Here is a 111,537-nt window from a genome sequence, read left to right on the forward strand (position 1 = left end):
CAACCCGACAGCAACGATATGTGGCCTGTATGCTTCTGACGTTTCAGTTGTTCTGCAACCGTGCCACTTGCTTTGCGTCTGATAAAAGCTATCCTCACGGCTAGGTGGGAGGCTGTATGTTTTCACTCACCACAAAATATGCAAAAAGGACGAGCTAGTAAACAACTAATTGTTTACCTCCCCCTAACCTTTGTATAATTCAATTATTCCTTTTTCAATCTTGGTTTCTTGGGTCCTGAATCTTTTGAAAGCAAGACATCCTGTTCTTTATTAGAGAAGGCTTATCTCCTTATTCAATATCCAAACAGAGTTTTTTTGCCGTTTAAGTCTAACCCACAAGGAAAGCAGCACCACCTTCTATTTCTTATTGCGGGTCTTCTTCAATACATATCATTGCTGTTGGGTGGAAACCTTGTATGTCCACGACCATTACTTTTATATTAGTATTCTAAATTAAATAGTTAAAATAGGCGATCTACAAGCTTACAAAGGACATCGCGACGCATTGTGACCTTGTAGGTCGGCTATTTTCACTACTTTTGTGTGACACTCTTGTATGTAAGTTAGGGCATCAATTTACGGGGGGAAAAATCACACAAAATGTATATATGTATTTGACCGCGGGCCCCCATCTCAAAATATTTTGTTCCAGGAACCCCCCGGAAGCAAAGATTTGAGTTACAAATGTTCGCTGTAAAAAAATATATATATCCAAAGATTTGCACACATTTTCTCAATTTTTCAAAAATAGCAGATCTACAAGCTCGTCGCGCGGCACTCGGTGCCGCGCTACGAGCTTGTAGATCTGCTATTTTTGAATAGCCAAAGTGTAAAATAATGCTTTTTTAACTCAAATCTAAAAATGACACCGATGCGTTCCAGGTCTTAACGGGTCAAATACGGAGATACAAGGTTTCTGCCTGACAGCAAGGATATGAAACTCCACCCCCTGGGATTAAGGATTAATCGACATCCTCCGAGCTACTTTTAGCTAAAAACCTGACCGGCGTGCAAGGCAAGGAGGCGCGTTGTGCATTTAGCAGTACACTCCTGTGTGGTCGGACTTTGGCCGGCCTGGCAATATCATCCAGTCACCGATTATTTTACCCCAGCACTTCCCAACCTATGGGCCGCGAAGATATTGCAAAAGTGGGCCCCCAAATAATTGGTAAAACACTAAAGATCTTAATGATAATATAACCTTAAAGCTGCACTATGTAACTTTCCTGTTCTACCCCTGATATGAACCTACCTAATTTTTTTTTTACAACTGAGCTAATAGAGCCTGTCTGCTTGCTCTGGGGAGAAATTGAATTTTGACCCTTCGGGTCAAACTTTGTGTCAAACCAGATGACGGGATTGTGTCAAACGGGCGCGTCCAACCCAGACACAGGGAGACCAAATACAACCACCCCAATTGTAGAAGTTATATTGTATTAACATACTCTGCCATACAGATTGGACAAAATAACATTTTACTCACACCAAAAAGTTACATAATACAGTTTTAATTGAAAGATGTATGTTTAAAAAAAGAAAAAGTCTTGGTAGTCTTTCTTTAAAACCTCGAGAAACGTGTTTCATTGTGATACCGATAAATGCAAACTTAAAGTATACTATGTTAAGTTCCACGAACACAATCGATCGATCGATCCTTGAACTGCACGCGGCCCACCTTTCTGACCACTTAAGTGGTCGGACGGGTGAGCCGCGAACGCGCTTTCAAGATTTCCAAGTGGACCCTGATCCAGAAGAGGTTGGGAAACCGCTGGTATACTTTTTACAGAGTCAAGCCACTCCAGTCTTCAGTTCACTCCCTGCTAAAAAGTAACATTTTGGATTATGCGCAAGAGCACCGGAGGTTCTGAGGGGGGTTCTATGGCATTGTGTAAATATAATATTGAGACCGTAATAAGATAACGACAATCGAGCCATATTTATAAAAAAAAAGAAAATCCAATGGTTGGTATTCACAAAGCCTCTCAAAGTAGAAACACTAACATTGTCTAGAGATTAACCTTCAGGATGGATGAAGCTGTAAAGAGTTAGCCCTCCTACTTTGGGAAACGGTGTGAATATTAGCAAAAGTGTTTGCATATTTCTGAGTGGGGTGATAGAGGTTTTTATAATGAATTGAATCATTCTGGTGATGATGGCTTTGATGATAATGATGACCATAATGATATATGAGAAATAACAATGACGATATATAGCACAGAATTATTCCAGGCACTTTCACAACTCTTGAGACGCAGATTGACGTCTCATCTGTTTTCTCATTTAATTTTCTATTATGTATCTGCAATGTTCATTAAAAAGATACTGTTATTAATAAAAACAAACTCAATTACGCACATGTTTCTCGGTGATGGGTGTGTGGTGTTTTTTTGGGGGGGTTGGTTTTTGCACACATGTGTGGGTGCTTATGTACTCTTCTACCAATCTGGGAACCCATTCTTAGTTTTTATCTCTGGATGCATGACCTCCTTTTTTCTATTAAACAGGAACTGTGGTTTGGCTCCTCCCCTTTTTAGCCCACTTCCTTTCGGGTGCTTCTGTGTTTATTCCTACAAACAAAGTGTAATCTGTCAACACTACTGCCTTAAACATTACATGTTTAAGGCAGTAGTGTTGACAGATACACTTTGTAGGCTTTGCTATTTTCGTGAGAAACTTAATGTCCTCACTATGACAGAAAGATCACAGAAATAGATGATCTACAAGCTCACAAAGCACCGTGATGCAATACTTGTGAGCTTGCAGGTCTGATATTTTAATTATTCTTTTTTATATAATAAAAAAAATGTCTGATTTCCTCTGGCCATGATGCAACAAGCTTGTAGATCTGTTTTTTTTTTGCTTGTAGAACATTTTGGGGAATGTTTTGGGAAACGTGTGCTATAATGACATGCCCACATTGTAGCAGACTAATTCACAAGTTGCAGTACAAGGATGTGTGTGCGTGCGTGCGTGCGTGCGTGCGTGCGTGCGTGCGTGCGTGCGTGCGTGCGTGCGTGCGTGCGTGCGTGCGGAAGACAATGTGTTGTGCTGAAAACACCACATTTCTTGGAGTGGCAGCACAGATTGCTGACTATGTTGGGCTTTTCATTGTCTGGCCTAGGGCCACAACAACAATCAATATGTCTCTCTCTCCTCTGCCTGGTGGCTAAAGCAGCCAGCCTGTATTCCCTATTAGAATAAGATAAGCTAAGGTTTAATTAATCCCCAACGGGAACGTTTTGATCGCAAAAAAACAGAGCTGCAGAGAAAAAATTAGATTACAGCTAGAAAAAGTGCTCCTCGGAGCACAGGTCTCCGCCAGGTCAGGTAGGTTATTTGGCCTCCTGGTGGCGCTATAATAGGCCAATGTGAAAAGGGTGGCATTTCTTCCTCGGCCTTTCATGGCCATCATTCATGATTTGAGGCATTTTGAGTCACACAACAAAAAAATTGTTTTGCTAAATTCGGCCTGCTATAACAGGCCAATGTGAAAAGGGTGGCATTTCTTCCTCGGCCTAGTGGGAATGCGTGCACAAAATTTGACGGAAATCGCACGCTGCGTTCATGATTTGAGGCGTTTTGTTCAAAACGGACCAATCCTGCAAACTTTGGAAAACAATGTTAGCCAATCAGGATGGAAAAATTGGACAGATTCATCTTGATCACATGACTATAGAGATACTGTGTACCAATGTGCGTGATGTTTGAACAAAATCTGTAACCTCCTGGTGGCGCTATAACAGGCCGATCTGAAAAGTTTGCTCTGGCATCCAGGGAGTGTGTGTGCACAGTTTCCCTGCGATTGGGCCAACGGTGTAGATTAGCTGCTCGCAGACAGACGGACACACGGACGGACAGGGTGCAAAACATACATCGGCCTGGCGGAGACAATGAATGCGGTGTCACAGCACCAAATACGTGCTACCATGCACTTTCAATGCACTGCCAACTAGTCTATCGAGACAGACTGTTGGCTCGCACGATTTTCAAATGCTTCCGCATTACGTCCCAAATGGACTGGAACCAAAATGGATCGGGTCCATTTGGTTCCATTTGTAATCTTTTTGTACACATTAATACACTTTTTAGCTACTTTTATTTTTATTTTTTACTAGTTTGATAAACATTTTAAAATTGTCAAAATAGACAATACATCGAAACGTTGTGCCTTTTTTTTTACTATTTAAAAATGTTTTTACATTTGAAAAAAATGTCAAAAAGGTTTTGGCATAAGGCCCTAATGGCAAGATAGGGCCCTAATGGTTTAATGCAGTGACTCTCAAACAGCCGGGACCCACTGGTGGGTGGTGACGATATTGTGGATAAGTGGCCCCCAAATTATTGGTCAAACATTAATTTATTGATAACATTGCATTAATATAAAACATGTATGTAAAAATAGAATGGTAATAAAAAATCGTGTTTTTTCTTTCAATGCACTGTCAATTAGTCGAGAATGTTCATGCGAAATGCACAGTCTGGATATGGAAAGAGCTGAAAATAATAAGTAAGTAATGGTCACCGAAAATATTGTGTGCCCCATGCAATATTTGTATTGTTAAAACGTTATATTCTTTCAAGATTTTTTTAACTTGTAGATTTTCAAATAGCCGACGAATAGGCTTTAAGTGGCTAAATATAATTTTGTGATGCTATCTTTGAGAACCAATGGCATAAATAACTTCTCCTGGACACCAAATCAGTTGAAGCCCTGTCTAGCTTGCTTCTTAGCAAAAATGGAAATTCAAAAATGTATTTTTTTTAAAGATATTTAAAAATATGTTTTTTTTGTGAACGGAAATGACAAACGATGGCAGCTTCCTGTCGCAACTTCAGCAAGGCGGAGTTACAGATTCTCTGTAGCACTTTACAAGATTGTAAGTCTTCATGGCTTCATTCTAAAGTATCTAAAATACAATGTTCAATGTAAATAGTCCCACACTTATTGCACCTGTTGATGTAATGCTCTACTCTGAGCAGCAGATGGTACTGTACTGTACTGTACTGTACTGTACTGTACTGTACTGTACTGTACTGTACTGTACTGTAGCAGCAAATGCTACGTTTTGTTTTGTGTGATTTTTTTTTAGACCTATTTCATTCCCTGGGGGAACTTCAGTCTGTCTGTCTATCAAAATGTTATCTATATTATATATATATATATATATATATATATATATATATATATATATATATATATATATATATATATATATATAGGGTCTGTCTGTCTGTCTGTCTGTCTGTCTGTCTGTCTAACCAAACTTCTATCTATCCAAATTGTGTCTTGATAACTGAATTGTTGAAATCGGCTTTTACTAAACCCACACAAGTCTTCAGCATTCTGCCCACCTGTTTCCAATACTGATTTGGTTGATTAGGTGGACCTCGCTCACACTCTCTCACTCACATTCGCTAATCAGCATGCCAGCTAGAGTGTCTGTCTGTTGAACCATAAAGGCCCCTGGTTCAAACCTCTCCCCAGCCTGACTTATTTTGACAAACACAATGACCCATGAATTAGTGCCTGCGCACCTTTTAAACTTAATGTAAAAAAAACGTGTTTTAACCGTTGGTTTTGCAGATTAGACATGCTAATGCCTACTCTGGGTTTTTGATGGATTATAGCAGTGGTCCTCAAAGTGGGCTCAGCAGACCACCAGGGTTTCTTGAGGGGGTCCCAAATGGAGATGAGACTTTACATTAAGGTCGGGTCTATAATGTGTTGTAATCACATTTATAATCGGATATAGTCGGATAGGCAGTGGTGTAAAGTAACTCAGTACATTTACTCAAGTACTTACTTAAGTACAATATTGAAGTATTTTTTACTTTACTGGAGTATTTCCAGTTTTCAGTACTTTTACTTCTACTCCACTACATCTCAGGCAAATATTATACTTTTACTCCACTACATTTATTTGAAAACTTAAGTTACTACTTTGTAGATTTAGATTGTTATTACAAAACATACATTATCCACTTAAGCCCTATATACATTTCAGCCATTTGAAAATAGACGATCTACAAGCTCACAATGAGTCACGATGCGACGCACTGTGAGCTTGTAAATCTGCTATTTTCAAAGGATTGTTAAACATTTGAAAACTTGTGAAATGGGACATTCTGTATAATGATTACTTTTACTTTTTGTACTTTGTATTTTAAGTACATTTTGATGCCAATACTGTTTTACTTTTACTCAAGTAAATGTTGATACTTTTACTTAAGTACAACATTTAGTACTTTTTCCACCACTGGACGCTGAACCAAAACATAATGGTGGAGTTAAAGACTGAACATTTAGATCCAGACACTCCTGTATTTTTCATTTGTTTTCCTCCTCGTGCGATGTTCCATCTTTTTCCATTTTTCCTCCTTTTCCCACTTCCAGTTACAATCGTCCACGGCCCCCAACCATTGCTGCACAGCAGCTATAATTTTGTAGTTGATATTTACATTCATGGAAAGAACAAAAAGCAACAAGTTACTGACAGTAGTACACTATGAATATTAATTAAAAAAGTAAATACATTATGAATATTGACTAAACCAAAGTACCGAACAGCATTCTCAAATCTGTCTCCTATGTGTATCCTGCTTGCTAATAAATAAGTAAGTTTTAACTCAGTAGTACAGTATGACATTTAAAAAAAAAAGTAGTACGGTATGATTATTCATGTACAAAGTAGTAAAGTATTGAATATTCATTTAAATGGTGAAATCTGTCATAGTGTCTGCTTTCATGGCAGCTTGATGAGACGAGTACTGCAGATCCTGCTGCTTTAGCTAAAGCTCATTATATGCTACGTACAATCTCGCTGTCAGGTGGAAACCTTGTATCGCTATGTTCTGCTACTTTCTGTGTTACACAGTAGCATGACAAAGCATGGCATACATTTACGGAGAAAAAAAAACATTAAAAAGTTGAAATATGGAGATACGAGGTTCCGGCCCCGACAGCGACGATAAGTAAAAGCCAAAAAGTGATTATCGCTGGTTGTCAAGATGTCAAGTTGAACATAGAACATGCTCAATTTCATATTCCTTTGTGATTACCTGCCAGTACTTGTTCTACAGTTCAGTCCCTGATGTGGGATGATAACTTTTCATTTGTCAGGGGTAAAACATGGCTTTGCCAAATATGCAAATGCAGGCAATGAAAAAACATGAGAGGTGGGGCGATGACATGGTGTGTGTGTGTGTGTGTGTGTGTGTGTGTGTGTGTGTGTGTGTGTGTGTGTGTGTGTGTGTGTGTGTGTGTGTGTGTGTGTGTGTGTGTGTGTGTGTGTGTGTGTGTGTGTGTGTGTGTGTGTGTGTGTGTGTGTGTGTGTGTGTGTGTGTGTGTATTACTAGTGAGGACCAACAATTCAGTCAGTAGGACAATCTACCTGGTCCTCTCAAGAATAATTGCTATTTTATAACTCCCCAAATAAAACATATTTGGGAAGTTAGTGTTAGCCTTCAAAATGGCTCCAGTACTCCATTAGTTACAGCAGGGAATCTCAACCTTTTCAGGCCATAATCCCCCCCCCCCCTCTGATCTACAGGAGGACAGAGACTCCAACAAGGAAGCTCTCCACTGAGAACAGAGCACCACTAGACCAGTGGCTCTCAACCTTTTCAGGCTGTGACCCCCAAAAAGAATCATGTTTGAACTACTCCCCCCACCGTGGCAAGCACTTGGAATTTGCGGGGGAGTTGAGGCATTACATTTAGTTTGACTCGGTTCCACAGATAAACATTGTGAAAATAGCCGACCTACAAGCTCACAGCGCTTCACGTTGTGAAAATCTCTCAAGTTCCATGAAAGGCTTTTTTTTTTTTAAAGAAAGAAAGAAAGAAAGAAATACAATAGATTTCCAGGCTGCTAATGGCCTTCAAATCTTCAGATCCCCATATATGGGCATGAACCTGCGGTCCACAGACTTGGACCTCCTCTCTATCCCCCAAACAAGCAAGCAAACCTTGGGGGGCAGAGACAGAGACCGCCCTGTGGAACTCTCCCAATGGAGATTCGCCATGCTCCAACACTGGACTCTTTTAAGGCTTCCTTGACAAGACACCTATTCTCTCAGGCTTATGGCAAATAGTTATTTGTTTTTTTGTTTGGTTGGTTGTTTGTTTGTTGGTTGTTCATTGTTTTTGATGTAAAGCGTCCTTGGGTTCATAAAAGGTGCTATATAAATTCAAGCTATTATTATTATTATTATTATTATTACCCTTATATTATCATCATTACGAACCCAGATAGCCAACATGTCATTCTTTTTTCTTCTGTGCGACACAGTGTTTCCTCTGGGCCAGGGAAAGCTTCTTGATGACATCTTTGGGGGTCGTCTCATCAGCGACAGGGTTCTCACGAATGGCGACGTGGGCCTTTTCGTACATCCCCTCGACCGTATCAGCCGTGACTTTGTTCTTGATGAAGTCGCTGAACTGCTTCTTGTACGCCTCTTCGTCCTCCTCCATCAGGATGCCCATGTACTCGGACATGTTGAGGCCCATGAGGTGCCTGCGGTGGACCTCGGCATCGAGCTTCTTGCTCTCAACGTCGTACCCGGGGAAGCGCTTGACGCTGTGGGTGACGGACAGGCCTCCGTCCACGGCTCCCTTCAGAGCTCCGAACACCTTCTTGCCCGTGGTGGTATGGGCGAGCCCGGAGTCCAGGTGGCAGGGGAACGCGCCCGGCTGACCGCTAAGACTCTCCACATTGAACCCCTCGCCATTGACCTCCAGCTGGCCCTCGTACAGCTTGTCTAGGCCGAACTTGGTCAGCACCCTACGAGCCAGCAGCAGACCGGTGCAGTAGGCCGCCGCGTAGCTCGTCAACCCGACGGCGACGCCGTATTTGGGCAATTCGTGCGAGTAGGCGGAACACACGATCATGTCACCTTTGATCGTGGCATAGGCGATCTGGCAGGTGATGTCTCTGTAGGAGAAATGGACTATCATCCTGTACTTGGGTGTGTCGTACTTATTCCTATCCTGGAAGATTAGGCGCTTGCGAGCAAAGCTGTCCGTCTTCTCCTCTCTCCTTCTCCTCGGTTTGACCTGGTACCTTGCGAAGTAGGCATTACTCTTTACCACCTTAATCAAACCCATTCTTGCTGTCTGTCTGGGGTGCGGGGTTTTGACTCCGCTGTCAGAATGTATATGGCCAGTCTATGACATCTATGACGTACAGTATGACTCAAAATTTGGACAAGGCTTCAGCCAAATCTGACCCCATTGACCTCCACTGTGCTTCTGAATTACGCAACTCTCTGTGTGTGTACGTGTGATCCGACCAATATCATCAATATACATCAGGACTGTATGTCCTGATGTATATTGATGACATCAGGACATACAGTATGGACTTAAAAGGGACATGGACAGCAGATACAGAGAACTCCATAGATGGCCATAAAAGGGACACAGGCAGACAGAAAGACAGAGAAAGATGTATCTATGTATATCTGTAAATGTGTGAAACCTCTGTGTATCGGTCCTTCGTGTATCGCTGTGTGTGAACCGACCAACCGATCGACTTCAAATGCGGCATGCGTATCGCAGAGGACCCGAGGGATATGCATATAATATGCCCATATATTGGCATATATGAAGATGGGTTGTCCAGAATCACCGATCCGACCCATCTCCTTATGGGCATAAAAGGGACAAGGACAGATAGATGGAGATGGTAAATGGTGCATTTATATAGCACCATTACAATGTGCATTACATTCCCCAATGGCAGAGGAAACCATGCAAGGCACCAACCTGCTCATCAGGAGCAGTTAGGGTTTCAGGGTCTTGCTCAAGGACGCTTCGACAGTAACACGGTGGGAGGCCAGGATCTAACCGGGAACCTCCCGATTCCTCAAGCGGCCGCTCTACCCTCCTGGGCCACTGCAGCCCTATCCTCATGTATGGGCATGAAAAGGGTCGCAGGCAGACAGGATAGATGTCTGCAAGCCTCTGTGTAAAAAGACAAAAAAAGTTCTGTTTGATTTGTGCTACCACAGCAGCCGTGACGTCATAATGCTCCGTCCAATCGGCTGTGACGCACCATCTTGGGCGGGTTTGGGGATATAAATAAACATACCAGCACTGCCGAGTTCAGTTTAGAGTTTAGAAGCCTTGCGGACAAGCAGCGTAAGTTTTAGAGAAGCTGTAGCACTAAAACTTGATCACGATGGTGAACATGAAGATGATAGGCCTCGGTGCCGCTGCGGCGGGAGCAGCACTTTTGATTGGCTACTCTTACATGAAGTACCACCAGCGTGAGAGACACATTGACGAAGAGCAGGAGAGACTTTTTAGGGAACACAGGGAGAGGCTTAATAGAGAAGAGAGGGAGAGATTCGTTAGGGAACGGAGGGTTAGGCTTCTTAATCAATGGAGGGAGAGAAAAGAGAGGCAAGAACAGTCCTAAGCATAGCAGCGTTTATGAACGTAACCACTCCGAAGCTCGATTCTTTGGGAGGAAGATTGTTCCAAGCAAGAATGCGTTAGACATGCTACAATATTCTAGAACAGTGGCTCTCAAAATGTTTGAGACCCCCATAACTCTGAGAGTGTATAAATGGAACCAAATAATTTTCCATTTGGTTACAGACCTGGTCCCTTTGGAACCCCTTCAAGGAACCCTGAGGGTCCATGCAGCCCATTTTGAGAACCACTGTTCTATCACGCGTAGAGCTCAGTGTATCGCCGGGAACGGTGGGGAAGTGGCCAGTTTCACCAAATGTCTCGTTTTAGGAATGTGTTTTCACTGAGGTGTTCCACTGAACTTGTCAGAGAATGAAGGGCAGAACTTCAGAGGGAGAGAGGAAGAATAGATTTTTGTATGGCTGAAGTCATGAGAGGGTGATGATGAAAAGATAATTGCATCAAACGTGTGGTTTTATTTGTTTTTCAGTATAAGGGAACTTGTAATTATTTTTAATATTGATGTTATTTTCTGGAAGTTTAGCTGGAGAGCTGCCAATGAAATACCGATGGTGATATTGTTTGGGGTTTCAACGAGACGAGTTGCAAAGCTGCCAAAGAGATGCACTAGAGACTAGACTGAAGGGACATTGTGAATTTAAATGTGTTTTATTTCCCAGGGATTTCAAGGAGAGTTTAGTGATGAATGAAGTGATATGTTTTTGTTAACACTAGGTGCCATTCAGGTCGGGAACGATGCAAGTCGGGAGAATACATGCCCATGCTTTTGTGCAACACTCCTTTATCTGATGTACATGTTGGAGCTTCAGGCGTATCTCACATTTGCATTTTCTCACCCCACCACTTATATTGGCGAAGTGGTGCAGACGTGACGCAAAGGCAATCAGTGAAGCCGATGGATCGGGTTAGCCAATCAGGGAAGCCGGTGCCCCTACGGCACAAATGTGACGCGAAGCTCAGGCAATCAGTTAAGCTGACGGATTGGGTTAGCCAATCAGGGAAGCCGGTGCCCCTATGACAATGTATCGGTGCAGCGGCACAAACGTGACGCGAAGGTCGGCCAATCAGTTAACACGTGTGTCGGAGCGTCCAGCCCGGACGATTTTCAAATGTTGAAGTCAATTATCTTTGCTCAGGAAGCTCTCAAGGCATGAGAGCTCCCTAAAAAACACCTTCCCTCAGGCTACTTAGATCAAAGACAAGCTTTCAGGGCAATTAATAGTATGGGCTTGGAGTGAATGGAATAGTGAATTGATATATTTATACATTTTAGTAATTGTGGGCTCGCTGCACACCACTATGTTCACTTTTACTCAAATGTATTTTGGATACCGGACATTTATTTTAATATGTCTACATTGTGGTATTGACACCTTTACTTAAGTAAAAAAAAAACACTTTTTCCATCACTGGAATATGGAATAATGCCTGGTTCCTTCCCTGGCGAAGGTTGCATCCCCAGCAGAAGGAAATATGTCAAATTTCGAATAAACAAACTTATTTATGAATCGCGTACCGTGGTGCTATATTTGGAGCCAGCAGAATATGGCGACAATCTTTGCAGGAAACGAACCAGGCCTTCTATTTTTAATTGGTTAATTAAATTTTACGTTTCAGATATTAATCAGTTAATCCCCCCTACCCACCCACCTCTCTCTCTCTCTCTCTCTCTCTCTCTCACACACACTCTCTCACACACTATCTCTCTCTCTTTTTCTCATTTCCATAAAGACTAAAATGTGACTTCATGTTCTTATAGACATTGTTGTTCATATCAGACGTTCAGGTCAGTTTCAGGTTTGATATTGTATGGTTTTATGTTTGGTTGAAAGCTGCTAAATGTGTTTGTACTTCCAGTCACACGTCTGCACTGGATATATACCAGTATCAGGGGTCTTCAACGTGTTTCAGGCCAAGGACCCCTTAGCTGATAAGCCAGCCGCATGTTGCGGTTGGCTTGGTCCCCCAAGCAATGGTCCCCCCAGAATAGGGATGCTAGGGTTCAAGTGGTAAATAATTTTTAAAGTCACACAAAGATTTGGCGGCCCCGCTGTAGTAACTCTGAGGACCCCCTTGTTGAAGACCTCTGTTCTACAGGCCTATTTCCCCCTGTAAGCAAATGGAAACGGAAACAGGTACCGGAAACAACTACAGAATATATAAAACAAGCTGTTACTTTACATAGGTTGGGAGACCAGTTTTAAAAAAAAATTATCCCAGTAAAAAAAGCATAGAAGGTTGATCAGCGCACTGCTTGATGGTACAGCTGCAGAAAACGAGGTCGGGACGTGCCGCTCTAGGCCTACTACCGTCGGTGGTGGTAAGCTACTCTTCAACCCCGGATTACCATTGAGCTAATAGAGCCTGCCTGCTTGCTCAGGGGATCATTTGACCGTCAGGTCAAAATTCGCGTCAGATCCCTGTCTATATTGTATTAGCCTCGATCTCCAGGCTTTTATTGTTTAGTTTTGCTAAAAAATAAAAGCCTGGAGGAGCGCGTGTGTACCCGGTACGGTATGGTGTTTCATTTCCCCAACCAACCAGAGTGCAGTGGGCGTCGCTCGTAATGTTGTGTTAACGGGGCGGGGGTTGACGGACAGATCGGTGAACCAATGGGATCAGGCGCAATCTCTCCGCGCCTCTATACACCCGCCCCTCTATACACGAAAACAGGAGCGCTAGTGCAGCCTAATATTGTATTAACATACTCTACTATACACATTGGACAAAATTTCACTTGTTAAAAAAAAGTTACATAGTGAGGCTTTTAAGTGGTTAATGTATGTTTTTGTAAATTAAATCTACAACTAGTAACCCAAGTTTAATTGTAGTGGAGTAAAAATTACAATATTTGCCTCTGAGATGTACTGGAGTCTATAACGTTTCCAAAAAATGGAAATACTCAAGAACAATCAAAGTTCATCAAAATTGCACTCAAGTACAGTACTTTAGTAAATTTACTTAGTTACTTTGATGTGTTTAACATCAAATCTACAGTAGAAGTAGTTTAGCTGTAGTTTTGCTTAGTCTGCTTCAGGCTATTTGTTTATTTACTTATTAATTCATGTTAACCACACGAAACCAATAACGTCCTTAATTCTGGTGCAAGTATTAGGAAAATAGCTAAAAAGCTGTTGTGGCAGGTTGTGATTTGTTTTAACAAAAATCTTCTCTTCTGGGGGTCCCTGGCACAAAACCTTTTCAGATGGGGGGGTCCGCGGCCAGATACACTCTTGCTATCATCGGCACTGTGCCTCAGTCCTATGTTTTTCCTCAGTCGTATCGTCTTTTAACAGTCTCATGCTCGAATTGACCGTCGTTGCACAGTTATTTTAGTTGTTTCGATGAATTTCAGATCGAAATAAAACGCGCCATTTGTATTTCTAGTGCTCATTTGTATGTGCTAAGCCCAGTGTTGTCTGAAAGCAGCAGCTTTGGACCCTGCAGACTACTTAGAAATCCCTGGCTTTGAAAATCAACAACTAGAAATGTGGGCTCCGAGGAGCGCAAATCTGGAGGCATGCCCCTGTGAAAACACTTACAATGTCTCTCTCTCTCTCTCTCTCTCTCTCTCTCTCTCTCTCTCTCTCTCTCTCTCTCTCTCTCTCTCTGAACACAACCATGTATGTGAACACACAACACAGGGGCAAAAACACATCATCAAAAATGATGATGTGACAATTTCACTTAGGCCTGGCTGTCAGGACAATAGGAGCAAGCAACAACACAACACAATGATGATTGTCTCCTATGACTAGGTTTCCCAAAATAATCATAATTGAACTGGGGACCCCATCCTGACAAGCACTTGGAATTGTAGGCATTACATTTAGTTTGACTTGGTTCCACAGATAAATATTGTGAATAAAGCCGAACTATTACGCTCACTGGCCGTCTCTCTCTCCCTTGAGCAGCCTGAGCGGCAGGCTACAAACACTAGCCCCCTGCTGCACACACGCTGCAGTCAGTGAGATTCCAGCGTTCCATAGCCTGAAGGGATGGAAGCTTCTGGTTGAGACCAGGTTGAGATGACGTTTGATACTGAAACTTTTTTTTTTAAATGGCCATTTTCACCACGACTTTAAGACCTTGTCTCTCTCTCTCTCTCTCTCTCTCTCTCTCTCTCTCTCTCTCTCTCTCTCTCTCTCTCTCTCATTGTAAAACTAAACTATAAACGTGTTAAATGTTAACCCATTAAGACCTCGCCCCACACCCTGCATCTTATGTCCAACCGCCTCTTGCCTTCGCTTTGCTGCTCATACATAGATTCTTCTGATGAAATGATGCATGACATTTAGATAAACGTAGACTAAAGCCGTGGTTCACAAAGTGGGGTCCAGGGACCCTCAGGGTTCCTCGAGGGGGTTCTAAAGGGTCCCTTACAGGTCTGTAACTCTGACAGTGTACAAATGGAACCAAATAGACCCTTCTATGGGTCCATTTTGGTTCCATTGTGGGAGTTCTTGAAATGAAAAAGTTTGAGAACAGACTGAGCTATCTTTTTTTGTCTTAACATTTACTTTAAGTTATTCTGTAGACTATGTGAAACATGTTCAGTTACACTATTACTCATCCTGGATAGTTGATTAAATCAGAACATGTTTGAGCAAGGGGAACACTTTTAACAACTTGACCCGAGTTGGAGATGGAGTTTGGCTAGAGGCTCATTTCACCACCAGCTGGGGAAACAGCTCAGAGTTAACATCCAACTAATTAACCCATTAAGACCTGAGGCCGATTCTAGAAATGTCTTCTAAATGCTAAGTTTTCTGAAAAAAATAAAATCAGTGGTGCTAACTTTTTTCATGTCAAAGACCCCCAACATTATACGGATGTGCCATTACAGAACTTCACAGGCCCTGCCGTTGGCAATTAATGGACAAATCAGTGGGAAATCCAAACCTTTTCATGGAGAAAGAGGGACATTTGCCACGTGCAAAATGGTGGTAGGTGTGAAATAGTGTAGATTAAAAAAAAAGGCTAATCAGGCGCTAACAGGTGGGAAAACTGTGGCTTTTCAGGGGACTTTCAGGGAAATGTGTGAAGTTCTGAAATGGCACATCTGTACGTATTTGGCCGCCGACCACCCATCTAAAAAATATCTTGTTTAAGGGACCTCCAGAGGCAAAGACTTGAGTTAAAATGTACAGATATACAAGCACATAGCGCGTCACTTCGAACAAATCTTGAACATTTTTGCAAATCTTCGAATAAATCTTTTTTGAAGCAAACATTTTTTAACTGAAATCTCAAATCTCAAAACCATTAAGTATAAAATAATGTTTAAAGTGGTTAAAATCTAAAGTGACACAGATGCTTTCCCGGTTTTAGTGCGTTAATTAGCAGTGGGACAGCCCTGGGCCCCTCGCAGACTTATCAGGAACTCCACATCAAAGAGATTGGGTTTACGGTTTAGGCTCCGTTTGACGTCACACATTGTTTTCAGACTTTGAGCAGGCCTATAGTGTGCAAGCATGACACATGGCAGCCCCGGGCTCAGTGGAGATTGTGAATAAAGATGGCACTGGAAGAAAGAAGATCTTTCCGTGTCGCCTCGGCATGAGCAGTGTGGTGGAAAAAGTTCAATCAATGCCACAATGTAGAAGTACTCTGTTACAAGTAAAAGGCCTGTGTTCAAAATGTTACATGAGTAAAAGTACAAAAGTATTGGCATCAAAATATACTTAAAGTACAAAAGTAAAGGTACTAAAATGTTTGAAAATAGCAGATCTACAAGCTCACAACGCGTCGCAATGCGACGCGTTGTGAGCTTGTAGATCAGCTATTTTCAAATAGCCTATGTGTAAAAATAAGACACTCATATTGTTTCAAGACTTTATACATTCTGCTTCCTCCAGTGAATCACATGTCTGTTTTATCTTTCCCTATTTGTGTCATTTCTCATTAAAAGTGGTATGAGTGCACCATCTGGTGGAGTCATTGTAAAACTACACCACCTGATCCCCAATCTGGGAACCCATTCCTTAAAAAAGGAGACAAAAGCTGATACCTGATCTCTCAATTATCTGCTGGAGACTTGGTTAAATCCATTGATTCAGTGTCTTATAACTGCTCTGGCCAATTGGCTAGGTTCAGTGGTGGACAAAGTACTCAATAGTCAAATATTACTTAGCTACAAATGAAAGTTGCTCCGTCAAATTTGTGCATGACTTGAGTTAAAGTACTGGCTACTACTTGCTTTTAAGAATACTTATAGATCTGCTATTTTCACTATAATTGAAACAGAGCTCAAGTGGTTAATTCATAATGTAGGCCTACCTTTTCCCTTCCTAGAAATGTAGTTGTTGAGTCAAAAGTACAATATTTGGCTTTGCAATGTATTGGAGTGAAAGCCATAAGTATGCAAAAACACAAATACTCAAATAACAAAATAATGCATGCAATGCATATGCTGATTCACTCCCCGAGTTATATATGTACACGCACAAACGTACACCAACACACATTCTATGTCGCCAAAAATGTTTGAAGTTATATTGAAATTCATGTTGAAAAAAATGTAACTAAAAGAGGTAAGTGATATTTTTGGGTTAAAACAAAGACGTTTTTTGTTAAAAGGTTAAAGCACTATATTCTGATAGTAATCATTGCTGTACAGTGTTTGTTCAATAACGGGGGCCTCCCTGTCTCTCCAGCTCTCTAATAAACAGAAAATAAATTTTCACGTAGGTGACAATATTTCAACCAATCAGGAGAGAGTACCCATTTGTCAGCTTAATTTTTTTCTTACAAATAGCCAGAAGTTTTTCAAGCAGTCCAACATTCACTGTTCATTCTACATGCTCGTTCTGCAAGCCTGCCAGTGTTCAAACTCCCTCCACTCCCTTCTGTGGATTATACTGTTGATATGTGTGTATCGTATCTCATGCCATTGAAAGGTTCAATGTTACAGTAATAACTCTGTATGGCTCTGCTTCTGGGGGGGTTAGTGCACAGATAAATCTGTAGAGTCACAGGTGAACAGTCACACCGCCAAACTGAATGCAATGGCATTGCAATAAATGGTTAAGTGTCAAACTGAAATAAATTCAATAACAGGAAACAAGATTGTCGGTGGGTCGTGCATGAACAGAAGTATTTTTTGACATATCCTATAACATATAACAAAATAAAATGGTGTTGCAGAACTTTTTCATAGATTTCATAGACTTGTTTGACAGCACTATCACTAGTGTTGTGAATTCACATTTTGTTTGTTTACACATGATCTTTTCTATTATGTTGGATTCAACAGCGGAATGCCTTGTTATCAATCAATCCTCATTCCACTGGTGAGTCATGCATGAAGTCTAGGATGAGTTTGACTGATAAACATTTGCTTTAATCTGTACAGCAGGTGTTCTTCTTGAAATACTATTGGCCTGTCGTGCCCAGAAAGGACTATATGCATGACAGTCGCGTCCTTTTCGACTGACTGTATGGTGAACATGTTACCAACACGAATCTGTATGAGGGAACACCAAGGATGAGCGAGAAAATAGCATCCAGGAGAATGAGACTAGCAGGACACTGCCAAAGACATCAAGAGCTGCCAGCCAGCAAATTGGTGCTGTGGGAACCAACACACGGGCACCGGTCACGAGGACGTCCCACATTAACATAAGTGGATGTACTCAAGAAAGATGCAGGAGCGCAAAGTACAGATGAGCTGGCCAGATGTATGGTGATGCAGGGCTCGTCTGGGGAGAGAGATACCTCTAAAATGGGGTACAAAATGTCCTCACCTCCCCAGGACTGAATCAAACCATTTCACATAACCCCTTTTAACCACAGTCGATATCTCCGTTTTCCTACAGTGTAAAAATAAGACACTCATATTGACTTCATAGATTCTACTTCCTCCAGTGAATTCACTTTCCCTACTTGTGTCTTTCTTATCAAATGGGGATCAAACCAGGAGTTCCATACCAGTGTCTTTGAAGCTGTGAGTGTTTGTGTTTTCTAAATACACCTAAAAGCAGTGGTGGAAAAAGTACTCACATTTCTTACTTAAGTAAAAGTATCAATACTGCAATGTAGAAATATTCTGTTACAAGTCAAAGACACTGGTAAGGAACTAAAGTTTTCAAATAATTGTAATGTAAATTGTAAAGTAAAAGTATAGACAATTGGAAATACTCCAGTAAAGTAAAAGTACCTCAAAATTGTACTTAAAGGACAACTTTGTTTTTTTAACAACCAAGGTTTATGTTTTAGCTTGTAATTAAAGTAAATAAAAGATGAGCGTTAATTTTTTTTCTGCTTTCTATAGTTTTAGCAATTTTTGTGATCTTTTTTACAGTGGGCGGGGGGCATTTGGGCAGGTGGCTAAATATGTATTTTTTACACAATAAAAAAAGGTCCCATGGTCTTTGATGGCCAGATGTGAGTTACTGGGGGCTTCCCTGTGTCAATTTGTTATGACGTTTGTGATGACAAGAGGATGTTTGGTAAATTCGGTCCATCACTCAAGTCGCGCCCTAGCCTAACATTGAGGAAAAGGAGTGAAAGGTTATACTTTTGTTTCAATAAGAAAAATTACAGATTTCTACAGCCTAAATAGTTCATTATAGCAGTAACAAATCACTGTAATTTTGGTAGCAGTGTAGCCGTCGTCATAAAAGGGCTGTATGTTTTTTGTATTTTATTTACATTTTGAATGTGGTTTATATTTGAGTGAAACACTGTATTGATTATTTTTATATGACTGTAGTGCCATCTACACTTCAGGTAGTGGCATTGTGTTACCTGGGCAGTCACATAACACCAATCACTGAACATTAGGTTCACCTTTTATACTAAGATGCCTGTAATCAGTTCTACTGAGTTTCTGAAGAAGGAAGGAGCTCTGTCATTGTCTTTGAAGAGTCGCTGAAAACTATTACGAATCTAATCTCCTAGATAATTCTGTGCAGAAGGCTTTTGTTATACGCAGTGTTGGAATAGTTACTACAACATAGTAATATGTTACTTATTACATATTACTTGTTTAAAAAGTAATGCAGTTACTTTACTTATTACTCCCTGCCAAAAGTAACTAGTTACTTATTACTTAGTTACTTTTTTTTTTCTCGCCCCCAGTAATTGCATCCTTTCTCCCCAAAAGACTGACTTTGCATTTTCAACATTAGCAGTTGTTTTTTTTCTCTTTTCTGCAGCCTACATTGTAAAATCCTCATTGTTGATTTAACTCTGAAAAGTGTTCTGTACACATGACGGGTCCATTTGGTTCTATTTGTACACTCATTTCAATTATATTAACACTAAGACTTTTACTGTGTATGAATTCATAACTTACAGACTAAATGAAAACCATTTGACTATGAATTGAATACTAAGGACCTCAATGGAAACAAGACCGCAAGGACTTTTTTGGAAGTATTTTAAATGTATTTCATGTATTTTTTGCCTAAAAAAATATTCAAATTCAAACACCTGGGCTCAAACAGATAATGACTCATCATGAGACACAATCTTTGAACAACTTCTGTTGTTTATTAAACAAAATGTATTCTAATAAAATACAAAAATTAAAAGGCTCCCATAGCAACACATATCATCGTGGCAGAATGTAGGAGCAAATGCAAGTAAAAAAAAAATCAATCATTCTGTATGACTGCTGAAAAAAATAAATAATATATATATATATATATATATTGAAAATAGCCAACCTACAAGCTTACGGCGCGTCTTCATTGGTTAACAAGTCGCTTATAATAAGCAGACATGGCAACACTGTTTGATCCGGTTTAAGGCCCGCCCTTCCGCAGCTGATAATTCACACATAGACAAGTGCGCAACGTTTCCGTATCCGCTCTAGACCGGATCAGCAAGCAGCCTGCATAGCAACTGGATCCCAACCAGTCTACCATTATATCAATTGACCAAAAACAACACAGGATCAAATAAACACACTCAAACCCAGAGTACCACCAAGGCTCGTGAAAAAAAGTAATAAATTACTTTTTGAAAAAAAGTAAAGGTAATAATATTACTCAAAACGTGAAAGTAATTAGTTATGTTACTAGTTACTTGGAAAAAGTAATAATATTACTTTAAGTTACATATTACTTTAGTTACTTTCCAACACTGGTTATACGTTATCTTTGTATAAATTGTCTTCATTGTTGTTGTATTAGATGTGTTTGCGACAGCTACAAACACTTTGTGAATGAGGCCGGCATGAATGGACCGTACGGTTCTTCCGACAGTATTGAGGAAATAAACACACTAGGCCTGGTCTGGTTTGATAGAACCAATTTATAAATGAAACTACTTGACTGTTGTGAAGGAACTGAGGTTGACTTTTAAGAAGCGCTCCTGGTTGTCTGGTGATGATTGTTATGCTCTGACACGAATATGAACACATGAACTCTCGAATATCCAGGCATTATGTCTAATCCTTACCGAAAAGAGAGGACGAATGAAGATCAGAGGATTGGACACTATTAGCCTTTTATAAATACCTTTAAATGTATTTCCTTGTATTTAATAATAGTTTTTTTGTGATGTATGTGAGTTTAAAAATGTTTTGCTTATATGTAGGTTAAACGTGAATTGTTTCTATAAATGGATATTATGACGAGGACCTGAACTAACAAACCTTATAGGCTATTTTTGTCCTTTTGTCTTTAATGTGTAGATTAACCTGTTAAGAGAGGGATGGACTTAAATTGAGTATTCATTGAGAAGAGAGGCTCGACATGCCCTTTTAATAGTCAAACACTAGTTTGTGTTGGTGTCTTAACCTGTCTTCCTATCAAAGAGTGAGCCTGAATGGAGCTACTTTTGCACGTTATCTTGTTCTTTACAGCTTGCATTGGTTGTTGGTTAGTGCGTGTGTGGAGGTGAAATTTTATTAGAGATTTGCAATAAGAGGCTATGGCCAACACTCCTATTTAGGTCTTCCTCTTATTGCAAATCTCTTATAAAATGTCACCGCCACACACAACCCTCTCCTCTACTCCACCACCACCCCCTACTCTCTCTACCCCACCACCCACTTTACTCCCTACCCCACCACCTACTCTCCTTCGCCCACTCTACCCCGCGCTCGCACTACACTTCCTCCTACTCCCTTTCTACTCTACCTAGCCACCTACTCAACCTCTATCTCTCTTAATAACTGAGGCCAGATTTGGTCTCAGTTAGTGAGGTGGTGACTGGATTTGAACCAGTACACTCCTACAAGTTATTTAACCAATTTATCCGCTGTCCCTACTTACCGGGACACTTGGCATGAGTGGGAATCGAACCCAGGAGCACTCGGTTATTGGACAGATACTCAATCAGTGAGCTATCTGTTGGCTGACAAATACAGCTTTCTTTGCGGTTTTAAGTTGATCTTCTGGAAGCCAGCCTGCAAAGTAAAGCATCACAGTAAAGACTCCAGTGGGATTTGAACCCATGGCCTCTGGATCATGTATACAGCGTCTTATCCATTCACCTACAGCTGTGTCTATGGATTCTGTGGTTCTAAAACATTTTGTTGTCATGGCCTCCCCCAATGTGAAAAGATGTAGTGTCAGGGCCCCCCACGAAAAAGATTTATATTTACAAAAAAAAAAAGGAAAAAAAACTAAATAACCAAAAGTATATATATTTATTCCAAATGTGTTGATATTTTCACACAATGTCAGGGTTAAGAATCAAACTCATAACCTTCTGTTTCTCAGGCAGGCTCTTAATCCAGCAGGCCACTGTGCCATGTCAAAGATTGAAGGCCAAATAGATAAAGACAGAAAAGCCAAAGGCTTCTTTCCATTGGGGTTCATTAAAATTCAAACATCTAGACAACAGCACAACAAACCAGAGACACAATGTTGAAATATTGTTTTTCTTTTTTTGTATTGTTGTGTGTTGTTCCTGAAAGAGGAATGAAGACCATGCCATAGCAAGCCAGCTGATGGCTCAGTGTGTAGACACACTGTCTACATGTCCAGAGGTCGTGGGTTCAAACCCCACTCACTCTTTACCCTGAACCTTTCCTTTACAGAAGAGGTTCAGGGTAAGGAGTGAGTGAGGTTTGAACCCACACACCCAGAAACCCTTAAAAGCAACACAGAAAGCAGTGCATTTCAGCCGGTACTAATGGTGCAGCGGTCTAAGTCATTGTCACTAAGGTCTGGCATTGCCGTCCTGGTCGAACGAAGTCTCGCATTGAAAAACGTAATCGCTAGGTACTGAATATATCTCATCCATGCGTGAGCGGGGTGGGCCCGGGGGGCTTATTCCCCCGGTGGTTTCGAGACAATAAAGCGGAGGGGTTATAGAAAAAATATAAATGGGCAGCTGAAATATTACAGAAAGATTGAGAGGAAGGGGTGGAGCTAGAGAGAGGAAGGGGTGACGCTAGAGGGGTGGAGCTAGAGAGAGGAAGGGGTGGAGCTAGAGAGGAGGCGGAGCTAGAGAGGAAGGGGTGGGGCTAGAGAGAGGAAGGGGTGACGCTAGAGGGGTGGAGCTAGAGAGAGGAAGGGGTGGAGCTAGAGAGGAAGGGGTGGGGTTAGAGAGAGGAAGGGGTGGAGCTACAGGGGTGGAGCTAGAGGGCTAGAGGGGTGGAGCTAGAGAGAGGAAGGGGTGGAGCTAGAGAGGAGGTGGGGCTAGAGAGAGGAAGGGGCAGAGCTAGAGAGGAAGGGGTGGAGCTACAGGGGCGGAGCTAGAGTGGAGGTGGGGCTAGAGACAGGAATCGGTGGAGCCAGAGTGAAAAAATACAGACATAATATAGAGACATTAACACTATAATATAGAGACATTAATACTACTATATACACTATAATATAGAGACATTAACACTATAATATAGACACTATAATATAGAGAACACTATAAAATAGTGACACTATAATATAGACACTATAATATAGATATAGACACACTATGACACTATAATATAGAGACATTAACACTATAATATAGAGACACTGACACTATAATATAGAGATAATAGAGACACTATAATATAGACACTAATACTATAATATAGAGACATTAACACTATAATATAAAGATAATAGACACTATAATATAGAGACATTTAACACTATAATATAGACACTATAATATATAGATAATAGAGACACTAACACTATAATATAGACACTATAATATAGAGACACTATAATAGACACTATAATATAGAGATAATAGAGACACTAATACTATAATATAGAGACACTATAATATAGATATAATAGACACTATAATATAGAGACACTAACACTATAATAGAGACACTAACACTATAATATATAGAGACACTATAATATAGAGATAATAGAGACACTAACACTATAATATAGAGATAATAGACACTATAATATAGAGATAAGAGACACTAACACTATAATATAGAGACACTATAATATAGAGACACTAACACTATAATATAGAGACAGTAACACTATATAGAGACACTATAATATAGAGACACTGACACTGTAATATAGAGATAATAGAGACACTAACACTATAATATAGAGACACTATAATATAGACATTATAGAGACATTAACACTATAATATAGAGATAATAGACACTAATATAGACACTATAATATAGAGACACTAACACTATAATATAGAGACATTTAACACTATAATATAGACACTATAATATAGAGACACTATGACACTATAATATAGACTATAATATAGACACTATAATATAGAGATAATAGAGACACTAATACTATAATATAGAGACACTATAATATAGAGATAATAGACACTATAATATAGAGACACTAACACTATAATAGAGACACTAACACTATAATATATAGAGACACTATAATATAGAGATAATAGAGACACTAACACTATAATATAGAGATAATAGACACTATAATATAGAGATAAGAGACACTAACACTATAATATAGAGACACTATAATATAGAGACACTAACACTATAATATAGAGACAGTAACACTATATAGAGACACTATAATATAGAGACACTGACACTGTAATATAGAGATAATAGAGACACTAACACTATAATATAGAGACACTATAATATAGACATTATAGAGACATTAACACTAATATAGAGACACTATAATATAGACTATAATATAGAGACAATAGAGACACTATAATAAAGAGACACTAACACTATAATATAGAGACAGTAACACTATATAGAGACACTATAATATAGAGACACTGACACTGTAATATAGAGATAATAGAGACACTAACACTATAATATAGAGACACTATAATATAGACATTATAGAGACATTAACACTATAATATAGAGATAATAGACACTATAATATAGAGACACTAACACTATAATATAGAGACATTTAACACTATAATATAGACACTATAATATAGAGACACTATGACACTATAATATAGACTATAATATAGACACTATAATATAGAGATAATAGAGACACTAATACTATAATATAGAGACACTATAATATAGAGATAATAGACACTATAATATAGAGACACTAACACTATAATAGAGACACTAACACTATAATATATAGAGACACTATAATATAGAGATAGAGACACTAACACTATAATATAGAGACACTATAATATAGAGATAATAGACACTATAATATAGAGATAAGAGACACTAACACTATAATATAGAGACACTATAATATAGAGACACTAACACTATAATATAGAGACAGTAACACTATATAGAGACACTATAATATAGAGACACTGACACTGTAATATAGAGATAATAGAGACACTAACACTATAATATAGAGACACTATAATATAGACATTATAGAGACATTAACACTAATATAGAGACAATAGAGACACTATAATAAAGAGACACTAACACTATAATATAGAGACACCATAATACAGAGAGAGACACTATAATACAGAGACAACAGAGACACTAAAATACAGAGACACTATAATACAGAGACAGAGACACTAAAATACAGAGACACTAAAATACAGAGACACTATAATACAAAGACATTATAATACAGAGACACTATAATACAGAGACATTATAATACAGAGAGAGACACTATAATACATAGACACTATAATACAGAGACACTATAATACAGAGACAACAGAGACAACAGAGACACTATAATACAGAGACACTATAATACAGAGACACTATAATACAGAGACATTATAATACAGAGACAACAGAGACACTATAATACAGAGAGAGACACTATAATACAGAGACATTATAACACTATAATACAGAGAGAGACACTATAATACAGAGACACTATAATACAGAGACACTATAATACAGAGACATTATAATACAGAGAGAGACACTATAATACAGAGAGAGACACTATAATACAGAGACATTATAACACTATAATACAGAGAGAGACACTATAATACAGAGACATTATAACACTATAATACAGAGAGAGACACTATAATACATTTTTGGAGTAAGAATTTGAACATTTTCAGAAAGGTTTTAGAAGGCGTCTATTTGCCCTGAAAGTCAGGGGACACATAAACCTGGTAATACGAACAGGGTTGTCATAAAGTAATCATTCAGAACCATATATTAGGACCCCAGTTCAACATGAACGAAACAGCTTTCCAATGATCCAACTCCAAACCATGTGTCCTTTTAACTCTTTGGCCTCCAACGCCAAACCATGTGTCCTTTTAACTCTTTGGCCTTTCTTTTCTTGGTACCCCTCCAGTGTCCTTTTTAGTGTACTAGATTTTCAGGTGGCCTTAGGAGCACTTCACCCATTTTAAACCCCACTCTCATATAATTGATCCACTCTAATGCTCGTAAAACATGCCACCATTTATGTCTACTCTGTCTCAGTCAGAGGAGGGCAGTGGACAGCTCAGAAACCTGCCTACCAGTGACATCACATGTCATCATTTTCATTGTCCATTAGCTTGAAATGATGTCACTGGTAAAACATTGAGTGAGACAGAAATGGCGCCATCTTATTGTGAGCATTACAGAGGCACTGGGTGAAGTGCTTCTTTAAGAGTGGATGCATTTTCCATCAGGATCATTCCATGGCGAGGAAAATGCTAGCCTGGTAAATCCCCTCCCTCCGGAAAAACTCATTTCAATTGAAATAAATGACATGACAATGATTTCCGGAGGGAGGGTTTACCAGGCTAGGAAAATGCATCCATTCTTATTTTCTTGCCTTCCCTTTCCCGCCCAGTTGAAGATCTTGGTCGCGGATAGCATTCACCGGATCATATTTTCTGAGTTGGTCCCTCTGTCTAATGCCAGGCGGGTTGTCTTAACAGATTAGAGAGAAAATGGTTAGTGTGCTAAAGTGTGCTATGTCAAATGGAGATACAGAGAGACAGTGTAGTGTCTCAGTAAACTATAGGATCATAGAATACAGAGACAGCTAGTGTCTCAGTAAACTATAGGATCATAGAATGTAGAGAGACAGTATAGTGTCAAGAATCTGCACCCATTTCAACCTCAAGACAACCTCAAGCCCTTTGAGTTGAGTGCGTCTTTCCGTGGAAGTGTGTTGCTTTTTATCAGGAACCCAGGTACATCTTACTTGACCTCCAGAGTGTCACCTCGCCACCTGCTCCTCCCTGTAGTCTTCATGCATACGGACCTCCTCATCCATCTGAGCCTGCAGGTCCTGTGGACAGAGAGGGGAGTGTGTCGGTTGACCATGTGCTATGTCAAATGGACAGAATATTAGCACATTTTTTAAGTACAAATTTAATGAATTTTAATACCTTTTTATCAACTCTACAGAACTAAGCCCATTACTGTGTCAAAACTAATCAACAAACAATGCCATTAAACAAATGAATTGTCAAATATTGACTAAGAACTAAATATCCCGCATATCATTGCAAGATGTTCTGAACATATTATAAGCTCATACTGTGATTATCACCCATTTTCAGTGGTGTAAAAAGTACTCAGATATTTTACTTAAGTAAAAGTATCAATACTGCAATATAGAAACACTACTTCATGTCTTTGTTGTTCTTATTGCAAAAGAATAATCCTGTTGGCTCCATTTTATGGTTGAACTGTTAGAGGTTCTGTGTTTTAAATCTCTCAAAAGGATCATTGTCAAAAGAAGAGGTCCATTAAAATACTACTTTTCTTTTCTAGTGATAATCAACAACAAGCATCTTTGACAGGTTCTCCAATAACATACTGTTTCACTAGCAGAATATAGTGGGTAGTATACTATAAATATCATGGTGTATTGGATGTTTCTATACTATAAACAAGCTCACGACACGTTGGTGACCAGAATCACTGGTCTAATAGTACACTGGTTCTCAGCATATGGGGCCCAGGGACCCCCAGGGGTCCTTGAGGGTGTTCCCGGGGGTCCACAGATAGATTATTGATAGTTAGGAAGTTAGGAACCAAATGGAGTGTATTTGACGCTGTGTGTCCATTATACCCATAAGGGTCCATGTGGTTCCATTTGTACACTCTCAGAGTTCAAATAATAGTGAGGATTTAAAGGAGTAGTTCACCCAAAAAATTACTTATTTTCTATGAAGCCTTGAATTCATGGAATTCAATTATTTTTGGTGTCCACCATGGTACAGATCTGGCAGATGGCAGATCCGGTAGGACGGCGGTGACAGGAGGAGATGGATCTGGACCCGGTTGAGGCTGCAGGTTCAGATGGTCCTGCTTGTGGAGGTCGTCCAGAGCTTTGACCAAACCGTCTGCAAACGCCTCCTGCTCCTCGATGTCGTTTCTGTAGAGAAACGACAACAGATCTGACTGGGGTCGCTATAATGGAGTATATACGGACATTATCGCGAGTGGCTGCAAGGGAGTAAAGTAAGTGCAACATTAGCACACGTCCTGTGTGTGTGCGTGCGTGTGTCCATGATGGTCCGCTTGTGTTTCACATGCTGGGAGAGGACCCTGAAGACAAGGAGGTGACCCTCATCTGGCTGCTGGTCAACATGGAGACGTTGTTGAGGTCATTCTGCTGGGCGAGCTGGGCAGACAATGACTGAGGAGAGAGACAATAGAAGATGAGGAGATGAGGACAGTTCATTTTCTGATTGAATACTTTATTATTCAGACATTATTTGTCAGACAGATTGGGGGGGGGGAGCAGGGGGCTCATACCTGCAGTGGAGAGACAGAGAGCAGTCAGCCAGGCTGAGGTACCACTCACTTCACTGAATGCTATCAACATGGCCACCCTCCCCTCCATTGAGTTTAATGGAGAGGTGGTGCCATCTTGTGAGGTTTGCAGCTATTACTTTCAATGGTGTGACATCACGTTCTCTTTCTGTTATAGTTCCAACGACCAATGACCAAAGGCAATACATCTGATGCCATGAATGTAACTGAATGTTACAGTGATTTTAAGGGATATTGTTCTATTGTTTGACAATTATTGTCTGATTCCTCTAATTCATGTAGGCTACTAGTGTTAGTGAGACATGAGCTACGTTCACAATCAGCATTCAAACGTCCACAGTCTGCATCCAGCATATGGATGATTACAAATATAAGTTGACTGACTGTAGTGTTATGATCTAGACTAGAGGTTAGGTGTAGGATGTGCTACGTGACTCGGACCACATAATGGCTTCAATTAATGCAGTCAATCGATGTGCGTCATTACGAATCATAGGAGCGAGACTATGAAAAGTCATGTGACACTGTGTGTCTGGAGACATAATATATCCACACAGACAGTGTAGGATGGTGAACTGCAACTAAACCCTGATTATTAACTTAAGATTGGGGGGGGGGGGGCAGACTAGGGGAGAGAGGGTCTGGGGGAGAGGCCTGTACTGGCAGTGCACCTGGTACCTGTACTGGTACCATAGCTGGGCGGGAAGGGGAACTCCTGGTGCATGGACTTGATCATCTGCTGCTGCGCCTGCTGACTCACTGCTGGAAACCTGTAAACCTGTGATGTGACAATAAAACATACAGATTCAGATTCTATTCCCCCGCTCAGGAGCAGTCTTTCTTGTTTGACATTTGGCTCATTAATTATTCATAAGTCCTTCCCCTCACATCACTAGGACATTTCTGTGCTATAATATTAGATTTGTTATTAAATGTAGTTTGAATACGTACAGGAGGAAGTAGGAAGGGCTGGAACTGTGATTCATCTGAGGTGAACATCAGAGACTGATGCTTCTGCTCTGGCTTCAAGACTATACCGAGAGAGAAATGAAAATTGTACATTTACTTTAAACAAGTACATTGTAAATGTACATCCTGCTGGTGAATTCCTCTGCCTCAATCTTGGTCTCAAGCAGGTTCTTAACCGGCTCTTTTGAATTAGACACCAGCTTGATCACAGTGAAAAGTAAGTTCAGAGTGTAAGAAGGCCCCACCCTCTGTGTTGCGTGCGGTGGCTGCAGATCGGGGCTACCCCATATATGACCATATATTACCCCATATGAATAGCTTATGTGAGCATAATAAAGAAAAGCAGAATGATACATTAAATTACTATCCAAAATAAATGAGAAGTTTTCTACAGTTTCACAAGTTCTCAGTGCTTTGTCATAAATTATACTCTTCTACCATATGAATCGGTCATTCAGATATTCAGACACAGAGACAGTGTAGTGTCTCAGTAAACTATAAGATCATAGAATGTAGAGAGTGTAGTGTCTCAGTAAACTATAGGATCATTGAATACAGAGTGTAGTGTCTCTGTAAACTATAGGATCATAGAATACAGAGAGACAGTGTAGTGTCTCAGTAAACTATAGGATCATAGAATACAGAGACAGTGTAGTGTCTCAGTAAACTATAGGATCATAAAATACAGAGAGAGTAGTGTCTCAGTAAACTATAGTATCATAGAATACAGAGAGTGTAGTGTCTCAGTAAACTATAGGATCATAGAATACAGAGAGTAGAGAATACAGCGAGACAGTGTAGTGTCTCAGTAAACTATAGGATCATAGAATACAGAGAGTGTAGTGTCTCAGTAAACTATAGGATCATAGAATACAGAGTGTAGTGTCTCAGTAAACTATAGGATCATAGAATACAGAGAGTGTAGTGTCTCAGTAAACTATAGGATCATAGAATACAGAGAGTAGAGAATACAGAGAAACAGTGTAGTATGTCAGTAAACTACAGTATAGGATCATAGAATACAGAGAGACAGTGTAGTGTCTCAGTAAACTATAGTATCATAGAATACAGAGAGACAGTGTAGTGTCTCAGTAAACTATAGGATCATAGAATACAGAGAGACAGTGTAGTGTGTCAGTAAACTATAGTATCATAGAATACAGAGAGTGTAGTGTCTCAGTAAACTATAGGATCATAGAATACAGAGAGTGCAGTGTCTCAGTAAACTATAGGATCATAGCATACAGAGAGACAGTGTAGTGTGTCAGTAAACTATGGGATCATAGAATACAGAGAGACAGTGTAGTGTCTCAGTAAACTATAGGATCATAGAATACAGATTATTGAATATTCACCTATAATGGTATAATTATAATCCAGTTAGGGGTCCCCACATTGTTTTCCTGTAAAGTGGGGTCTTTGTACAAAAAGGTTGAGGACCACTGCAGTAAAGCATACTTAATGGATCTTTTCAGCATTTTTCAAACTTCCTCTGTATGTTTGTAATGTCTCATTTAAGCCTAAAATAATCACCATGCTGCTGCTTCACTAACCAAGGCTAGCTGCTAGCTTAGTTAGCATTAAACGTCTTCATAAACGGCACTACAAAGATACAGTGTTGCACTAAAGTACCTTTAAAACATTAACACAACATTCTCACAACCCCTGGTTGGTTTTTATCAAGTAACTGGACTCAAACAAGCAAACAAAGTATGTTATGAAATGGTTAGCATTAGCATCAAGCTATGGGCCAAATGGTTTCACAACAACACTATACTGACTGAATTGTCTTTGCTTCAGGATCACAGTAGTACTCCAATAAGAGAATGGCTCATTAGCTCTGATGTGTTATGGAAATAATCTACAATAAATGACAATTCTGTGTGTTTTGCATACCAGTAGTTGTTCTTCACAGCTTGTTCTCATCAACCAAAACAAAACGACCTGGAAGTGAATATTACAGCACAGGATGCAGTTTCTGAATGTATAGAGAAAGTGTATTGCGCCCTCCAGTGGGAACAACATGCTACGATAACATTTCCAGTAGCCCTATGACTCATATGGGGGTATAGATGACCATAGCAATGATAAGATCATTATCATTGTGTTAAAAAGGTTAAAGTACTATAGTCTGATAGTAATCATTGCTACAGAGCGTTTGTTCGGTCACAGGAGTCTCTCCAGCTCTTTAGTAAACAGAATATAGTACATTTTCAGGTAGGTGACAACATTTAAGCCAATCAGGACAGGGCACTGAAAATGCATTTTCTGTTTAATAAGCTGGACTCCTTTTACTGAAAAAGAAACTCTATAGCAATGAGAATCAGAATAGAGCTATTTAACACTTATATTAACCAAAGTAAATCACTTACCCTACCTTTTTTTTTATCTTAAATGTTTATCCCGCGATCTTTGTAACCCATTTTTTTCACCCGGTGCCAATTTCCTAAGTGATCCTGGGCACTACACCAGCCCTTCACCAGTCCCCCACAGCCTAGGGAGGCCAGGGCCGAGCTCATGCCTCCTTCAATGCATGAGAGCCAACTGACGACCTTATCACCTGACAGGGGAGATTTTCCCTGGTTGGACGTAGCGCGTGGAAGGAACACGTTATTCCAACCAGTTCCCAGTCTGTTTCTTTGAGTTTATACAAAGCTCTCCACCCCGGTTTATTTTCCTCAGTTATGTCAAGGTACCTTCTCCACACTGTGTCATCTTTCCCATTTAGTTTCTCCCTGTTAAGAGCTTTAACACAGCACATGTACAAACCCTTACCATTTACCGTATACAAATCACCTGAACAGCTCCTTAGAGCAGGATAAAGTTCTAACTCCTGGAAAGGGTCCTCTTCATCAGGAGTTTCCTCCCCCTCACTGTAAATCCTTAAGAGATCAAAGTCATCCTAAGACAGCCTCTCAGCCCGTCGCCCCAAGATGTAATCCACATAGCGGACTGACCTCAGCCCCAGCAGATCAGCTACTGCGTACTGTGTGTGCATTTTTTAACTTCGGCCCAGCTACATCCACTAATTTCCTCAAAGTCACCATGCCAGCGGTGCACAGAGTGTGAGTGAGGCTAAGTGTCGTACTGTCCTGAATGTCCAGCCTAGCCCCCCCCCCCCCAACAAGCGGTTCTTCTAGAAACCAGTGAAGCGATGCAACAGGCTCCTCCATTGTCCATTTGAACCAAGTCCACGCCTTAAACACAGCCCTATAAAAAGGCGACAGTTCAGTCATCTTAACACCATTAATGTTAATTAAAAACAAAGCAGAATCCATCCCCAGTCCATCTACCCTCCTCAGGATAGTACTCACAACGTCCTTCCAGATGAGGTACTCATATCCAGTTGTTAGGTACTAGAGAAAGAGAGGGAGAGGGAGAGAGAGAGAGGATGCTGTACTTGACATCATGAAGTGAACACAGCACATGTTTTGGACACAGACAGCTGCTTTTCTATGTATGTTAAACTTACATGGCCATTGTAAACCAAAACGAATGAAGTCATTGCACTATGAAAGAAACAGCTGTCTCAATAGCTTTTCTAATTGACATTGTTACCTTGGTTACATAAAAGGTCAGGTGGGTGTTATTTTTGTTGCCATGACCCCCCAACGTTAGTGTGGATAGAAGATATAGGATTGATAGTTATGATAACTATTACAATATGATGATAGTTAGGATAACTATAGAATAACTAATAGAAGATATATTAGAAGAACTGATAGAATATATATGATTGATAGTTATGATAGCTATTACAATATGATGCTAAACCAGGAGTTCCATACCAGTGTCTTTACTTTCTATTGGAGGATAATATTATACAAACCTTTCTATTGGAGGATAGTACTGTGTCATACAGACCTTTCTATTGGAGGATAGTACAGTGTCATACGAACCTTTCTATTGGAGGATAGTACAGTGTCATACAAACCTTAGATGACAGGTAGACAACATAGGAAACAATGTGATTTCTTCAACCTTTAAAGTCAAGAAGCAGAAGACACAGGTATGGTACTCCTGGTTTTACTAGGATGGGGTCCAATTCCCTGTGGTGTCCTGCTGATTGCATTTACAGGTTAAAAGTTTACTATAAAGTATGTATGTCTATCACTCTGATACATTACATTACAAAAAAAAGAAAAAGGCCGGCGATGGGATTAAAATGCTTTTTATTGAACAATACGGGAGATACGGATACTTATCGCGGTACGGATCGCCTTGTAACATCCATGGCACCTGGGTAAGCACTTTACATTTGAAACGTTTTGTTGGCAATGTCAAAATCGAAAACCAGGAACTCTGGGCTCCATGACTGTCATGGTATGACAGATATGTTTCAGGGCTACAGTAGCCCTATGACTCATATATGGGTATGTATATGACCATCAGTGGTGGAAAAAGTGCTCACATTTCTTACTTAAGTAAAAGTAGCAATACTGCAATGTAGAAATACTCTGTTACAAGTAAATGTCCGGAATTCTAAATTTACTTGAGTAAAAGTACAAAAGTATTGGCATCAAAATGTACTTAAAGTACCAAAAGTAGAAAGTACTCATTATGCAGAATGTCCCATTTCACAAGTTTTCAAATGTATAAAAATCTTTTGAAAATAGCAGATCGGAGAATTACTAAAGGATGATTCCTGTATAATACATGTAAGAATTCAATGATAGAGTTCAAATATAAATGCCAACACAATGAGCAGGGCACAGCAGGGAATCGAACCCCAATCCCAGTAAACCAGGAGCTCCATGCCTGTGCCTGTGTTTTGTGTGTTTTTTTTTGTTTGAACGCAAACGACGTAACGCAAATGATCTAACGCAAAGGCCTAACGCAAAACCCCTAGCAGCAGCAAAAGGAATAAAAACATGGTTCCTACCTTGAACACCAGTCTTCACTGCGTAGAAGCAGCTCTTCACTGAACAAGCAGCATAGAATTCTTACCTTATGTCTTCTTCTGGTGACTTCTTCTTTGACTTCAAATCCTGAAAAGACAGAAGAAAAGTGCTCAGTTGTGTAGTAGGCTTACATGACCATGGTCACAGGAAAACATGTATGGGACCTTTGTCAGCCCCACCTACACTTCGAATTACAAGTGTAATCAAATGGACCCTTACCGGTCTCTCTCTGAGAGTGTACACATTGTAACCAAATGGACCCTTGCATTGGTTCACTGGTCTAAAGGGAACCAAATGGACCCTAACAGGTCCATTTGGTTCCAGTTGTACACTGTCAGAGTTGACATGTAAACGTTTTAAGAACCATTGGTTTAGATGACACTATGAGCCATTGGAACAGAGTGTAGATTAAAAGAGTTTAAAATATAAAGCCTAATTTTGTCCATTTCAATGTCATTAATTCACAGACTAGTTCCCCAAACTGAATTATTTTAAACAAAGCTGTTAAATGTTGGTGGTTAATAATAATAATGTTTAGTTACCTGTTTGCAAGTGTGGAGAGCTGGAGTTCCATCTGAACTGGACCAAACCCACACCTGGAGCCTGTCTCACACCTGAGCTCTATTTATACCTAATTAATCACTGCTCACATCACGCCTAGAGCACACACACACGCGCGTGCGCGCTGGGCGAGAGAGAGAATTTGGATGGTGTTGCCATATTTTGTGAGAGAAATAAGCAGCCATAGGAAAACAAGCCCAAAAGAAGCAACTATTAGCTAGGTCACATGAGCACTTTAAACCTATGCATTAACAATAATAATAATTGGTCCTTACCTTTCTAGATCATTGACAAAGATGTCTGTATGACATACTTTGATGTAAAAGTCCAAAATGTATATTCCTGAGTTTCATAAATCCTGATTTCATCATTGCAGGATGCTGCTTCAGTAATACAAAATAAAGTCCCTGTCAACCAATCAACATTTTCATGCAATTGTATAGTCCTACAAATGATTTGGAAATGTCTTGCGCATAATGTCTAATGCGTATTAGGAGAAAGATGTTGTTAAAAACACTTCATAGAAGTTGTGTTACTCATACAAAAAAGTACATTGTGAACTAGAAAGTAGCCTACTGTTCCTTCTGTCGTATGTCCTTAGACCTTCAGCTCCGTTGCAGCAAGTCAGTCCAGTGTGTCATTGTCTAGGTCAATTAAACCACGATCACCATTAGGTGGCCGGTGTACTGTTCCTGAAGAAACAGTGTGGGATCGAGAAGAATGTTGATGGTATTGAGTATTGATAGTTTTATAAGTGTTAAAGGTGTTCATGTATTAGTAGTGTTAAACGTTTTGATAGTGTAAAATGTAGTTTTTTAGGGTCAAACAGTGATCTTGCTAGGGTCTAATAGGCAGTTTCTAGGGTCTAATATGGTGTTGCTAGGGTGCCTCGTGGCTCAAGTTCGCTTGAAAGGGCACGCCTCCGACACGGTCCAAAACAGAAGGGTAGAAATAATCGACCAAACTTAAGTTTCTTGTTTTATAATCCTGGTCATAGGCCTATCATGTCATTATCATGATAGGCCTTTTAAGAAAATGGTTGAGGACACACACAAGTAGAGAAAGCAGATAAATGTTTGTTGCATGAGTTTAATATAGTGCTTCAAAGAGCCATCTCCAGAACTCTACACTGTTAAACCTCAGAGTTGATTTGTCAATATGTAACTCAAGAGTGTACGAATGAAGGGTGCATTTGGTTTCATTGGTACACTCTCAGATACACATTTAAGACTGAGGATTTTCCAGCGTAAGACACATTACACTGAATCAACAAAACCCACTCTACCACAAACTGGTGTCCATTTAAGAAGAGAAACCCACCGTCCTACTCAATAGGACCAACAATGGAATGGAAGTCACCCGCTGAAACTGGAACGAGGCACACACACACACACGCACGCACGCACGCAGGCACGCAGGCACGCACGCATTCACACCTTTGTATTACTATACTAGTGAGGACATCAGCAATTTAGGAGGCTGATTTTATTAATGCGATTTTACATTTTTGGGTGGTCATTTTAACCCTTAAGTAGCCGATCTTCGCATAGGCCTACCTCCCAACTCAACCCCTAAACCTAACCTGTAAAATAATGTCTAATTCTGACCCCAACCTGAATTGTTTCCTAATTGTAAGTCAAACTCAAAATTGCCTGTCTATATCTCAAATTATACTATACTTGTGGGGACATTTGGCCCTCACAAGTACAGTAATACAAGTACACGCACACACGCGCACACACACACACACACACACACACACACACACACACTCTAAAGACAGAAGTATTGCACAGTGCTTACAATGAGCTTGTTGTGTGTCCAACTGATTCTGATTCTGACACATACGATCATGAAACCGAAAACAAAGAAAACGTCAAAGCCTCGTCAACTCGCTGGAGTTCCCTCGCGACACTTGCAGTCGTCCGTGCTTGACCAGAGGCCAAAATGTCAAGGTCGACGGCGGAAGAGAGTGCGTCCTGGTGTCGGTGTGTCTTTTCCCCACGTGCACGCACGCGACCTTGCGTGCTCGAGTCTCCCCACAAGAAAAGGATAGCTGATAATATTATTAGATTTCCCCTTTTGTCCGTTGATATTTCTTGCAGGGCTGCCCCACAATTCGGGGCAGCAACTGATACATTCAAAAACAAAATTGTTATTGCGATACATTATTCAAAACAACTGATAATTATTTGTCTTTCTTCTTGTCGCGTTCTCCTTTGCCATAAGAGTTTCATTCATTAATGTTACATATCCATTTTTAGAAAGAGAACACACACACACACAAACGTTGCTACCCTTAAATTCATTGGTCGATATAAAAAACAAAACAAACAGAATGATATCCTCAAAACACAGTTATTTCAAAAGCAGAGGTCTCTCCATGACTCACAGCATTGACCACTTAAACCCCATGCGGTTGAGCGGAATCCCTCAGGGCTCTATTGTGTTATTGTGGGAAAGCTTTCGCGACGCGTCACGTTGTGAGCTTGTCGATCGGCTATTTTCAGCGAAAGCTTTCCCCACAATAGAGATTGACACAATTAGAGGTTTAAGTGGTTAAAGGTAGAGTAAGTGATTTTCTTTGGTTAAAATAAGTGTTAAATAGCTCTATATTCTGATAGTATTCATTGCTATAGAGTGTTTGTTCAGTAAAAGGAGTCTCCTTGTCTCTCCAGCTCTTTATAAAACAGAAAATGCATTTTCGTTTCAGTTTCATTTCCAATTTTATCCAATCAGGATAGAGAACTCAATCAGGATATAGATTAAACAAGTGAAATTGGAAGTGATGACACTTAGAAATGAGCAGGCAAAATTGGAACTGGAACACTATAAAAATGAAGCTTAAAAATGGGTACTTTCTCCTGATTGGCTGAGATTTTGACACCTACCGGAAAATGTATTTTCTGTTTATTAAAGAGCTGGAGAGACAGGGAGACTCCTGTTACTGAACAAACACTCTATAGCAATGATTACTATCAGAATATAGTGCTTTAACCTTTTAACAAAATACTTTTTGTTTTAACCCAAAAATATCACTTACCCTACCTTTAATAGTAATGCATAATGCACTTGCCAGCAATCATTAAGTAGCCTAACAGTAGGCAAGTAAGTTGTGTTCATTTTCAAACTGTGATATTAAACACTCATGTTTACTTAACCACAATTATAAATCAGCCCCACCCCCCAATAATAATAGGACATAATAATCAAGACATCGACAGGCTTGTGAAATAGTTTCCCCAGTGCCATGGTAAGCACCGTTCCCAATCAAAACAAAAATAAACATATGAAGATAAAAGAAATAAGCTTGAGTTTCCTGGTTCAGTTGTAATGTTTACATGTTGCTCTTTGCCAAACCAGACCAGAACATGAAACAAGGGCCAAGCCTCAGTGGAATACTTCTTCTTTCCAACTCAGCCTTCCTGTGTTGAGTAAAATGGAGTAATTGGGTTTGTGTAACATTCCTAAGTTGCACAGACCCGTATTCATAAATATAAATTTGTGAGATCCAAAATTTTGACACACTTTAACACCTTTCAACATCTTCTGAATCCTGATTATTATATACTGTAGATCAGTGGGTCTCAAACTTTTTCACGTCAAGGACCCCCAAAATGATATGTAATTTGGCCGCGGACCCCCATCTCAAAATATTTTGTTCCGGGGACCCCCCCAGAAGCAAAGATTTTAGTTACAAATTGTTCGCTTTAAAAATATATATATATTCAAAGGTTTGCACAAATGTTCACGATTATTCAAAAATAGCAGATCTACAAGCTCATTGCGCGGCAATGAGCTTGTAGATCTGCTATTTTTGAATAGCCAAAGGTTAAAGTGGTTAAAATTATTGTGATTCTATATTAACACATTTTGCTGGGACCCCCTATAACCCCCCCCAAGGACCCCTGGGGGTCCCCGGACTCAAGCATGAGACCACCTAAGATGAAGCAGGACGTTTTGGTCATACGTGAGGGAACCGGGTGCGTCTCTGCATTAAGAGTAAAACTGCAAAGGATATAACTCTGGAATGTGTTACAACAGTGACCCCCTAGTGTTCAAAAACATGTTTCACAGGGAAAACGGAGCGAGTGAGACCAAGCAGGCCTTTTTTGGCCAACCCAAACAATGTGTTTTGTTTTGACCGCCGCGGTGTCCCACAGGAGTGTGACTTACCACAGTGGTTCCCAAACTTTTTAAATTTTATTTCAAGGACCCCCACTTTGGTATGCAATAGGCCACGGACCCCTCGTGACTCTGAGAGTGTACTTGTACGTAAGAAATTGATTCTGAAATGAATGCCGTCCTCCTGTGATTGACTAAATGTTTCTGCCACTCGCATTGTGCGAGTCTGGCAGAAAAGGGGATCTTTTCAGACACTATAACCAATTAAGCCTGCAAGGGTATTCAAACATTATAAACAAATTATATGCCTACGATTGTCAACATGTTTTGACAATTCTAAACAAAATGATTGTCGAGAATTGTCAAAGAGTTTCACAAATGTTCAAGCGACAGCAGCTGACCTACAAGCTCACAACGCTTGCACGTCGGGACAACAGACTTAAAGTGGTCAATGAGTTTAACGGGCTGTTTGCGTGGCGTCACTCTCGTTCCTGTATTTTCCACATCTGCAGTATTTGCATTCATGTTTTAACCCATTAAGACCTGAAGCCGATTCTACAAATGTCTTCTGAATCCCAACAGTTTTCTGAAAAACGTATGTTTCTATATCAGTGGTTCTCAAACTTTTTCATGTCAAGGACCCCCAAAATGATATGTATTTGGCCGCCGACCCACATCTCAAAATGTTTTGTTCCAGGGACCCCCAGAAGCAAAGAATAGAGTTAAAAATGTTCGCTTTAAACAATATATATTCAAAGATTTGCACACATTTTCACGATTTTTCAAAAATAGCAGATCTACAAGCTCGTAGTGCGGCACTCGGGAGCTTGTAGATCTGCTATTTTTGAATAGCCAAAGTGTAAAATAATGCTTTTTAGCTCAAATTAAAAAGTGACACAGATGCGTTCCAAGTCTTAAAGGGTTAACTGTACTTACATGGGTGGGTGGGTGATTGGGTGGGAGGTTCAACCTCCACCCATTTGGCCCTCAATGCAGTTTACAACAATCGCTACAAATCTGTGTGTGTGTGTGTGTGTGTGTGTGTGTGTGTGTGTGTGTGTGTGTGTGTGTCCCTTTCTGTTTCCAGTCCAGAGACAGTCCACCTCCACCAATCACTTTGGTTGATTGTCAGTCACTGGGGTATACGGTAGCAGAATCGTTCATAACATGGCATGGCTAACTGTGTGTGGTTATGACTTGTGGTGTTATCGTGTTATATTGTACTGGTTCTCAACGTCGGGCCCCCCCTTTTTTGGGTCGCTAACTGTGACACCCTACAAGCGTACACATCTAAACACTCAAGAGGGGTTTACAGCGTAGATTGGGGTTCCAGTAGCCTATGGTTTAGGTCAGTGATTCTCAACCTTTTTAATTTCAAGGACCCCCAGTTTGATATGCGTTAGACCACGGACCGCTCATTTGCAAACGTTTTTCATCTTTGGGACCCCACAATCTACACTGTAAAAAAAAAAAATTACAAATGGACCAAAGTGGACCCGTACGGGTTCTATTTGTATGCCACAGTTACAGACCTGGACCCCCTGGGTGGTCCCCGGATGGCCCAAACGTTGAGAAACCGTTGTTATAATTGTATCATAGAGGTTATGCATTGTAAGCCTTTGTTTTTGTTTTCAGCTGTAATGTCGTGGAATCTTTTTTGGAGCGTCTCTCTCTTGAGAGAGAGTTCAAAGTTCAGGGGGAGGGTCAAGGACCATCAGGGGCCCGGCTGGAGGAAGGGGGGGGGGGGCTTGTTAAGGGTCCTATCCCAGGAAAGAAGCATCACTGCTGGGCGAGCAGGGCATTGCGATTGGCTTTCATCTTCTCCAGTCTCTTGGAGAGATGGTTGTTACTGGCCTCCAGCTCGTCTATACGGTCCAGAGCCGACCTCAGCTAGAGGGGGGGTGGGGGGGGGGGGGAGAGAGAGAGAGAGAGAGAGCATGGATTAAAGCTTGACTGTAAACTCCTTTGGCAGTGTTACATTTTGAAAGAGAGTGAGCGAGTGAAATAACTATTATGATTAATAATAATTGTATAGCACTTTTTTGTAACGGTTACAAGCGTTTCACAGGGCATCAAAGTATTAAAGCGAACATTGTGCGTGAAACATACTAAAAGGCCATAAAAGGCCAGCTGTGATTGGAGAGCGTTCACTAGGTCCTGTCGGGACGGTATTCGGTCTCACCTCTCGTTGCAACTTCCTCTTCTCCACTTTGAGTTCATCTTCAACTTTCTCGGCGTTCTCAGAGGCAGACTTATAGCGCGTTACCTGACCCTCCAACCGTATGATCTGCACAAGACATGAACCGTGAGGGACAGCTTTTTAATGACATTATTTAATATATATGATGACAATTTAATCTAAATGACATGATTTCTTCTTTTCTCTCTCTCTCTCTCTTCTTACAGTACTTACATTTTGTTCTAAAGCAGTGACTTCCTGTTCCGATTTCACCAGTTTAAATTTAAGGTCAGAGATCTGTCTGTTGGCATCTCCTGTGAATAGAAAAAATAGAAGAATAAAAATCATATCCATATGATTAATAACCATTATATGATTTTGTAACAGGCTCAATAGCAGGAGCCAGATTACAGCAGGATTTCTATTCAAAGTTCTCTTTCTGGTAGAGGTTCTCTAAAAAAAGTCCCTGGACCGTCGAGGTTCCTTGAGGGGGTTCCAAATGGACCCTTTCAGGTCTGTAACTCTGAGAGTGTGAACACTCAAACCTCTAACCTCAAGCCTACAGGTCCGTTCACACCGGGATCATTTATTTTGTGCGATTAACCTATTAAAACCAGGAAAGCATCCGTGTCATTTTAGATTTTTAGCAAAATACGTTTTTCAGAGAACCGCCAGGTAGGGTGACCACCTCCAAACAGGCCCATTAAGGGACAGATTAACCCGTTTCGCGGGATATCGCGGGACGCATGCGCGCGTGCATCGTTTTTTTTGCGGTTCTGGGCGGACTGGGTTCGTTTTTTTTCCAGTTTTTGGTTTCTTTATTTTGGTTTTAGGGTTAGGATTAGGAGTTAGGTTAGGGTTATGTTATTTAATTCATATTTTTGCCTGATTTTACCAATTTATTATCACAAAAAACAATTTCTGCCTAATAAAATATTCAAACAAAATGGGTTTATACTAATGTATTTTGTGGATTATATTAGACAACAACTAGACCGTTTCTCAAATAGAGCACCGAAGTCCTGATGTCACTCGTTCATCCCCAGGTTTGCGGAAGTAATTTCTCTATGGAGAATAACATTGGGTCATCTTAGAATCGTCTCATATAAGAATTGTGGTCCAAAAATAAACACTGCGTGTCGGCGTTATTGTCAGGGAGGAGGTTCTGTATCGTTTATGATAGTCAGTCACTTATATTTGATACAGTCTGTTTCTGGCGAAAATGTAACTAATTCGGCGGAAGTAACATTAGCGTTTTCTCACCGTCAGTTGATGCTTCATATCCATAAGAGTCAACCCGCCGGGGTCATTTGTTTATTTTTGGAACACAGTTCTTATTTGACGCGATATTAAATACGTCTATGGGATTCAGAACGGGGGGTGGAAAACTGCGAACCAGGTAGACAAACAAAGGATGTGTAAATGACGTCAGACTTCGGCGGTCTATACTAATCATTGTTTATTATAACAAACAACAACTGGAGTATTTTTCAAAACATCACATTGTTACAGATCGCCATAGAATAAAGTAGCCTACAGTAGCCTACTGAGAGAGAGAGAAAGCGAGCGAGTGAGTCAGCGACAAATCGTACACTCTGCCTTGTTTGGGTCGTTTGACACAGATATCAACCATGTATATTTACTCTCCCAGTCTCTGTTATATGAGCAGAGACTTTTTTTCTTAGCAGCAGGAGTTTCCACTGTTTCCTCCATTTTCGCTTTGTATTTTTGCCGCACAGCGATGACACTAGTCCGCACTGTTGTACCTGTGTGTGCGTGAGCTGCCTGTCAGCTGTGACCTGTGGAGTGTGGAGTGTGGACGCGGAGTCGCGGATGTTGTTTTTTGGTCCACCCCCCACTCCCCCCCAACCAATGGCGTTTCACAAATACATACAGCATTGACCAATTACATTTATCCAAGAATAGTATTTCACAGATATAAGAGGGTATTGCAAGTTAACTTAAAAATGTAATTAACATTTTTTTTTTTTTATAAAATAAAAATCTTTTTTTCCCCATAACTTTGATTTTCGGGACATTGCCCTGCTTGTGCGGGACGCGGGACAGAGGGTCCAATTTCGGGACTGTCCCGCGAATTTCGGGACGGGTGGTCACCCTACCGCCAGGATTTAGAACAGTGGTTCTCAAAAATAGCAGATCTACAAGCTCACAGCGTGAGCACTGTGAGCTTGTACGTCTGCTATTTAAAAAAAAGAATCTTCAATGAACATGAATATTACGCGGCAATAAAAGCAACGTTAATATATTTGGGAAACGGGGTAAACTTTTCACCGCGAATAAAATATGCATTTTCGGGTACTTTATCCGTCCCGGTGTGTACGGGCCTTAAACCCTAAACTGCAGGAACATACAGAACTAGGCATGACCTCTCTGACCAGTGCCGGCTTAATGGAAGGGCTTTAGGTGCTGCAGCACAGGGCACCAACCTTGGGGGGGGGGGCACCAAACGGCGGGGAGAAAGTGAAAGAAGACTCAACTATGGCCGAAGAGAGGTGAAATTTAGAAGCAACGGCTGGCTGCTGAAGGAGCGCTAAAACGGTGAAACGCGCCGGTGAAGCGTCAATTTTCCGCGCTAAAGGTCATTACACACCGGCGACTATGCGAATATACGCAAAATTCGGACTCGTTCCGAATAATTAAAAGACGCTTTTTCGCTTCGCTTTTTCGCTCCGTGGAAGCTTGCATTCACTTTATAAGGTTTTTAAAAAAAACGTATTATTCGCATGAAAAAATTGCCCCCGGTGTGACCGGAGCTTTACAGTTGATAGCAAAACGAGCAGTATGGAAGGCTTAAAGTGATGAAACATTGTACAAATCAGCCATTTGATATTTCCCACTGCAGGTGTTGTGCGACAGTGAGGACGTTTGCAGTTCAGGTGTTGTGTTGCGAGACTCACTCTGCAGGTCCAGTAGATGTGGATCCATGCCGTTCTCCAGTCTCTCTTCCTCTGGATTGGAACCTTCTGTCCCGTTACGCTGGTTCTGGTCCAACTGAGACTTCATCCTACGCACCTACACACGCACGCACACACACACACACACACACACAATATATAAGGTATGAATTATGGCTGCACGATATTAGGAAAATATGTGATATGCTATAACACTGTTGAATATTGTGACAATATAACTCGCGATAATAGTAAACAAATACTGAGGTACAGTATACAGTTTGAACATCTTTCTGCTCACATAGAACCCAGATAGTGAATAGCCTTACTGTATGGACTCACTGAGAGAAAACGAAGAAAGAAAGAAATGGATTAGTGTATATTTCCATTCCAACGACATGGTTTTACTGACAACAGCACCTGGCTACAGCTGCTATTGACAATGCATATCGTTGCTGTCGGGCAGAAACCTCTGATCACCATATTTGAACCCCCTACTTGAACACATTACAGCATCACACAAAAATAGGGGTATCGTCCCGCGATATATCGCGATACGTTTTCGTGACGATATGTATCGGTTTTTTTTCAATAATAATAATCAGGCATGCAAACAGCCCCGAGGTGAAAGGGGTGACAACATGTTGTTTTTTTCGGGTCAGGTGTCACACTATTGCCCTATTTGGATTCAAAACGGCTATTGTTGCTGAAAAGCTACAAGTTTGCGTCTGAATAATGCAAAAACTGAATTATTTGTTTGCATTTTTTCTCCCCCATATATTTTCATAATAAAAAAGTGCGTATCGTATCGAAATCGTATCGAAGTTGTGAGCCAAATATCGTATCGTATCGTTTGGTGAAATTAGTGAATCGGCACACCCCTACACAAAAAGTATCAAAAGTAGCAGATCCACCAGCTGGAAACACTGCGCGTTTTGAGCTTGTCGATCTGCTACTTTTGATATTTTGGAATTTGAATCCTGAAAAGTAACAGTTTTGGACATATGAGGTTTCCACTCGACAGAGATACACTGTACACCACCAACTTAGGAACACAGTTGCTCACTGCTCCGCGTAAAACATTTTCTTCTAATCTAAACAAAAACATCCTTTATACCTGGAATGTTGAAATGGATAAACATCCGAAAACAAGTTAAATAATCTCCTCTGTGACATGTAAAAGTCATGTAAAAGATATGTCTTTTTGCGATAGTGTATGTTGATATTGCGATGACGATACATTTTCGATATATTGCACAGCCCTAGTATAAATACAGTACAAACACACACACCCACACACAGATTACACACACTCAAACATGTGCTCACATATATCAACACAAGCATACACAAAAAAAGTAAATTGGGATGGACTGAATTCATTCATTAGTGTTTGGTAACGATGTCATGACGTCTACCTCACCTGATCCATTAGACTTTCTCTCTCGTCAACTAGCTTCCTCAGTCGCAGCTCTGCAACAAAACAGGGAGAGATCAGACCTTTGCCACACTATTAGAAAGGAATAGCACAGATTGCCTGAAACGCAATGAATTGCTCCAGTGTTGAAATTAATTAAACAGAATGTAACACAAAGAATAGATTCTAAATGAATTAATAGAGGAGGATTTGAGTCAAGTTTTCAGTAAAAAATACTATATGGTGTAGTATTCTATCAGCAATATTTGGCCGTCAGTCACTGGGCTTGAGGAGCTAGCATTCCAGTTATTTTTTTATAACTACATTTATACAGTTTATATAGTTAACCACATACTTATACCTATATACTTCCTTGACCCTCAGTGCTTTATACTTGGTGCCTTCTTTTATCCCCTCGCCACCAATTCTCTTGAACATAGCTAATCTACATACACGGTTGCTATTTTCACAGAAAGCACATGTATTTTTTACCAAATGTTTGCCTATTATGACATGACCAGAATAGGGAGGCTAGGGTTCATGTGGTTAATTGGGGCATGACAGTTTATTGAGGACTATTTGAGAGGAAGATAATGGGAGTCTGGTGGGCGATCAATAGGCTAGAGCAGTGGTTCTCAAACATGTCAAGGACCCCCAAATTGATGTATTTGGCAATGGACCCCCATCTTAAAATTGAGTCAGGGACACCCATAAGAGAATATATGTGTTGTTCTACAGTATGTGTTAAAAAATGATTCCAAATTTCTCACAATTCTTCAATATCTTTTTAAAATAGCTGATCTACAAGCTCTTAACCCGACTCACGCTGTGAGCGTGTAAATCAGCTATTTTCAAATAACCAAGAAATAAAACGGGGTCAAAATGGGACATCTGATTTTATGATGATATATTAACTCATTTTGCAGCAAGGACCCCTGGGAGTCCCCCGACCCCCCATTGAGAACCACTGGGCTAGAAAGTACCTTTGATTACTGACTGACACCTATGCCAGTAGCATATTATGTTAAAGTCCTGCAATTAAATGATGTCACATCAGATGAGCAGGCTAGTATGAACAGTAATGACAAAACCCATTATTCTTTCACAATTTAAATATCAAGTTTATTCATTCAAAATGCATTTAAGACGATCATATTCAATTCATCAATTATTCCACAACTCATTCAGTGCCAAAAATATTTCTGTCTATATCACCCCTGTGCCAAGGCCAAAAATACATTGTAAAAAAAAAAGTGCTTAGGAGCCGAGATACAGCCTTTTTCAGTAAGAAGTTAAACAAGAAGTGAATGGAGCAGCAAATCTTCAAATCATCATATCTTGGGTTCTGAACCTTTTTTTTTTTTCATGACGTCTCAGACGTCATTGGCACTCTGGGCTTATGAAAAACGTCAACCCATAATCCTAAATGATCTAGGCATGCAACAATGCATTGTTGATGTAATAAGACCTTCACTGTGTTGCATCGATTAGTTTGATGCATGTGTGCAGTCACACCTAGTCCAATTAGTTTGACTACATAGCATGCATACTGTACATGCCATATAATCTTTGAAAAATCGTGAACATTTGTGGAATCTTTGAATATATATATATATATATATATATATATATATATATATATATATATATATATATATATATATATATATATATATATATATATATATATAATATATTGTATATTAAAGTGAACATTTGTCATTTGCCAAATGTTCATTTGTCAAACATTTGACAAAATGTCTTCTAAATCCTAACAGTTTTCTGAAAAACTATTGTTACTATATCAGTGGTGCTCAAACTTTTTCATGTCAAGGACCCCCAAAATTATACGTTTTTGGCCACAGATCAACATCAAAATATGTTGTTCCAGGGACCCCCCAGAAGCAAAAGATTTGAGTTAAAAATGTTTTTTTAAATTGCACAAATGTTCAAGATTTTTCAAAAAAATAGCAGATCTACAAGCTTGTAGATCTGCTATTTTTTTTGCTATTTTTTAATAGCCAAAGTATACAATAATGGTTATAGCTCAAATCTAAAATGACACAGACGCGTTCCCGGATTGAATGGGTTAAAGATTAGGAACATCTAAACTTTCTAGAATATTTTCTTTGTGTATATTTTGGGTGATTTCCTATATATCAAAATGTATTAAGATAAAACATGTCCTGTTCATTCATTATTTCAAGTAGTATAAAACAAAATATTCAGAAATACAATCGCAACTGAGCGAGGCCAGAGAATATTTTTTGCACTGGCAGATTTGTCTGGTTTCCAGGCTACAATGTATCCCATGAGCAAGCAGGCAGGCTCTATTAGCTCAATGGTAAACATTTCAGCACTTGCACAGGAAACCGGGTTCAAATCCGGGGTAGAAGCGGAAAGTTACATAATGCAGCTTTAATACAAATTCTTTACTATAAAATGCCACAATTATTCCAGCCCTTAATTCCTTTTTTTGTAGCCAAACTGTGACATTCCGTAAGATCATCTCTTTAACAACAGCCTCAGCTCTTGATTTTCCGTCCTGTTCGAGCCTCTGTCCCTCCCGCACGACTGGTTGCTTCTCCTGCGCCGCCTCCTGCTCGTCTAGACGGCGACCGGCTTCCTCGCAACTGTCCATGTCACCGACCGATGGCTGCTCAATCATCCGACTGGTTGACTCGCCTGTCGTCGTGTGCTCTACACACGACACATCCAGCGAAGCCTCATCTGACCTGGACCTCACTGGCCTGCTCGCGTCAAAGTAGGAGTCAAATGAAAACGGCACCATCAGAATAATGGTCCAATTGTCCATCATTTCCAGCTTCAACAACAGAGGAGGATGCTACTTTTCCTCCAGGGAAACATTTGTCTTTTACTTCAGAAATCCTCATGGCGGACGTCACTCCAGATGGGGTTTCTGTCATTTGTACAGCCTTTGTGCTCTTCTGTTGAACATCCTTCGCGCTACGAGCAGGTTCCTGCCAGATCCCATCAGAAACGTTCTCCACAGTGTTTGTCTGCGAGTCAGTTAACCACTGGTGGGACTGAGGTGAGAATTCTAGAAGGGACTCCTGAGGATACATTGTTGTCATTGTGTTGCTGTTCCATAAGCCCTCTGTGAAGCATCTCTTCCAATCCACTCCGGTCTCTGCACAATCCATTAGGGATGAACGATGAGGTTGCTGATGACTTCACCGCTTTTGCCTGTCCTTCTTGACTTTCTCCTTCATGCTGCAATAGCTTTTCCAAAGTCCGAAAGGCCTCTCCTTCTGTCTCATATATGTACTTATCGAAGACTGCTTCCTTTTCTGACCTGCATGGAAGAAGCTCTGCACTCGTTGGTTTGTTCCACCAGATGCCCTGATAAAGTCATCGAATTGCTTGTTACCATGGGTGGTGTACTGCTGTGGGATATCCGTTTGGCTTTGCACATTCGTTTGTTGTTGGTTCTGGAGCCGTTGAGGGTAAACTTTTTCATGGCATGGAACATTTTTACAGTCGCATTCATTCACAGTCAGTTTGTCACCAAACATATTCTCGCGTTTTGATGTCTGATCACCAATAGTACTGCACAGCTGTGGCATAAAGGTCATTGCCTTTCTGTTCTTCACACCCTGCTCCCACGACAGACACAACCTCCCAATCATCACATACAGATTCATTCAGCACAACAGCCTCATCGCACGAGGAAAGCTCATCTTCAGCCACCGCTGTAATGGGCTTTCTTTGATGATGTTCATTCTGACAACGTAGTTTCCGAGAGGCTACACGATTTGACACGGTGGCCCTGTTTTTTATGGTGATGTCCCTCACAGCCGTGGGTGGAACAGTTCTTGTTCTGTTGTTCGGTGTTTGAGTTTCTCCTACATTTCCAAGGTCTCTACTATTTTTCTTGTCGGATGACTGCTCCATTTTCACTACGATGGCTTTTTGATGCGACACTGCATGCACATGGGATTCTTTGACAACACAGCCAGGCTCCTTTCCCCCTTTCTGGGTTTTGCATCTGATATTCAGATCTAGGTCGCCGCCAGCGACATCAATACCTTGCATGTTATTTTCCGTCTGGACGCAAGCCGTTTCCTCCCGTCTAGTTAAAGGTTGTTTGTTTCTGTCATTCCTGTATGCTTGTCTTCCCGCGGGAATCCACGCTCCCCGAATCCTGGCTGGGTTGCTTTTATTTCTGACTGTCCTGTTCGGATCCCTTTTAACTCCCTTATATCTGACGGAAGATTTCCTCCTCCCGCCCTCATTTCTGATTGCCTGTTTTTCCTTTGCATCTTGCATCGTTGGGTACTTTGTTTCCGAATGTATCCTCTGTGGGCGATATGTCACATGCTCCTCCGGGTGTGTTGTATTGTCGCAGCCATAGCCACGCCTCTCTATCGCTCTCCCTGAAAGACCACCAGGATAACATTGAGGAAGAGTAGAATTCATTAGGTGGAGACTTTTTTTTTAAAACATATGATTGCTTCAGTGGGAATTAACCCGTCAGAGACTGGATGGGAGAGGAATCATTCTCTCCACCACAGGAGATGTGTAGGACGTGATGAAGTCTAACAGGTCGGCTGTCGGTTTTCAAAAATCCCACCTGAGGAAGAGTCTAAATTCATGCAATTTATCCACTTGATCACACGACAACTAAACCTTTATCATAGAAAAAAAGTTAATATAGTATGGCAAAGCAGGATAATTGCATTGAAACATACACAGAACTAAAATAATGTATTGCCAAAATGGTAAATATCCATTTTAGAGGGATAAAAAGAGGGAAAAACAAAGCTCTTTAATAAATAGAAAATACATTTTCAGGTGCAATTGTATCTGCTTATTTATTTGTGTCATCACTTCCAATTTCATTTGTTTAATCTGTATTCTGAGTCTGAGTTCTCTATCCTGATTGGATGAAATTAGTACCCCGACCTGAAAAATCATTTTCTGGAGAGACATGGAGACTCCTGTTACTGAACAAACACTCAATAGCAATGAGTACTATCAGAATATAGAATAAGAATAATTTAACACTTACTGTATATCAAATACACTTACTCTACCTTTAAGAAAACTGGACCCGAATTGGCTCTGTACTTGGACCACTTTTTTCCGTCTACATCAAATCTCCTCGCCAAAAATAGCAGACGTGAGCGTTGTAGCTTCAGCTTGTAAATCAGCTATTTTTGGCTAATGTCCCCTCCCAGAAAATGGATGCTGGGGTTCAAGTAAAGGAAAATAAAGTAAAGTAAAGAGTAATTGGAGAGAATATGCACCACATTTCAAATGTTGGACATCTCCTTTTTGGAACTAAAACTCTTCATTTGATAAAGACATATCATCTATACACACACATAACAAATATAATTAGGTCCATTATGGCTCTCTTACCCAGCATGCTCTCTGCTCCAACGTGAGGTGACTCCTGAGCCAATCGGGAGGCGGAATCTGCACTGATGTCGTCATCAGCGTCCCTCTGTCCCGTCTCCCCATTGGTTGTCACCTCAGGAGACAGCACGATTCCGTGTTTCTGTTCCGGAGAGACCACAGACAAGTCAGGCCATTTTCAAACGTATGTTCATATAATTGGTCCTAGCTAATGCTATTATAAGGTGGCACCATTTCTGTCTACTCACTCTGTGTCTCATAGATGGGCTGTGGACAGTTCAGAAACCTGCCTACCAGTGACATCATCACCAAAAATGACTTATTTTCTATCAATTACACTCCCCATGAAGCATTGAATTAATGAATATTTTTTGTTTTTTGTCGCATTCCTAAGCCAATAATTTGATGAATAATTTGAGTCTCCTACCGGATACATTAGCATCTTTCCGCCAGTCATCATATTATTGGCTTAGAAATTCGACAAAAACTAAATTTCCATGAATTCAATACTTCATTGGGTGTGTAATTGATAAAAAAATAATATTTTTTTGGGGTGAACTACGCCTTTAATAAAAGAAGAATAATCCATTTCCAAAGCTTCCCAGTTCAATCACAACACCTTTCCTTTACCTCGGTCTTTCAAAGTCAATGAAATGTGAGAACTGAGACTCCAGATAAAGTACAGCCATTCATTGTGCATTGTACCCGCAGTTACTTGCACCATTATTGCAAACATACAGTACACACACAGCTAACTTGAGCTGGTGCTGACTGCAGACTTTGACCCCCCCGTGTACCTTGAGCGCCTCCCTGAGTCGGACCACCTCGTCCCTGAAACGGTCGCGCTCGATCCGTACAATGTCCGAGAAGTCCCTCTGCCTCTCTAAGGCCTGAGGGGTCAGCCCGCAGCAAGAGGTCAAGACAGAGGTTAGTAGAGAGGAGAGGAAGGGAAAGATGAGTTCACAAAGGTTAAAGCTAGAAGCAAAAGAGATGTTACAGTGGAAATATGTAGGAAAGTTAGAGTAGTTAAGAAATTGTATGTAAGAAATAAGACTTTTTTTAGTGCCACAGTTGGTTAGATAGCGACATTAGTGGCCACTGCATAACTCCTCCATCCTGCATTGGCACTGTATACAGTGCACTCCTCAATGCATATTTCCTGCATTGTGGCAGCTCTGATTAATTACTATTGTGATGGCTATCGTACACATTAATCTTCAGGCATTTAAGATGCATTAGTACTGTATACGATGGTAGCCATTTCTGCAACATGCCTCAAATGCATCTTTCCTGCATTGTGTACTATTGCGGTGGCCAGTGTTGGGTAAGTTACTCAGGGAGAGTAATAAGTTATTAGTTGCTTATTACGCCTAATATTACATTTCAGTTTACTTGGTATCAAGAGTAACTAGTTAAATTACAAGTTGTATAACTAACTATATTACTTTTGCACGCACATGTTACGTCATATTTTGTGAGAGGGTGCATGACTTAAAAAGAGCAGATGTACAAGCTAACAATGTGTCACTTGGCTTGTAGATCGGTTATTTTTTTTGCATGTGACAAACTCCTACTATGGAGTATAAATTATAGCTATTATAGCGTCTCGATCAAAAAACAATCACGTTCATTTTAACTTAGTAACTCAAAGTTACTTGGATTAATAAACTGTGTTATTATTACCGTTTTGGCAATTGTAATAACAGTTACAATGTAGTTCCACTACTATTGGGGAACGTAATAATATGACAGTAATATATTACTGAGTAAATAGTTACTGCCCAACACTGGTGGAGCCTATTGTACAGTTTATTGTTCATGCATCCATTCACTGTTACACAATAGAGCGGCTATATTTCGACCAGCTAGTCACCAAAAGCACTCATTTTAACTTCAGATCTTTCCTCTCTCTTTTTCTTTGACCTTTTTTCCAATAATCCCAGAGGAGTAACGGTTCAGGAAAGCATGCGGTAGAAAACACAGGACTTGTGCAAACTGTAGCTGAGTGGGTTGGTGTTGGTGTTGTTGTCCAGAGAGGTGCTGGAATGGTTAAGAGCCCTGTCTGTTTCTGGTGACACACATCACGTGTCCTTCCTGCCCTGCAGCAGTGGTTCTCAACCTTTTCCGGCCGCGACCCCCCAAAATTATTTGAACTGGGGACCCCCCAAAATATACATATTTGAACCGGGGACCCCCACCCTGACAAGCACGAATTGTAGGAGTTGAGGCATTACATTTAGTTTGACTCAGTTCCACAGATACATATTGTGAAAATAGCAGATCTACAAGCTCACAACGGCTTGCGTTGCAAGCCGTTGTGAGCTTGTAGATCTGCTATTTTCACAATTTTTGCCTCTTTCTTATATTATTTGACAATTTGGCCAATGTTTGACCAGTTTTTATAGTATAATGTTAGAAAGGTCTTAAAATTCCTTAAATTGTCACTTCACTGTCATCTGGGGGACCCCCCTGAGGGTCCCGACCCACGGGTTGAGAACCACTGCCCTATAGGATCACATTTCTCCAGAGCTGTCACTCCTGTGTGTCCTCAACATATTTTCCTTCTCAGCTTTACTGATAGTCTGCGTACAAAAGGAAGCAGACTTCTGTAGCAGTCATTTTTATAGAGCCTTTATCTTTGCAACAGCTGAATTATTTAGTCCTGATCACTTCAGTATTAATCATTGAGAGGCCATTTCGGCATCCTCCACTGTTAATTACTAAACTGTACAGCGATGTTTCTCAAACTTTTTCATGTTCATGTTAAGGACGCCCACATTAATATGTTTCTGGCCACGCCAGACCCCCCATATGAAAATATGTTGTGCCAGGGGCCCCCATACAAGACGTGTGTTCAAATGTTTCAAAGAATATGGCACATTTCTTTCACCTATTCCTCTTTCAAGATTTTTTTGTTGTAGATTGGCGATTTTCTAATTGCCGATATGTGGTTAAAGTTGTTAAATAAAATATAGCATTTTGATGCTATATTAACAAATTGCTGGAGACACCCTGGAACCCCCTCAAGGACCCCCGTGGGGGTCCACCGACCCCACTTTGAGAACCACTGCTGTACAGCACATTGTAACTCTTAAGAGTGCGAAAAAACTGATTCTCCATGTAGCTCTGTGCGATGGACCGGTTGACCGATTATCACGTTTGAACTTTGGAACAGAGTTTGCATTTTGTACCCCGATTCTTTTCTCCTTCCACTCCAGGTTCTCCTGCAGGTCTGAGATCTCCCTGGCAGTGCTGACCCCCTTCAGCCGCAACTCACCCACCTCCTGAACCACCACCACAAGGACGCAAGGGAGGAGGCAGGAAAGGGAGGAAGGAAGTGAGGAAGGAAGCAGGGAAGGAAGAAAAGAAAAATCAGCAAGCAAGAGAAGTAAAAGCAGGAAAAGCAGTGATAGTTGTGTGAGCAAAGCCTACACTGCAAAATACTGATGTAGAGAATAAATCAGGAGTTTACAGTGTAAGCATGTGAGTGTATTAGTCTAGGAACAGATGCATTAAAGCTACAATGCATACTTGTTATGTCCGTTGGCTAATGGAGTGAGGTAATAAAGATGGCAGCACATCTAATGTCCAATCCGGTGCGCTGCTTCAAATAACTTTATTGACATTGTCAACCCGCGGGTGTCCTTAACCGACACCAGGGTTCAAAGTCCTCAATGGAAGAACAGAAAGACCACATGTACTAGTTATAGTGTATTAACCCATTAAGACCTGAAGCCGATTCTACAAATGTCTTCTAAATCCGAACAGTTTTCTATATCAGTGGTGCTCAAACTTTTTCATGTCAAGGACCCCCAAAATGATGTGTATTTGGCCGCCGACCCCCATCTCAAAATAGTTTGTTCCAGGGACCCCCAGAAGCAAAGATTTGAGATAAAAATGTTTGCTTTAAAAGAATAAATATTCAAAGATTTGCAAAAAAATTCTCGCTTTTTCAAAAATAGCAGATCTACAAACTCGTAGCGCGGCACTCGGTGCCGCGCTATGAGCTTGTAGATCTGCTATTTTTGAATAGTCAAAGTGTAAAACAATGCTTTTTAGCTCAAATGAAAAAGTGATGCGTTCCAGGTCTTTTAACATACACTACCGAATCCCGGATTGTGGCTTTAAATGCTGCTGCATAATACTCTATTAGTACAGACTGTGTGATTTTGTTCCCCTCTCTGAATACTGAACAAGTGAAACAAAACAATCTGTGAGGGAAGAAAACAATGATCTGGTATTTAGGATTAGCTCTGTTTCAATATGAAGACAGATTTTCCGTGTTGAGCACAGGCGGCAAGGAATCTCCTCTGGAATTGAAGCTCTCTTACACAGTGCTGTTCCTATTAATGGCCCAGCTGATTTCACCCGATTTCACGCTATTTCACCTTCTACCAGTCACAATACATTATAATCTCAACACAAGTGATTGAGGTTTTGGGGCGGACTTTATGCTTGATTTTATTAGCTTTTCATAAACACTTTATGTTTTCAATCACTAGTTTAAAGTATTTTTTAAATCCTCATGATATGTGTTTAGTAAATTATGGTCCCATTAAATTTAAAACTAATGATAAAGTAATATGTATCTGGCCACGCCAGAATACATATTCTGAAGGATGTTTCTAGGGTTTCTATTGGTTCAACCGAGTGAAGACCCGCCCTCGCTGTGGTTACAGCCAGTCTGCAGAAACCCATGGGGCTGGCTTTGTCCATTCTTTTTACGGTATGGTTGGGACTTGCAGGCATGGAGCTGTGCACAGCACAACACTGCAACTGTGTTGTGTGCACGTGAGTAGGAGGCCACGTGGGAAAACTTTGCCTCTGAGCGCAACAGCAGCCTTTTGCGATTTCGAAGCGAAAATAGCTATAGTGTGACTTTCTAATTTATCCAGTTCCAATATGTAATTTCTATGACTCAGTGTTGGCATCAAATCCCCCTTTAAAATGTCTTGGTGGGTGATTTTTCTGGCTATAATGTTACAGGGGAATGTTTACCATTGTGCAACTTCACTAACAAATATGTATGTTTTTGATTATGCCTTTTGAAGGTATATCTGAATAATAGCATTGTCAAAGTGTAATTGGGCATTTAACTAAAGGTCTAGATATGGCAACAATGATCATAGGATGTTCACGAGATCTGAAAATCACGTGGGGTGACCACTTAGGAGACCAGATGTTTATACCATTTAGTACTATTGGCCAGATGTGGAACGGGCTATCTTGTCAAGAAGATCAAGGATCTTTGCACTAAGTTCAGAGACCTTCCCTGATTGGCTACAGACAACAGGTGACAGGGTATAAAAGGTCTGATTGGCTACGGACAAGAGGTGACGGGGTATAAACGGTTCTGGATGACAACAAACTGCTGGACTGTTTTTCCTCGCCAAGGAAAATGGAGGAACAGTGTTTCTCAGTGGTGTGTGACCTGGAAAATGCGACGTAGCATAAATGAGGCGGGGCATAGGTCACGTAGGTCATAGGTCACAACGCTCACCGTGAGCAGCTCTTCGCTCTGTTTCAGCGTCTCTCTCATCTCCTTGAACTGGAACTGCAGAACACTGTGGGCGTGTCTCTCCCTCTCAAACTCCTGCGGTACAAGCAGAGATCAGATGGATGATATAGCAAGTTATACCAAAAATAATACACAGTGTCTAAATCAGTGGTTCTCAAACATTGTCATGCCAAATTGATATGTATGTTTAGGCTATGGATAAGATTGTGTGCTCCATAAGAGAATCATCGTGTTTTTCAAAATGATATGTCAGATTTAAGTTTTCCATAATCTGTCAATTAAAAAAAAATCACACCCTGTGTGAAGTGGGCGGTGTCTTGCTAGCTAATCACAATACTGAATGGAGTCAACCAATCATGTACAAAAAATAAATACATTTATTGAAACACTCTTTATGATGGACGGAACCATAACTTGAAAAAAACAATTTTTTGGTTTTTTCAAGTTATGGTTTCTTATATAGGGCTATGCACATGTGTCATGTGACACTGGCCAATCACAGTCCTGAATAGACTGTGATTGGCCAATCACAGCGCAGGATAATTGTACAAATTTCCTGGGCCCAGATCACAGCGCAAGATATTTGTACATTTTTCCAAATCTCACTTATAGGGGCGGTTTCACCGCCCAAAAAAAGCTAGTAGTTCTAGTAGTAGGTGGTCAAATTTTGCTGGGAGCCCCCGCCTGGGGGGTCACTGGACCCCACTTTGATGCGATATGCCACAAAAATATCACATATATCACACGAAAAGATTTTTTTTATAGCAAAAATAGGCAATCTACAAGCTTGTAGATTGCCTATTTTTGCTAAAAATTTCTTTTTAAATTAGAGCAAAAAAACTACATTTACACCCCTCTCCCCCCCGCCCCAAAACAGATTTTTTTTTTCATATTCGATGAAATCGATGACTTCGATTGCACCCCTACAATCTTATGCAATATAGTGGGGGGGGGGGGGGGTCCCTATTTCATCTCTCTCTCAGCTAAGGTGAGCAAAAAAAAAAGGTGACGACACCCTGCATTATGATCATGTTTAGAATCATATAACGATAATACCGTAAATTTCGGACTATAAGCCGCGACTTTTTTCCCATTTTTCGACCCTGCGGCTTATATAACGGTGCGGCTTATCTATGGATTTTTACAGCTAACGGCCACTAGGGGACCTCCTAAATCTATGGATTTTACACCCGCGGCTTATAGTCCAGTGCGGCTTATATATGTACAAATCATTCAATTTAGCTGCTGCGGCTTATATTCAGGTGCGGCTTATAGTGCGAAAATTACGGTAATAACAACCCATGAAAGGTGTGAGGCCCTGACCTTGGTCTTGTCGTCGTACTCCCGCCGCGCCTCCCACAGCTGCTCCTCCAGCTCGATGAGCGCCTCCTTCAGCGTGTCCACCTGGTACATGAGGTTGGACTTCTCGTTGTGCAGCTGGGCGTTGGAGACCATCGCCTTGCGGTACTTCTCCTCCGACTCCACCAGAGAGTCCTGGGACAGGGATGACGACACGCTTTAGATCAGCGGTTCTCAAAACTTTTTTCCATGTCAAGGACTGCCAAATTCATATGTGTTTGGCCACGGACCCCCAGCTGAAAATGTTTTGTGCCAGGGACCCCCAGAAGAGAAGATGTGTTAAAAATCTTCGCTTCTCTTCAAAAAAAAACAAGACACATTCAAACGGCCATAGCTATAGAATGGAGGCCGATGTCCGTGAGGACCGCGGTCACAGACAGGGTTGCCAGATCTGCTTATTATAATTTCCCCGCAAGATTGTATTTGAAAATAGCCGATCTACAAGCTCACAACGCGTCGCATCGCGACGCGTTGTGAGCTTGTAGATCGGCTATTTTCAAATAGCTGATGTATATGGTAAAGTGCTCATGTGGCCCATAGTCACTTCTTTTGGGCTGGTTTTGCTAGACCTGGTTGCTTGTTTCTCTCACAGAATCTGGCAACACTGGTCACGGAGAATATTGATCCATGATTTTTCAAAGGTACAGTAAAATTGCCGTTTTCCCTGGCAAGGGGACAAATAGTAGACGCCGGATGAATTAATTAATTAATTCCTGGCAGTGAATGAGTGTTAATGCCGTGCCTTGATGTCCCTTATGGAGGCCTCTGTCTCCACGGAGAAGGAGGTGTCACAGCTGCCCCGGCGAGACGACGGAGCCCCCAGCGAGGCCAGGGTGGCAGCCGACAGGGTGGAGGCCGTCCTGGAGCCCTGGACACACACACACACACACACACACACACACACACACACACACACACACACACACACACACACACACACACACACACACACACACACACACACACACACACACACACACACACACACACACACACACACACACACACACACACACACACACACACACACACACACACACACGATGAGTGACGGTCGGTCGGTCGGTCACTACACACACAGCTGACACATACTGTAACCCTTCACTTTAGGCACATTCATGGTTAGATCAGTGATTCTAGACCCGTTTTTCATTTTTGGGCGGTGAAACCGCCCCTATATGTGAGGTTTGGATATTTGCACACCAAATCCTGCGCTGTGATTGGTCACAAATGTACCCCCCTAACCCTGCACCGTGATTGGCCAATCACAGTCTATTCAGGACTGTGATTGGCTAGGGAAACATGACACATGTGCATAGCCCTATATAAGAAACCATAACTTAAAAAAAAACATACATTTTTTTTTTTTAAGTTATGGTTTCTTCCATCACTTCTTCCATCACTGTGATGACCACTGTGACCACACCGCCCACTTCACACTGGGTGTGATTTTTCTATTTTCAAGGACCCCCATATTGATACGCATCTGCAAGCCACGGACCCCCATTCGATACCGTAATTATTATTATTTTAACTCTGGGACCCCAATCCACACAATCCTCAGTGTTCATCTAACTCTGAGAGTGTACAAATGGAACCAACCAAATGGACCCGGTCAGTGATGACTTTTGACTAAAGATAAGTGTAATAAGCACACACACACATGGCATACCCAGATGACTAAAGTTACTGTACAGAGTATATGCACACAAGTGCAACTGCAGAATTTTCACAGACGCACACGAACACACACACTAGGACTACACTAATTCACTTTTGTGATGACATCAGCCTATGTGTCGCAACCCACTTTCAAACTAGTGTCCTATTTTGAGAATGACGTTGTAGGGGGGGGGAATATATATACTAATAATAACAAAATAGCAGATCTACAAGCTCACACCGTGTCACAATGCAACGTGTTGTGAGCTTTTAGATTTTTTTTGTATACGTTTTTTTAATAGGGCTTAAGTGGTAAAATAAAATAAAGTTAATGTAACCATATATGGAGCTCTAGATCAACCACGCCCAAATATGGAGTTTGTGATGTCAGACTTAGATAGGTTAGTTACAGTAGATATGTCGGATAGCTCCATATATGGAGTACCAATATTCAGTGGGTAACTATGGCGACCTATCAAATATATTTGAACGTGGAACGTTCTTTACTTGATAATAAGTCTTTACTTGATAATAAAACACTTACTTTGTCCACAAAGTCCCTGTCAGGCCTCTCTTCCACCTGGAAATGAATGCACATGTTTTTATTAATTGACTGATTGATGCGATACTTCATAACCAGACACACAATTACAAAAACGTCATGAGCATTAGACACACACAGCTTTTTCTCATCAGTGTCCACCCATAGAATGGTCAAAATCCAACTTACTACACACACACACACACACACACACACACACACACACACACACACACACACACACACACACACACACACACACACACACACACACACACACACACACACACACACACACACACACACACACACACACACACTTCATTCCAGTTGGTCACGGTCAAAGCTAAAGAATATTCATTGCATTCTTCTGATGACGTTGATGCAAAGATATAACCAACAAAAGACATTAACAAAGACAAACGTATACAAATGAATCACGCACGTGCTTGCACGTGGTATGGATGCTGGAAGGTTGGAGAAAAATCTGGTGAAACACCCTAGCATCTAAGGTTTATTCCATCAATAATTTAGACTTAAAATAATACACATTCAGGCCATGCTCATTCTCATTTCATCATCATCTCTTCTACAGCACTCTCTGGTTAGCACGTTCCACTGCAGTTTACAGTTGAGCTGTTAGCATCACTGAAACACGCACGCACCAATGTCCCTACCCCGATGCTCACTTCTAATAGGCTGGAACCTTTAGGCTCATAGCCGTCACCTGAGATTTTAAAGGATGCACCAAAAGCTGCAAGTGCAAGACATGGCCACCAGGTGGCATAAGAGGCAGCTTTTTCTATAGCAGCCCACAATGCCTTATCATGCAGCACCATGTGTATAGTTGCATTGTTCAATCAACAGACAGAACTAGTGAACGAATCAAAACATACAATGATGACACTAATGAACAGAAACATGTACAGGAAAACAGGAAAATTAGCAAAAGGGCGGAGAGGGGGAAAAGACCTAGCAGCACAGCAGGTCTCTCCAGATGGGAATCGAACCGGGGACCTTACTGTGCAACCAGAGCGGTGTAAACCAACTTGTGTAGCGGAGATGCATATTTTAGAGCACACAGTAAAATCTAGGATCCGGATCAGTGTTCATTTGATCCGCGGGTAACTCCCGAGAGTGCACAAAAGGTAACCATTTGGTTACCTTTTGTGCACTCTCATGAGTGAGATTAACGGCCAGGATTTGAAGTACGCATGAAGTTATTCATATTGTCCCGCAGGACAAAGAAATAAACATGAACCATAATGGGGGCTAGAGGCAATTTAGAGGCAGTGACCGATGAGAGGCGCTCACCACAGGGCTGGCACGGGCCGAACTGGCCCTGGAAGAAGCCCGCGAGCTGGAGCCCAGAAACCCACTGTAGTCTGAAGGCTGAAGGCAAGCGGAGAGGGAGAGAAATAGGAAGAGGAAGAGAAGAGAGTCAGTGTTGTTAGTTAGTTAGTTAGTTTGAAATCATTTCAGAAAAGGAGGAACAAAAAAAGGGGGCAATGCACTGTTTCAGACCCATCACCCACCTGCTACACACACACACACACACACACACACACAATTCCAGATTTCCCAAAGATATCTAAAACTCCTAACTCCTTGTACCTAAACCTATAACCTGTGAATGATAAACGCCCCAAAAGAAACATCCATATTTGGGCACATCCATATTTTTTGGCAAGACTGACATGGAACTCCATATTTGGTCGCGGGTCACGGCTGACATAGTGACGTCACAGTGATGAAAATGCAAAAAGGTATTATTGGGCCAGATACCGAGGAGCTATCCACCAGATTACGAAGCACGCTATACCTCGCCAGGAGTCTTCACCTCCTACTGAGATCAGATATTACTAACAGGTTCTTACAGGACATCCTTGCAAACGCAGCTCGTTTCCCAATTAACCAGTTTGCTCATTTTTTTACACGTTTATTCTGCAGAAATGGCGTCTGCCAGCGTTCTCCTGTCCGCAGAGCGGCTCCTGTGTTCTATCTGTCTGCATGTGTTCACCGAGCCAGTCACCATTCCATGTGGACACAACTACTGCAAAACCTGTATCACACGCCACTGGGACGGCACCGACGCGTGCAAGTGCCCACTATGTAACAGAACCATCTATAAGAGGCAGGAATTCTCCGTCAACACTTTTATTTCCGACGTCGTCCGTCAGTACGTGAGACACATGGTTGACGCCGAGCTGAGGCGGATACAGCAATACGCAGTGGATGTAACTCTGGACCCTGATACTGCACACAGTAAACTCACCCTGTCTGAGGATGGAAAACAAGTGGCTCGGGGAGACGTAAAGAAGATAATACTACCAAACAACACAAAGAGATTCTCCACATGTGTCTGTGTCTTAGGAAAACAAAGCTTACGCTCAGGGAGGTTTTACTATGAGGTTCAGGTTGAAGGGAAGACTGGCTGGAGTTTAGGAGTGGCCAGAGAGTCCAGCAACAGGAAGGGAAGAATCACACTGAACCCCGACAACGGTTACTGGACCATGTTGTTGAGGAACGGACATGAGTACAAGGCCGCTGCTGGCCCTGCCGTCCTCCTCCCTGTAAGAGAGGAGGAGCTCCAGAAAGTGGGAGTGTTTGTGGATTATGAGGAGGGTCTGGTCTCCTTTTATGACACAGAGGCCAGAGTACATCTCTACTCGTTCACTGGCTGCATCTTAAAAACAATAATGACAAAAACTATAACAACCTTGACACACACAGACGCGCACGCACACACATGCACTCGCACAAAGTGCAAGCAAGTGCTGCCAGACAAAATCACATGCATTCATGCATGAGCCAAAGTATTGCATCATGAAGGAGGCACTGTATGCATGAACAAAGAATTAGCATTTAGCATTGCATCACCACAATCACACCATCCATAATTACATGCATTCATGCATGAGCACATCTAGTCTGTGCACGTACTACACTGGTATGTTCTGCACACACCAGTGATTCCCAAACATTTTCATGTCGAGGTTCCCCAAATTGATGTATATTTGGACTGCAGACCTCCGTCTGAAAAGATTGTGTGTGAGAATGCATTTCTGACCATAAGCATCAACATTTAAAAGTCTCCTGTCACTATAATTCTGACAGTCTGTTTATGCTGTATATCCAGCCAGCCAACCACCTAACACACACCTATCTATCCTTTGTTCCTGCTATTCATCAATCATCCTCTGTCTGTCCATCCATCTACCCAGCCACAGCCCAGCCTTCCTTCCCACAACACATGTATAAATGCATGTCTACCACACCTGGCATCCACCCATGCATTCTTTCATCAATCCACATTGTCTATCCCTCCATCAATCCACATTGTCTATCCCTCCATCAATCCATGCATTCATCCATTAGGGCTGTCACGATCATAGAATGTTACTTGACGATTAACTGTTAATTAGATAATTGCGCTTAACGATTGAATTGTGTTTTCGGCATTGCACATTAGAACATAATGAAGAAAAATCCCACTTCTGTTTGGCCAAAATAGTGCATATAAAATAAATGTATTAAAAAAATCAAATCTACAAGCTCAGTTATGAGCTTGTAGATCTGCTATTTCTGCTATTTTGGAAAATGTATGAAATACATTTCAACAGATGAATCCATACGGGTGAATGGAGACAATTCTGATGATTATGCAAAAGAAAGAATTGTCATTTAATCGTGATCAGGCGATTATGTGATAATTGTGACAGGCCTATATTCATCCATCAATCCGTACTGTCCATCCATCCAGCCATCCATCCATATGAGCTACTTCTAAGTAACTAAATATCTACTCTAACTACTCATCAGTCTATTGATCTACTCTGCACTACTGGAAGACACAGGGGAGGTGGGGAGTAGAGATGGGCCCATAATCCATTTAATCTAATAGTTTGATCAATAATTGTACTGTATCAGTATAATCTCAATTTTCATTGAACAACTGTTTGAAATATTCATAAAAATATATATGTATCTTTAAATCAGTGGTTCTCAAAGTGGGGTACGGGATACCCCCAGGGGTTCTTGGGGGGGGTTCCAGGGTGTCCCCGGCTAAATGGACCCGTACATGTCCGTAACTCTGAGTGTACAAATGGGTCCATTTGGTTCCATTTGTACACGGTCAGAGTTATGGGGTTCCGTGCATGCCAAACCGGGGGTTCCTTGACATTTATAAAGGTTTGAGAACCACTTTAAATATGAATGTGTTGGTAAAGCAGATATCTCTACCTCTCTTGATGGTGTTCTAAAAAACATGGACATATAGACATACCACCCATATTTTAAATTAATATTTACATACTTTTTGTAAAAGATGTTATCTTATTTTTAATAAACCATTATGCTGATCAACATCATTTGATATCAGAATATTTGTTGAATTATTCCTCTTGTAATAACTGGTACTGATAATTCCATTATGGGCCCAACCCTAGAGAAGAGACAGAGAGACCAACCCTGTGACTGTGAGAACGTAGACCATCGATATAGAGCATGGAAGGCTACATACAGAAAGGAAGACAAAAATATGATAAATAAGATGTGATGTAGTTTACAAACACACGCACACACACACACACACACACATATATAAAGTAAAGGCAAAGATGAACGGAAAAGATAATAGAAGAAAATAAAATGCAAAAGTCATTGGGATAAATAATGTTTCAGACATTGAAAAGACAACAACAACAAAAAAACGTAACATCACACATTCTAATGGATGCCTTAGGACAGAGGGTGCTGCTTGGTCAAGGTTACGAGGAAAAGTGAGAGGAGAGGAGAGGTGCGAAGGAACTAGGAGAGCAAGGTTGCCTGAGGACTGGTATTATTCATCTTCATTTAAAGTGTTGATCCTTAAGATTAGTTTATTAAAGAAATATCACATTTAATGTTTTTTTCCCCCCTAACCCACCCATAAAATGTAATTGTGTTCCGTTAGCTAGTCGAATGCGGAAGAGAAGAGCCGGTGACTAATCTAACTAAATAGACTAGCACTAGTTTGAATTTCATCTTGAGGATAATAAACCATTTCCATCTGAACCAGGAGTGCCTTGATTGTTTGCATTATTACATGATAGGGCTCGGCGATATGTCTTTACAACAATATCATGATTATTACAAACCTTTGCCTCGATTTGAAGTGTTATTTTTTTGTTGTTTTGTTGTTGTTGTTTTTAAACAAAAATGGCCGATCTACAAGCTCACAACTCGTCACCATTGTACAACAAAGTATATTCAGGGTTAAGTGGTTGATCAGACTAATCAATCTTTACATACTCCAAATATTTGTCAGAGAGTATACAACAAACTCATAAACATGTGTGACCACCAGTGACCACATGGCGGCGCCACACCACCAAACAGAAAATCTGCAGGATTAACACTTTATCTGAACCAGACAGTCTGTCTCTAAAAACACACCTTTATTGCAGACAGAAGGGGGGGGTGTGTGGACGTCATATTTACATAACAAATTCACACATTAGTCACACTGGCCACTGAACCTTTGACAGATGTCAGTGCCTTGCTCAAGGGAAGCTCTGCAAGCGGAAGGGAAGGTGGAGAGGGTGAAGGAAAGAGAGAAAGAGAAGGACAGACCCGTCCGTTGTGAGTGGAGTTATGATGTCTAAGAGATGGAAGACTGCTGGTGCTGCAGTGGAGATCTGAAGAGTTGAGGCCCTGTGGAGCAACACCACACCCAGACAGAGGCATGAGAGGCGAGAGAGAGAGAGAAATTAAGAAGAAGAGGGGAATAAAAGAGATAAGGAGGAAGGTTGATAGAAACAGGGGAGAGAAGGACAGACAGATATATAGAGGACAAGGAGAGAGAGAGAGAGATATGAGATGCAAAAGGAAGAAAATGCAGTATGTTAGCGTGCAGAGAAAAAAAACACATTTGAGATGAAAACATGCGCGTCTGCATTCCCATTATTCAGTGGCGGCGCAGACAGAGGTCGATAAGGCCAAGAAAAACACTTTGACGAAAACACCCGACGTCTGGATTTTCCTGTTCTGTGCCCTGAAGCATCAGCAAACATTGCTAACGCAACACTGTTGAAACAACAGCCAACAATTCTAAGCGTCTTCCTTTGATCTACTCTGTGATAATACAACCCCCGCTGATACTAAAATAACACTTTACAGGAGACTGAGATGAGTCGAAGCTAAAACAAAAAAATCTGTCTGTATACTTTATAGGTTATGAGAATGTTGTCCTCTTTGCAATTCAAATATAACATTGATTGTAGATATAAACCTTTTAGGTAAACTCTGGACTGTTAGTGGTGCCTTTTAACTAGTATGAGAGCAGCACATTTATTAAGATATACACAAATAAGGTGAGAAGAGGACATCCAGAATATGGACAAGTGAAATGAGCAGACAGTAATGCTGTTCAAACAGAGTCGGGTTGAATACCAGACAGTTAGGGTGGCGTCACAAACAACCAATTTCACACTGCGTTAAGCTCAAACAAGACCAGGCCCTTTTTTAGACCAGGCCATGGTAGAAACATTAGTAGTAGTGGTGGTGGTAGTGGTAGTAGTAGGCTGTAGTCATATCAATTGCAATAGTGCACTGTAGTCAGTGGTGGAAAAAGTACTCAAATCCTATACTTAAGTAAAAGTCATAATCATAAAATCATAAAAGTATCCCATTTCACAAGTTTTCCAATGTATAAAAAAATCGTTTGAAAAAAGCCGATCTACAAGCTCACAATGCGTCGCATAGCAACGCATTGTGAGCTTGTAGATCGGCTATTTTCAAATGGCCAAAATGTATATAGGGCTGAAGTGGTTGATGTATGTTTTGTAATAATAATCTAAACCTACAAAGTAACTAAAGTTGTCAAATAATTACTTGAGTAAATGTACTTAGTTACTTTCCACCACTGACTGTAGTTAGTAGTACTGTAACTAGTATATTTCACTCCAGAAATATTGAGCACAATATGCGTGTCCAGCCCCTGAGCAGCAGTTGCTGCTGTCTGTGTCTATTTGTAGGCAGGTCTCCTGACGTCATGTCATCCAATTATGGGTTAAAATATCACCGAGTACTGTCATTCTCGTTAACACTGGTCTACTGTATTTGATTTACATCAGCTGTCATGCTGGAACGCATGGAATCTAATGTAATCCGACTCCATTTACAACATACTGTGAAGTCCTGAACATCCTGAATCAACTTAACAGATATAGACACTCATTTATTTGCATTATGTCCAAGTAAGTAAGTAAGTAAGTAAATAAGTAGGTTGGAGTGGTTTATTCAGCCAGAACGAGGCTATCCCCGTTTCAATGAGCTAGACCCCTGGAGATGGATTGCTGAGGTGGAGCGCCACACCTACCATCAGCTCCCAGTACTTACCGCACGACTTGCCGCACCCAAGCCGTGCCACTCATACACTGAGTTGGCGGTGCCCGGGATCGAACCCAGAACCTTCTTGTCCAAAGCCAAGTGCTCTACCGAGTGCTCTACCACGAAACCCAAACAGTACTGACAGGTTTGCAGAAATTAATGTCAATGTGAAAAGCTGTTAATATTCATACAATGTGTATTTTTTTCCATTTAGCCTGAAGGAGTGTGTTCATTTCACTGATATACAAAATGGTTTGGTTAGCGGCGTTGTGAAGTTAGCTGAGACAGGTGTGTCCTCTTAAAAACTGACACACACATAGAGCTCATCTATTTGGCTTTAGTCTTCTATTTAGCATGTGTGTGTGTGTGTGTGTGTGTGTGTGTGTGTGTGTGTGTGTGTGTGTGTGTGTGTGTGTGTGTGTGTGTGTGAAACCTTGGAGGAAGTGTATTATCATCAAGCTAATGTTGTGATGCAAAGCTGTGAACATCGAGTATAAACCCACAGTAATCACGACACGTCGAGAACACAACCCGGTGTGTATCTTTAAAACCTGATATGAAGCGTTTCTGCCTGAATATACAGTATGCACGCACGCACACACGAGTGCACACACTCTCACACACACCTTCATCAGTCAGTGTATCTCTCTGGTGTTAACCTCGAGGTCACATTTTAACAGGTCAATGGGGCACGTGACTGCGTGCGTGCGTGCGCGCGTGTGAAGTGGTACTGACCCTGAGACTTCCTCGGCTTCCAACTGACATGCGCTCCTCATCGTCAGAGATCTGGGGGGAGACACACACACACACACACACACACACACACACACACACACACACACACACACACACACACACACAGAAGACTTTAAATTCCTGGAGTGCCAAGATGACAGCCCATCGATTAGCGTGGAGAGCAGAGGTCAAAACAACAGTATTATGTTTAAAACTTCTCTACGGCTTTACAATGACACAGGAGTTTTACTGCTACACAGTAGCATATAAGTATAATGTATAATTTATATCAGGATCAATATACTATACTGCTATGTTAATATAAAGTACACATGCAAAACAAATCCATTGCGTTAATATAACTCTGAAGAGTTTACAAATGGAACCAAATGCGGGTCCTAAGAATTTGACTGTGTATGCCATTATATCACGGTTATATAACTGCACATTTGAACGCAGAGTTCTCTTATTCGTATTATGACCATTGCTACGCTAGGTTTTGGTTAGCAACATAATGTTTTTGGTCAGAATTGAGGAGGAATCTTGCTGCTAAACTTTGGTAGCGCTGTGATCCAAAAGGAATAACACTCTCGAGGCTGTTATCTATTATATTGCATCACGTCTGTGTGGGTACATACAGTACACAACCCCACCCTGTAGCTGTGGTATAATCCTGAATATATCACAGCCTCTCCTGTATTATTGCTTAATTATACCATAACCAGCAGAATGGAATGCCTCATTAAATTGAGATGTCAGCAATGACACATGAACTGAAGATGATGGAAATGTGAACTTAGTTAAAGTGTGTCACTAGGCCATGTGCTGGATTTTTCAGCTGCTCTTCTAAAACGCTCATCCAAACGGCCAAAATGGAAAATCTCCAGCTCTCAGCGACCATATAAAACAGTGGTTCTCAAAGTGGGGTCCAGGGACCAAACCAAATGGACACTTACAGGTCTGTAAATCAATTTGAGAACCACTGATATAAAACATACACAGGTCAACGTAGAATAGAAGCTCAGCCCCTCGTCACGCAGCCTGCGTTTGTAGTATATTGTAAATATGCGGCACTTCCATTGATAACAATTTAAAACATACGCTGGTCTCAGGGGAAAAAAAATTTAAACCTTGAGGACATAGCCCCATAAAGTTCCAATCCAGGATTTGTCTCATTATTTCTCTTACACATTTGGCCCATGGAGTCAATCCACCACTGGTGGACATCTTTTTGACTGGATGGAAGCAAAAGATTGACTCCAAACATAAACTTAAAGAGATATTTCACTTTTTTTTTTTTATTGGGTGATTTTATCGTCTACTCAGGCTTTTGAGCACCCCGGACAGTTTTTAAGTTGCTCGATTCAGTATTTAGATATTTGATATTCATTTTATCAGACACGCACCCTTCCTATACATGTTTAAATTAAGAAAAACATGTTTTTCTTAATTTAATTTTTTTACCATGTTAGAGTCATCGAAAACACCAGTCCTTGGTTCTGGTGACTCATACTGCCCTCCCAACACGTGAGGGGGCCATGTTTTTTCTATTATTTTTTTCATTCATTTTATTAAATTTTTCTATTGTATTTCATTTTTTCCGTTTTCCCCAAAAAATATTTTAAATAAATGAAAAAAAGTAAATGAAAAAACACGGCCCCCTCACGTCCGGGGTGCTGCCAAAAGCCTAAGTGGACGATAAAATTACCAAGTTTTTTTTAAAGTGAAATATCCCTTTAAGTTTAAAAGTCTACTGATCGAGCAAAACAACTGCCTGCATACGTTTTCCATTTCCAGATCGGTACTCAAGGCTCTAAGAGGAACGCCGGTTCAAAAGGTTAAAAAATAAACTTTTCTCTTTATAATTTATGAGTCCATAAAGCCCCATTGGCTGTCAACAGAGAGACTTCAGACAGTCCATCTTCACGTCATCACTGAGCAGACTGTCAGTTCTGTGGTCTGTGGCTCTGAGAGAGAGGAGACAATAACCCCTTGAATCCGGGAATGCATCTCTGTCATTCTAGATTTCTTTGGCTATTCAAAAATGGCAGATCTACAAGCATATCTTTGAATGTATTTAAAGCGAACATTTTTTAACTCAAATCTTTGCTTCTGGGGATTCAACAAATGTCTTTTCAAAGTGTTTTGATAAAACCTATGTTGCTATAATATCAGTGGTTCTGAAACTTTTTCATGTCAAGAACCCCCAAAATTATATGTATTTGGCCACGGACCCCCGGCCCCATCTCAAAATGTTTTGTTCCAGGGACCCCCAAAAGCAAAGATCTGAGTTACAAATGTTCCATTTAAAATATATATATATTCAAAGATTTGCACACATTTTCCACGATAAAAAAAAAAAAGTGCAGATCTACAAGCTCGTAGCACGGCACTTACGAGCTTGTAGATCTGCTATTTTTTGAATAGTCAAATAAATCTTAGAATGACACAGATGCGTTCCCGGTCTTAATGGGTTAAATCCTGCTGATGTCCGTCGTAAATGGCGGTGGATTTACGGCAAGGTGGACAAATTAAGACAACCGAGAAAATAAAAGACAGATGGGTTAGTAGGAGTAGAAACAAGAGTGAAAGTCAAAGAAAAGGGAAAGAAAGAAAGAAAGAAAAGAAGATGGAGGAAAAGAGAGGAAGAATACAGACCGAAGTGTGTCTCCTTGAGGGCCGAGAATACTTCTCGCTGTCCTCCTGCAAGGCCCCAGGAGGAGGAGAAAAGAACAGAAAGATTGAAGATAAGCATTAGACGGTTAAAAGTCGAGAATAAGAGTGGGGTAGGGGTGAGGATGCACAGCAAGGCTTTTACCATAAGAGACAGAGAGACAAAGGTTTTCCATCGCACAAAGTTCCATTGCACCCATACTGGGCCTTCCTTGAATGCTGTGTACTGTAGGTCTACATCAGTAGGTTTATACGGGCCAATGTGGGACAGAACCAGTGGTGTACAGTAACTAAGTACATTTACTCAAGTACTGTACTTTTTTTTTGTAGGTATTTTTTTTACTTTACTGGAGTATTTCCAATTTTCAGTATTTACTTCTTCTCCACTACATCTCAGAGGCAAATATTATACTTTTACTCCACTACAATTATTTGAAAACTTTAGTTACTAGTGACTTTGTAGATTTAGATTATTATTACAACAAATGTGAGTACTTTTTCCACCACTGGACAGTCTGCATTTGGGTTTTCCATTGCAATGCAAATGTGTGCAGATGTTTACATCAAGTACATCACTTCTGGTGTTGTTGTGCCTCTCCCACTGAACTAAAACTGGACAGAGCGTAGGGATGGGTATTGGCAACAATCTCACGATACGATACGTATCACGATACTTGGGTCACGATACGATTATATTGCGATACGCATCACGATACTTGGGTCGTATCACGATATTGGGATATATTGCGATATATTGCGATATATTGCGATATATACATATATCACAACTACATTGTTTATATATACACTACATATTGAGTAAAAATAAAAAAATAAATAATCGCAATATCGATACTGGAGTATCGATACAGTATCGCGAAATAAAATATCGCGATATATCGTGATATCGATAATATTGCCCATCCCTAACAGAGCGGCGGTCGTCTATTCAAAATCAAAACATTGTGGGATTGTTTTAAGTCAGTCTCTTCTCCCGGGCCGTGCGAGCCGAGCAGTGCAACTTCTTCGAAGAGGGATTTTTTTTTGGCTGGAAAAGCAGATCCAGTTCGGCTGTCACCAGAGCAAAATGCTACCTAGCAGATCCTGAACCTACACAGCACAATTCTCAGTGATCCTTAAATGAATGTATGAATGTTATAAATGTTTAAGGCAGAGAGTGTACAAAAAAAAATTAATACAATATAACTGTACATCTGTACAGTATGTTAAAGCTGCACTACGCAACTTTCCTCTTCTACCCCGGATTTTAACCTGGTTTCCCGCGACAAGTGCTGAAATGTTTTACCATCGAGCTAATAGAGCTCGCCTGCTTGCTCAGGGGATAAACTGAATCTTGACCATCTGGGCAAAATTCATGTCAGATCCTGTGTCTAGGTGAGACATGACCTTTGACACAATCTAAATGTCTCAATAGAGGAGCAGGGAGACAAAATACAACCACCCCCATTGTATGAGTTATTTGTATTAACATGCTCTACCATACAGATTGGATTTTATTCATTTTTAAAAAGTTACATAGTCGCGCTTTAATACTAACTGGTGGTTGGAGGTGGTCTCCGCACACTTCCATTGAGGCATTTAGACCCTGGCGGCGGGTATGACACGTACTGGTTCACAAGCAGTATCGCCTGAAACTCAAAGCCCAATATCTGCCCTGGACACAGAAATGTTTTGTCTCCCGTGCAGGAGACCTTGGTTCGCATCCAGGAAAAGGACACGAATCTCACAGATTACAGCCTTAACACTGAGGACTGTACTGTGCATTCAACACTTGTGTGATGGAGAAAAAACAAGCGACACAGAGCAGGGACCACACACACACACACACACACACACACACACCAGCAGGCAGTGGTGGAAAGTAACTAAGTACATTTACTCAAGTACTGCACTTAAGCACAATTTCACAGTCCTTTTACTTTTACATGCATATATTACTAGTCTTCATACTTCTACTCCACTACATTTCAAAGGCAAGTTAGCCTACTGTACCTTTTTATTCTTACTTTGCCGATTTCGATTATTACAAAAACATCCATTAAACACTTACTGTATGACCTATTTTATACACCAGCTATTCGAAAATATCTTAAATTTTTTAAAACATTTGTCCAATTCCAAAAGCTTTTTTGGCACTTTTACTTTGGTACTGTAAGTATGTTTTGATGACAATACTCACATTTTGAATACAGGCCTTTTACTTGTAACAGAGTTAGTTAATAGAGAGACTATTGCTACTTTTACTTAAATAAAAAACTATCCGAGTACGTCTTCCACCACTGCCAGCATGGACACGTGTCTGAATCGCAGTGGGAAACCTATCCTTCATGGTGTCTGTTCCATGTAACATTCCAGTCAACTTAGACACAACTCTCTCCCACTGGAACATGTACGCTTTGCTTTCCTAGACGGACTGGAAAATAACGGCTCTTTTTTTCCTCCCACTACAACAACTAAGCGAACAGCAGTGGTGGAAAGTAACTAAGAACATTTACTTAAGTACTGTACTTAAGTACAATTTTGAGGTATTTGTCCTTCATTTGAGTATTTCCAATTTCCAATACTTTTACTTCTACTCCACTACATCTCGGATCCAAATATTGTACCTTTACTCCACTACATTTATTTGAACACTACTAGTTACTTTGTAGATTTTGATTATTATTACAAAACATACATTAACCACTTCACCCCATTATACATTTCGGCCATTTGAAAATAGCAGATCTACAAGCTCACAATGTATGCGCACCGCAACACGTTGTATGCTTCTAAATCGGCTATTTTCAATAGTTTGGGTAGCGGGGAGACATCACATTTCTCTGTTGGGTCTTGAGCTAAAAAGGTTTGGGAACCGTACTGCTTCAGACACAGCTTTCTCCACTGGAACATGTAGGGTTTGGCTTCCCAGGACGGAGTGGAAAATAAATGTGTTCTGGCCCCAGGTTTCATACGCGTCAAACCTCACATAAATACATACCATTATGGACACTTAAGCTACTGTCATACATGCACTTATAGGGATTAAGAGCAGACTGCTGAGGGTGGCAACACTGTGTGTGTGTGTGTGTGTGTGTTCCAGGTCATGTGACTTGCATGTAATCCGTTCCGTGTGACACACACACACACACACACACACACACACACACACACACACACACACACACACACACACACACACACACACACACACACACACACACACACACACACACACACACACACACACACACACACACACACACACACACACACACACACACACACACACACACACACACACACACACACACACACACACACACACACACAATAACAGACCCCCTGCCAGCCAAAGGGATTGCAGAAATGTTAAAATGTTGATTTATGAAATCGTCTCTCTCTCTTCATGTCAGTTAAAGGGGAAATCCACCCATTTTCAATATTTAACTATGTCATTAATATAGCATAAAGGAGTTGTGTGGAAATAAGAAAAAATTAAAAAAAAAATTAACATTGCAAAAAAATTTAACATTGCAAAAAAATTAACATTGCAAATTACACCATGATGAGTCATCACAGTGTAATTTGCAATGTTAATTTTTTTGCAATGTTAAATTTTTTTGCAATGTTAATTTTTTTTTTAATTTTTTCTTATTTCCACACAACTCCTTTATGCTATATTAATGACATAGTTAAATATTGAAAATGGGTGGATTTCCCCTTTAAGTAGTATTTTCCCTGCACAGCGGAGCAAAAGAATCTCTCCAGACCATGTCAGGAGAACACTCACATGCATGCCAGTAAGAATAACACATTATTAATCACAATATGTCATGATAATAACAATATATTATCCTAACAGTTACAAACACAGCTTCATACCAGCGAGCACTAAGTCCACACAATCACTACATGTATACAAATAAATCATATGATAACCAACATGTCCTAGATATAAATATGCACGCTACATCCATGCATACAGTATACCAATACTGGGATGCACTGTAGTATATTGTTGCTGTCGGGCAGAAACCTCTTATCTCCATATTTTTACTTTTTGTGTTTTTTTTTTTCGTGAAGCACGTTTCTTGTAGATCTGCTACTTTTGCCATTTTTGAATTTGAAATCCCGAAAAGTAACAGTTTTGGCATTACTGTATTGAGGTTTCCAGCCGACAGAGTCGATATATATGAGGGGATATTCTACCAGACATGGATTAGTAGGAGATCTGCAGTCAGTCTGAGGTGGGGGGTCTAATCCATGACTGTAAGACCAGACCCCCACGCAGGAGGGGGGGGGGGCTGCGACACATAAACAAGCCTCTAGTAGTACACTACACAGTCAAATCCATGCCGTTAATTTGACTCCGAGAGTATACAAATGGAACCACATAATGGACCCATTTTCTTCCATTTGTACACTCTCTGAAAAAATTTCAGAGAGTGAAAATTAACGCTGAGGATTTTACAATCATGCACAGGAGAGCAGGCATCCCTAATGTCATCCAATGAAAGCCTTGTAACTTCAAACAAATACCAAAAAAACTGTTTATTTAGCTTGAATCTAAAGCTGAAATCCGGAACTTATTTGAGTGAATAAAATGGTATATTAAAGGAAAGGTAAGTGATATTTTTGGTTAAAAGGTTAAAGCACTCTATCCTAATAGTACTCATTGCTACTGTATATATAGAGTGTTTGTTCAGTAACATGGGTCTCCCCGTCTCTCAAGCTCTTCAATAAACATTATTGTCCAAAATCCCAGATGATGATCTACTTAAGACTCATATCACAAGTTCATATCATTTCATAATCCAATCAGAAAATGTAATGTGTCCACGTATTATGTCTGTTAGTGACATTACATTTGATGTTTTCCTGCATTCCACATCGGGTAAAGTCAATAAAAAAAAAAGGACTGTAAAGTCTCCAAATTGAACTCGGCCACCACACAGTGTCACGTGAAAACAGCCAGCTGGCTTCGGTGAACATTTCTGAACAGGCATTGCCAATAATGACACGCCCCAAAATAGCGCCAAGTTTAATGTGGCAATAGAAAAGGAAAGAAAAAAAAGCTGTTTTTTTGATTAATTGCCAATAGATAGACATTTTTGAAGCTACAAGGTTTTCATGATGGTCTAGCGGCAGACCGGGTCTGTCGGCCACGTTGCCTCCTACCATCCACTGTTCAATATGACCCCACTTGCTGTTGCCGTCCTTCCCATAATATCTCTGGAGGAGGAGGAGGAGGAGGAGGAGGAGTAGTAGTAAGAGGAGGAGGACACCAGGAAGAAAGGAAAAGGGTTAGTGAAGAGGAAGATGAGAAAGATCTAGCATTTAAATACTTCTAGCTAGTGACCTGAGCACCTCACCCATTTTCAAAACGTGTCTTCATATAGGCCTAATTGGTCCTCACTAATGTTCATTATTAACCCATTTAAGACCAGGGAAGCATCTGTGTCATCTTTAGGTTTCTTTGGCTATTCAAAAATAGAAGATCTACAAGCTCATAGCGTGGTACCGAGTGCCACGCTATGAGCATGTAGATCTACTATTTTTGAAAAGTTACGAGTTACTGAATTGGTCCTTGTGGCAAACCCCACCCATCCTGTACATCCTGAGATTAATACAAACACATTTCTCTCAAATAATATTGGCCTGATATAAAAACTGAAGTTTTGAGTGTGTGTGTGTGTGTGTGTGTGTGTGTGTGTGTGTGTGTGTGTGTGTGTGTGTGTGTGTGTGTGTGTGTGTGTGTGTGTGTGTGTGTGTGTGTGTGTGTGACAACGTATGTGAATTTTAGAGTGTTACATTCGAGACACATACGTAAGAAAAAGTCACACAAACTTGCATAATTGAGAACGTTAATTAGTAAATAAGTGAGTGAGCGAGAGAGAGAGAAGGCAAGGAAAGGAAATACAACAGAGGAATGAAAGAAAGGCAGGAAGGAAGGAAGGAAGAAAGGAAGGAAGCCTACCTTCTGGCTCTGATACATCTAAAGCCAAAGAGGAAGAGCAGAGAAAATGAAATGACAGAAACTCAGGGTTAGCAATGTTAGTTCATAGCGGTCAGAGATGTACCAATAACATGTTTTCCTTGGCGATACCAAATCCGATAAACCATAGCTTGCATATCGGTCGATACCGAGTACCTATCAGATACCAGTGTGTAATTTAAAATACATCTAGGACAGTGGTTCTAAAAGTGGGGTCCAGGGACTCTCAGGGTTCCTTGAGGGGGTTCCAAATAGACCCTTAGAGGTCTGCAACTCTGAAAGTGTACAAATGTGTGCAAATGTGTACTAAAAAGCATTATTTTACACTTTGGCTATTCAAAAATAGCAGATATACAAGCTCATTATGTCATCATGATTTGTGTGCATGGGGATCTCATCTTAAACAAGCTCAGTGCTTAATGAGTCTTCCAGTTTAGTAGACCTTGTATTGTGAATGTCATGTCTTACTAAATAAAGTACATCAAAAATATCAGATCTACAAGCTTGTAGATCTGATATTTTTGAAAAATCGTGAAAACTTGTGCAAACATTTGAGCGAACATTTGTCGCCAAATACATAATTTTGGGGGTCCTTGATATGAAAAAGTTTGAGAACCACTGACATGGAAAGTTACGTTTTTTCAAAAAACTGTTAGGATTTAGAAGACATTTGTAGAATCGGAACCTCTGGCCTTAATGGGTTAAAGTGCAGCTACAACTTAGTAAAATAACAATGTAAATGGCAGAGTAAGAGTATAAAACAGTAGTGCAACATCAGCTGAGGGATTCAAAATACATCATAATTGATTACTGTAAATGACACATGATCATGTGATGAACGACGTGGTATTGGAATGGCAGTTGCCCATAGACTGGCATACTTGCCGATACCAGCGTTTTAGGCAGTATCGGCAACCGATACTGGTATCTAATAGCGGTCATAAATCACAATGAAAAGCAGGGAACAGCTGTGAAGATTATAAAGAACGTTCTGTCACATTCTGATGAGATGATGAGTTAGGCGTTAGATGGAAAGGATACATCTGCTGTAAATGAGAAGAATGGCACCCCATGATGTCCTATAATACCACTTTACTTATTGTAGGGTTGGACAAAATTATAAGCTCCTAGCTTACCGCAAACAATACAACTTTTAACACTGGTGTCCCAATTTAACTTTAAAATAGAAAATTGTTGGTATATAGATCAGCTAAAAAAAAAATATTTTCGTGGTTAGGCGTTAGATACACGTCTTTAAACTTGGATCTAGCACCGCGCTCTGACAACTCTGGTGCGCTGTCCAAATAAACTGTTCAATACATCCTGGAGGATCACACTCGTTAATGAAAGTCCATATTTTCCATATGCCTCAAGATGACAAAGATGACAGACGTTTCGGCGATCCAGCCTTCATCAGTGTGAAGGCTGGATAGCGGAAACATCTGTCGTCCCGTCATCTTGAGGTAGGGCTGTCCCCTCATAGACGATTAATCAGGTGGTTTGATCTGGTTTGGTTGGGTTGGTGCGCGCGTGTGTGTGTGGTGTGTGTCATTCGGTCCTTGTTTTTCCTTTTCTGTGTGCACGTGCGTATGCAACACTGTGTGTGTGTGTGTGTGTGTGTGTGTGTCTGTGTCTGTGTCTGTGTCTGTGTGTGTGTGTGTGTGTGTGCGCGCGCGCGTGCGCGTGCAGATCTACAAGCTCATAGTGTGGCACCGAGTGCTGCGCTATGAGCTTGTAGATCTGCTTTTTTTTTTTAAATCATGAAAATGTTTGCAAATCTTTTAACTCAAACAGCTCTTTTTGAAAAAAACGTACTATGTTGCTATAATCAGTGGTTCTCAAACTTTTTTCATGTCAAGGACTCCCAAAATGATGTATTTGGCCGCAGACCCCCATCTCAAAACAACATAGCCCGGCACTATGAGCTTGTATATCTGCTATTTTTGAAAAGCCAAAGCATAAAATAATGGTTAAAGTGGTTACACAGATGCGTTCCCGGTTTTAATGGGTTAAGTTACTCACCGCGACAGGACAATGCATTTCTAAAACCCCTAAGCCAGGGCCAACGAGGAGCAACTCAAGTCCTCAAATCTGAACGGAAGACATAAACCTGTTCGCCCCATCAGTCCTGCTGCCGACTAAACTCACTGTCAACACGGCCCATGCTCCCCCAGTCTCAGCTCCTCTGGTAGACGTAAAGAGAGAATACCTATACAGGGGTATATAGGCTGTACTGTCTGTATCCTTAGAGACAAACAGACCCCTCCTTGGGTCTGATCAATACAGTGTACTTTGACCCAGCCAATATGTCAATATGACGGTTATTTATGAAGAACGAGTACTTAAAAATAGAAAAGTTTTACAATACAAGATCTACAAGCTCACAAGCTTGTAGATCAGCTATTTTATTCTACGTTTCTACGCCACCGTTGTACAAAAAAGTATAGTTATAAGGTTAGACTAATTATCAGACTAATTTACTTAGTCGAAAAACTCAATTTGATTTTTTATCATGTCGATTCGTTGATATTCGGAAAGAAAAAAGAAAACCCGCTTCTTGATTATTTTATTAAAAAAGGTAGGGTAAGTGATTTACTTTTGTTAAAATAAGTGTTAAATCCCTCTATATTCTGATAGTACTCATAGAGTGTTTGTTCAGCAAAAGGAGTCTCCCATGTCTCTCCAGCTCTTTATTAAAACAGAAAATGCATTTTCAGTGCTCTCTCCTGATTGGCTTAAATGTTGTACTGAAAATGTATTTATATATCTGTTTACTAAAGAGCTGGAAAGACCCCTGTGACCAAACAAACGCTCTGTAGCAATGATTACTATCAGAATATAGTACTTTAACCTTTTAACAAACAAAAAAAAGAAATACCAAAAAACATCACTTACCCTACCATTCATGAGCAAGATTAACCCATTAAGATCTGGAACGCATCTGTGTCACTTTAGATTTATTTGGCTATTCAAAAATAGCAGATATTTTTTTTCAAAAAACTGTTAGGATTTAGAAAACATTTTTAAGAATCGCCTCCAGTCTTAATGGGTTAAGTTGCTTATTGGCTCTAAATGTTTTGATATTATTTTCAGATAATTGCCCAGCCCTCCATCAAGCCAGATGTCTCCATCGAGCCAAACACTCGAACATGTTATTAGCAGGAGCTTGTAGGTTTGTCGATTCACCAGCAACTTTGTCAGACGGAAAAGAAAACATACATAAAACAAATAAAACACAGTGAAAAGTTCCGGGGGAACTGTTTTTTTTTAAAACGGTGCAGGTGTTGTGAACCTCCTCTCAGTCCTCCTCCTCACCTCCTTCTGTTGTCTCTCCAGCTCCTTCATACGAATCTCCCGCGCCTCCGCCCTGGCCGCCCGCTTAGCCGCCAGCCTCGCCTCCGCCTGGGCGAGAGAGAGAGAAAGAGAGAGAGAGAGAGAGACATTTAGAGACGGAAACAATGACTTTCAGCGTGACATTCGACAAACCCACAGACACATGCAACTTAAAAGGGACACTTCACCCCAAAAAAAACTTTGTTTCAATGGATTAGTCACCCCATGGAGACTTGAATTCATGGATATTTTTTTTGTTTTTTGTCTCATTCCTAAGACAATAATTTGATGACCAGCGGACCGGTCGGTAGGCAGCGGTTCCGGTAGGAGACACAACGACTCGTTGTGTCTCCTACCGGAACCGCTGCCGGTCATCAAATTATTGTCTTAGGAATGAGACAAAAAACTAAAAAAATATCCATGAATTCAAGTCTCCATGGGGTGACTAATCCATTGAAACAACGTTTTTTTGGGGTGAAATGTCCCTTTAAGAAATCCACAACAGCAAATACAAGATATACCAGAGAGTCGGAGACTTTCCAAACTACGCTAGAATGTCACAAGGATTCACCCCCAATCCAACCCTTGATGCTGAGTGCCAAGCAGGAAGGCATTGGGTCTCATTTTTTTAATAATCTTCGGTACGACCCGGCCGGGGCTTGAACCTCGAACCTTCCAATCTCCGGGCGGAAACTCTAACCACAAGGCCACTGAGCTGATTCTAGCTATGGCTAGGATATATAGGACAATGGACTTTTAACCCATTAAGACCTGAGGCCGATTCTACGTCTTCTAAATCCTAACAGTTTTCTGAAACACTTATATCAGTGTCTCTCAAACTTTTTATTGTCAAGGACCCCTAAAATCATACGTATTTGGCCGCGGACCCCCATCTCAAAATATTTAGTTCCAGGGACCCCCAGAAGCAAAGATTTTTGTTACAAATGTTCGCTTTAAAAATATATATATATTCAAAGATTTGCCAAAAATGTCATGATTTTTCAAAAATAGAAGATCTACAGTACAAGCTCATAGTGCTGCACTATGAGCTTGTAGATTTGCCATTTGTGAATAGCCAAACAAAGTATAAAATAATGGTTAAAGTGGTTAAAAACTAAAATGATATTTGCTTTCCAAGGTATTCTAGTGCTCTCTGGGTAACATTTGGTCCATGGATCACATACAGTATCGATGCAAACATTCACCACTCTCATTCTCAGTAGTAAATGTAAAAATAGAAAACACCAGAGAATTCACCGTACATGCATTACAGCCATATGGCCGGCAGGAGCGATTTGACCTACTGTGGCAGCATGGCATGACAATGTGCACAAATGCAACCAAATGGACGCTCACGGGTCCATTTGGTTACATTTTGTACACTCTCTGAGTTGAATTTACACACAGGACTTTGCTAGGGCAGATAATGCAGCTGTGGGACCGGAATTTATTTTCTCTTTAAACAAATCGACCAGGAGAATTGTTGAGTGTAATTGGATGAACAAAATATGATACATCTCCACAACTAGTCGACTACTTTGTGTTAGTAGTTGACTATTAAAATCCAGTAGTCGTGAATGCCCTATACCGCAGGCTGACAGAGACAGGCTGAGGTTGGTATACTGTAGAATGACTTAGAAGATAAAACAAAGGCTTTGATGAAAGAAATTAGATCAGGACATTGTTGGGGAAGTGTGTGTGTGTGTGTGGGGGGGGGGGGGTCATAGTCTCTGAGGTTATCTGAGGTTACTGTTATCTGTGTCACTAGTGATTTAATCACCGTTGTCTGAACAAGACACTTGATTATACAGTATTTGCTGTGAAAACAGTAATGTGCGCACACCACACACACACACACACACACACACACACACACATATCATTCTTTCAGTCATCCCTCTATCACTGGTTCCTGAAGAACTCAGTGTCCAGCTGTTCCTTCCTCAGACAGGAAGGAAGTGATCACTTTACACACAAAGACATTTCCTCCTTCTGTTGTCTGCACATAACACAAGCGTGAGCACACACACACACACACACACACACACACACACACACAGATTACATACATTGTAATAGTATCCCATCAAACGGAGTCAATGTCTACATTTCAGAGCGTTTACATTTGTTGTGAACATACATCTTGTACTAGTGTGTTGTTAACTCAGGGGGGCCTATAAGGGTAAATTATTTTGCACTGTGTAAAGTTAACCACTTAAACCCTCTATGGTCCCTCAGGGCTCTATGCTAGTGTTTTTTCTTTTTGGTTTTCTGTTATTGTTGGGAAAGTTTTAGATGAAAATAGCCGATCGACAAGCTCGAGATACGTTGCGATCTTGTCGATCAGCTATTTTCAGCGAAAGCTTTCCCCACAATGCGGAGGCTGGGGTTTAAGTGGTTAAAGGATTTTGTGCACTGTCACTGACCTGACCTATGGTCACTACATCCTGGACAGTTACAATCACATGACGGCCTCTGTCTGTCCTATCTGTATATCCACTGCACTGTTTAGCCTACAGTATATACACATAGGCGGCGGGTGAGCTTGACAATTGGGAAGGCTGGGGGTCGCCCGCGCGCGCCGAAATCCGAACTAACACAATCAGCGCGCGTGCACGCTAAAATTATTCGGTTTCTGGGCAGATTGTGTTAGTTTCTTTTTTGTTTTTGGTTACTTTATTTGGGTTTTAGGGTTAGGGTTAGGGTTAGGTTAGGGTTAGGTTATTTAATTCTTATTTTTGCCTGATTTTACTGATTTATTATCAAAAGATTTACTAAATAATGCTGCACACATATATTATATATAATTTGCACAATTCCTAGAATTTCCCAGCATAACATTTGGGAAGGCTTAGCCTACCTTAGCCTTCATTACCCGCCGCCTATGTATATACAACAATAAAAACACCTTAAAATTGTTTTTATACTTTTCTTAAATAACTGGCAAACGTATTAACAAGGTTTAATACATCTCATGTACAAATGTACAATAGTAACTAGTAGCTAGTAGCACCCCCTCTCTCTCCCTCTGCCCTCCTTGTTCTAGCGGAAATTTCCTTTGAAAGCAAAAAGTAACGACTCCTAATTGAAACCAATACTAACAAAATCCTTCAAAACATCATTTATAGACGGTGTGACACTACTGTAAATCTCTCCATTAACAAGAAAGGTTCCTAACCTCTACACCAGTGGTTCTCAAACCTTTTCATTTCAAGGACTCCCATAACTCCCAAATGGACCCTTTACTGTCATCTGGGGACCCCCCTGCCCCCAAATCAGACCCACAGGTTGAGAACCACTGATGTAGTGGAGTAGAAGTATATAAATGTACTCCACCACTGCATGCAGAGTGACTCGCCACACCTAAATCCCTGACTCACATGACGCACTCACTGACTCTGCAGTCAGTGGCCAGCAGGGGGCAGCAGCCTAAATGGGACGTTTGCACTGTGAGCCATGCTTGATGCAGGAGGAGCAGTGTTGCCATGTCTGATTATTATAAGCGACGTTGGGCTTCTTTTTCTATAAAGTTGCTTGTAAATATTGGTAGTTTTTGGGTTGCATTTTTTTTTTGGGGGGGGGGGGGTCGTTTATAAAGTGTAGTTGCTTATTTGGGGCTTGTTTAAAAAAAAAAAATCATGTCATGAACTCCAAAATTAATATGTATTTGTCCCCTAACTAACCCCCATCTCAAAATGTTTAGTGCCAAGGAGCCCCGTATACCAGATTTGGGTTGTTACAATGTTTTAAAAGATTGTGGATCGGCTATATTCAAATAGCCGATGTATACAGTTTAAAGTGCTCATATGGCCTACAGTCGCTTCTTTTGGGTAAAGGTTTCCTAGACCTGGTTGCTTATTTCTCTCACAAAACCTGGCAACACTGGATGTTTCCACTGTGATGCAGGAGAGGAGAATGAATGCGGGCGAGCCGGCATTGGTGTGTCCTGTCCTGTACTGGTGACACTCCCTGTACTGGTGACACTCCCTCCCAGGGTGGACAACGCCTCGACAAAACACCCCGCAGCCTCACACAACAAGCCTGACAATCCAGTCCTGCTCAAGTTCAACTGTCACTCGTTCTGAGGAGGCTATTGTATGCGCTCCGCCGCGGCTGGAGCAATCTGATCCCAGTTCAGATTGTCTGCCTGCCAGAATGTCTCTCAGAGAGACAGCTAGGGCCTTAAAGGAGTAGTTCACCCAAAAACGTGACTTCTTTTCTATCAATTACACACCCCATGAAGCCTTGAATTCATGGACATTTTTTGTTTTTGTCCCATTATTCCTGAGCCAATAAGAGACTCAGTAGGAGACTCTCTTTGAGTCTCCGACTGAATCTCCTACCAGAGACTCCGCCTGTCATCAAATTATTGGCTCAGGAATGGGACAACACAAAAGATCTCCATGAATTCAAGGCTTCATGGGGTGTGTAATTCATACAAAGTAAGATTTGTTTTGGGTGAACTACTCCTTTAACGTACAGGAGGAGACTGCATCGGTTTATCGAGTGAAGACAGTTGCATGGCAGGGTTCCCAGTGTCACACGCACACACACAGAATAATTTAATTAAATCATGAATCAATCCCTCTTTTGCGTACGTCATTATAGGCAACAATTTTTAAAACATTTTAAAGAACTGGGGTGACTTAAACTGGGGTAAATTGTCACATCCCTATTGCTTAAAACACTCAAAACTTTTCAAAAATAGCTGATTCAAAAGCTCAGTTGAGTCGGTAGAGCTCACAACGCACTGCATGTAGATCGGCTATTTCTGAAAATGTTGGAAAACATTCAGCTATGATGACATTCCCAAAATAGGCACGCCAGGTTGAAAGTGTTCAGCGTATCACCTCACCCTCTGCTGTAGACTCTTTTCAGCATTCTGACAGAGAGAGAGACAGAGAGACAGATAGACAGATAGATAGACAGAGAGACACAGAGACACAGAGACACAGAGACACAGAGACAGAGAGACAGAGAGACAGAGAGACAGAGAGACAGAGAGACAGATAGACAGATAGACAGATAGACAGATAGACAGATAGACAGACAGATAGACAGATACAGAGAGGCAGTAGAGATAGGAGGGATGACATGCAGCAAAGAGCCTCAGGTCGGATTTGAACCCGAGCTGGCTGCGGGAAGGACTTTAGCCATATTTAGTAGGTATGTGCTATCATATTGAACTTAAAGTCTCCTTTACAAATCGACTGGAATGTCAAACTGATAAACAAAGAACACTTAGGTAATAGCCACCACAAGCTAAACTAATATAGACTACAGCAAAACCCCAAACTAGAAGATGAATATCATCGCTGTCAAGGCCTCCTTTTTTCTCCTTTTCATAAATTAATACCCTATTGTATATTTTGTTGCGCGGCAGTATCATGCAAAAATAGCTCAACATAGCTGATCTAGAAGCTCACAACGTGAACTTGTAGATCGGCCATTTTCATTATTTTTGATGATACATGAACATTTTGGACTATTTGGACGGCTATGACAAACTTGAAGTTATTAAGTTTGTCTGTCGGTTTTATAAATATTTAACCAATGAAAAGTATTGAGCTTGCGACTAAATAACTGCATTGGATCCATTGGAACACTTTTTTTTTCCATGTCCTGAAAAGTAGCCATTTTGGACATAGGCCTATACAGTTTCCACCCAATAGCAACGACATCCACTTATTTCCACTGCCGAGCAAACGGCAACAATTTAACAAAAAAAAACATTACCAACTAATTACAACCACATGAGGCTAAAAATAACCCCGAACAGGGAGCTAGGAGAGTGAGACATCATTCTGAGAGCTGCTGTTGTTAAAAAAAATAAAAAGAACACATGGCATAGCCATTAGCAATAAAGGTTGCATAATTCATTTTTAACAAGAGTGTGCAGTCCACTCCCCTCCCATGTCTGCTTTATGGAGACAGCAGGAGAACTGAGAGCAAACGGACAGTCACAGGACAGATGCTTCTGGTGGGAACCGACACCGGGGCGGTAGGCCAAGGGTTCACAAGCTTTTCAGGCCCCCAAAATGTACATATTTCAAATGGGGACCCCCCCCCCCCAAAAAAAAAAAATCATATATGTACTTTTCCAGTTCAGTTAACCCATGGCTTTGTTTGTTGGCTCAGCAGCAGATTTTAGCCGGAAACATATGATACCTGCACCAGCTCAGTGGTATTGTGGTCAGTGTCCGCCCTGAGGTTAGGGGGTCGGTGTTCGATCCCCGGCCAGGTCATACTAAAGACTGTAAAACCTCACAAAAACTATGCCTAAATCTAACCTTACCCTCACAGAAACTATGCCTAAATCTAACCTTAACCTCACAGAAACTATGCCTAAATCTAACCTTAACCTCACAGAAACTATGCCTAAAGCTACAGTAGCCTTAACCTCACAGAAACTATAACTAAAGCTAACCTTAACCTCACAGAAACTATGCCTAAATCTAACCTTAACCTCACAGAAACTATGCCTAAATCTAACCTTAACCTCACAGAAACTATGCCTAAAGCTACAGTAGCCTTAACCTCACAGAAACTATAACTAAATCTAACCTTACCCTCACAGAAACTATGCCTAAATCTAACCTTACCCTCACAGAAACTATGCCTAAATCTAACCTTAACCTCACAGAAACTATGCCTAAAGCTAACCTTAACCTCACAGAAACTATGCCTAAATCTAACCTTACCCTCACAGAAACTATGCCTAAATCTAACCTTAACCTCACAGAAACTATGCCTAAACCTAACCTTAACCTCACAGAAACTATGCCTAAAACTAGCCTTAACCTCACAGAAACTATGCCTAAAGCTAACCTTAACCTCACAGAAACTATGCCTAAACCTAACCTTAACCTCACAGAAACTATGCCTAAACCTAACCTTAACCTCACAGAAACTATGCCTAAAACTAGCCTTAACCTCACAGAAACTATGCCTAAACCTAACCTTAACCTCACAGAAACTATGCCTAAACCTAACCTTAACCTCACAGAAACTATGCCTAAACCTAACCTTAACCTCACAGAAACTATGCCTAAAACTAGCCTTAACCTCACAGAAACTATGCCTAAAGCTAACCTTAACCTCACAGAAACTATGCCTAAACCTAACCTTAACCTCACAGAAACTATGCCTAAACCTAACCTTAACCTCACAGAAACTATGCCTAAAACTAGCCTTAACCTCACAGAAACTATGCCTAAAGCTAACCTTAACCTCACAGAAACTATGCCTAAAGCTAACCTTAACCTCACAGAAACTATGCCTAAACCCAACCACAAAACCACGCCCACCAGGGTGAAACACATCATGGCTTCCGGGATGCACTTGTCCATCAAGCCGCCTCATCACGCTAAAAAAATAGTAGGCTCTTGACCTATGGGCCGGCCCACAAGGCTCTGCAAGGTATACTTATAATTATTATATATATATTATACATGACACCGTCACATTTGGCTAAAATCTGCTGCCGGCCCAATCGACAGAGCTATGATTAGGGCGATAGTCACGATTATGAAATTTTACTTGTCGCTCGAATAATTGCGATTAACGATTTAATTGCGTTTCTTGTCGTTGGCACGACATTGGAACATTATGAATAAAAAAGACAAACATTTCTGTTTGGCTTCATGAACAAAAGGTGCACAGGGTAGATATGACAAATAACTTGGCATAATTGAATAACTTCATACTTAATATGAATAGTAGAAATAACCGATCTATAAAATCTGCTATTTCCACTATTTTTGAAAATGTTTGAAAATGTATGAAACATGACGATTATGTCGAACGATTGTGCCAAAAAAAATAATTGCGATTATCTCGAATAATTGCGATAGCTATATGATACAATGAATGAACCCGACCAGGAAAAAAGAAACAGGCATGCCACCTTCTGGAAACCCGGTACTACAGTTATATGCACAGAGCCTATTCATTATCATTTCATTCATTCATGTATAGTCACTTCCAAAGAGACATTTCTAGCCTCATGAGATCAAAATCAGCGGCGGTGCCGGGGATGCAGATCGACGGGAGCTCACGGAGGTCAAAGCCAAGGCAGGCTTTAATCCAGATCAGTGGGTGAGCAGGGCTCATGGATCAGGTCCTGTACAACATGCAGACCTGGGTTCAACGCGCCACGAAATGATTCACACACACACACACACACACACACAGCAGCTGGAACAGTGCAACCACAAGAAGCCGATGCTGCACAATGGCTTATCAGAATCCACATGTCAAAGTTTAACCACGTAAAACACGTTATCCATTTACAGTATATGTTGGCTATTCGAAAACAGCAGATCGACAAGCTCACAGCGCGTCACTTCGTGCCGCGCTGCAAGCTTGTATATCTGCTATTTTTTTTTTAAACTAGAGGTTCGGACCGAACATCTAGAGTTCTTGGTATTGGTTGGATAGGCGGTTCTGGACAACTGGATTATATGCCCATATATGGACATATCGGTCGGATTGGCGGTTCTGGACATTGGACAACCGCACATCCGAAAACTTGCCGGCGGGCACCGCACTCCCTCGAGTCCTTGCCAATGCAATTGCGCACAGAGGATCTGTGGCTCTGGACAACTCGATCTCCATAACATGCATATATATGGGCGGGTTTGTTTATGATTATGTCTGAGTCAGAGTGACGCGGCCGTGGTCCTGCCTAATACCTATATATGGGCGTATGGGGTTGGTTTGTGGTTATGTCTGAGTCAGAGTGGCGTCAGAGGTCCGCCGGCCGGTCGGCCAAATACATATTAATTTGGGGGGTCCTTGACACAAAAAAAGTTTGAGAACCCCTGGCCTGTGCTACAGTATTGTGACTGCCCCGGGGTTCATATGTTGAACAACAATGCCCCGACTTAGGCCCCTCTCCACCACCCCAGAGACGAGCCCCCCCCCCCCCCCCCCCCCCCCGCGCGCTCTATGAAAATAAAAACAACCACATGGTGAGTTACAACTCCTCAGGTCCTGACACTTCCTGGAAGGAAGGCTCTGAACGTGGTCTAATGGGAACACACGCGCACACACACACACACACACACACACACACACACACACACACACACACACACACACACACACACACACACACACACACACACACACACACACACACACACACACACACACACACACACACACACACACACACACACACACACACACACACACACACACACACACACACACACACACACACACACACACACACACACACACACACACACACAGCGTTGGCCTGTGAGCCAGTTCTTAGGACTGGCTTCAACTAAAGTCAAGGCAAAAAACTGGAATCTCCATATTTTAACTGTTTTATTAATGCCCTACTTGATCATCACACAGTGTCACACAAAAGCATCAAAAGTAGCAGATCTACAAGCTCAACACGCGGCGCGAAGCTACGCATTTTGAGCTTGTCGATCTGCTACTTTTTCTATTTTTTAATTTGAATCCTGAGAAGTAATAGTTTTGGACATAATGAGGTTTCCACCCGACAGAGACGACATGTTTAGTTAAGTTTGGTTTGAACAGCAAAATGATAAAAAATACCAGAGCAGTAATAACACCAAAGATATTTTAAAATAAACAAAAAAAGAGAGAAGTAAGTAAGTCATGCAACCACAAGTAAAGAACCAAGAGTTTAATAATATATATATATATTTTTTTTACTATATGAAAAAGACCCCAAACCAACTCAAAAGAAAAACGCAAAACCCCAAAGAATAAAACAAAACAAAGACAAAGATAAGCTGTTGTTAAGAGGATAAATAGGGAAGAAATATGTTGTGAGTGGAAGCAGTCCATTGACCATAATCATACTGCTTTCACAGGCCACTGGCAGAGTCACTGTTCCTCCGTATACCGCAGTGCTTTTTGTAATCCTATATCACTTTAGCACACTGTCAAGATCCTGACTGTTGGTTTAACTGCTTTAGCCCTGGTGTCCCCGTTTTGGGCAAAAATCCGAGGCGATTCACTAGCCGAGTGGACAGTGGTAGAAAAAGTATTGACATTTTTTACTACTAAAAGTATCAATACTGCAATGTAGAAATACTCCGCTACAAGTAAACGTCCGTTTTTTTAAACATTCCCAGCCAGTGCCAGCATTTTTAAAGATTTTTTAACCTTTTTTAACCATTTGACTTAAGAATGTAACCTCTTAAACCCTTGAGTCCCTATTTTAGTGGGGAACGTTCGGCGGAAATAGTCGATCTACAAGCTCACAACGCGCTATTTTCAGGGAAGATACAGTATTTATTGTAAACTGAAAACAGGAAGGGGGCCTCTTATAGAGCCATGTCAGACTCCAGTCAACTAAGTATAGGGTTTAAGTGGTTTCAACTCGATGTTTGAAACTTGTTCCTTAAAAAAAAAAGAAATCTATCAAATCAAGTGACACTGCATTGGAAACAAAGTGAAATCTATAGTATCTCACACGTCTTTCCGGCTGATAGTTCAAGAGCCGGTTCTCCAGTAAATGAAGTGACTTGTCGACATATTTGCAGTGCAGTGCAGGGCAGGCAGTCATCATCAATCACATTAACAACAGGGTACGCTTGCTCCATCCTCCAGATGTTTCTTGGCTCTACCAGAGGAAGTGTCCCACTGGAGGAATTCTAGGGGCCGGCAGGTCTCTTAATGCAGTGGTTCTGAAACCGTTTCATGTCAAGGACCCCCAAATTAATATGTAGTTTGCCGCCGACCCCCCACCTGAAAATGCTTTGTGCCAGGGGACCCCCATACAAAGTCTGCGTTGCTAAAATGTTTTGAAGAATATATCTTTTTTAAATAACATTTTGTTCAAGATTTCATTTGAAAATAGCCAATCTACAAGCTCACAACGCGTTGCATTGGCACATTGTGAGCTTGTAGATTGGCTGTTTACAAATAGGGTTGAAGTCGTTGAACAGATTTTGATGCTAGATTAACTAATTTAGCTGGGGACCCTCTGGAACCCCCTCAAGGACCCCTGTGGTTCCTTGAGGGGCTTGTGAGCTTATGTAGACCGGCTATTTTCAAATAGCCGATGTATAGGGTTAAAGTGGTTTAACTGACTTTGATGCTAGATCAACTAATTGGGGACCCCCCTGGAAACCGCCAAGGACCCCTGGGGATTGCCAAACCCAACTTTGAGAACTACTGTCTTAATGAAGTGAGATAGCAAACTCGGCTGTGAATTGTCCGCTGCATTTACCCATCCTATAACTACTAGGAGCAGTGAGTGCTATTAGTAGTAGTACAACTTTCTTTTTAATGAATACAATGTAATTTAGTCCAATCTGTATGGTAGAGTACTGTATGTTAATACAATATAACTTAAACAATTGGGGGTGGTTGTATTTAGTCTCCCTGCTCTTCTAGGGAGACATATAGATCGTGTCAAAGGTCATGTCTCACCTAGACACAGGATCGGAGGTCAAATTTTGACCTGATGGTCAAGATTCAATTAAATCCCCAGAGCAAGCAGGCAGGCTCTATTAGCTCGATGGTAACATTTTCAGCACTTGTGCAGGAACCCGAGTTCAAATGCGGGGTAGAAGAGGAAAGTTACATACTGTAGCGCAGCTTTGAGTGTCTTGCTTTAGGGACACTTCGACACATAGACCGGGGGGCCAGGACGTGAACCAGAGAGTTTCCCAGGCTCTAGCCCAGTGGTTCTCAAACCTTTTTTCATCCACGGCACCCCTGAATTACATGTTTACTTTATAGCACCTTACATTTATGTCAAATTACATTATGTAAAAAATATGTTAATCTTTCCCCCTAAGATACAGTATGTCACGAGGAAAACTGGAGAGAATGTCCGTTTCCATTTAGGACAGATTGAAAATAACTTTATACTTGACGTTTAACACTTTTTTTTTTTTACTATTCGGGGCGGGGCATTCGCCAAAAATAACAGATCTACAAGCTCACAAGGTGTTGCAACGCACCGTGTTGTTGTACAACTGCAATTTTTGGCAAAGACAAATTGGTGTAGAAAAAAAACAAAACACACCAAGTGCAGTGTAACACAGCTCCATTGTTTATATACTAAGTAAAGGGTCTAAGTGGTTAAACTGAAGTTGTTTATCAAAGTAAGTGTCGAATAGCTCTATATTCTGATAGTAATCATTGCTATAGAGTGTTTGTTCAGTAACATGGGTCTGTCTCCCCGTCTCTCCAGCTCTTTAACCCATTTAGACCTGAGGCCGATTCTAAAAACACCTTCTAAATCCTGACCTAAGTTTTCTGAAAAACTTCAAATATTTATTAAAAAAATTATAAAAATGTTATGTTGCCATATACTGTTCATAGCAACAACTACCCCAAAAGGGGTTCCCAGATTGAAAGGTATAGTTACGTATAGGGGTTCCCGGGTCTAAATGGGTTAATAAACAGTAAAGACATTTTCAGGTCAGGACACCAATGTTATCCAACCAGAAGAGAGAACTTATAGAGCAGTGGTTCTCAAACTTTTTCATGTCAAATTGTAAAATCAATGTTAATTTAACTCTGAGAGTGTACAAATGGAACCAAATGGACCCGTTAGGGTCCATTTGGTTCCATTTGTACACTCTCAGGGTTACAGACCCATAAGGGTCCATTTGGTTCCTACCCATCATTTAGCTGGGGACCCCTGGAACCCCCTCAAGTACCCCTGGGGGTCCCTGGACCCCACTTTGAGAACCAATGTTATAGAGGATACAGAATAAGCTAGTGAAATTGGAAGTGATGAAACAAAGAAATGAGGAGACAAAATTTGAAGCTGACAAATGGGCACTCTCCTGATTGCATGAAATTGGCAACCAAGCTGTGTTACTGAATAAACACTCTATAGCAATCTATCAGAATTATAGAGATAAGGCCCGGACGGCTGGTGGTAGTGGTCCGGGCACCTAGGCTCATTGCAGTCTGACAGTGTGTCGCGGGTTCGAGTCCCAATCCCGGCGACCTTTGCTGCGTGTCACTCCCCGTCTCTCTCTCCCCATTTCCTGTCTGTATACTGTATACTATCAATAAAGGCCGAAAAATCCCCACAAAATATCTCTTAAAAAAAATATATATAGAGTTAACTTTTTAACCAAAATATATAATATATAAATCTTTAAGGAAAAAGGAAAAATACCCAAAACCAATTTCAACACAGCGTTGACAGCATTCTGCAGTGTCTTGAGCAAGATATCAAATAATAACACACTATCGAATGATATCAGATGCTTCAGTGCTATGATTTCATTTTCTCTTTATCCTTCACAGCTCCCCTCATTGCTGAAAGATCTAAAGCACAACTTCATCAATTTGCGCACTGGATCCAATAAAGATCCGAAGTCTTTTTCCACCCTTAAAAAGGTATGAAATGCAATAACAACGGCATAATAGAATTTATTTGGAGGGAAAAACACAGCAGACAGCTGTCTCTGTCTTTTTTAGAGCCGTGAGCAGTCTCTGCCACCGCCAACGCACCCAAACCCATTGAAGCCATCCTCGGTCGACTTGGCACAACAGAGCCAAGCGTTGCTTTTGGAAATCTAAACAAAAACAGAGCCACAGTCCTCTCCACCCATAACCACCATGCTCTCTTTACAACTCGACTCCCTGGCTATCACATTTCTGCCCTGCACAAAACCTTTCCATCAGCACTGGTGCAGTCCTTTATGCACTACTGTAGGCTCTTGAATTGATAGCAATTTTTAAACCACTTAAATGCTATACTTTGTTGACTGGGGTCCCCGCAGTTGTTCTCTCTTTGTCGAATAAGCTCACAATGCAACGCGTTGTGTGCTTTTTTGTTGAATGTTCACCTACTGTGACATGCCAAGGATAGGGACGCTAGGGTTCAAGTGGTTAATGCAATGACCCAGTGACCGTGTGTGTGTGTGTGTGTGTGTGTGTGTGTGTGTGTGTGTGTGTGTAAATCTAACAATTTGTTACCCAATGGAGAACATTACTTCTGCATTCTTCTTGTTCTTGTTGTTATCTGTGAGCACACCTAAACAAATTCCAAAACAACTTTGAGTTGCTAGCGTTGGCAATAAATGCTTGAATATTGAATATCATATGAGACACTCTCCCATAGAACAGTCTATGGGAGTGTCGTAACTCTCAATAGCTCTGGTGTCACATATTTTCCATGCAGTGGAAAGTTACCCGTAATGGTGTACAGAATACAGATCGTGGGGACGTGGTGCTATGGACCAGTGGTTCTCAACCTGTGGGTCAGGACCCCCACATGATTTTTATTTTATTTTGGTGGGAAAGGGGGGGGGGGGTCCAGATGACAGTGAAGTAACAATTTAAGGACTTGAATGGTATTTTTAATACCTAAAAAATCAACAAACTATACTACAAAAACTCGTCAAACATTGACCAAATTGTCAAATTATAAGAAAGAGACAAAAAAAAATGAAAAGCTGATCTACAAGCGACGCGAGGCATTGTGAGCTTGTAGATCTCTTATTTTCACAATATGTATCTGTGGAAAAGAGTCAAACACAATTGAATGGACCAACTCCTACATTCCAAGTGCTTGTCAGGGTGGGGGTGGGGGGTCCCGTTCAGTTCAGATATGATTATTTTGAGGTTGAGAACCACTGCTATAGATGTGCAGCAGCCTGTGGAGTATTGTGTGTCATAATTGCTATGGAGCATAGTGCAATGTCCCACATGCAGCATGCAACATGCATGCAGGCCTGGTCAGCATGCTGCCAGGCCCATGTGCCCAGTAGGACTGGTACAATTACAACATTTTAAGTTGACGATTAATTGTCACACAAACAATTGCAATTAACGAAAATTATGCAAAATAATTGCGATTAGGTAGCAATTGCATTAGCCTGGTAAACCCTCCCTCCGGAAATCTCATTTCTATTTGATTCCAGGAGTGAGTCTGGCCTGATAGCCCATTGTGGGGGTTTCTAGTGGAATTACCAGCTAACCGAGCCTATCAGCGTCGTCGCACATCGTTCTGTGATTGACAGCGACAGTTGGCCAATCAGGTGGCGAGTTCGAGTGAGCCCAAAACACGAACGGCAGCCATCTTTTTCTGTCCGCTATATTCTCCGCTATTTTTTTACTTCAAAAAGCTCTCTAACTTCTATTTTGAGGCACGGAATTTACTTATAAGATATCGTTTGGATAGAATTTAGTTGTTTAACTTCATATATGTGGTCAATTAATCATGACAAAGCCTATTTAGTATTTAAAAATAAAAATTTAGAGAACCGGTAGGGGCACCCCTACCGGTTGACACCCATGTATCCGAATAAGGCAACCCATTTTGGGCCCCGAAAGTCTCAAAAGTCCCGTTGCGTCACATTAGACTGGTGAACTGCTGATTGGCTGAAGGGGAAAAATTATCATTGGCTGAAGGGGTTGTCAGTCAACGGTATTACTCCCGCCCAACTCCAGCCCGCAGCCAATATTGCAGAATGGGCGATCAGGCCAGACTCACTCCTGAAATCAAATAGAAATTAGATTTCCGGAGGGAGGGTTTACCAGGCTAGCAATTGCATTGCTGCCCAGCAGCAACGCATGGTTAGCAGTTAGCACACTGCCCGGTCAGTGCATGTGCCCAGCAGCAATGCATGGTTAGCAGCACGCTGACAGGTCTGTGCATGTGCCCGGCAGAATTCAGACACAGCAAAAGGCTAATCCTTTCCGTTAAGCATGACAACTAGTGCCGCTGTAGTCCCCATTACGCATCACTTCCTCCATGGGTGACGCCCCACCCAGGGACTTAAGAAGAGGCTTACAGGGACATTGTCACTGCAGTCGACTGTCTCATACCAGCCTGCCAGACAACATAGATAAGACTGTATACCACTGTTTCCCCAAGCATGTCACATTGCAGGCAGCTTTAATATGTACACAAACACATGGATACATGTAAATAGATATTTACTTTATGAGCAGGAACCTTGTACACAGCAGCACCAACAGCCACCTCAAGTGCTCTAAGAACAAACTATGTTATCCTGTCTTACAATTGCTGCTATTCTTTGATTATTATTTTCATTTATTTGTTATCGTTTATTGATTTGATTGATTGATTGATTGAATACTTTATTAACAGTTTGCAAAAAAGTACAGAGGTACGCTTAGACAATGATGCTAAAAGGATAAGAAAGAAAGCCCTGAGGGCTTGTTTCCATTGTGGCCCTATGTTTTCAATTAATCAAATCATGAGCTTGCTTTACTCTTACGCACTTGTGCACAAGATGTAACGATACAAATCGTAGCTCTTGAATGAGGTGGTTTATGAAAGGGTTTCCACACAGAGACACCAGAATCTGCAGCAGGCTAGGCCTGTCACAATTATTACATAATCGCAATTATTTGAGATAATCGCAATTATGCTCAATCATTTCCACGTTGAAAAATGTTCATATATTCTCAAACATTTTCCAAAACAGTGGAAATAGCAGATATACAAGCTCATGGTTTTTGTTTAAAGCACAAAGTTATGAAGTTATTTGTAATATCTGCCCATGTGCACATTTAGCTTACGAAGCCTATACAAGCCAAACAGAAATAGAATTTCTATTAATGCGTTCCAGTGTTCAACGTCAAAAACACAATTCGATTGTTCAAATCGTGCTTATTTGCGAGACAATGTAGACTGTCATAATCGTGACGGCCCTACAAGCAGACAGAGCAGACAGAGAAGAACTAATGCTTCAGTATTCCAGTCATAATCAGTGCATGCAGTGTTTTTGTTTGGCATAGTTTTGAGTGTGTGGATGTACCCTTTGAAAACCATCACTATGGTGATGGGGTTTTTTTGGACTGCGGCAAAACACAGATCTACTGCGAGGCTGTTTAACCCATTAAGACCGGGAACGCGTCGGTGTCATTTTAGATTCAATAGTCATATTTTATACTTTGGCTATTCAAAAATAACAGATATACAAGCTCATAGCTCGGCACCGAGTGCCGCGCTACGAGCTTGTAGATCTGCTATTTTTTTTAAAAAACGTGAAAATTTGTGCAACTCTTTGAATATAGGCTATATCTTTTTTTTAAGCGAACATTTCTAACTCAAATCTTTGCTCTCAAAAATATTTTTAGATGGGGGGGGTCTGTGGCCAAATGCATATAATTTTGGGGGTCCTTGACATGAAAAGGTTTTGCTCCAGGGACCCCCAAAATCAAAGATTTGAGTTAAAAATGTTGTTTAAAAAAATAGCAGATCTACAAGCTTGTTGCCCTATGAGGTTGTATATCTGCTATTTTTGAATAGCCACAGTATGAAATAATGGTTATAGCTAAACATCGAACATGACACAGATGCGTTCCCGGATTGAATGGGTTAAGAAGAACGGTCTTTCTTTGCTTCATTCTAAACGATCCTCGCAAGCTTCTCCAGTAGTAAAACTATCTCAGAAATGGAACAGGATTACTGCAAACCGAGGCAGTGCCTCACAATCATATTCTAATCGATAGTTTAACCACTTGAACCTTAGCATAGGCCTGTCGAAATAGTTTCATTCGGCGAAAAAGAGCAAAACAGGAAACTTCAAATATGGTGACTTGTTGGCCATTGTAAACAAAGTAACAAAAACTGAAGTGTAGCAGTACACACACACGTACGCAAATACACACACACACTTACAAAGGCGACATGTGTATGTCTACTGTATATACAAACACATACGCCCATAAACAATATAGCTAAGTACAAACACCAATAAATACAAAAATTTTCCCCCTCTTGCACACATATAAACAGACGCACACACATATATACAAATTACACACGCACACACCAGTAAACAGCTGTTCAGTAGGTCAATCCTTCATTGAGAGGATGCAAGACCCCTTTTTGGCCTAAACAATTCTTCTAAACCTCCCAACATCCAACCACCACACACACACACGTCACACATTATATTGTATACAAACACACATGTGCATACTGCATACACGCAGACCCACACTGTAAGCACCCACGCCTACTAATAGACAGAACATTGTGACTTTGGTACTAGTCGGACAAACGTGCAAGAATGCAGCGCACGCTTAGAATAAGCATCTCTCAAGCTAAGCATTTTCAGAGTTTATTAATGGCCTAATACGGCCTGTGTTCTCTAAACTTCTCGTTCAAGTATATTCGTCTCCTATCCCCTAACAACCAAACTGTGTAGGAATTTTCAATGTTTTGTTTACTTGCCCGTCATGTAGCCATGGATTTAGAAACGTTATACTGGTCTACGGTGACTCTGCAAGCAGTAAAATGATTTGAATTAATAATTCAGTTGGCTGCACACCATTTGTACTGTATGAATGGAGTGTATCCATCTATCACAGGCTGAATCGTCTTTGCTGGGTGCAGAGTGTCTTCTGGTTGGTCACTGCTTTTAGTGAAGAAAAAAGGACTTGATGAAGCCCTGCATGGGCGAAACGTTGTTCACTTTTGGTTGTAGTAGTTCACCCAAAAAAATAATCATATTTTCTATCAATTGCACACCCCATGAAGTCTTGAATTCATGGATTTAGTTTTTGTCGCATTCCTAAGCCAATAATTTGATTCCCGTCTCCTACCGGCTGTATCCGGTAGGAGACACAAAGTAGATTCTTTGTGTCTCCTACCGGAAATATACCCGGTCATCAAATTATTGGCTCGGGAATGTGACAAAAACTAAAAAGAATCCATGAATTCAAGGCTTCATGGGGCGTGCAATTGATAGAAAATAATAATAATAATTGGGTGAACTACTCTTTTAAAATAAAAAAAGACGGGAGAGCAGGTTATCGTGTGAGGACATTCCTTTTTTCTTCACTTGGTTATTTTTGGGCCCAGCACCGTGTTTAAAGAACTGGGGTGGATGTGCATATCCTACCTTTTGTCACATGATTGCTTTTAACCACTTAATTCCGTATTGTGGGGATTGCTTTCGCTGAAAATAGCCGATTGTCGCAACGGGTGGCAACGGGTCGCAACGCGACGCGCTGTGAGCTCGTCGATCGGCTATTTTCAGCCAAAGCTATCCCCCACAATAACAGAAAACAGCCCCGAGGGACTCCTGTCAACAATATAGGGTTGAAGTGGTTAAAACAGGTTCTCCACCCAAGACACAGTGAATCCAGTAACATAATCTGATAATCTACAGCGCCACAGGGATGATGGATGCATCCGTCCTTTATGGAGAATCCAATAGTCTGTTCCTAATAAGAATGAGATGAATTTACTGGGCTGCTGCGTGGGTCGGGGAGATACATTTCATGAATGGGAACCATGCGGGGGGGGTGAGGTCTGACAGCATGTGCTGTACTGTAGCACCGGGGTGGCTGGGGGTGACTGATGTGAAAACACTGTCATTGTGGACACTTGGATGGGGATTAACTGTTCATTATATCGATATCAGTGTATAAATGCAATATCTGTGAAAACGGTATCGGCAAAATAATCCTGATATTTTTTTTACGATATTTTATTTTATAATATTTAAAGTGGGTTTGAATGTGAGGCTAAACAAGCATTTTGTGATTACTGAAGGTCGTAGAGATTCAATCGGTTGTCTGGGGACGCTCTCAAAAGCGTCTACACTCTACCTGCAGAACATAAGCGAAAGAGTTGGAAAAATGTTAAGTACAAATAGCAGACTTCCTTCCTTCCTTTTGTACTCTTGAACCCATCACCCTACTCTATGCATGTCATAATAGGCAAACATTCCAAGCTCACAACGCATGGCGCTGTGAGCTTGTAGATCAGCTATTTTCGGTATTTTTGGTGTAGAGGGGAAAAAAAAGGTGGCCTGGTATAGACGAATCCACAGAGCGGCAATCATAACTGCGGTGTCAAGCGGAGCGACACCACCAACAACATTGTTTTCTCACTCAACAGTAAACAAACCAACATACAGTATAAGTGTACACAGCGTATCTGCACATTTCTAAAGTGTCAATTTAAGGACTTTTAAGACCTTTTTAGTACCTCTAAAATAAACAAAGAAATAAACTAATAAGACCATTTCTACGCCAAAAGTAAACAACAAACTATACTATCAAAAAAAATCAAACATTGGCCAAAATGTCAAATATTACCTAAGAAAGAGGCAAACAAATCTGAAAAAAGCTGAGCTTGTAGATCGGCTATTTTCCGAGTCAAACTAAATGTAATGCCTCAACTCCTACAATTCCAAGTGCTTGTCAGGGTGGGGGGTCCCCAGTTCAAATATGATTATTTTTGGGGGTTCACGGCCTGAAAAGTTTGGGAACCCTTACTCAAACTAGCAACTCTACTCATAGGCCAACAAATGAACCACGGCAACAGCAATACAACCCCATTTGACCATCTGGTGGTGGTGGTGATGTCACTTGCATCTCCAGGAGCTTCCTAATTAGCATGCCGGTGGGAATGCTTCATGGACATGCGTTTAATTGACAATTACACAGCAGCAGCTCAACGCTGCTCTGCCTCTGGTGTCTCCGAGAGAGACCTGGAAAAAAAACTGCTGAGTCGCATTCTGTGCCAGTGAGCAAACAAGTCAGGAAGCAGGGTGCATTTGTTGAGTGCTGACAAGAGTGAGACACGTTGTCTCGACTATATACATCGAGATAAGACAAAGTGGCCACAACAGGAGGCTCAGAATGGAAGTTTGTGTGAAATCATGTATGTTATTTGCCTATCTTGCTGTATATGTCCTGCCTTTACCTTTAAAAGGCCCCCCTCCTTCAGAAATGTTTTTTTTAAGAATGTAAACATCCTCCGTTTATGATTAACTAGTCCATACTGTATACCCGGGGATGTGTGGGGTCAAAGTATTAACAGACTTTGGGTTATTATGTGCTGTGCTGTACAGCAATAGTCCCAAACCTTTTTAGCCCCAAGGAGGACCCCTTCCTCCCATAGCTTGGGGGGCTGTAGCCATGGCTGTAAGCATGCCTATGATAGCTCCCATAGCCCGAATTCTTTTACATAAAAACACTAATTAACAGCTTACATTTTGGGAAAGTGAAACCCGGCGCTCGCTGTTCCGTGCACATGCTAATGGTCAATGGCCGTGTGCAAATAAGGATCAATTGCTCCAGCCACTGAGGAGAACCGGGCAGAGGAGATTTTGGGGACAGACACGATTTTGGAGACAGACAGAGGTTTGGGGAATTATTGTAAGGATGTATTGTTCAACATGGTTTCCCCAAATGAACAAATTCTGAGAAGAGGCTGGAAGCTCATCTGCTCTTTCTCCCTCATTGAGAAAAGTCTGCTCCTAAACCTATGATTATTAAAATATGTAAATGTCACAGGCCTCATGCCCCACCCACCACTGCTGCTCAAAGCAAGTTGATTTCAGGTTTCAGCAAATGGCTAATTTGCATATTTCACCCTGATAGATTTTGCGGGATTGGTGACATCACACTGCGTGATGTCTGTGTGATTCACACAGCCGGCTCTGGTTCCGAGGAAGTACAGAGAGACTTGCCACCTCCAGTGGAAGAATGTGAAAGGAAGGCTCTGTTGTCAAGTTCTGCACATAAATGAACAATCTGCATGGACAAAGTCACGCTTGCGAGAGAAGTTAAAGGACGACTTCACGATAAAATATTACCATTTTTCTCTACTCGTCTGTGTCTCATAGGAGGGCTGCGGACACTTTAGAAACCTGATATCACTGGTAGGTGGGTTTCTCAACTGTCGTGTCCACAGCCTTCCTTATGACACACGACCGAGTCGACAAAAATGGTACCATTTTATAATGTGTATTAAAGAGGACCAATTACATGAAGATAGGTTGAAAATGAGTGGAGTTGTCCCTTAACTGTAGGAAAGAGAAACATGTTTTTGAGTGCAGGCCAGGGGAGACTTTAACATGTCTGGACCCATCCTCACCCTAATCTCTGTGCAGTGTCTGCCTTTGGCCTCTGAAGGTGAGGGTCAAATGAGAGTTCATAATTTTCACATTTTGAAACCCTTGCATTTTTTCCCCAGCATGTTAAGACGGCTTCCATCAATCAACCTCAGCACCACTCTCTGGAGGAGTTCCGTGAAACCATCTACTGTAGAACTAGCCTATAACACATAGTTTCCAGTGTCCACATTGTTCTCTTCCATTGTATTACACAGTGGTTACTGGTTAGGGCTGGGCAATAAACCTAAATATATCAAAACCTATATAGAACCAATAACTTAATCTTACTCATGTAGGTTAATTAAATAATAATCGTAATACCGATAATCGTGATTAACTCTGCCCACCTGAAGGGCAGAGTTATGTAGCGATAAACTCAACAGGACGCACTAGACTAGAGAAATGGTTCTCAAAGTGGGGTCTGGGGACCCCCAGGGGTCCTTGGGGGGATACCTACCAGGGGGTCCCCAGCTAAATTAGCTAATATAGCATCACAATCATTTTAACCACTTTATCCATATTTTATACATTGCCTATTCAAAAATAGCAGATATACAAGCTCATAGCGCGCCACTTCGCACCGTGCTATGAGCTTGTAGATCTGCTATATTTGAAGAAAAAAAAATATTGTGTGCACATTTCTTTTTTTTAAACTCAAATCTTTGCTTCTAGAGGTCCCTGGCACAAAATGTTTTTAAGGTGGGGTTCCGCGGCCAAATACAATTTTGGGGGGTCCGAACATGAAAACGTTTGAGAGGCACTGCACTAGAGGCAAGGAGGATCCCAGGAGAAGGAGAACTTCTCCGTGCAGGGGCCAGTACGTTCCTTCAGGCTGCAGAGGCGATTCCTTCCAGATGTAGAGGTCAGCAGACCTTGGTTTATAGGTGACCATGAGCATGTCCCGACGAGCACAACATGTGCGGCGGAACCAATCCTCAGACAGCGACTCATCTGGGCATTCGTTGCTTTCAGCATTTACAGGGCGCTTGCGCACGCAGCGACCAGCAGCGAGAGATATGTTTAATGTATGTAATATGTTTTGCTAACTCTTGTTGTAAACCCATTTGCCCTTTGTTGGGACACTTATAAAGTTGAACCTTGAACCTTGGTGGAAAAAGTACTCAAATGTTTTACTTTAAGTAAAAGTATCAATACTGCAAGGTGGAAGTACTCTATAGAAAGTAAAAGTCCGGAATTCAAAATGTACTTGAGTAAAAGACAAAGTACAAAAGTATTGGTATCAAAATGTACTTAATTGGTGTTTTCACCGTTTTGTTTTGATAGCCCAAAAACATCCCGTCTACCAAAACAAACAGTGAAAACATCAAAATACAGTGAGAGGGCAATGTGTTTTTGCAAGTAAACACCACCACAGAGGGAAATGATGGGTAAAAAAAGGTTTTAAAATAAAGGTAAATAAGCTACATACTATGCCTTTTAATATTAACCTGTTTATTCACTGACAGTGATACACCGCAATTCAAAGGGAAAGCCAGAGACTGGCATATGTGATTATTGATGAATTGAGCGGGGGGGGGGGGAGAGTTAATATTCAATAGATTCAACTTCTCCATACTGAAATGTGTTTGCGATAGAAGTCGTTCAATGTTGTTTTAGTCTGTATCTTCACTGAAGCAACTGAGGGATAAGCGCCTTGCTCAAGGGCAGAGTCATATTGTATAGGTGTTGATGGTGGGGGGAGAGCTTTACCGACCACCGGCACCGACTCACTTTCCCTGCTCAGAATTGTCCAGTTCGAGGAACTGGCAACTGCACATCTAACCTGTATCTGTATCCAGAACAGAACAGAACAGAACAGAACAGAACAGAACAGAACAGAACAGAACAGAACAGAACAGAACCAGTCTGAAAGCATCAATTGGGGCCTACTAGGCCCACTCCTTTTTACACTAAATTTCCACTAAATCTATTCACAGAAAATAGCCGAACTACAATCTCACAACGTGTTGCGTCGCTGCTTGTTGTGAGCTTGTACATCTGCCGCCAGAATAGGGTGGGGGGGGTACCAGGGGGTCCCCAGCAAAATTAGTTAATATAGCGTCACAATCATTTTAACCACTTTAACCATTTTACACTTTGGCTATTAAAAAATAGCAGATATACAAGCTCATAGCGCGGCACCGAGTGCCGCACTATGAGCTTGTAGATCTGCTATTTTTGAAAAATTCCTGGCACTAAATATTTTTGAGACGGGGGGGGTCCACAGACAAATACATATCATTTTTGTGGGTCCTTGACATGAAAACGTTTGAGAACCACTGGCCTAAAGAGACCATCTGATGATCACAGGAAGAGCCGCCACGGTCACACACTGTGTGTGGCATGTGCGAGGTTCTCCCTCTGGAAACGATGTCAGCAGCATTCCCAACTCTCTTCCCGTCTTGTAAATAACACGAAAAATAACAGTTTAAAGTCTCATTTTCCACTAAGCTGGCACAGCACGCGCCCCGGGAAAACTGAAAGCACCACCGCAGAAGGTGCCCTCTCGGATCTACTTCACATAATATTGTCTTCTATGAGTCCACAGAAGATGCTCTGATCTCCCACAGATTGTCCTTTTTATTACTTTATGAAACAAGTCCTTCCTCGCCCCATTAACAATTCCCCCCATTCATTTGTCCGTGTCGGTTACATTATCCGTCCACATTCTTGACTATGTAGGCCAAACCAACAATGTCACCGCTCTCTGCGCACCAATAATGGAGCTTTTGTCTGATGGGGCTTTTTAGGATGAACGCGTATGATGCGTGTGTCCTGGGACGAATATCGAATACATTAGCCTAATGACCGCTGTGTTTGCACTCTTTATAAACAGTAGGCGGGGTCGAGGAGGGGTCCACTACACTGTGGACATGTCACTGATGTGGACTTTAATGCCACAACCTTCACAGGAAAGGCTGTGACATTTTCAAGGAAGCATAAAAGACTTATTGAACTTGTAGTGGTCCTCGTGCGGTCCGGGGACCCCACAGAGGTCGTTGAGGGGGTTACAGAGGGTCCCCACTCCCCAGCTAAGAGATTGATAGACCAAATGATGGACCCTTCTGGGGTCTGCAACTCTGAGAGGGTACAGATGGAACCAAATGGACCCGTGTAGGATTTTAATGTCACAACCTTCGCAGGAGAGGTTGTGACCTTTTCAAGGGAGCATAATAGACCGAGCATGTAGTGTTTACAGTGGCTCTCAATGTGGGGTCTGTGGACCCCCCAGGGGTCCTTGAGGTGGGTCCCCACCCAGTGGGGTCCTCAGCTAAGAGATTGATAGACCAAATGGACCCTCCTGGGGTCTGTAACTCTGAGAGGGTACAGGTGGAACCAAATGGACCCTTATGGGTCCATTTGGTTCCACCTGTACCCTCTCAGAGTTAAACTAACAGGACAATACAGAATGGGTACCCAGGCCAGGGATTTAAAAAAAAAAAAACTTGGGGGTCCCTGCCTGGCCTAATGCATATCAATCTGGGGGTACTTGAAATAAAAAAAATGATTTTAAATACATTTTAACACTCTGCTGTAACTGAATGCAACCCTGTGGATTTTGCGCAGTGTTGGTTTATCCTCCAATACACACACAGCTGAGCTGATTCCTTCAATGAATCATAATATGTATATGTATATATATATAAATAATAATATAAGAATTATGATAAATATAGAACTAAATAAATACATTTATAAAATAAATGAATACAAAATATATAATAATAAATAATAAATAAATAAAATATTATAATAATAATTCATAAAACGTACCTCTCGAGCGATCTGGTTGAGAGCATCATCCTCGGCGGTCAGCTTCTCTCGGTTGGGGATGCGTTTTCTCCCGGTGACCTGAGTTCCCATGTTAAATCATACAAATAAAATACAATAAAAATAAAATAAACCCTATGTGTACTGTTTGAAGATGCCTGGGTTTACGTGTCAAAACCACAGAGAATCACGATGATCGCACAGAAAAGAAAGCAGAGACTGTCAAGCTCAATGGAAATACCATCATATTCACGTAATGGGGAGGAAAAAAACAATAAAAAAAGAAAAATGCTGTGTGTGTGTGTGTGTGAGTGTGTGTGGAGACAGTGTAGCCGTTTCCACCGCTACAATGTGTCCAATCTGTGTGTGTGTCCGATCCGCCGGTCCATAATGATTACATTCCGTGGTATTGTTGTATATTTAACACCATTGCCGTTGTTATTGATGCCTGTTGCTGACAAAACAGAGTTCGATCATCAGCATCCCTTATTATCCCGATCCTTCCCGGCGTTTTTTTTTTTAGGTTTTGTTTTGTTATCCTTTCGGCGTTTGGATGATGTGTGGAAACTGGAAAGCGATCCCGTCCGTCAGCTATTTTAATCCGCCATTGTCACCCATCAATATCATCATCGGCCGTTAATAACGGCCTGCGTTTGTTATAGCATGTCCTCCAAGCATCATCATCATCATCATCATCATCATCATCATCATCGGGGGGTTTGATGATCAACGCCTCAACGGCATCGCCATAATCCACAATGTCACAACATACGCACACACACACCACACACACTGGACTGGAGGAGCAGTGTTGCCAGGTTTTGCGAGAGAGAGAAACAAGCAAACCAGGGTCTCTGAAAACATAAACATAACAATATACCTACGCGGCCCTCACATCTAGAGTTTGGGCCGCTACAAGGCACTTACACCAGTGGTGTGGTCTAGGTTTTTTTTCGGAGGTATACGATAATCATTCCCTGCACGAGATGCGCATGGTCGTGGGTATACGCTAGCGCGTTTTCAATGGATGAAATGGTTAGTAGACTGTATACGCTTTTCCCCAAAAAAATCTACACTGTATACGGTGTATACAGCGGAACACGGTAGAACACACCACTGACTTACACCTATGTTGCACTGCTGATCCGATTGATATGGGCATATATTATGGAGATCTCTGAGGCAACGGCTGTCGTCTTCGTGTCCACGCATAGGCTGTATAAGTGGGAAAATGTGACATTGCGCAATAATGTACAAATAGACTGTACGGTAAATATGACAGTTGCAAGCATGAAATGTAGTGGATTGGATATCCTATGGTTATGCATTCTGCCCTGCCAAGGCAAAGTGCAGTAACTACGAAGAAAAAAAAATCACTGAAAAATGGGTTTAAAAGTGATTCAACTGGTCAGCCAAATGAGATTGAAGCAATTGCACTGGCCACTGCTGGTGTGGTAGAAGAAGGCAGACGGACGGATAAACGTCCAGTCGCCCACCCACCCACTAGGCGATTTTAATATAGGATGCATTGACTATTTGAAAATAGCCAATATACAAGATATTGTAGATCTGCTATTTTCAACAACAAAAAAATCGTGAAGAAAATACAAAAAAATATATATATATTTTTAAACATTTTAAGAAAACAATCTTGTAATCGTATATCCCTGGCATAACATATTTTCAAATGGGGGTCCGCAGACGAATACATATTAATTTGGGTGTCCTTGACTTGAGAAACACTGGTTCAAACAACACTTAAAAAACAAGCCCAAAAAAAAAGCAAACCGGAACTAAACAATATTTACTTGGTAATAAGCGGACATGGCAACGATGTAGAAGAGGATGAGGAGCAGCAGGAGGGTGGGGGGTGTAAACTTTTATTGCATAGCAATCCCGGATAACACACTCCGCTGATAGGTTCACTCATAGATATATATAAAGGCTAGATGACTCACCCGCGCTGCTGGCCAATGGAGTACGACGTTGCCACATGGCGGCCATCTTGAAACAGTCATTCATAACATTATGTCTATGGAGCATATACTTTAAAATAACCATAGCGTGCTAAATTTTCATCCGATTTTCAAACGGTTTGGTGTGTTGTAAACACCAAAGATGTAATAAAATTATAAAATTATAAAATTATAAAAAAATAAAAAAACATGATTATAATTATAAGTATGCAGTATCATAACTACATCTTTGGTGTTTACAATACACCAAACCGTTTGAAAATCAGATGAAAATTGAGCACGCTATGGTTATTTCAAAGTATATGCACCATAGACATAATGTTATGAATGACTGTTTCAAGATGGCCGCGGTTGAGCTACGCTTGCGCCGTCCCCTTGAGCCATCTAGCCTTTATATATATCTATGGGTTCACTGCTCCGGTGTTACACCGACATATGTTGCTCTATCGAATAATGTGACTCCAGGGGTCGCAAAACCACTGCAATGTGTAGGGAGACCTGGACCTGAAATGATTGTCATGTTATATATATATATATATATATATATATATATATATATATATATATATATATATATATATATATATATGTGTGTGTGTGTGTGTGTGTGTGTGTGTGTGTGTGTGTGTGTGTGTGTGTGTGTGTGTGTGTGTGTATATATATATCTCCCATTCTTGAGAATCGGGACAACCTTTTTTTTTTCTTCTTTTGTTTTTAAATATATTCCGAATCCTCAATTATGCTGGGAAAACATATTTTAAAAGATCAAAATGTTGACTATTAAACCATGTAATGGGCCAACCTCCCACAGTTTTTTTTTTTGGTGTCATCTGCATAGAATGGCATATCTGACGGAGTTGACATTTGACGGAGTCTGACGGAGTTGACAAAATGCTATGTTTTTTTCATTCCACAGCACAGTCGTAGTGAGTTGACAATATATTTTTCAATATTGTTTTTGTTTTTGTAATGCTGATAGATATACACTTTATTTTTTATTTTTTTTATTTTTTTGGGGATTTTGAAGGACTGACGGAGTTGACATGTTATGGTTGTGACACACCAGATAGTAATATCATTTTGTGCATTTATCAAAAATCTTACCAGAGCTTTCACAGCTTTTCCGCCTTTTTTCAAACCCGGAAGTGAGACAGGGGACCTTAGAATATAGCTAAAACCTGTTTATGCCTGATCAAATCTTTGCCTGATCAAAAGAAATCTGACAGAGTTGACAACAATCTTGGACACAACTTTAAAGGGCAAAAACTTAAAAAGAAAAAACATGAAAAAAAGTTGATGGCAAAAGTAAATATTTACACCTATGTTATCAATACACATGGTTAGTTTTTTTTATGCTTTTAACAAAAAAATAAAAAATAAAATTGAAGTTGTGAATCCTTGTCTTAGACATGGGTGTTTTCTGGCAGAGTGCAAGTTTAGATGTAAAGAAAAGGAAACCAGACCATTTGTTTTAATAAATCTTATGTAATTCATATATATAAATCCTTTGAGAATATATTTTTCTAAATTATGTTAATATATAATCATTTTAAAAATGCTTTTTAATCCACTGAGCACCGAGCACATTATGGGCATCTTAAAATAAAGAAAAATGTTTTTCTTTAAGTCTTGTCTAAGGAGTTTTTCCTTAACCTCCATGCAGTGAGCGAGTCTCCTTCTGTCAGTTTACCCTTATGTTTTTTGAGACTACCGCACCTGCAGTTAATCTTCACCAAAAGGACAAAGAAAGGCGCAACAGTTCTCCTGTTCTTAAATGTTTTGGTAGGACATGATTTGTCCCAATTCTCAAGAATGGGAGATATACAGTATACACACACACACACACACACACACACACACACACACACACACACACACACGCACGCACACACACACACACACACACACACACACACACACACACACACACACACACACACACACACAGATTGATTGTTTGATTGATGTACTTTATTTAGTCAAACATGAGAACAGCAGTTGGCTACATGGAAGTACAAATTCACAATACAATTCAATTCAATGGGCTGTATTGGCATGAGAAAACATACGTTTACATTGCCAAAGCAGAAAGCACAATACAACAATAGGCCTACAGCAATACAATCAAAACAAAAAATATGTACATTTGAAAGTCAGAATCTTCAATAGATCAATTTCTATGTACCAAGATCACTGGGTGCAGGTATAGTGCAGGAATATACACAATGATTAGTCTTTTATGGTTGTGTTCCGTTTGATATCCTTCTCCTATCACAGCAACTCACGAATCTTGCTGCTGTGTTTGCACATTGTTGTAATTCGCCCAGCAGATATGGGAGTTTTTTTGTCATTGGTCATGTTTTCAAAATCTCCGTGTGTGGTTGTAATCTGTGGGAAGTATGTGTCTCTGATGTCTTGGTACAATACAAGGTCTACTAAACTGGAAGTCTCATAAAGCAAAGCTTGTTTAAAATGAGATACCCACGCAAAAAAAAAATGTTTATTTATTGACTTATTTATTTGTGTGTTTGTTTGTTTAGTTTTTTTTGTTTATTTGTTCAAGTATTCATTTATTTAAATAGGAAAATAACTAATATATATATATAATATAATAAACGGCAACTGATTTTCCCAGAGCAAAAACAGTGACTTCTACAGACGCAGTATTCTATAGGTCACCATTTTGGCTGCAACACTGGCGTAGGGCCTGTCGCTGCAGAACAGCCAGCTGGAGAGAGAGAAGGGAGAGAGGCTGGCTGGCAGTGTGTGGTGTGGAAAGGAAAACCGACGCTTCATCATCATCATCAGTTGTGGAAAAAGTACTCACGTTTCTTACTTAAGTAAAAGTATCAATACTGCAATGTAGAAACAAGTAAAAGTCCGGAATTCAAAAATTACATGAGTAAAAGTACAAAAGTATTGGTATCAAAATGCACTTAAAGTACCAAAAGTAGGAAGTACATCTCATTATGCAGAATGTCCCATTTCACAAGTTTTCATATGTATAAAAATCTTTTGAAAATAGCAGATCTACAAGCTCACAATGCGTGGCATAATTGGCTATTTTCAAATGTGCGAAATGTATATATGGCTGAAGTGGTTACTCTATGTTTTGCAATAGCCTAATAATCTACAGTAAATCTACAAAGCAACCAACTAAAGTTTTCAAATAACTGTAGTGGAGCAAAAGTACAATATTTTCCTCTGAGATGTAGTGGAGTAGCCTAGAAGTAAAAGTACAGAAATTTGGAAATTCTCCAGTAAAGTAAAAAATACCTCAAAATTGGATCGACAGTACTTGAGTAAATGTACTTAGTTACTTTACACCACTGATCATCATCACCATCATCATAGCTCCCCTCCCCAGCACAGCCCCTCTCCTGTTCCATTCTGCTGTGAGGCTTGAAGGCCTCTAGGTGTTCTGAGAGGGTGTGACCAGAAAGGTGACATACCTGGCTGTCTTGTTGTTGTGATGGTGATGGATTCCTGCGCAGGCAGACACTATAATTAGAACAATAGCCTACCTGCCTGCAGCAGGTATCGTTGGGCAGTCATGAGAAAATAATACAAAATAGAAAGACATGATGTTTCAAGATACTTTGTTTATTGGGAATTTATTTTCTGTTCAATTCATTCAAGAAATAACTCCAATTTTGTCATTGCCTTAAGACACATTCTGTATGTTATATATAGGCTACTGTCATAAATTGCCCCAATTCTGAATCAGAGGTGGAAAAAGTAC

General features: G+C 40.8%; 2 protein-coding genes and 1 long non-coding RNA gene across 3 annotated transcripts; all 3 read right to left on the minus strand.

The window, feature by feature from the left end:
- Nucleotides 1–8,262: 8,262 nt before the first annotated feature.
- LOC308080487 (large ribosomal subunit protein uL18-like) lies at nt 8,263–9,105 on the minus strand (the record flags this gene model as incomplete). Its single annotated transcript, XM_080422385.1, has 1 exon — nt 8,263–9,105. The coding sequence occupies one exon, from the start codon at nt 9,103–9,105 to the stop codon at nt 8,263–8,265; it is 843 nt and encodes a 280-aa protein (XP_080278511.1).
- Nucleotides 9,106–26,843: 17,738 nt separating this feature from the next.
- On the minus strand, nt 26,844–31,466 carry LOC308080640. Its single transcript, XR_013932718.1, has 4 exons — nt 31,418–31,466; nt 29,504–29,583; nt 29,231–29,330; nt 26,844–27,056 (listed from the first exon to the last, which is right to left on the minus strand). It is a non-coding gene; the product is annotated as an uncharacterized lncRNA (long non-coding RNA).
- Nucleotides 31,467–38,788: 7,322 nt separating this feature from the next.
- lrrfip1b (leucine rich repeat (in FLII) interacting protein 1b) lies at nt 38,789–106,597 on the minus strand. The gene is made up of 13 exons (XM_080421908.1): nt 105,823–106,597; nt 80,174–80,260; nt 68,188–68,238; nt 60,085–60,120; nt 58,621–58,746; nt 57,843–58,013; nt 56,502–56,594; nt 51,005–51,143; nt 45,626–45,675; nt 44,206–44,320; nt 41,522–41,601; nt 41,291–41,395; nt 38,789–40,998 (listed from the first exon to the last, which is right to left on the minus strand). The coding sequence occupies exons 1-13, from the start codon at nt 105,910–105,912 to the stop codon at nt 40,888–40,890; spliced, it is 1,254 nt and encodes a 417-aa protein (XP_080278034.1). The 5' UTR covers nt 105,913–106,597; the 3' UTR covers nt 38,789–40,887.
- Nucleotides 106,598–111,537: the final 4,940 nt, after the last annotated feature.

Source organism: Gymnoscopelus braueri, assembly GCF_963280865.1.
Source record: "Gymnoscopelus braueri genome assembly, chromosome: 24".
NCBI lineage: Eukaryota > Metazoa > Chordata > Actinopteri > Myctophiformes > Myctophidae > Gymnoscopelus > Gymnoscopelus braueri.

Coding starts and splice junctions, on each gene's coding strand:
- lrrfip1b (XM_080421908.1), bottom strand. CDS start 105,912: ATGGGAACTCAGGTCACCGGGAGAAAACGCATCCCCAACCGAGAGAAG. Junction 44,321..45,625: donor GAGAAAGTCTAATGGATCAG/GTGAGGTAGACG, acceptor GTGCGTGTGTAG/GTGCGTAGGATGAAGTCTCA. Junction 41,396..41,521: donor TCACTGCTTTAGAACAAAAT/GTAAGTACTGTA, acceptor TGTCTTGTGCAG/ATCATACGGTTGGAGGGTCA.